The sequence below is a fragment of the Thermobia domestica genome, chromosome 6 (genome assembly GCF_964235325.1).
Source record: "Thermobia domestica chromosome 6, izTheDome1.hap1.1, whole genome shotgun sequence".
Taxonomy (NCBI): domain Eukaryota; kingdom Metazoa; phylum Arthropoda; class Insecta; order Zygentoma; family Lepismatidae; genus Thermobia; species Thermobia domestica.
Genome location: NC_137459.1, coordinates 28,395,664 through 28,539,842, shown reverse-complemented (window position 1 = coordinate 28,539,842; position 144,179 = coordinate 28,395,664). Strand labels below are relative to the sequence as shown.

The 144,179-nt window shown below is 35.1% G+C and overlaps 1 protein-coding gene across 2 annotated transcripts; it reads left to right on the top strand.

Moving 5' to 3' along the window:
• The first annotated feature begins 56,684 nt into the window (after positions 1–56,684).
• Positions 56,685–141,618, top strand: LOC145687905 (uncharacterized). 2 transcript variants are annotated; one of them, XR_014131807.1, is made up of 15 exons: positions 56,685–57,022; positions 68,817–68,960; positions 95,615–95,751; positions 97,177–97,417; positions 99,301–99,588; positions 101,229–101,489; positions 112,126–112,400; positions 119,875–120,035; positions 121,233–121,492; positions 122,458–122,595; positions 126,484–126,765; positions 128,135–128,304; positions 132,262–132,472; positions 139,107–139,285; positions 140,711–140,849. XR_014131807.1 is itself a non-coding variant. In XM_081761453.1 (14 exons), the coding sequence occupies exons 1-14, from the start codon at positions 56,837–56,839 to the stop codon at positions 141,209–141,211; spliced, it is 3,255 nt and encodes a 1,084-aa protein (XP_081617579.1). In that variant the 5' UTR covers positions 56,686–56,836; the 3' UTR covers positions 141,212–141,618. The 2 variants fall into 2 exon arrangements, 1 of the variants encoding a protein (XP_081617579.1); XM_081761453.1 differs by lacking the exon at positions 139,107–139,285 and having other exon boundaries at positions 56,686–57,022; positions 140,711–141,618.
• The last annotated feature ends 2,561 nt before the right edge of the window (positions 141,619–144,179 follow it).

Genomic DNA, 144,179 nt, shown 5'->3' with positions numbered 1-144,179 from the left:
CCTCTCGCCGAACCGTATTTGGGAAGGTATTTACTCGTTCCCTTACCCACACCTACGCAAAGCTGAATTCCTAAGCTAAAAAACAGCAGTGGACCATATGCCATAATGTCTATTTTTACTAATAATTATTAATTTACATTACTATGTATTTCAATATGATTGATGTACTCTCAATCAAGTGATAATTAATTAATTACTTCTTACTGACGAAGCAGTTACATAAAAACTAAATATTTTGTGGGAACTATTTTATTCCAATAATGTATCTATGAGCCTCCATTGTGTAACCCAAGAGAGAAGCAATGAAAGGGCGGTGAGTGGATTCATGGTTGCCACCAACGTTGCCATAGTTTTGGTCTCTGGTATACTCTGATTTATGACTTACACATGTGGGTTTAAGAGGTTACTTTTCTCTCTTACTTTTCCCCCTTGCCGTGGGTTTGGGATTCCACTTTGCTCTTTTCTCCCCCTCTCCAATGAAAGGTACATGCTCTATTTTGTGTTAATGCTAGTAAAAAAGAAAAAGAAATTTTAATAAAAGATTTTTAAGTACACGACCACATTTATATTTTAATATTTCAGAGTACACTATATTTATACTGTCTGATCTATCTATAGCAAGAACTCATGTGTAATATTCACTATTTAATGCAGATGTGATAATTTATTCTTAAAAGTATGTATTAAAATACAAAATATACACCACTTTCAACTATTAGGGAGAATGAATTCTGTTATTATTTATTTATTTTGCTTATTTCAACTTTGTTTCGATAAAATTAAGAATATTAATGAAATAATGAGTAAAATATTTGCTTTTAAACTAATAAAACAGGAAACGGCTTTTTACAATCGATTTAGTGTCCAAAGAATACGTTTTAATCTCCTTGAATTCGCATAGTTTGAAAGTTTTAATTACAGTAAAACAATACTCACTTGTTATGTCATCAAAATGTATATGCTAAGGTAGAGGAATAAAGTTTAATGTATGTCAAGAATAGGATATTTCGCGACATGTTAGGGAGATGAAACAGTATATAAACTCATCTTTAAAAGTAAGTGAACACGTGCTAAGTATTTTGTGAAATTCCAATTTAAGAGGAAAAATTATATAATTATCTTCTCAATGTGTAATAAAAGATACAGGACACTCCACTAAATTTTCTCACTCCAATTTCTTAAATTATATCATATTATGTTGCAGTTATTGCTTAAACATGACATACGAGCGACATGTTTTGAGGAAATTTCATTGGAGGAAAATCACCTACATGAACTTTTTTTATAAGTGACAAATGGAACCCTCGTACATCAGGGCTATTAATTGAATATTTATTTATAAGGTGTCAACAAAATGATTTACGCAACATTACAGAATTATTAATGATATATAAACAAAATCGATTGAGTTGCTTTTGAGAATATTATCCAATAATAAATTCACTCCTATTAAGAGACTACCCTTTGCGGATTCATTCGGGAGAAATTACTTAACCCTATTATAGGGTTATAAATCAAATTATTATATATCGCCTATTTCGCATTTGAAAAAAAATTGTCCGAAAAAAACTCTCCAGAAATGAACTACCCCTTTCCGATTTTTCAGGATAAATGAGTTATCCCATATTATGAGATTGTTATGAATCATGTATTTATGAAACATGAAAAAATCGTTAGAGTCGTTTCCGAGAAAATCACAAACTTTTATTTTCATTTTCAGCAAACTACTCGTACTTTTGGCAGTAGTAAACAATTCGAAAAAAAGCAGCTAGAGAATCTTATAATAACCTTAAATTTAAAATTACGTCTCGATATGTTCAAACTTAATTATGCCTTCTAGGCGACCATATTTTCATCGGGATGAACTGACATCCAGAAATCCGTTTTTAGGCATGTAGAGGCGATCCAACTCACGAATTCTTTTAAATCTCGATTTTTCCATTATATTATAATACTTTCTTATCTTCTATCGTTGCTCGAAAGTAAAAATAAAATTTTTGGAAGGAAGACAATCGAGACTGTCTTGTCTCATCATCACTAGAAAACTGCGGAACCATTTGAAAATAATTTTGAAATAGCACTTGGCTGGAACTGGATTTTTCAACTTAGCTTTTTGAACTTAGATGTGATATAAAAGAAAGCTAAATGCCCTCTGAAGGGGTGCAGAAGAACAGTAAATTCAGGTCTGTGTAGAGAAAGGTCGTCCTTCGAACGAAACAAGTGCGTGGTATCCTACGGTGCATTGTTCCCTAATTTGTCACTTCACTTCGTCTGTTTCTCATATCACATATGTTCACGTGTTCGGGTTTTACAAGAGTCTAGTCTTACGCAAGGTTTTTTCTACTTTTCGTTTAGCATTGAAACCTGGGGTATCAACGATTCATATTTGTCAAGTATGTTTTTACATAAGTAGGGTATGTATGTATGTACTAGGACACTTTCCCCCTCCACACTTAACTGCCTAAAAATATGAATTCACCACTGACCATAGTACTTTAACAAAGAAGAATAGCACAAAGTAGATTGAGTAGTTGCATTGCACATAGGCTTTTATGACATTTAAAATCAGAAAAACTTACATCTAAAAGTTATAGCTTATAGTGCTGTCTTTGATTGAAAAAATAGTTTTTATTTGAACCAAATCGGTGTACAGACGGCTGAATGATAAGAAGTTAAAGTTTAGTATGAACACAGTCAATTGTATATATTGTCTCTCATCTGACTCGCTGTTACATATATATATATATATATATATATATATATATATATATATATATATATATATATATACTTTCGCCACACACACACACACACATGCATTCAGTCTACAAGCAAGTTTCAGTTGAGAAAAAAGCAATAACATACATGTACATGAAATTTATAGTCTCTCTTTTTCTTTCTTAGAACGTGACTTGCAATCCGATTCTCTTTCTCTTTTCCTCACATCAACATGTAAGCACAACTGTTTATACAAACCCCCATCAGATGGCAGCTAAAGTCAACCGTTTTCTTTTCTCTTACTTCTGAGTATGTAATAATAACAACACCAAAACTGTAATGTCCTACCTGTCACAGCTTGTTGTCTGTCCCGCTTTTTTCGATTCAAAGTCATAATTTAGAAGAAGTCTTTGGTGAAAATCTGTCCGCATACCACGTGGACTGCTCGCGTCTATAGAATACATTCTCTTCTCTCTTCCCTTCTGATCAGCACTCAGTGATACCAGAATATTAGAATTAAATCCTAAGTTGTGAGACAAAATTCTAAAAACAGGGTTGGAAACTAATTATTTTTAACATGTTTTTTCAGAATTGATAAAATTACGAATTAAGCCTTGAAACTATTGCTAATGAATTACCACCCAAATAAGGTAAACATGATAATTTTTTGAACATGATAACCAACCTTGTCGTCAGTGGCGTATTGAAGGGGTGCTATTTTTCAAATCGCTATACCTCCGTTGTTTATTAACCGATTTTCAAAATTCAAACGACATTCGGTAAAGAAATAAATCTGCAATTTTTTGGGTGTCCAAATGGTTACCTACCTTTAAGGATAGTATTTTGAAACCGCTATATTTCCGTTACTTATTAACCGATTTTGAAAATTCAAATAGCAATCAATAGAGAAATAAATGTACTATTTTTGAATGTATTGTAGGTTGCATATCTTTAAGGATATTATTACAAAAGCTCAAAAAACTCCCTTATTTATACATGTATCTTTAAAATTAAAATGGTATTGCGTTTTGTATGTCTAAAGATCTTAGTTTTATGGCTTTGTAACCATAAAACTTTTAAAATCAATTACCTATAATTTGAAACATACTTAAAATAACAAGTTACAGTTATCCAGTTACTCATTGGATACTGATAATGAAATCTTCTGCTAACCTCCTTCTCTATGGGAAACAATGACTTATTAAATTCAGTCCATTGGTCATAGTTTAAGCTGAATAAGCAACCGTTAATACCAAAAACTACTTGGATTTCGGTTTGCACATTTTTTATAATTACATTGAAATTATTAGTAAGTATAAACTTCTTTTGGGGATCCATACTAACCACTCCATTTTTTACTTTAGAAAAAATTAATCATTTTTGTTATTTTTTGGATTCATTTCTAAAGCAAAACTGATGTATTTTATAACCATTACCTAAATCTTTCAAACCTTCATACTTATCAAACAGCTTATATCTTTTCAAGTCTTTCAACAGTTGCTCAGTATCATCATTATATCTTTGTGGTAATAACGTCTTATATTTCTCATCTAAATGTACTAAAACTCTTTGACCATAACGTTGTGTTTGAATCAATTTCCATAATGTTATTTCGTATGGTTTACCTTTTTCTAACTCTTCTATGCGAATGAATCTCAATGCTTTAACGTCATTTTTCTTATTCAAATAATTAGCCATAGCTTATTTGTTATAAGGAAAATTTCATAAACCGCTTCCCATTTGAAATTTACATACAGAACTCAACAGTTGGATAGTTATCTTTTAGACCAGTGTATTTGATTTTTAATCCATCTTTAATGATCTCATCAATAATTTTATCTGTTAGGTGTTTTGTAAATCTAGGTGGAAGAAAGATCTTAAACTCTTCACATTCAACTAAAATGCTCTTTCCAAACTTTGTTTTAATCTTTTCCATTTTCACAATCTTATATTCTGTATCTAATACTAATTCTCTTAATCCAATAACTTCTTTTTGCTCAAGACTTCCAAGTTTATTTAAAACCTCAATACGACTCGCCATCGTATTTATTATATAGAAAATCAATGATCACTCTTCAATTTTTATCTTAAACAAAAACTTTTTAATGATTTTTGTTAATTTTAGAATAACGTTTATGGAAAACCTCCATAAAGATTACAAAAATACATTTAACAATCTAAAACTCTTCTGCTACTTTCTCATTCTTAGGGTCATATGTAAAGTTCTTTTGTCCAATTAAAATTGCATAACATATAGTATGATTAGCTACAGCTTCTGCAAAGTCTACTACAATCTTTATCTTTGTTCTCTCATTTACCGATACTTTCTTTCTCTTACTACAATTAATCACATACATTGGTCTGTTATCTATAAAGTCTTTAGGATCATAGTACATTTCGGTATTACCACATGTTATTCTCTTAAATGTAGTATAACCTTCATACATCTTAAAATAATCCCTGTTAGCAATCTCTAATTTCCTTGATTCTTTTGAAAATACCTCATTCCTTCCGTTCTTAAGATAGATATGCTTTACCTTACAATGTTCGAACTTAATGCATCTGGTGATTGTTTACCACTTCTATCAGTTTGAAACATTACAATTACGAAATCAGGCATATCAAATTGTCTAGAATTAAATTGAGTAGTAACATCGAACTCCAAGAAAGAACCTACAACAGTCTTCTGATTACACTGATAAGTATGGAATGAAAACATGATTTTAGGTTATTTAAGATTATTCAATTTTAACTTGTTTTCGTAATTAGATTCGATTTCAATAATATGCATTCTTATCTCCATATTCTTTAATGTTATTTTTCCGTCATAAGGACCTGTTGCACCTGCTCCTATTCCAGTCCATTTGTACAAGACATCGTTATTGTTGTTAGCTTTTGTGAATGTTATTCTCAATCCACCTTTGCACATAACCTCTTTATAATCACTTAAAAAGCCTGGAATTAGTCTTAATGGATACAAAACGCTAAAGTCCTTTCGCAGACCAAGTTTATCATCTGTTTCAAATCCTGCTTGTTTTAGATATTCAACTTTTGGTTTGGAAATCTTTAATGTTCCAATAGCTGTAGATGTTATTCCAGCTAGTTCAATCTTATCTATAATAACTCCATGCTTTCTAACCTCAATTTGAGAAAAGAAGAATGGTAAGAAGGTATCTACAAGTTTTATAGTATCATTTGCACCAAATGTTCCTCCAGCTGATGCACCAACAACTTCAAAAGTCATATGACAATCTGCTTTATGTGAATGTATAAACCGATGCCCACATCGAAGTCAAATTCAATATCCTTGTTAGCTTCATTCAAATTATTAAATGTTCTTGTGTTAGGTTTAAAACTGTAACTCGTAACTCTCAATGCTATCCATTTATTATAAAGAAAATCTTGAAACAACGCTTTTATGGAATGTACCCATAAAAGAATCATACATAATAACATTTAAAAACATATAATCCCCATCCTAATTTAACCTTAGCATTCATAGCAGTACCAACTGCAAAAGCAGCTAATCGTTCACCAATTGATGCATCACTACTAAATGCTCTATTCCATGCTTTAGTTTCTAGTTCCTTATCTGCAATATGTCTTGACTCTGTATCTTTAGTGTCTCTGTAGTATATATCGTGTTCTTTACAAGCCTCATCTAATGGGTTAATACCTTTATCACCTCTTTCTAATCTTTCTTGCAGCTTAGTTTTCGGACCACAGTACGAAAATCCTGGAATATGTAATTCAAATGGAAGTTTACTAATCAAATCATTTACTAATCCTTTTCCAAGCTTCTCATCATTCCAGAATCGTAGTGGTAATGTATTTAAGATCTTAATCAAATAACCTATACCTTTCGGATAATTAGGAATAAATTGCGAAGCTTATTATTAATCATATTCACTATACCTACTTTCTCATTATAAAAGGTATTATTACCACTCTTTTTTTCTCCATCTATAACTATTAACCGATCAATTAACTTTCTCACATCATCCATCCATATATATTGTTTAGGTAATTCGTTGTATATTTTAATTCCTTCCCCAGACTTTGGTGTTTTCTTTTCTGTTGGTGTTGGAGGTAAATATGGCTTAATATAATCATCTCAAATGGGCTTGATAATATTATTGTACTTAGAACCTCTATTAGATGCTACTTTTTTATCTCGATTATATTTTTGGAAGATAGCATCTGATTCTATTATTATTTCCTTGTACTGTTCAAAATCATCATAATCATAATCTTCAATGGTTTTATTAGTATTCATCGTTAACAATTCTCATAGACCTTCTGTTCCTTTATAAGTTTTACCATTAATTATCAAATCATCACCACTCACTTTAACTTCAGAATTGTCCTATCTTATTTATTATTCTTCCACCTTCTTCAACAGCTCTTATTCCAAATACAGTATCATTTCTTCTACTATCATATTTGGTTGCAATCTTACCAAATGATTGTGCTGCTGTTAAAGGCTCTACTCCTTCCACTTTGTCTTTAATTTGCTTTCTCATTTGATTTATTTCTCCTGTTATAGGTGTATCACTACTACTTGGAGGACTATCATAAGTTATCTTTATAGGTGTTTCTAGTAGACTAGGATCTATTGAAGCCGTGTTATGTGCAACTGGAACAAGTTCAGTTATTGGATTTTTATTTTGTTCTGCTACTTCTTTGACCTCACTTCCCAAATTTTGGATAACATCAATTACAGGTTGGTATTGCGTCTTAAATTTATCGTATATACCTGCTCTTTCTTTCTTCCAAGATTTGAAGCACTTTATTCAGAACTCCTTTAACTTAATATTCTTATTAATTTCTTTCTAGTCCATTTATTATATAGAAAACGAAGAAATGTCAAAAAACATAAGAAAACGTCAAAAAACGTGAACCGTTAAAACGTAAAGCGTGAAAAAACGTCAAACGTTTAAGAAGTGTTTTATCTTGTTCTTATACTTGCCATTGTTTACCTTCCTTGTCATATCAATTAGTATAAAACCATAATTTTCTTGCCAACATTTTGAACATATCTCTTTAAGTTTATCATAAGACATATCTCCTCCAACAAACTCGTTATACACATGTTTAAGATTAGTATCATCTTTTATAAATACGCATAGGATGATAACGTTATCTCTTATAAGCTTTTAGGTACTTTTGAATATGTCTGTGCAAGATAGAAACATTCCTAATGCCTATGTCTACCTCTCGTAAAGTAATTTCTAACAGTATCTTGGTTCTACAAATTTTAATCATCAAACACAACCACAGAGTATTTTTCACATTCATCAATAGGTACAATACAGTCATTACTGCCTAAGAACGTTGCTATTTGCTTCTTGAACTTTAGTTCTGCTTTTTCAAATCGTTCTTTTAATTGTTCATGCTTTGGCAAATTTATGCTTTTAGAATATATGTAGAAGTAATTATTGTTTAACCAACCTGGCTGTAATAAGAAGTTAAATAACATAAAAGTCTAACCAGAACCAGATGGACCCACGATAAGACACCGAATATCATCAGGTATAAGTTCTCCATTTCTTTTCTTAGCTGTTGTTTCTTTTATCATCTCTTTTACACCCCAATTAATAGTTTTTTTACTCATTTATTACAGAGAAAATTTTGATTCAGACCCGATAAATCGTCGAGTCCTTATATTATAAGTTAAGCCTTGAGTGTAAGCACCTTTTATGATCTTACATCTTTAATTTGTTCTCTGATCTTAGGTAACGTATTTTTATATATTCTTAATACATTTCGCCATTTAATGTTATTATCATCTCTAACTGTTCTTTAAATAAGTTAATACAAGTGACAATGGTTTTATATTCATCTTTTCTTTGCTTATGTTTAACTTAGAAGACAAACCTGTTATAATAGCACTTCCAGTCGCAAGAGACGTTGTTAATATTGAGTAAATTGTTACAGGTATAAAAATATTAATAAACCAAGTTGTTGCAGAAAGTATAACCGATAACGTAAACAAAGTGTAGTATGCATATATAACAAGTCGTGGCTTTCTCTTTTTCTTCTTTAAGCTGTATTCTATCTTTTGAATGATATCTTCTATTAACTTGATTACTTTCTCTCTTGGAATATCTCTAGGTAAATCAAACTCGTTCATTTATTATATAATAAATGGCTAAGGTATTTAAGTTAACGAGTGATAACTCCATTATGAATTAGACAACAGTAACAACTATTTAAGTATAGGACTAGTTGGGTTTTACAGTACATATATATAACTCCAAACATTGCAGAAATAAATAATAAATTAACATTTTGTAATAACATCCATCCTAATCTTACAAAACAACTCATAGTTCAACCTGGTCAATATAATTTAAAAGAATTAGAAGAATATATTAAATCAAATCTTCCATACGGCGCCAATGCTTATAAAAATATTAAATTTACTGAGGACAGAGAGAAAATTACAGTTAAAATATTGAACGAACATTGTATCATAATTTTAGAAACCATTAATACCGTATTAGGTTTTAGTGAGAAAAACTTGACCAAAAACATAGAACATGTTGCAGATAAGATACCTAAGTTTGATCCGTTCAATACAATTAATATTCACTGTAATATAGCAGATGGTACGTTTGTTAAAGATACGGAGTACACACATAGAGAAACAGGAATTATAGCATTATTTAAAAAAGATGCCGAGCTTAAACATAGTATTATTTACGAGCCTACTTATCCATTATTTTTCTATATATCTAAAGACAAGGTTGATAACTTTGAAATAAGGATAACAGATGAGAATGATTCCTTAATTGATTTTGGTGAAGCTACAACAACTGTTCTTTTACAAACCAAGACTTTCTCTTAAATAAATAGGAAGATGTGTTCTATTAAAGTTTGTATGTTTAGTGTTCCTTACAGTGAACTAAAGGATTCAAATATCGACCATGTATTAACAAAGAAACTACTTAACGATAAATCCAAGAAAATTAAAGAAGGTAAAGGAATCGATTTAACTCTAACTACTGCACAAATGAAAAAGATTAAGAAAGAGGATATTTGTGGTTATATCTTTACAATTCCAGCCATTTTAGCAGCTTTAGGAGCAGTTGGCTCATTAGCAGGTGGTGCAGCAGCGATTACTAAAACTGTACTTGATGCTAAGAAAAATAAACAAGAACTTGAAGAACAAAAAAGGAACAATATGGCTATAGAAGAAAAACAAGGAGCAGGTAAACCAAAGAAGTCAAAAACTAAAACCACTGACCAACTTCGATATAGAGAGGTTGGTTAAAGAATTAAAGATAAAACGATTTAGAGGTGCATTTATGAGTGATGAACTTCCACAAAAACCGTATGTAAATGAGTGTGGTATAGTAACTTCGATAAATCTGAAAACATTTGTACTCAACGGAAATGCTATTGGAAATATAACAACGAAAAGTATGTGTTCAATTCTTATGGTAGTGTTCCTCCTAAACAATTAGTGCAATATCTTGGTACCGAAAACTTATTTTACAATGACGAACGAATACAAGACTTTAATTCAGTTAGATGTGGTCATCTTTGTGTTAAGGTTTTAAATCTTGTAAATCAAGGGTATTCTTTTAGTGACGTTATGTATATGATTAAAAATGATTAAATATTATTAAGTTTAAGTGCTTTTATGGTTTGTATCCATAAAAGTTTTGTTTAAGATAAATATGGAATCTATACACAATAGATTTTTAGATTATTTTGAGAAGCATGTGGATGAACTAGATGCACTAGATAGATATAATTTTTATCAGTATTTTCAGGATGTTAGTGAGATAGACTTAAAAGATAGAAACAACGATTATAATGTTATTGATTTATGGAGAACGTTAATACCTAAATTTTTATACACGGATGAAGAGTTGGAAAAGCTACGTCCAATAATTATGTTAAAGGAGTTGTTGTCAAATTATAGCTCTAGACCGTTAGAATGCAGTAATTGTGGTAGTAAGTCATTAACAAAAGGTATGAATAGCTAAATTTGTAATGATTGTTCAGTAGAGAGTGGTTGGGTTTTCAGTACTAATAAAGAAATGAAAGCTGGTTGTGCAAGAAAACCATGGTATGATACTACAAAAAGATTTAAGTTACAGCTATCTCGTTTACAAGCTTTACAGGATAGAATTATTTCCAAAAATGTGTTCAAGGTGTTAAATGATGAATTTAGAAATATACCAAAAGATTTAATATCAACAAAAGATGTTCTAGAAGTACTAAAGAGAAACAAATACACAAAATATTACGATGATGTCTATTTAATACACTATCAAGTTACTGATCAAAAGCCATTAAAATTACGACATATAGAAGAAACACTTATAAACGAGTTCGAAAACTTACACGAGGTCTTTAAAGAACTGCATCCGAAAAGAGCATTGTTTATTAACTTAAAATGTGTATTGTACTATCTGTTGAAAAAGCATGATGTTCATGTTGATATTGATTTTAAACACTCACCTGAACAAAGAGAGGTGTTAGAGGAATGTTTTGAAAAATTAGGATGTTCATTTTCTTTATAATAAATGAGTATGGATATATTTGGTAATGATGTAGATAGAAAAGGAGATGTTAATATTAGTGAAGAAAAATTAAAATTGTTGGAGAATTTAAATGATGTTGTTAGCGTAAGTCCAGTTATTTCAATAGAAGCTCAATTAGAGAATGATAGAAAACGATTTGAGGATGTGTTAGAAACGTTACAAGACACATACATAAAGAAAGAAGATTTTCAAAAGATTACGACGGATACTACTAAATTGATTATGAAAAAAGAAACTATATCCCTATCGTGTCGATTAAGAGCTAAAAGCGTTAAGGAACCACTCTTTAGAATATTTAATCTCTCTAATGGTTTTAAATTTCTCTATAATGGCACAATAATGCACATGGAATTAAGTTTGGATAAATACTTTCTAGAAATATATTTAGGTGATACTTTGATTGAACAGTTACCTTTTAGCTTTAAGAAGAACGATATAATTACGATTAAACCAAATAAAAATTCTGATATGGAAGAAGGACAATTATTGTTTATTGTAATGTACATAGAAAGAGAGTTTTCCTAAAGGCTTTTGCTATATAATAAATATGGATATTTTTGGTAACATTAAAAGTAGAAAAGAACAGCTTAAATTTAAAATAGATAAAGTTTTACATCAAATTAAACATCCTGGGTTGATTTTAAGAATAAAAAATTGATTAATGTATCTAATGCTATCGATAAACAAGATGTTGTAACATTAGAACAGCTTGAATCAGTGAAAGAAGAGTTTAATTTACTTACACGAAAAGAAATTGTTGAATTACCATGTCGATTGGCAGCCAGTCTTTTTTTGTACATAGTCTAGCTGCTGCCTACCAACTTCTTTATAAAGGTAGGATAATGCGTATAGAATCAAGTTTCAATTCAAATTTTATAGACCTATTTTTAAATAACACTCAAGTTGAAAGTTTTGCATTACAATTTAATATAAATGATCAATTAGCAATTAGACCATCCAAAGATTCTAATCTGAATCATGGTGAGTTATTATTGCTTATTATGTATATAGAAAGAGAAGATGAAGGTGAAAACAAATCAAGTGATGATGATGATGATTAATATTATTATTTTTTGATTTTCCATACAATAAATAATAATGATAATGTATTGTGTTAAATGTAAGAAATCAAGAGATACGAAGAAAGATACCATTAGAATTGAACAAACAAAGAATGGAAGATATCTAAAGAAAGGTATATGTAGTATATGTGGAATTAAAAAACTCAATTCGTTAAAAAGAAAGATTGTCTATATGATGGTAAAGGTGTTAGAGAAGACATTATAGAAGAAATTCACAAACCATCTAGAAGAAACTTTGATAGACTAAGTGTGGTTATAAAAGGTATCGATGATCTTTGGCAAGCTGATCTTGTAGAAATGGATAGTGGAGTATTAAAAGGTGTTTCCAAATTAAATAAAGGTTATAAGTATCTGCTAATGATTATAGATGTGTTTTCGAAATATGCATTTGCTGTTCCTGTTAAAGATAAGAGCGGTAAGAATGTTACAGAAGCATTTGAATCCATATTAAGAATGAGAAAATCTAGTAACTTACAAACTGATCAAGGGAAAGAGCTTTACAATAGAGAATTTAAGAAGTTGATGGAGGAGAATAAGATTAATCATTACTCAACGTATAGTGGTAAGAAGGCTTCTGTTGTCGAGAGATTTAATAGAACACTTAAACAAAACATGTGGAAAAGGTTCACAACACAATAGAATTACAAATGGATAGAGATATTACCAACATTTGTTAGCGAATATAATAATCTTTTGCATAGAACAATTGGTTTAAAGCCTATAGAAGTTAACAAGAAAAATGGGCGAACAATATTGAATAAAGTGTATAAGAAAGAATATAAGCGTGTTAAACCCAAATACAAATTAGTCGATCATGTTCGTTTAAGTAAATCGAAAGGATTATTTGAGAAAGGATATACACATAATTGGTCAACAAAAGTATTTGTTATTAGCGAAGTTATTCCATCTAATCCACCTACGTATAGAATTAAAGATTTAGAAAAAGAAAATGTGCAAGGTAGATTTTACGAACCAGAACTATTAAAGACGAACCATAAAGATGAATACTTGGTGGAAAAGGTTTTGAGAAAGAAAGGTGACAAAGTATACGTTAAATGGTTGGGATTTGATGATTCGGATAATAGCTGGATAGATAAAAGTAATGTTGTAGTGTAAATATAAATGTTGTGTTTTATGGAATAATAACCATAAAAGGTTAGTTTGAATGAGAAAGGGGTAACAAAACATTACTCTTCAAACAACAAAGTTTGATTGTGTTTAAATGAAGATAGATGAATGATTGTTTAAGCTAAGATGTATGATGATTGTGTTTAATAGGACCGAAACGTTCCACTTGTGTTTAAGCTAAGATGAATGATGAATTGTGTTTAATAGGACCGAAACGTTCCACGTGTTTTTAAGCTAAGATGAATGATGAATTGTGATTAATAGGTCCGAAACGTTCCACTTGTATTTAAGCTAAGATGAATGATGAATTGTGTTTAATAGGAACGAAACGTTCCTCTTCTGTTTAAGCTAAGATGAATGATGAATTGTGTTTAATAGGACCGAGACGTTCCACTTGTGTTTAAGCTAAGATGAATGATGAATTGTGTTTAATAGGACCGAAACGTTCCACTTCTGTTTAAGCTAAGATGAATAATGAATTGTGTTTAATAGGAACGAATCGTTCCACTTGTATGTTGTATTTATTTAAGAGGATGATGTCTATCTAAAGAAACAGATTGTGATCCAGACTAAATGCTGAGGATTGGATCGTCGAAGTTATAAATACATTAGCTTGGGGTCATTATAACATAAAAGAGGAGTAGTTGTAGTTTAATTAAAAGTTTTAGATGTAAGTTAGTTATAAGCTTTTAGATTGTTAGTTTTTATGATTTTAAATGTCATAAAAGCCTAAAAGTGCAATTACTCAATCTATTTTGTGCTATTCTTCTTTGTTACAGTACTATGGTCAGTGGTGGATTCATATTTTTAGGCAGTTAGGTGTGGAGGAAAAAAGTGTCCTAGAACATACATACATACCCTACTTACATAATCGCTTTATGTTCGTTAATAGATGCAACTTTCTAGTATTCGACATGATGTGTGCTTGTAGTATTGCCTAAAAGAATAGATTTGGGGCTGTCTTGTCTCAAATAGTATATTTGATTTCCTGGAAGAATTTTGTTTGGTACTGTATCTCGTCACGAAAATTTTTTCCATTCTTATCTCGCGTATGTGTCTTTTTGTTCGATGAAGTAAAATTTTCCATATTATTATTACCGGTTATATTAAAATTGGTGTAGTAAATATTTAAGAATTATCAATCCTCTGTTGATGGTGTGATTGTGGTGTGATTGAACTCGGTGAAAAGTAAGAAAATAAATGCATCTCTCCATATAAGAAATGCGTGTCACAACAGCTTCTGTGAGCTCTCTAGTCGGTACGTAAATAGCGTACACACCTCCGGCGTGGGATTCCTGGCGGGAGCTAATCTTCGGATCCCACACTAAGCTGTACATTCACGTTTCATATAGTTTTTCTGCTGAAAGCGACGCTAATTTCAAATCTAATTAAGTAACAATTTCTTCAAAATTTTCTTATTTTCATGAAACATGTTTTATGTGTGAGTCTGTGCTTGTATGTTGCATTTGAAATTTAAGAACTATTCATATCGCTTATAATTGAGATCAGCCAAGGATTAGGGTTAAATTTACTCTATTATTTTTTGAAAGCATACTCTCGCTTACTTTTTCTCTTGTTCTTCTATTCATACCCTGTGTTGTATTCATTACCGTATAATACAACTTCTCCAGAACGCACCTAACATTTTTCTTCTCCTTCTCTTCCCTATATTTGCCAGCACTGACTCGAGCGGCTGAATAGAATTCTCTTCGTTTTACTCTTTCATTTTCAGACTAGCTTTCCGTCAACCATGTCCTGAACACAGCACTAGGCATCTTTCTTATCTTTATCGAATAAGGAAGAGAAAGAAGAAAATTTAGTACTATAGTAATGTTCTTCTGGTGTCACAAGGAAAATCAGTTAAAGAAAATTAATTAGGACGACCTATGCTCTGGTGTAGAATTTTATAATAATAATCGATGTAATATAATGTAATTATGTAATAAAATAATTAAACATAATGTAATAAAATGCAAGATAAAATTAAAATACATTATTCATAAATTTTTGATTTCATGTTGTCTTATATGTTTATCAGAAAGTTAGATTCTTCTACATCATATATTTCAGATATTTTTTGATTAGAATTCAAGAGTATTTTGTATAGATTAAAATCCCATCCTTCTTTCTCAATAGATGTATTCATGTTTATAACTTTAAAAGAATGCACACTCCAAAGTAGGGAAGAGAAAAATAAACACATTAACCAATATTCCTGCATATTGTTCATTCCTCTCCAAAGGAAAAAGGAAAATTTTTCCAATTGAGATGTCAAATAACAAAACAACAGTAACCATTCGGAGTTTCTACGCTACTTTTTTCTTTTTCACCAAAACCTTTCTCAAGTGACAGAGAAGAATACTCACCCCTATCGTCGAAAATTGCCAGCTAGCTTGAATTTCTTGGCAACACCGGTTTTCGGAGAAAATATATGTTTTACTATCATGTAGTAGGGGAGAAGGTTAATAGGTCAATTTTCCATACCTCCTTCCAAGGTTTTAAAGATGTTTCTAAAAGTTTAATTATAAACATATATTAGAAAAAGGATATTCACCTAAATGGTCACAAGAAATATTTATTGTTGATAAATGTATTAAATCAGTTCCTGTTCTTACAAATTAAAAGTTTGGAATGGTGAAGAAACTATAGGAATATTTTGTGAACAAGTATTACAAAAAGGAATTATAAATTCAAAGAAAACTTATCTCATTGAAAAGGTATTGAAACGTAAAAATGGATGGATGGATGTAAAATGGTTAGGATATCCATCAAGTATGAATTCGTGGATTAGATCAGATTCTGTTTAGTCTTCAAAATGAATTCGAACTTTACACACGACTTTTACGTTACTCTTCCATCAAATGCAAGTAGCAATATTTTTGATAATGATACTACATCATCATTTCGAGTTAAATTGGAACAACCTATAAATTTAAGTGAAGGGGAGAGGGTTGTTGCATTAACACGAATTAATATTCCGTGTAGTTTTTATAATGTTGAGAATGGAGAAATTATAATTACTACTGTTATCAATGATAAAGTTGAACGTCATCATGTTCCAATAACACCTGGATATTATACATCAATTGAACCTATTCTACAGTTGATTCCTGAAAATGTGCGTATGTTACATTATTTACAAAATAAAAATCTAATTATTATTAAACATTCTTTAAAATTAGAAGATCAATGTATGAATGGTATTACACCAGGATTACAACACATTTTTGGATTTATTAATGAAAATACACTTGATATTAAAAATGTTGAATACACAACAGTTAGAAATGTTGATTTAATGTTAGCACGTGGAGAATTTCCATGTGATTTAGATTATAATATTCCCAATACAATTAATGTATGTGTTGATATTGTAAAACAACAACAAAATATAGGACCATTAGTCCGAAGCCTTAGAGTATATAATGTATAACACCGTCATGTAAAATCTTTTGTGTTTCACACATCACGTTATGTTAAAGTTGAAAGGAAATATTTTGCTACGATAGAGGTGAACTTAAAAGATAAACACGGGTCAAAATTACCATTTCGTTTTGGAACTTCAAACCTAACACTTCACTTTAAACGAACATGGTTTTTGAAAATATTGATGATAGTTTTAACATTACATTAGTTTCAAATGCTAGTGCTGATGTATATCCTACAAATAGTCCAACACATTTTGTAAATCAATTGATAAATAATATTCGTTTATCAGTATCCGAATGGCATGTAGGATTAAGTGAAGTACATATTCCATTAACATCTTATAATGTTACCGAATGTGAAAATGTTATATGGTAAAAATTTAAAAATGCTGTTCCTATGAAAAGTAAAATTATTGATGGATATTATCCATCCATTCATCATTTACTAGAAGAATTAAACGCAATATCAACTTTTATAAAATTTAGTTTTTCAAATGTTGTACATATTCATTTTTTGAACTTGTAAAATCAGTTACATTGTCGCCTACATTAGCTTTACAATTAGGTTTTTCTGAAAAATCAGATCTTGTTAAAGAATGTCATGGACTCAAACAACCATACGTAAATATCGGATATCCACATCATTTTTTATTTATACATATATTATACAATATCAATTTTAGTTGATACAAAAGCGCCATTATTACGTATAGCAATAATCTCTGATATTAAATACGGAAAAGTTCAAACAATTACCTTTGAAGATATTCATTATATGCCAATTGCAAAATTTTGTTTTAACACAATCGAAATACTAATAAAAGATGATGCAGGGCGAAATTTGCCATTTCGATCTGGTACACTGACCGCAACACTACATTTTAAACGCTCTCCTGATTCTGCTAAATAAAAATAGTAAAGAAGTGAACATGACGTGTTACTTACCATCGTGGACGTGGAATACCATATTTTTCAGGACCTGTATAAAAAACAAGACATGGGATAGGTAGTTTCTTTAAAGGGCTACTTCGTTTTTCTTTACCATTTCTTAAACATGGTGCCAAAACTGTAGGACGTCAGGCATTACAAACCGGTATGCAAGATGCGGGTGATATATTAGAAAATCGTCCACTTAAAGAATCTGTTCGTGCAGGTGTAAAAGAAGCTGGTGATAGTTTCTTGAAAAAGCCATTAAAAAAGCCGGGCAGTTGCTAACTGGTAACGGCAAGAGAAAGTCACGCAAGAGAAAGGCTCCTGCAATTGTAATGTTTGGACCACCAACACAACGTAAACATATACACAATATCTTTTCATAAATTCAAATAGTTTTGAATGTTGTACCAATGAATTTGATTTATTTTCTATACCAATGACACAAACAGCTATTGAAGAAGCTACAAATGCTGAATATCATACTATTTCTACATTAACCTCAGAAGGACGTATTGAATTTGTTATTCCTGGAGAAACAGGGAAATTTATTCATCCTGCAAATCTATATCTTTATGTACGTTGTAAAATTACAAAAGCTGATGGTACAACTTTAACTCAAGATGATACTGTCGCACCAGTAAACAATTTCTTACATTCATTATTTAGTCAAATAGATATTTCGTTAAATGATAAATTAATTAGTTCTTCATCAAGACCTTACCCTTATCGTGCATACATGAAACATTATTAAATTATTCATATGATGCTTTCCAAACACATTTAGCATGTGCCATGTTGCATAAAGATACTGCAAAACAATTTAATAAATTAAATAACACACATGCTGGTTTTCAAAAACATGCTAATATGGTGAAAAATAGTAAATCTGTTGAAATGTATGGACGTCTTCATAGTGATATTGTAAGTTTAGATCTTATGCTTCCTAACAAAGTAAGTTTACGTGTAAAATTATACAGTACTAAAGATAATTTTTTCTTAATGTCCCATGAAGATACAAGTTTTAAGTTGCAGTTGAGGAAGTTATTCTTCATGTACGACGCATTGATGTAGCTGCAGATTTAGCTATGCAATTAAATACACAAATGGTTTCGGAAACGGCCAAGTTACCTCTGACAAGAGAGGAGACAAGATATAATACTATATCTGCATAAGTAAAATTTTACAATCATTCATTTGAAAAGTGTTTAAAAATGTTTAACAAGAAAAATTTGAAAAAGAATAATATCGTTTATAAACATGTAAACATTTTTTAAAAAGAAAAATATTTTTTTATTTTTTATTATATATTTAATTTTTTTATCTTTTTATTATATATACAATGTTTATCATATATACATTTTTTAATTTTTCAATATTTTTTAAACTTACATCCCTGCATTTTATTTTAAATTCCTAAGAAAACCATTACACTCTTGATAATGCATTAGTTAATGTTGTTGATCTTTCATATTTCCACCAATAATTAAAATGTTGTGCATTACGATATGCACATCCTGACTTCTTTACAATATTTGTGCGAAAAGTACAATATTCATTAAATGTGTTTCCACATAATTCACTTAATGAAGAACAATGCTTTGTTTCTAAATCAATGACATTATCTAATGCAAATATTCTTTTAATCCAAAGAGATTTTTCTGAACCTTTGCAATAAAAGGTTGAACTCTTTGAGCATAATTGATAAACATAGTTTCGTATGCATGATATAGTATATCCTGTTTTGCTATTCCATTTCAAACCTTGTAGATTTAATGTTAATCAATCAATTTGTTTTTGACAACCTAATGATAATAAATTAAAATCTATTGGTGATTTTACCAAGCAATGGAAATTTACTGTATCATCGCATGCAATTAAACAGAACTCACGGATGATAAATTCGTTATCAGACATTTTGAAAGCTTGAATATCGATATTATACTGATTTACACATGGTGAAATTTCATTTGTGTGATGAATGAAAAACGGAATAATCTGTCGAACAAATTCTGTTTTCTTTAAAAGATCACAAATTTTAGGCATAAACCATATAAATGAGATTTCACGTTGTTCTTGTTCAAAAACTTCAAAACGTTCACTAAGAGTTTTATCAAGAGATAAGTACTTCGTTGCAAATGTTCCAGTATTATGAAGAGTACCATCATTGGGAAGATTTAACTTCCATTCCATGCATTCTAGGGGATTATTGTTACGTAAGTATACTTCTATAGTTTTTAATACACAATTCACATTATTGTTTTTACCCCTACATAACACACATGAAACACTAGCACTATTCGAATACATTTTTTCCATTTGGAATGTCCGGTTTCCGTCGGTCTTTTGTTATGAAAATGTCCAGTAATTCCGGAAGATAGTTTGTATCACTTCATAATTCCGGATACGTTTCACAGAATTTTTCTCTTGTTAATATTCCTGTAGTATGGGTGTTTCTATACAGGTGAAGCACATCTTCTTCAACACTAGGACTTGCTATAATACTCCAAGCAGGGTTTCCAATGACTTTGGGTGCACATTCATACAATCATGCGCAAAATTATGATGGGATCCTTCTTTACATCCGTCGCATATTAATGTATCGTTGAAATCCCATTTTTTCAATAGCTTTCTTTATACATTCACGGTCCACCTTTTGACTATTACAACAACAATCTAAACCCCACAATTGTGATGTTCTTGATAATACAACTGGAGATGATGGCAGGGTTGGTGAAACTCTTAGCACTTGTGATTCAATTGCATCAAAATCATATTCTTCATCTGACGATTATTCGTATGTTTCTGTTTCAGCATCAGATATTGCTTCAGTGTTAGCTTCGTAGGGTCCTTTATCAAAGAGGTGCATGATGCTTCTATATATATATTTCCCCCTATAGTCCGTATTTAAAGTATTTTCATACCCGCAACGTAATCACGTGTTCATACCCGCCAAACTTCTTTTCTATTGCCAGTTAGCATGGGGGCATGTATCAACATGTTCACCTACCGCAAACGTAATCTTCTTTGTATTCTCCGCCGACAATGTCTTGTGTTCACCTACCGCGGCACCAAACTAATATTTGTTACTCTGTCGGCACTCTGTGATGTCTACCCGAAGCATCGTCAGTTTTCTTTTGTATTTGTCTTCATGTTTTAACACATACCTGTAAGGTCATTACCGGACAACGCCATCTTTCAATTCCGCTCAACAGGTTTCCAAAAAAGCGCGCGAAAAGTTCAGTTCATGTCTTCAGTTCACCAGCGAAAGATGTACGAGAACCACGCTCTGTATATGCACCAGCATAGCGTATCGTACCGCAGTATACGTATTCCGAACACGACGTCTTTTAGACGGAGAATCCACAATGTGTCCCGCATGAATAAAGTTTATTCTCTCCCCATTTTTAATATCATCAGAATCAGAGATTGTTCTGAATTTGCTATGCAAATGATCGAATTAAGTAAAAAACGCTCCGATAAATAATCCGGGTTCGAGATTAATTTTATTCTTAGTATAATCACAGCATAGCTCTTCTAAGCGTTCTTAATTTTCGGAAAATAATTCCTTTGAGTTTCCTATAAAAACGAGCCCTATAAAGAAATCACGTGATACAGGTCATTCAACCTTTTCTAGAAACTACTTCATCCCTCCTAACGGTCAACCTTTCCAGGAACCCGACTGACCACCTAACGGTCAGGGTAATAAACCTTTACCCTCCAAATCACCGATCACACCTGCACCAACTGATAAGAAAGTGGTTAGAGTACCAGTTTAATTAGACCACCTGCTGGGCTATTGTCTACCACTATGCGCTCCAGTACTACTATAATGGCGACAACGCATCTCCTTATTTCAGGCTTGTATGGGGTCAATCCTGCTAATAGAATATTTGAAAGGATTGTATAGGATGTTGACAGAAGAGAAATGCCTCGATAATTATTACAGTCAGTTTTGTCGCCTTTCTTGTGAATTGGAACAATGATTGATTCTTTCCACTATTGTGGCAATTCTTCCTTGTTCCAGATAAGGAGAATGAGTTTGTATATCTTGTTCCACAATTTTTTGCCTCCAGCTAAAATTAACTCAGCCGGAATTTCATCTACACCCGGAGATTTGTCTTTCTTTAATTTCTTTATAGCGGTTTCTACTTCTATTCGATTGGTTTCTGGAATATACGGTTCTGCGGTGTGTATCTCCTTTTCTTCACGCACATTAGCTTTCGGCTTTGTGTTCAGCAAATCGTCAAAGAAATCTTTGCATCTATTTAAGATGCTATTCGTATCAGTGAGAACTGTTCCGTCAGCTTTCTTTAATATATTAGCACAAGGTTGAAAGCCTTTCTTAAATTCGCTGATCCCCTTATACATGCCCCGAATATTTTTATTTTTATTACCATCTTCAAGTTCCTCAATTTTAGCTTTAAAAATTGCGTTTCTTTTTTCTAAAAGTTTGGAAGTTTCCCGCCTGATATCTGCGAAATTTTGTGTAGTTATTTCATTCGGATTTTGTAGCCAACGTAATTTTGCCTGTTTTCTTTTCTTTGCTAGTTTAATGCATTCTTGGTCGAACCATGGTTTGTTGCTACATATTTCCGCGCGTCCCAATTTTTCTTTTGCTGAACTTTTAATGCTATCTCTATTTTTACTCCAAGTATCCTCAACACTAGTGCACTCCGAATCTTCTAAAGCCGATTATCTATTCGAAACTTCAATCTGGTATTCCTCTCTTATCTGGCTCTCATTTAATTTCTTTAAATTAAATCTCTCCGTTTTCGGACATTGTATATTACCTTTATTCCACGATAATCTCTCTAGTATTATCGCTGCTACCCGGTAGTGATCAATGTCACAATCAGCCCCTCTAAACGACCGTACATCAATTATGCTAGATTGCCTTCTTCTATCTACTAAAACGTGATCAATTTGTTATGTCTTTTTCCGTACTAAGAAAATTATTAATAAAGGTGACATTTAAACGATTCATAATCAATTTACAAGGAGCCAAGAAAGTATACGAAATTAGTTATTTAACTTACAAAGGAATTTTAGTAAATGAACTTCAGGGCCATCTTTCGCGAGGTAATGCTGCACATTTTATGTGTTAATATTACAAACTGGAAGAGCGCAATAGCCAAAAATGTAGGAGAAAAAGCGTCTAAAAATTTCCAACTTGCTACATATGTGATACGACGGATAAAATTATCAAGTGACGACATGGTAGAATGAGGAGCATCAACGACTCACGTGTGAATTGTCTCGGGTTCGATTCCCGCACGAGTCAGCTCTTTTTTGCTTTAACCAATAAAGTAACCATTTGCAACTACAAGTAAAATATTAATTAACCACATGTTTATAATGCATAGAACAATAGAAATGTTCAAATCAGTTGTAAAACTTTTCAATATTCCATGTTAACTCTAGGGACACCAAGGTATTTTTGGGTTACATTAAAAACCACAGGATGTGGGCCTCAGAGGCTCCCTGGTGTTCCTAGGGTTAACTAGCAACAAAATGTAACCTATTCCGTAAATATCTTTATCACATACAGAGCCCTGCAAACCCAGGGTGGATCTGTGTTCTGTGCCCGGCCGGAATCTTGAGTCGGGCTGAGAACGGGCCGGGCACAAACAGGCCGTGCTCTAAACAGGCCGTGACAAACGAGCCAGGATGTAAACGGGCCGAGCAGAGATTAACTAGGGCGTAACCGGCCTGAGAATATCCAAGTCTGACAAGTCAAGTCAATGCTTTAATATTTAATGGATAATGAAAGATGTGTCGTCATAATCTTGCAATGTCTATTTGTCCTTCTTGAATGTGAAAAATCGTGTGAAAGGTTACCCAAGGTTTGCTTTCTAGATTCCTATTCTGTCTATTGGTTATTTGTGCTTGCACTGTCCATAATGTATTGTCATGTTTATTATTGCAGCTCGTTGACGTAAAAGTCTTGTACTATACTCATTAGTGCGTTAGAAGTAACAGAGAAAATAGGTAAATTCCTACATCGTATGTAGTTCTAATACTACAACTGCCAATATTACTATTACGAATACGAATACTAGTACTAATTCTACTATTAGTGCCACTGCTTCTACTATACTACTACTCATATTACTATGCGACTGCGAATACTACTACTACTATTTATCGTAACACTAAAACAAATGAAATGAAATCGTTAAGTTTTGCGTCCCACGTTATGTCGACTAGGCTAAAGGAGACGGTGATGAGAAATGAATAAAAATGGTGGATTGAAGAAAATGGAAGGAAACGGGAGAAACTCGTGAAAACACACGCTCACAGTATTTTTACACCACAAGGCTTACTTGCGAGCTGCGAACGAATCAAGGACCCAATGCACCAGAGATGAACACTACCGCTGAGCCACCGGCCCTAATACTAAAACAGTACAACTACTACTACGAAGCATGGGTTCAAATTCTACGAAGACAGGTCATAATGACTCGTATTTCAATGATTTTTCTGTAATTAGAACATAAATTCTGTCCCACCAGACATGCCAACTCTCACACAAAATCGTAGCAGGTGTAGTGGTATTAGCATTACTTGTAGTAGTAATAGTAGTAGTAGATGTAGTAGAAGTAGTAGTAGTAATAGTAGTAGCGCAGTAGTTATAATAATAGAAGTAGCAGTATTAATGGTGGTAGTGGTATTAGTGGTAGTAACACTAGTAGCAATAATGGTAGTTAGTAGTAGTAGTAGCAGCTGTAATAGTAGTACAGTAGTTTACAGTCTTGTATAAAGAGTGAGTTTTCCAAACAAATTACGATTAACATAGGCCGACAGTAGTGATCAGCAAAATGATTCATTTCGGAGAATCGATTCATTTACTCTGATTCACTGAAATGATTTGATCCTTTAATTCGTTCATATGAATTGGTTGTCAGCGCATTCCCTTCGCGCAAGTGAATTGGTTGGGAATGATTCGCTCAATGAATCAGTTAGGTTTCCGCGCATCTATTTTGCGCAGATGAGTTATTCGATCATATAAATTGAGTGGGAATTATTCGATCATATGAATCTCTTGGGCTAATTCACTTCTTTTCTGTGCAACTTAATAAATTCCTTGTGAGGAAGTACAACCTCTTGTATCACCTTTGCGACATGACACGACAAGCGTTGCATTGGGGTGAGTGGTGGCTCGGGAACTCTTAAGCTTCAGTGCTATTATGAAGTTTCAATAATATGATATTGCTCTACTCCCATTGTTGTTATTTTTGCATCCTGTTTTCATATTAGGGTTTGAGGCAAAAACTAAAACAGTTGCAATCTCCACGTTTTTTCTACAAATTTCAGTTCTCGAGGAAATACTTTGTTGAAATGTACTCCATAAGATTTTCACGTGATACGAGCAGTTTTAACAATTTATTTTCAACTTCTTATAGTCGTACATATGAATATGGGAAAAATATAGAGCCGTAAGTGAAATGTATAGTCTACATTCATGTTTTTGGTTTTAAATACAAAAAGTACTATGCAATGAGTCCGTAGTGGTATATTCATTTCTGGTGCGTATTATTTTCCCAGGTTATGTACACTTTGTAAAGTACACATCATGTTAATGAATTTCTTTTGTTGTTATAAGTCTTACAGTTTTGCACTATAGGCTAAAGAAGAGGCGGGTGATTAATTAAAGTAAATTGTTATCTCGCAATCCATTCTATTCTATCCTGAGGTCACCGTGACTCACTTATAAAGCTGTTACCTCCGATGTGTGGGGTTCCTGGTTTGATAAGTTTGCGGTGTACATAATGATGTCCGTGGGTATTTTTGGGGCACTCCCACACTCTCATTCCACCTATTCTTCCACCATCATTTACTTGCCTTAATCATTCGTTTTCCTTAGATTAATGGACATAAACGTGGAATGTTAAACTGCAAGATTTCAATTTTATCCTATTACATTCTAAAATATATTCTATTTTATTCTTGACTGGCAAAAAATAATGATCTTTTTGAATCCTTTTGAGCTAGAGAAGAAAGGGAGTTAACACATCAACATATATTTAATATTATTGTGACTATTTTATAAGGTTTCCCTCGGGGAGACATTGAGTAAACGCGGAATGAAATGAAATGTTAAAAACTTTTACGTTCCATTGTTATCTTTGTCTAGACTAAAGGAAACGATGATGATGAGAATGAATGAATGGTGAAATGAAGGAAGTGAGCGAAAACGAGAGAACTCAGAGAAAACCCACACATATGGTGTTTGACCACCATAAAGCCCATTTGGCGTAAATAGGAGAAAATCAAACCCCATGCACTACAGGTGAACGCTTTGCCACTGAGCCAATACTGCTTCAATAAGTAAGAGATGAACATATATTTGCGACCATACTAGTAACCCCAATTGAACCCAATCTGAGAAATGCCATGGGGATAATTTTTAGCCTCGGGGTACTTTCTCCTCGCCTACCCCTGAAATCATCACTGTTCGTCTATATTCTTACTCAGACAGCACAATGCACGTACAGTACCCGTGTGGTACATGTACAATTGCAGGGATGCATCATGTTCATCATCTGTATAAATGCACGCCTGTACATGTGATGCACATATACGTCACAGGTCCTATTCAACATCTTCACGTGCACAGAACATGTGCAATGCACACGTACATGTCCTACACAAGTGATTTACACCTACCGCGCAGGTGATTTACAAGTAGCACGTATCCGATTTACATGTAGTACACAGGTGATTTACATGTAGGACAGCGGAGATTTACACGTAGCACACAGGTGATTTACACGTAACAGAGAGATGATTTACACGCAGTACCCAGATGATTTACATGTAGGAAAGCGGAGATTTACACGTAGCACACAGGTCATTTACACGCAGTAACCAGGTAATTTACATGTAGGACATAGATGATTTACACGTAACACACAGGTGATTTACACGCAGTACCCAGATGATTTACATGTAGGACAGAGGATATTTATACGTAGCACATAGATGATTTACATGTAGGAAAGAGATTATTTACACGCAGTACCCAGATGACTTACATGCTGGACACAGGTGATTTCCTCGTAATGCAAAGGTGATGTAAAAGCATATTCGAGATACAACGAAAAAAAAAGTTTATATATTTGGTGCCTTACGTAGTAACACAATCTATAACACCAAAGACATCACCTTCAAAGTATATCACAAGTAACTAATAATTGTCAGTGAGAATTTTACTTTTGGAGTTTATTATTTGCAACGAGCAAAGCTTTAGGTAGTATCTTTGACATGTTTGCCAAGTAACAGATAATGCAACATATTCCGCTGTAATCGGTCACGAAAATAATTTTGTAAACCTATAAACTGTCTGACAGTAGTTACATCAGTACAGTGCTGCCACCTGTTGATCTTGTATCCTAGCTCAGCGGACGTTATGGAGTTTTTACAATCATTCAGCTGTCATTCGTCGAAAAGTCTCTATAACACCGCCTGGAGGATAAACGACACCCACCAAAAATGGAGGTTGTTTTATATTGTTGATGATAATGAGAGTAAAATAATGAAAGTAAAAGTATATACTTGCACTGTATTATGAAGGTCTCATATACACGTGCAGTAGCCGAGCAAATGCACATGTGAACACAATGGCTTAAGCACCGGTAATTTAAATGTGCTTCATCCACGCAAATGCACATGTGCACATGCACGGCTCAAGCATGAGTTACGTACGTGAGCTGCATCCACGCAAGTGCACATGTGTACATAACGGCTTAAGCACGGGTTATATAAATGTGTGCTTCATCCATGCAAATGCACATGTGCACATAACGGGTTAAGCACGTGTTACGTACGTGCGCTGCATCCACGCAAATGCACATGTGTATATAATGGCTTAAGCACGAGTTATATAAATGTGTGCTTCATCCATGCAAATGCACCTGTGCACATAACGGCTTAAGCACGGGTTCTGTACGTGTGTTTCATCCACACAATTGCACATGTGTACGTAACGGCTTAGGCACGGGTTATATAAATGTGTGCTTTATCCATGCAAATGCACATGTGCACATGCACGATTTAGTCACTTGTTGTGTACGTGTGTATAACTCACGCAAATACACATGTGCGCATACACGGGTTATGTATGAGTGCTTCATCCACGCAAATTCACGTGTACGGCTTATGCAGGGGTTATGTATGTGTTCATCGTCCACACAAATGCACATGTACACTTGTACGGCTTATACATGGATAGTGCACATGTGTCGTACACGTACGTGTTGTCTGGGAAGTAGTCTCCCTGGTTAGGTGGGTAGATTGGCAGACTATTAGTTCTTATACTATTTTGACACCAGATAGAATCCCATGCCATCCCATTCCTTCTTCTTTTTAAAGAAAATATTATAGGAAGTGTATAATTTTGATGTTACTAAGAACCGAAACAATATAATAAGGAAATAACTTATACTATCGATAGTATCCTTTAATCGACGTATTTATTCAGCATTTGAATAGTATTTATAACAGCGATTGTTTTCAGTTTATGGTATTGTATGTTTACTTCTCCCTTGCCTGCTCTTGAACAGCAGACCAACTCAATTCGGTTTTGTGTGTTAGGGAAAAAACATACAGGAACTTCACAGTCTCTCCAGTCTTACCCCTTGTTAGCACCAAACATGACGTTATCGAATGAAGTAGAATAGCTTGTTGCCATGAAAAAGGAAGAAAGAATAAAACTGATGTCAAATTGTCGTTCGTGTGTGTATATGTGTGTGTGCTTGTTTTTTCTTTTTAGAGTATTGAATTTCTGTCTCTTTTTTTTTCATATCCACAAGTGGAAATAATGCAATCATAAGTCTGTGTAAAGGAATAAAGAATGCTTTCGTTGAATAAAACTAAATTATACAGATGTATGTATGCGGAACACGAATCTTCCCCAGCCACATTTCTACATTATAGAGTAGCGTGAAAAACTGATATTAAAACGATATAACAGGCATAAGGTCTTTTTTTTCTAGCATAACAACACATTAAACGCAATTCATTAAATTTTGGGAATTAAAATTATCAACTTACGTGTCGGTGTAGGCCTATTCGTTTCACGTTCGAGCGACGAAATAAGAAATTGTAGTGACAGTGATAAAAATCAAATTCGAGATTTCAGTAAATTCAAGTTTTACTCCACCACATATCGAAAAATTGATTTTTTGATGTCTGTCCATCTGTTCGTCTGTCGGTTTGTCACGCTTTTACATGCACTGAAATAGAGGTCATACTCTTCAACATATCTGTAACGAATTCTACAGATGAAGTTTTTATAAAACTTTATCGTTATCTTCTATAGTGTTTGAGGAAGGATATGTTGGATATCCGAAACTGTTGCATATTATCGTTTAAAATACAGTGTGTGTTGAAGCTTTGGTCAATGTTTCTTTAGTTACAATGTTTGGTATGTAAGTCTCATCTTCATTATTGAACCCCAATTTATTTTAGTCCTAGACAACGCGAATAGATGAATGTTTCTAAGTGAAAACATTCGTTTAGCTGGTTAAGTAGTCAGGAAATGCCTGCTGCTATATTTTGCGGGGAACGTTTACTAGGATCTTGGTTGAGAAATTTTATACACTTTCACTAAGCGATATTGATCTTCAAGATTTTACAATAACGTTGGACATTACACCTACATACCGTTATCAATTTAATGGAAAGAGGCCAGATGTCTGGTTGCCAAAGGATAGTTAGCGATCAGTTGGTCGCGGTGTGCTAGACCACACTCAGTACTACGAGAGAAGCAGTAAAACCACAGGGTGGTATTCAGAGAGAATGATTTAATCGTGGGTTTGTCTCGGACTAATCTTTACTAAGGAAGGTGCACTTTTTTGGAATTCAGAGTCTACTTTGAGTACAACTAAAACGTTGATTTGGGTATGATTAACTTACACAATCCAAATGCATTGGTGAAAAAATAAACGTGGCAACTACGGAAAAGTAGATGAGCGCAAGATTAGCTCTGCTATAGATTAAATAGTCACACGTGATTAACTTCGTCAAATCGGACGTCCTAATCAGAGACTCTGAATACGATTTTTATAACCATCCGTTAGTCAACCTCGTAGTATGGCTTTAATCAGACGTCAAAACGACTCTGCATAACGCCCACAATGTTAAGTGATCTAAGCAGACGATGCTGGTAAGCGACCTCTGTGATTTCGAAAGGTATTGTTGCGGTCGGTCATGTAGTCCGACCGAGACAAAGGTGGCAAGTATGTTTGGTGTGTAGCGAAGGACAGTGTCAAAGGGCTACAAACACAACAAAACCACATCGGCCTAAGAAACCTTTCATTGACAGGCCCCCCGTAACATTAAAGCGGATCATCACTCTGAACTGTCATGCGACTGGAGTATAAGAGACGGAAGAACTCTAGCAGCACCTCCCAAAACGTGTCTTCAATCACAGTCCGTTGCGAATTACATGGACATGGAAATATGGAGTCAGGTTGCACAGGCCAAACCGTTGATAAAGGGCCATAGCGGCTTACCAAAACGTCAATGGCGCCACGAACATGCAACATGGATTTCTGATGACTGAAAACATGCGATATGGTGTAATGAGTTATCATTCACCTTATTTCAAAGCACGCGTAATGTTTATACGTGGCGGATGCCCAAGAAAACGTATGACCTGTAGTGTCTCTGCCCAAAAGTGAAATGACTCTGCGATACTATGGGGTCACACTATCGAGGTTTTCAGAGGATTCTGTGCTGACACTTATCGGCGACGTCACTGCCCGCGATTATGTCGACATTCTATAGGACCATGGGTATCTTGGGGTCTAGATATTGTTGCAATAACGCCATATTTTAAGATGATAATGGATCTATTAACATAGTTTAAACTGTTGATGCATGATTTGAAGAATATCAGGATGAAGTTCAACATCTGCCTAATGAACGGATCAGAACATCCGTTTAGGATACACGAATCCGGTGTAGATTTCCGCCTACATGCTCTTTCAAGGAGCATAGTGATGCACTGTAAGCGAGGTGATATTTTTCTTGTTACCAGTTACGATCTTCAAGACTCCATTTTACATTGCATTAGATCTGTTCTAAGGGCAACGCTAGTTCAACGCCTGTTAATCCATTGCGTTGCACTGTTTCCAAAGTGTTTCTATTAAATTCATATCGATTTGAATGTATTGTAGTAGTAATTGCCCCACTTGAGGCAAATTTGGACTTTGACCCCGACATTTGTGACGTCATAGGTTAAAGGTCAATGACATTGGTCCAGAGTCAATGACCCAGGAGTACTTAGGACCACCCCCTCTAAATTTTGGCAGGATACCAAGGCCCACCCCCTAAATTTTGACAGGGATACCTAGGACCACCCCCCTTAATTTTTGGAAATTGCCAAATCTAAAAATTTGGAATGGTAGCCTAGGACCATAGTATGTACCTCTATTAGTTTTCGGGGTCTATGTCGTTCCCTTTTATGGGTAAAAAATTGCAAAAATTCAAATTTTGGGGGTTTTTAACCTAATTTCTCCCCTTTTATGAGGTGTTATTATCCCATATGGTTATATGGGCGTATACAGGGGTCCATTACCTTTCATAAGACATGGGGATATTAATTCACCCCTTGAAAATTTTGGGAGGGGTACCTTGGCCCATCCCTTTAATTTTGGAAATTGCCCATTTTAAACATTTGGTATAATAGTATAGAACCCTAACATGTATAATTATAAATTTGGGTGGTCCACCTCTTCCCCTTTTAGGGGTACAAAATTGTCAAAATATAAACGTAAGCAATACGTTGTACCACGTGTTTGGTCTTTTGGCCCAATTTATCCTCTTGGATGATGTCCTATTACCTTATATGGTTATATGGTTATGTATAGGGATCTATTCCCTATCATAACACTTAGGTACATTTGTGCACCCCTTTAAAAATTTGGGAGGGGTACCTTGTCCCACACCTTCAATTTTAGAAATTGCCCAATTTAAACATTTGGTATAATAGTATAGAACCCTAGTATGTATCACTATAAATTTGGATGGTCCACCTCGTTCCCTTTTAGAGGTACAAAATTGCCAAATTTTACTACGACCACGTGTTTGGTCTTTTGATCTAATTTATCGCCTTTGATGAGGTGTTATTATCCTATATGGTTATATGGGCGTATACAGGGTATAATGCAAACGAAAAAATTTCAAACAAAAAATTTCAGTTTTGAAACGAAAAAAATTTAAACAAAAAATTTAAAACGAAAAAAATTCAAACAAAATTTTGAAACAAAAATTCCAAAACAAAAACTTTTCAAACAAAAAAATTTGAAACAAAAATTGCGAAACAAAAATTTTTAAACTTAAAATATCAAACGAAAAAAGTCAAACCAAAGTTTCAAACAAAAATTTCAAAAACTTTTTAAATGTTAAAACAAAACTGAATGCATCAAAAATTTGAAACTCATCAACCAATCAGATTGCACGAAAGATAGTGATCAGCCAATCAGATTGCACGAAAGATAGTGATCAACCAATCAAATTGCATCAACAATAACTTTGCCAGTGTCAGATTACATCACCTTGTGACTAAATTTCAGTGTTGTAGCATGTATTCCCTTAACCCTTTGTTTCCCAAAGAATGAATTTATGAAGAGAAAGAAAACAACAAACTTTCAACGTCAATTGGCTATACAGTTTCAGTGCGAATGAAAATTCTGGAAATAATTTAAACACCTGTCCTTAGATGGCTTGCAAAGTTGATATTAAAAGATGGTTTCCTTCTAAATCCACTAGGCTGTACGGAGAAAAGTGTTAAAACAGTGGTTTCACACTGAAACCACTGGGCCGGGACTGAGTCATAAGATTCAATAAGGTTAGCTACCAGATTTCTAAAGCTCAAGGTCAAATCAATCACCACAAATGATCTTAGACTATGAGCTGTGACTAAAGTTCAAAGTATTGTTTCAAATTTCGCGCCTTATGTTAAAGTTCTGTTTATCACAATTCCCAAATTTAAAGAATACTTCTTTCGATATACCTAAGTCTTAGAATTAATCATATCATTATATGTTCAATAAGGCCAATAATGTCCGTCAATAGTTTACCTGAGTAGAACCAACTGTTTTCTGCAAGTGTGTACTCAAACATAAGAAGTACCACAACAAAGGAAATGAATCCCTGTACAATATCTCATCAAGGTCAATCACGTGTTACATCGTATTGCTTACGTTTATATTTGGTCCATAGGCTGGAATAATCAAAACCAATGACGCAATTTCATTTGACAATTCTCAAATTATCCTACAAAGTTTCAATGTACCAATGTCCTGGACTCCTAATCCCATCATAGGTCAATAACTGATCACGTGATCATACTAATATTTGACAATGATTTACCCAATGAATGACATACTATCCAATTTTAAGAACACTTACCAATTATTGATATGACAATACGAAATGTACCCCTCCAAAAATTTAAGATTGGTACACAAATACACCTGTGTCTTATGAAAAAGTAATAAATCCTGTACTTATTCAATAATAAAGCCGTATCAAAAAATAGGTCAATAACCTTTAAATTTTGAATATTTGGCCATAAGAGGAACACCAACATCTACGCTGGGTTCTAGAAAACGTTTACCGAATTTTATTTGATAATTCCCAAATTTAAAAGGGAACACAAACATATGAAGGTAATAAACCTCTGTACATACCCATATAACGTGCTAAATAGAGGTCAATAACCTCCGAAATTTGATTTTTAGTAGTTCTTTACCCATGAAAGGGAACGAGGTGGACCATCCAAATCTATAGTGATACATATTGAAGTCCTGTACTATGATACCAAATGCTTATATTAAACAATTTCTAAAACAGAGTGGATGAGCCAAGATACCCCTTCCAAATTTTTAAAGGGTGCATCAATGTACCCATGTCTTATGATAGGAAATGAACCCATATACATGACCATATAACCATATAAGGTAATAGAACCTCATAAAAGTGGAGAAATTGGGCCAAAAATCAAACACGTGGTACAACATATTGCTTATGTTTATATTTTAGCAATTTTTACCCATGAAAGGGAACAAGGTGGACCATCAAATTTATCATGATACATGTTGAGGTATGTACTATGATACCGAATGCTTAAATTGGAGAATTTCCAAAATTTAAGGTGGTTGGCCATGGTACCCCTTCCAAAAATTTAAAGGGGTGCATCAATGTATCCATGTCTTATAATAGGAAATGGACCAATATATACATGACCATATAACCATATAAGGTAATAGGATCTCATCCAAGGGGATAAATTGAGCCAAAACCAAACACATGGTTGTACTAAAATTTGACAAAAACCCCCGAAATTTGACTTTTTGGCAATTTTTTACCCATGAAAGGGAACGACATAGACCCCCAATACGGATAGAGGTACATACTGTGGTCTTAGGCTACCAAATCAAATTTTTAGATTTGGCAATTTCCAAAAATTAAGGGAGGTGGTCCTATGTACCCCTGCCAGAATTTAGGGGGTTGGCCATGGCACCCCTGCCAAAATTTAGAGGGGGTGACCCTAAATACCCATAAAAGGAAACGAGGTGAACCACCAAAATTTATAGTAATTTATATTAGGGTCCTATACTATAATACCAAACATATCAAAGGGGCATTTTCCAAAATTAAAATGATGGGTCAAAGTACCCCTCCTAAAAATTTAAACGGGTGCACAAATGTAACTATGTCTTATGATAAGAAATGAATCCCCATACGTGACCATATAACCATATAAGGTAATAGAACCTCATCCAACGGAATAAATTAGGTAAAATACGAAACCTGTGGTACAACGTATTGCTGACGTCTATATTTTGGCAATTTTGTATCCCTAAAAGGGAACGAGGTTATAGTAATATATATTAGGGTCATTACTATTATACCAATGTTTAAATTGGTCAATTTCCAAAATTAAAGGGGTGGGCCAAGGTACCCCTCCCAAATTTTTCAAGGGGTGCATTAATATACCCATGTTTTATGAAAGGTAATGAACCCCTGTATACGCCCATATAACCATATAGGGTAATAACACCTCATCCAAGGGGATAAATTAGGTCAAAACCCCCCAAATTAGACTTTTTGGCAATTTTTTACCCATGAAAGGGAACGACATAGACCCCCAATACGGATAGAGTTACATACTGTGGTCTTAGGCTACCAAACCAAATTTTTAGATTTGGCAATTTCCAAAAATTAAGGGAGGTGGTCCTATGTACCCCTGCCAGAATTTAGGGGGTTGGCCATGGCACCCCTGCCAAAATTTAGAGGGGGTGACCCTAAATACCCCTAGGTCATTGACCCTGGACTAAGGTCATTGACCTTTAACATATGACTTCACAAAAGTCGGGGTCAAAGTCCAAATTTGCCTCAAGTGGGGCAATTACTACTATTATGCATAGTCACCTCCGTAGGTTAAAATAGTTGCAAGGAATTTGGGAATCCGGGCCCCCAGATCCCACACCTTAGCTACGTCCTTGGCGTTTTGCCCCATCAACCATTCATTTACTTATACAAAAGCCAGTTCTTAAGCTACGAGGAAAAAAAGCGCCTTGAATTTATGAACTCGGAAGAACATCACCACTGCATCCAAACGTGTTCCCGAAGACGCACTAAACCGAGCAAGCCTGCCCGCTAAAAAAGAATCTTTTCATGATTATCAATCAATTGTTAGTAGGGTACATATGTATGTTCTGCAGACAACTTTCCCCCTCCCAATATTCTTCGTCCAGCACACAGGAAAACACAGAGCATTTACAGAAGGATCCAACGAACTACACATAACGCAAAGCATTTACATGAGAAGCACGAATAAGATAGAAAACTTTAGTCCAACACACACATGACGTTGAAAAGAAATAAACGATCTAGAGCACTTTTTATTTCCCCCCTCTAATCCTAACTGCCTAAAATTACGAAGCCGCCACTAACCATTACACTTTAACACAGTAGGATAGCGCAAAGTGAGATTGAGTATTGTCTCTGGGCATAGGCTTTTATGACATTAAAATCATAAAAACTTACATCTAAAAACTCTATAACATAAATAAATTTTCAAAGGAAAAAGCAGCAAAACCTGTGCACAGGTGGACCTGAGAGCACTTACGCCTTTCTCTTATTTGTTTGTTTGGTTTTGCTTTTGGCTGCCTCTCAGGCTCCTTTTTCTGTTTGTTTCTCTTTCTGTTGCTGCTTCTCTTGTGCCTCCGTTTTATTTCGGTTGCCGCTTCTCTTGTGCCTCCGTTTTCTTTTCTTGACTAGCGCTAGTCTCCATTCACGTCAACTCCATCTTATTTGTTTGGCTGATAGATGAGAGAGTGAAAATCCTTCTTCCAGCTTGGAGGCGAATCGAACCTGCGACGACCACGCCGATAACTACTCATAGCTGGCCAGACCATGAGCGAGCACGCTCGGCTAACACGTACTCAAAGAAATCAATGAAAATCGGTCCTTATATATGAACAAATACTTCTACAAGCAACGCCATCTATTAGCAAAGTGATAAACTACATGATATGCAACACCATCTATTGAGTAAGTGAGTAACTGCTTGAATATGTTCACTTAGCTGACAAATTTAGCTTCAGCATCAATGTTCAAAAAGAAAAAATGTCAGTGTTGCCAACCACTTATCAAATATTATAGTGTTTACCCAAAATATTTTTAAAAGGATAGTATTAACCCTCCATAGTTACAATGGGCTAACTCATCAAATAAAAAAGTTGGCAAATTTGAGAAAAAAATTGAGTTTGCACACTGTAAAAAATAAAAATTCAGATATTTGAAAAACAAAAAAATACTAGCATAATCTATATAAAATTCTAAGACTTTTTAAAGAATAACATTTTCCCGAAAATTCAAAAATAAACCCGTAAAAATTCCCGAAATTTTCAATTTGTTATATCTCCGTTGTTTATTAACCGATTTTCAAAATTCAAACAACAAACAATAGAGACATAAATTCAGTATCTATCGAATGTCTTGTCGGTTGCATAACTCTAAGGATATAATTACAAAATCTCGAATAAATCTCTTATTTAACATGTATCATTAAATTTCAAATGGTACTGCGTTCTGTATATCCAAAGGTCTTAGTTTTTATAGTCTTGAAACCATAAAAACACTTATACACTTAGAGCGTACTTAAAATTACAAGTTTGGATACTGATAATGGAATTTTCTGCTAACTTCGTTCTCTATGGGAAACAATGATTTCTTAAACTCTGTCCACTGGTCGTAATTCAAGCTGAATAGACAGCCGTTAATATCAAAAATTACTTGAACTTCGGTTTGCACATTTTTCACAATTACATTGAAATTATTAGTAAGAATGAACTTCTTTTGGGGGTCCATAATAATCGCTCCATTTTTTACTTCTGAAGACATATTTTAATCATTTTTGTTATTTTTTGGATTCATTTCTAAAGTAAAACTAATGTATTTTATAACCATTATCTAAATCTTTCAAACCCTCATACTTAACAAACAGCTTATATTTTTTTCATATCTTTCAACACTTGCTCAGTATCGTCATTATATCTTTGTGGTAATAACGTCTTATATTTCTCATCTAAATGTACTACAACTCTTTGACCATAACGTTGTGTTTGAATCAATTTCCATAATGTTATCTCATACGGTTTACATTTTTCTAACTCATCTATGCGAAGTAATCTCAATGCTTTAACGTCATTTTTCTTATTCAAATAATTAGCCATAGCTTGTTATTTGTTATAAGGAAAATGTTCGTTTTATGAAAAAATCATAAAACCGCTTCTCATTTGAAATTTACATACAGAACTCAACAGTTGGATAATTATCTTTTAGACCAGTGTATTTGATTTTTATTCCATCTTTAACGATCTCATCAATCATTTTATCTGTTAAGCGTTTTGTGTATCTAGGTGGAAGAAATACCTTTAACTCTTCGCATTCAACTAAAATGCTCTTTCCAAACTTAGCTTTAATCCTTTCCATTTTCACAATCTTATATTCTACATCTAATTCTAATTCTCTTAATCCAATAACTTCTTTTTGCTCAAGACTTCCGAGTTTATTTAAAACCTCAATATGACTCGCCATCGTATTTATTATATAGAAAGTCAACGATCACTCTTCAATTTTTTATCTTCACCAAAAATATTTTAATCATTTTTGTTAATTTCGTTTATGGAAAACCTCCATAAACATTACAAAAAATACATTTAACTATCTAAAACTCTTTTACTACTTTCTCATTTTTAGGATCATATGTAAAGTTCTTTTTTCCAATTAAAATCGCATAGCATATAGTATTATCAGCAACAGCTTGTGCAAAGTCTACTACAATCTTTATGTTTGTTCTCTCATTTACCGATACTTTCTTTCTCTTCCTACAATTAATCACATACATTGGTCTATTATCTATAAACTCTTTAGGATCTTAGTAAATTTCGGTATTACCACATGTTATTCTCTTAAATGCGGTATAATCTTCGTACATCTTAAAATAATCCTTGTTAGCAATATCTATGTTTCTTGATTCTTTTGGAAATATCTCATTCCTTCCATTCTTAAGATAGATATTTTTTACCTTGCAATGATAGAACTTACTTGCATCTGCTGTTTGTTTACCACTTCTATCAGTTTGGAACATTACAACTACGAAATCAGGCATATCAAATTGTCTAGAATTAAATTGAGTAGTTACATCGAACTCCAAGAAAGAACCTACAACAGTCTTCTGAACACATTGATAAGTATGGAATGAAAACATGATTTTAGGTTCTTTAAGAATATACCACTTTAACTGGCTTTCGTAATTAGATTCGTATTCAACAATAGGCATTCTTATCTCCATACGTTTTTTTGTTATTTTTCCATCATGAGGAGCTGTTGCTCTTGCTCCTGTTCCAGTCCATTTGTACAAGACATCGTTATTGTTGTTAGCTTTTGTAAATGTTATTCTCAATCCACCGTTCCACATAACCTCTTTATAATCACTTAAAAAGCCTGGAATTAATCTTAATGGATACAAAACGCTAAAGTCCTTTCGTAGACCAAGTTTATCATCTGTTTCAAATCCTGCTTGATTTACATATTCAACTTCTGGTCTGGAAATCTTTAAAGTTCCAATAGCTGTAGATGTTATTCCTGGTAGGTCAATCTTATCTATAACAACTCCATGCTTTCTAACCTCAATTTGAGAAAAGAAGAATGGTAAGAAGGTATCTACAAGTTTTATAGTATCATTTGCACCAAATGTTCCTCCAACTGATGCACCAACAACTTCAAAAGTCATATGACAATCTGCTTTGTGTGGATGTATGAACCCATCCCCCACATTGAAATCGAACTCAATATCTTTGTTAGCTTCATTCAAATTATTAAATATTCTTGTGTTACGTTTAAAACTCTGTAACTCGTAACTCTCAATACTATCCATTTATTATAAAGAAAATCTTGAAACAACGCTTTTATGGGATATACCCATAAGAGAATCATACATAATAATATTTAAAAACTTATAATCCCCATCCTAACTTAACCTTAGCATTCATAGCAGTACCAACTGCAAAAGCAGCTAATCGTTCACCAATTGATGCATCACTACTAAATGCTCTATTCCATGCTTTAGTTTCTAGTTCCTTATCTGCAATATGTCTTGACTCTGTATCTTTAGTGTCTCTGTAGTATATATCGTGTTCTTTACAAGCCTCATCTAATGGGTTAATACCTATATCACCTCTTTCTAATCTTTCTTGCAGCTTCGTAAAAGGCCCACAAAATTCGTAGCCTGGTATATGTAACTCCAGTATTCCCTTCATGTTTAAAATCTTATTCATTAGTCCTTTCCCAAGCTTCTCATCATTCCGGAATCGTAGTGGTAATGTATTTAAGATCTTAATTAAATAGCATATACCCTTCGAATCATTAGGAATAAATTGCGAAAGCTTATTATTAATCATACTCACTATACCTACTTTCTCATTATAAAAGTTATTATTACCAGCTTTTTCTTCTCCATCTGTAATAATTAGCCGATCAATTAATTTTCTCACATCATCCATCCATATATATTCTTTAGGTATCTCGGTATATTGTTTAATTCCTTCACCAGTCCTTTTAGGTGTCGTGTTCTTTTTAGGAGTGGGAGGTAAATATGGTTTAATATAATCATCCCAAATAGACTTGATAATATTAATGTACTTAGAACCTCTTATAGATGCTACTTTTTTGTCTCGATTATATTTTTGGAAGGCAGCATCTGATTGTATTATTATCTCCTTGTACTGCTCAAAATCGTCATCATCATAATCTTCAATGGTTTTATTAGTATTCATCGTTAACAATTCCCATAGACCTTCCGTTCCTTTATATGTTTTACCATTAATTATCAAATCATCACTATTCACTTTAACTTCAGAATTTCCTATCTTATTTATTATTCTTTCATCTTCTTCTATATCTCTTATTCCAAATACACTATCATTTCTTCTACTATAATATTTTGTTGCAATACTACCAAATGACTGTGCTGTTAAAGGCTCTACTCCTTCCACTTTGTATTTAATTTGTTTTCTCATCTGCTTTATTTCTCCTGTTATAGGCGTATCACTACTACTTGGAGGACTATCATAAGTTATATTCTTAGGTGTTTCTAGTAGACTAGGATCTATTGAAGCCGTCTTATGTACAGCTGGAACAAGCTCAGTTATTAGATTTTTATTTTGTTCTGCTACTTCTTTGATCTCACTCCCAAATTTTGAATAGCATCAATTACAGGTTGTTCTTGTGTCTTAAATTTATCGTATATACCTGCTCTTTCTTTCTTCCAAGATTTGAAGCACTTTATCAAGAACTTCTTTAACTTAATATTCCTATTAATTTCATTCTCATCCATTTATTATGTAGAAAACGAAAAAAACTTTAAAAACATCAATAAACGTCAATAAACGTCAAAAAACGTAAACCGTTAAAACGTAAAAACGTGAAAAAACGTCAAACGTTTAAGAAGTGTCTTATCTTGTTCCTATACTTACCACTGTTTACCTTCCTTGTCATATCAATTAGTATAAAACCATAATCTTCTTGCCAACATTTTGAACATATATCTTTAAAGTTATTATAAGGCATATCTCCTCCAACAAACTCGTTATACACATGTTTAAGATTAGTATCATCTTGTCTAAATATGCATAGGAAGTTAACGTTATCTCTTATAAGCTGTTTAGGTACTTTTGAATATGTCTGTGCAAGATAGAAACAGCCTAAATGTCTATGTCTACCTCTGGTAAAGAAATTTCTAACAGTATCTTGATTCTCCAAAATGTAATCATCAAACACAACTACAGAGTACTTTTCACATTCATCAATGGGTACAATACAATCATTACTGCTTAAGAACGTTGCTATTTGCTTCTGGAACTTTAGTTCTGCTTTTTCAAATCGATCTTTTAATTGTTCATACTTTCGGTGATTCATGCTTTTAGAATATATGTAAAAGTAATTATTGTTTAACCAATCTGGTTGTAATAAGAAGTTAATTAACAGAAAAGTTTTTACCACAACCAGATGGACCCACGATAAGACACCGAATATCATCAGGTATAAGTTCTCCATTTCTTTTCTTAGCTGTTGTTTCTTTTATCATCTCTTTTACATCCCAATTAATAGTTTTCTTACTCATTTATTATAGAGAAAATTTTGATTCAGACTCGATAAATCGCTAGGTCCTTATATCTTTAAGTTGTTCTCTAATCATATGCAACGTATCTTTTATATATTCGTTATCCATTACGCCATTCAATGTTATTATCATATCTAACTGCTCTTTAAATGAGTTAATACAAGCTACAATGCTTTTATATTCATCTTTTCTTTTGCTTATGTTTAACTTAGAAGACAAACGTGTTATAATAGCACTTCCAGTTGCAAGAGACTTTGTTAATATTGAGTAAATTGTTACAGGTATAAAAATATTAATAAACCCAGTTGTTGCAGAAAGTATGACCGATAACGTGATTAAAGTGTAGTATGCATATCTAACAATTCGTAGTTTTCTCTTTTTCTTCTTTAAGCTGTATTCTAACTTTTGAATGATATCTTCTATTAACTTGATTACTTTTTCTCTTGGAATATCTCTAGGTAAATCAAACTCGTTCATTTATTGTATAATAAATGGCTAAGGTATTTAAGTTAACGAGTGATAGTTCTGTTTTAAAGAAGAGTTGTTGAGTTGATTTTAGTTTAGCGTCCCTTTCAGCAGCGAGGCTATATGAGACGTGGACCTACTGATTAACGTGGAATCCGAACCACATGAGCTCCCGCCGGGAATCGAACCCGGGTTGTTTTAAAGAAGAAACTCCATTGCGAATTAGACATCAGTAACAACTATTTAAGTATAGGACTAGTTGGGTTTTACACAACATACTTAACACCAAACATTACAGAGAAAAATAATAAGTTGACAATTTGTAGGGATGAACAACTTTCGAAGCAACTCATAATTCAACCTGGTCAATATAGTTTAAAAGAGTTAGAAGAACATAATAAATCAATTCTTCTATACTCCGATAGTTTTAATCACACTTTAGGAGATGATATTAAATTCACAGAAGATAGAAAGAAAAACAGAGTTTAAATATTTAGCAGATTGTGTGATATAACCTTAGATACCATTAATACTGTATTAGGTTTTAGTGAGAAGAAGTTAGTTAGAAACATAGAACATGTTGGAGATAAGACACCAAAGTTTCACACATTCGGTACAATTAATGTTCACTGTAATAAAGCAGATGGTATGTTTCCTAAAAGATACGGAGTACACACATAGAGAAACAGGAATTATAGCAACATTTAAAACAGATGCCGAGTTTAAACATAGTATTATTTACGAGCCTACTTATCCATTATTTTTCCCTATATCTAAAGACAAGGTTGATAATTTTGAGATAAGGATAACAGATGAGAATGATTCCTTAATTGATTTTGGTGGAGTAGAACAACTGTACCAAGATTTTCTCTTAAATAAATAGGAAGATGTGTTCTATTAAAGGTTGTATGTTTAGTGTTCCTTACGGTGAACTAAAGAATTTAAATATTAATCATGTATTAACAAAGAAACAACTTAGCAATAAATCTAAGAAAATTAAAAAAGGTAAAGGAATGGATTTAAGTCTAACTACTGCACAAATGAAAAAAATTAAGAAAGAGCATATGGGTGGTTTTATCTTTACAATTTCAGCCATTTTAGCAGCTTTAGGAGCAGTTGGCTCATTAGCAGGTGGTGCAGGAGCGATTACTAAAACTGTACTTGATGCTAAGAAAAATAAACAAGAACTTGAAGAACAAAAAATGAACAATATGGCTACAGAACAAAAACATGGAGCAGGTAAACCGAAGAACAAGTCGAAAAACTAAAACCATTGACCAACTTCGATATGGAGAGGTTGGTTAAAGAATTAAAAATAAAACGATTTAGAGGTGTATTTATGAGTGACAAACTTCCACAAGAACCCTATGTAAATGAGTGCGGTGTAGTTAACTTCGATAAATCAGAAAACATTGGTACTCATTGGATATGTTATTGGAAAGATAACAACGAAAAGTATGTGTTCGATTCTTATGGTGGTGTTCCTCCTAAACAACTAGTACAATATCTTGGTATCGAAAACTTATTTTACAATGACGAACGAATACAAGACTTTAATTCAGTTATATGTGGTCATCTTTGTGTTAAGGTTTTAAATCTTCTAAATCAAGGGTATTCTTTTAGTGACGTTATGTATATGATTAAAAATGATTACGTTTAAGTGCTTTTATAGTTTGTATCCATAAAAGTTTTTTCTTTAAGATAAATATGGAAGCTATACACAATAGATTTTTAGATTATTTTGAGAAGCATATGGATGAACTAGATGCACCAGATAGATATAATTTTTATCGGTATTTTCAGGATGTTAGCGAGATAGACTTAAAAGATAGGAACAACAAATATAATGTTATTGATTTATGGAGAACGTTAATACCTAAATTTTTGTATACGGAAGAAGAGTTGGAAACGTTAATACCTAAATTTGCATATGGAGAACGTTAATACCTAAATTTTTGTATACGGAAGAAGAGTTGGAAAAGTTACGTCCAATAGTTACCTTAAAGGAGTTGTTGTCAAATTATAACTCTAGACCATTCTCTAGAATGCAGTAATTGTGGTAGTAAGTCATTAACAAAAGGCATGAATAAATACATTTGTGATGATTGTTCTTTAGAGAATGGTTGGGTTTACAGTACTAACGAAGAAATGAAAGCTGGTTGTGCAAGAAACCTATGGTATGATACTACAAAAAGATTTAAGTTACAGTTATCTCGTTTGCGAGCTTTACAGGATAGAATTACTTCCGAAGATGGGTTCAAAGTGTTAAATGATGAATTTAGAGATATACCAAAAGATTTAATATCAACAAAAGATGTTCTAGAAATACTAAAGAAAAACAAATACACAAAATATTATGATGATGTCTATTTAATACACTATCACGTTACCGATCAAAAACCATTAAAATTACAACATATGGAAGAAACACTTATAAACGAGTTCGAAAACTTACACGAGACCTTTATAGAACTGTATTCGAAAAGAGTATTGTTTATTAACTTAAAATGTGTATTGTACTATCTGTTGAAAAAGCATGATGTTCATGGTCAACTTAGGTCAATAGAAGCTCAATTAGAGAACGATAGAAAACGATTTGAAGATGCATTAGAAACGTTACAGGATACATACATAAAGAAAGAAGATGTTCAGAAGATTAGGATGGATACTACTAAATTGATTATGCAAAAAGAAACTATACCTCTATTATATCGATTGAGAACTAAGAATGTTAAAGACCCAATCTTTAGAATATTCAATCTTTCTAATGGTTATAGGTTTCTCTATAATGAAAAAATAATCCACATGGAATTAAGTTTGGATAAATACTTTCTAGAGATATATTTGGGTGATACTTTCATTGAAAATTTACCTTTTAGCTTTAACAAGAATGACATAATTACAATTAAACCAAATAAAAATTCAGCTATGGAAGAAGGACAATTATTGTTTGTTGATGTGTACATAGAAAGAGAGCTTTCGTAAAGACGTTTGCTATATAATAAATATGGATATTTTTGGTAACATTAAAAGTATAAAAGAAGAGTCTAGAGAAGTTTTTACGTCAAATTACACATTCTGGGTTGAATTTAAGAACAAAAGATTGGTTAATGTATCTAATGCTATTGATAAACAAGATGTTATAACATTAGAACAGCTTGAATCAGCGAAAGAGGAGTTTAATTTACTTACACAAAAGAAATTGTTGAATTTCCATGTCGATTGGCAGAAGATGATCTTGGGAAACCAGCCTTTTTTGTATATAATTTAGCTGCTGCCTACAAATTTCTTTATAGAGGTAGGTTAATGCATATAGAATAAAGTCTTAATAAACATCTTATAGACCTATTTTTAAATGACGCTTTAGTTGAAATTTTTCCATTACACTTTAATATGCATGATCAGTTAACAATTAGACCATCCAAAGATTCTAATTTGAAAGAAGGTAAATTATTATTGATTATTATGTATATAGAAACAGAAGATGAAGGTGAAAACGAATCAAGTGATGATGACGATAATGTTAAAAGTATAGTATTAGGTAATGATAAATTTTAAATGTTTCGTTGATTTTCTATACAATAAATAATGATAATGTATTGTGTTAAATGTAAGAAATTAACAGATACGAAGAAAGATACCATTAGATTTGAATAAACAAAGAATGGAAGATATCTAAAGAAAGGTATTTGTTCTGTATGCGGTGTTACTAAATCTCAATTCGTTAAAAAGAATGATTGACTATATGATGGTAAAGGTGTTAAAGAAGACATTATAGAAGAAATTCACAAACCATCTAGAAAAAACTTTGACAGACTAAGTGTGGTTATAAAAGGTATCGATGATCTTTGGCAAGCTGATCTTGTAGAAATGGATAGTGGAGTATTAAAAGGTGTTTCCAAATTAAATAAAGGCTATAAGTATCTGCTAACGATTATAGATGTGTTTTCGAAATATGCGTTTGCTGTTCCTGTTACAGATAAGAGTGGTAAAAATGTTACAGAAGCGTTTGAATCCATATTAAGAACGATGAAACCTAGTAACTTACAAATTGATCAAGTCAAAGAGTTTTACAATAAAGAATTTAAGAAGTTGATGGAGGAAAATAGGATTAATCATTACTCAACCTATAGTGGTAAGAAAGCTTCTGTTGTTGAGAGATTTAATAGAACACTTAAACAAAACATGTGGAAAAGGTTCACGACACAAGGGAATTACAAATCGATAGAGATATTACCAACATTGGTTAGTGAGTATAATAATAGAGTACATAGAACAATTGGTTTAAAGCCTATAGAAGTTAATAAGAAGAATGAGCGAACAATATTGGATAAAGTGTATAAGAAAGAATATAAGCGTGTTAAACCCAAATACAAATTAGGTGATTATGTCCGTATAAGTAAGTCGAAAGGATTATTTGAGAAAGGATATACACCTAATTGGTCAACAAAAGTATTTGTTATTAGCGAAGTTATTCCATCTAATCCACCTATGTATAGAATTAAAGATTTAAAAGAGGAGGATGTACAAGGTAGATTTTACGAACCAGAACTATTAAAGACGAATCTTAAAGATGAATACTTGGTAGAAAAGGTGTTAAGAAAGAAAGGTGATAAAGTATATGTTAAATGACTAGGATCTGATGATTGACATAACAGCTGGATAGACAAAAGTAATGTTGTAGTGTAAATATAAATGTTGTCTTTTATGGAATAATAGCCATAAAAGGTTAGTTTGAATGAGATAAGGGTAACAAAACGTTACTCTTCAAACAACAAAGTTTGATTGTGTTTAAATGAAGATAGATGAATGATTGTTTAAGCTAAGATGTATGATGATTGTGTTTAATAGGACCGAAACGTTCCACTTGTGTTTAAGCTAAGATGAATAATGAATTGCGTTTAATAGGACCGAAACGTTACTCTCATAGCATATATTTCCAGAGCTCACATGTGAGCCGATCAAATCTTTCAAAAAATAACAGCTGGCAACGAAACGTTACTCCTCAAACAAAGGGTGTAACGAAACGTTACTCCTCAAACAAAGGGTGTAACGAAACGTTACTCCTCAAACAAAGGGTGTAATGAAAGGAAAAAGAGCAATGGAGCAGTTTTGCTCTGTTGCTCTACATATCTAATAAAAGGAGGAGATAAAGAAACAGTGAGAAGGCGATAGGGACGATTCTATGAGGAACATATGTTCCGAAAGAGTTAATACTTGATATAGCAAGATGGCGAATGAGAATTTATTTTTGCGGGTAAAAACTCCGAAAATGATTAAATCCACATTTTCTATATAATAAATATGAGTAATATGGCTAGTTCTCTTAGTTTAAATGATATTTGCTACGAACAGATTAAAGACAATTATCGGTATCGTATTTTTGGTGATTTCAAATTGATTATAGATAAGAATACAGGATACTTTAATGCTACTAAGTTGTGTCAAGATGGTGGAAAAAGGTTTGATCACTGGTTAGAAAATAAAGGATCAACAACACTAATAAAAAGATTAGAAGAAGAGCATCAATCTCATGGTACATATGTTCATCCAGACTTGTTCCAAGAAATAGAAGGATGGTCTCAATTGAAAAAAGATAATGATAAGTCAGGTTTTGTTTATATCCCCACAACAAACCTGTATAAGAAAAGAAATATTTATAAGATTGGCTTCACTAAGACCTTAGAAAAAAGATTAAAACAACTAAACGCATACAGAGCAAATTTTGATCGGTTTTACTTTGAAAAAACTTATAGAAGCAACAACGCACGAGAGCTAGAGAAGTCAATTCATCAAGATTTAGAAGATTATCGTACTGAAAAGGAATTCTTTGAATGTGATTTGAAAATTGTTAAAGAAACTATAGTCAACATTATTGAGAATGAGGTCTTAAATTTTTTTTCAGCCTTCAACTATAAAAAATAATGATGTGTTTTATGATAATTACCATAAAACTTGCAGATAGCGAGGAAAATACAGTTACAATGATTTTCTATGTAATAAATATGAGTACTATAGATAGTTCTCTTAGTTTAAACAATATTTGCTACGAACAGATTAAAGATAACTATTGGTATGGTTTATTTAGTGATTTTAAATTGATTATTGATAAAGAAACAGGATACTTCAAAGCAACTAAGTTGTGTCATGATGGAGGGAAGAAATTTTATAAATGGTTAGAAAATAAACAATCTAAAGAGTTAATTTCTTATATAAAGTCATTGCACCGAATTCGTGGGGATGACTTTAAGATTATCAAAGGCGGTCAATTAGATATTATACGAGGAACATATGTTCCGAAAGAGTTAATACTTGATATAGCAAGATGGGTTTCACCAGATTTTTATATTAAATGTAATGAAATTATTATTAATTACTTCACTCAAGAATTTGGGCAGTATCAACAAGACAATGAAGAGCTACAGACAAGAATAGAAGAGACTGAACAGTCAATGCAAAGATTAAAGATTCAAAATGAGGGCTTAAAAGAAATCGCAGCACCATATACAAACGATAATTCAAAAGATAATTGCCTAATCATATATAAGAAGAACAAACCTAATGATCCTTTCCCTTATTATGCTATTCGTTGTCAGAAGAGGAGCCTATATAAGCCTCTTAATGAAGCAGAAGAAAAGTATCCGAATCATGTAATAATATTCGAAAAGTTTAGAGATCCTAACAGTATTAAGCTATTCAACCAAATGCAGCAAGAACTAGATATTCGTAAAGGTAAGGGTAATGAGTTTTGGACATCACTATCAGAAGAAGAATTGATTAACAGTATAGATTGTTTATATGATCAGTTAATATCTAATCCTATGTAAAAACTTAATTTGTAGTGATCAAAGATTTTCTATATAATAAATATGGAGAAAGATTTTGATTTATTACATAATAGACTTAAACTAATTCACGAAGATCTTAAATTTTTAGCAGCACTATTAGAGAAACAAATACTGTTAAAGGAAAAAGAATTATTAATAATACAACAAAAAACATCTGATTTGAGTAGTGGTGATGAATATAAATATGGTAGTGATGATTATGACGATGAGTAAGTTTACAAAAATGATTAAGATTTAAAATGTGTATATGTAACTTTGATGGGTTATTCCCATGAAAGCCATGTTCTAATACAACGCGTAATATGTAGACAATGGCAGGAGTGTACAATGTTATATGTTGTATTAGGACGTATCAAAGTAAAAATAGTACAAAAATGATTAGAAATTATCTAGTGAGAGATAAAAAACGATATAGTGATAAAGATTTTCTATATAATAAAAGATGAGTAATTATAGTAAATTTACCGTAATATAGTTAAGACGACAATGTAAAGAGAAGAGGATAAAAGGTTATTCTCAATTAAGAAAAGCAGAACTTATTGAGAAACTTATTGAACATGACAATCTTGTGCAATTACCATTCTACAATGTAAATAACTATAGTGACTTGAATGTAGCACAGCTTAAAGAAGAAGCAAAGAAATTAAATATACAAAATTATAGAACGTTAAGAAAACATCAACTTATAAGAAGACTAAACAAGAAAAACAATAAAGACATTTTTCAAAATACAAAGCCAGAACAACAAGAACCGAAAGTAAAAAGTAAACAATTAAAAACGATATTTCCATTTGAAGATGCTGTAATTGAGAAATCAAAACCAGCACGTATGCCTATAAAAGTAGAATTAGAAGAAACAGCACTCAAGAAGCGTTTACAAACTATTGAAATTGAAAACATTGGTGGATATAAAGACCCAATAAATTTTTTAGATACAAGTGGAAGAGTTGCTATTAACAAAATCAAAGAGGAATTAAAATTTCACCCTGTTAAAGTTAACCTTGTTTTCATTTGTGACTATATTAAAGATAGAGAAATACAAGAACACAATTTCAAAACATCAAACGAGAGAATATTAGAATCAACTGACTTAAATGAATATATATCCCATGCAAAACAAGAAACTTCGTAAAGAAATGGAAGAATTTGAAGGTAGAGGATCAGGTTGGACATTACATCAAATTAAATATTTACAAATCAGATTAAACAAATATGTGCCATTAAGAGCTTCTTCCTATATTGATCTTCCCAAACCAATTAAAGATAAGAAAGCAGTGATTAATATTAAAAATAAAGACAATAAATGTTTCTTGTATTCTATTGCAAGCTATTTAAAACCTATAGACAGATGTTCTCAGTATCAAAGACCCTCGCATTATAAACAGCTTGTTAATAAGTAGCAAAAGAAGTACTGTGATAACATTGAATTTCCTGTACAATTAAAAGATATTCCAAAATTTGAAAGAAGAAGTAATATTTCCATCAATGTTTACAGCTATGACAAGAACTATAATGTATACCCACTACAAATCACAAAAACAAAACAAGAAAAACATGTTAATTTATTATATGTAAAAGATGACCAAAATAATAATCATTTTTGTTGGATAAAAGACCTATCACGATTAATAAGAAGTCAAGTAACAAAACATACCGAGAAGTTATACTTTTGTGATAGATGTTTAACAAGACACTTTCGAAATGAGAATCAGTTACAAAACCATGAGTTATATTGTAAAGAGCATGAGGCTGTTAGAATAGAACTTCCAAAACCATACGACAATCAAATAGAGTTTCAAAACTATAATCGGTCATTAAGAGTTCCATTTGTCATATTTGCTGACTTTGAATATATCTTATGTAAGTTAAAAATAGAGCATAATTGTAGTAAAACTGTAAAATATCAAAAGCATGAGCCATTGAGTTTTTGTTACTATGTCAAATATTCAAATGGAAACTATAAAGCTCCTGTTAGTTATATAGGCCCAAATGCCGCAAAAGTATTTATTGAAATGTTACAAAAAGAAGCAATAGAAATTATGGAAACATATAAAAGGATAGTTAATATGATTCCGCTTACCAAGGAAGAAATAGAATATTATAACAGTTCGGATACTTGTCATATATGTGAGAAAATCTTGAATGACTTACCACCAACCGTTGAGAAAAAAATAAATATATTAAAGAAGAAAATACAGTTCTACAGGGATAAAGATGATATGAGTGAAATAACAAATGAATGGAAATATGAATTATGAAAATGTTTGTATAAGATAAATAAAAATAAAGCAAAAGTAAGAGATCATGATCATTTAACTGGAAAGTTTAGAGGTGCAGCTCACAGTTATTGCAGTTTAAACTATAAAAATCCTAATTTTGTTCCAGTATTTCTTCACAACTTAACTAACTATGATACGCATTTGTTCATTAAGGAGTTAGCTTATGACACACAGAAAATTAAACTGATCGCAAATAATGAAGAAAGGTACATAACATATGAAAAATACATAAAAGCAGGACCAAAAATGGAATAAATTTAAGATTTGTTGATTCATATAGATTTATGTCAAAGAGTTTAGCATAGTTAACTAGTAATTTAAAATCAGAACAATTTCGAGAAACATTAAAGTTTTTCCCGATTGATAAACTTGATCTAGTTAATACTAAAGGTGATTATCCACATGATTTTTTTTGATTCATTTGAAAAATTGAAAGAACCTGTCCCATTATCTACAGACAAATTTACAAACATATTAACAGGATAAAAAATGAGTCCTGAACGCCATAAACTTCATGTACGAGTTTGTAAAGAATTCGATCTAAAGTTAGGGGAGGACTTAACTGAATATTATAACAAAACAGATGTCCTTCAATTAACAGATATATTTGAAAACTTTAGAGATGTATGTTTAAAGGCATATGGATTAGATCCTGCATGGTATTATACAGCACCGGGCTTATCGTGGGAAGCAATGTTAAAGATGACTAAAATTAACTTAGAAATGTTAACTGATTATGATAAAATAGTAATGCTAGAAAAGGGTATACGAGGAGGAATCTCACAATGTAGGAAAAGATATGTAAAAGCTAACAACAAATATATGGCAAATTATAATAAAGATGAGTGTTCAACATACCTAGCATATCCAGACGCAAATAATTTATATGGATGAGCGATGAGTCAATACATGCCTTATAAAGTCTTTAAGTGGGTTAAACCTTACATAGATATAATGAACATTCTAGATGACTCAGAAACTGGTTACATATTAGAAGTAGATTTAGAATATCCGAGGTATTTACACAACAAACATTCTGATTTACCATTAGCTCCAGAAAACATGTGTCCACCAGAATCTAAACAATCAAAACTACTAACAACACTTTATAATAAGGAAAGATATGTAATTCACTATAGGAACTTAAAACTATATATGTCACTTGGAATGAAATTAAAGAAAGTGCATAGGGTATTAGAATTCAAACAATCAGACTGGTTAAAGAAATACATTGATTTAAATACAAATATGAGAACGAAAGCAACAAATGATTTTGAACAAGTCTTCTATAAGCTCATGAATAGTTCAGTATTTGGAAAGACTATGGAAAATATTAGAAAGAGACAGCCCATACAATTAGAATGTGATCCTGAAAGAGTAGAAAAATTAATTGCAAAACCAAATTTTGATTACAGAACAATATTTACAGAGAATGTGTGTGCTATACATATGAAGAAAGAGCGATTGACATTTAATAAGCCAATATATGTTGGTATGAGTGTATTAGAACTATCAAAACTATTAATGTATGGTTTTCGTTATAACACTATGAAGCCAAAATATGGAAACAATATAGATTTATGTTATGTAGATACTGATAGCTCTATATATGAGATTGAGACTGAAGACTTTTACAAAGACATAGCAGATATAATTGATCAATTTGATACGAGTGAATACGAGGAAAATAACATATATGGACTACCACTGATAAATAAGAAAGTAATAGGTAAGATGAAAGATGAGAATAAGGGTAAGATAATGACAGAGTTTATTGGATTGAGATCAAAGATGTATGCTTATAGGGTAGAAAATAAAGAAAAGAAAAGGCTAAAGGTGTAACTAAAGCTGTGATATCAAAGGAGTTACAGTTTAATGATTATAAAGAAAGTTTATTTAAAAATGTAAAAACGTATAAAGACATAAACCTCATTAGAAGTTATAAGCACGATATATATAGTATAATCGTTCATAAACTAGCATTAGATTCCTCGGACGATAAAAGATATATAGCGCGAGATGGTATAAATACATTAGCTTGGGGTCATTATGTGATAGAGTAAAAGTATAATTATAAGTAGTGTAGTGTAGTATAGTGTAATTTTAGATGTAAGTTTTTAGATTGTAAGTTTTTAGATGTAAGTTCTTTATAGTTAAGTGCTATAATGTTCTAATTAATTTGATTCTTATGTAAATCCTTTTGTAACTAGATTTAGTGACTTCTTGTAATTTTGTAGCTAGATTTAGTGATTTTTTATAATTTTGTAACTAGATTTAGTGATTTTTTTGTAACCGAGTGTTTTTCTAGATTGTTTATTTCTTTTCAACGTCATGTGTGTTGGATTAAAGTTTCCTATCTTATTCGCGCTTCTCATCTAAATACTGTGCGCTATGTGTAGTTCATTGGACCTTATGTAAAATGCTCTGTGTTTTCCTGTGTGCTGGTCGAAGAATGTTGGGAGGAGGAAAGTTGTCTGCAGAACATACATATGTACCCTACTATTCTTATAAGGAGTTATGCATTAAAGTTTTTTATTTTAACCCACAGAATTATTATTATTGATATTTTGTTGATATGTTTAAAACATTAGAATTGCGTGCTTACGAGGATTCGTGTTGGGTCCCCTCTGAAAAGAATACCTGGATACCTGCCTGCACTGAATGATAGACATATGAGTCACGATATAGACAGACGTGCTAGGCGATAGTCCAGAGCATCAAAAAACAGTCCAAGTCCGCAACTTGCAGTTCTTCTTGCCTATAGATGCTATTTTTTTTTTACCTGCGTTAATATGTCGGATAGTACGGTGTGTGGCATAAACGAAGTTCGGATAAGCGCGACCATAGTATATTGGTGATTCACACAACTAAACCTGTAATATATTTGTGCAAAAAATCAGCTTTCAGTCTTTAGCTAAATTTGTGGGTATGATCGCACATCTTGCCTTATAAAGTATACTCTCATAAAGAAAATGTATTTTTAACATGCTGAATAGCTAAAGAAAAACAACTTCCAATAATTTGCTATATTTCTCTTTTTTAGTAACGGTAAACTTGTCCATTTCATCACTATGGGCGGTATTCAGAGAGAATTCATTAATCGAAGTTTAGTAACAGACTAGCTAGTAAGCATACTAAATTTTTACTAAGGAAGGTGCACTTTTTGGTATTCAGGGCCTACTTTGAGTACAACTAAAATGATGGTTTGGGTATGATTAACTTGCCCCAATGCATCGGTGAGTAAAATAAATGTGGCAACTACGGAAAAGTAGATGAGCGCATGCGTAGTCTGTAAAAAATGAAAATACATGAATTACGAAATACGAAATGTTGGGCGGTATTCAGAGAGAATGAGTTAATCGTTTGTTTGTCGCGGACTAGTTAATGTCATACTACGGGCCTAATGCAGAGTCGTTTTAACGTCTGATTAAAGCCATACTACGAGGTTGACTAAAGGATGGTTATAAAAATTGTATTCAGAGTCTCTGATTAGGACGTCGTATTTGACGAAGTTAATCACATGTGACTAATTAATCTAGAGCAGAGGCTAATCTTATACCCACGGTTTAGCGCGCGACACAACATTTCGGATTTCGTAATTCATCTATTTTGATTTTTAAAGACTACGGATGCGCTCATATACTTTTCCGTAGTTGCCAGATTCATTTTTTCACCAATGCATTCGGGTTGTGTAAGTTAATCATACCCAAATCAACGATTTAATTATACTCAAAGTTGACTCTGAATACCAAAAAAGTGCACCTTCCTTAGTAAAGATATAGTATGCCATTAACTAGTCCGCGACAAACAAACGATTAACTCATTCTCTCTGAATACCGCCTAATATCTTTACTAAGGAAGGTGCACTTTTTTGGTATTCAGAGTCAACTTTGAGTACAACTAAAACGTTGATTTGGGTATGACTAACGTACACAACCCCAATGCATTGGTAAAAAAATGAATCTGGCAACTACGGAAAAGTATTTGAGCGCATGCGTAGTCTTTAAAAATCAAAATAGATGAATTACGAAATTTGAAATGTATCGCGCGCTAAACCGTGGGTATAAGATTAACCTCTGCTCTAGATTAATTAGTCACATGTGATTAACTTCGTCAAACACGACGTCCTAATCAGAGACTCTGAATACAATTTTTATAACCATCCTTTAGTCAACCTCGTAGTATGGCTTTAATCAGACGTCAAAACGACTCTGCATAAGGCCCGTTGTGTCGCACGCTAAACCGTGGGTAAAAGATTAGTCTCTGCTCTAGATTAATTAGTCACATGTGATTAACTTCGTCCAATACTACGTCCTAATCTGAGTCTCTGAATACAATTTTGATAACCATCATTTAGTCAACCAGTAGTATTGCCTTAATCAGCCGTCAAAACGACTCTGCATAAGGTCCTATAAATCACGTTTGGTACTAAGATGTCTGTGTCTGTATATATAATATATTTCACACTTTATTGGAGACAAAATTGCTCTTTCTAAAAAAGAAAAAATGAGGATTAGAGAAGCTGTACAACAGCATAAACTGAAAACAACAGCTGTTACCAATAGAACTCTGATCTGGGTGGTATTCAGAGAGAATTCGTTATCATTATTTAGTCACCGACTAGTTAGTGTCATACTAGCAAATCAGTAAGGAAGGTGTGCTTTTTGGTATTCAGAGTCTACTTTGAGTACAACTAAAAATTGATTTGGGTATGATTAACTAATATAACCCAATGTATCAGCTGACAAAAATAAATGTGGCAACTATGGAAAAGAGATGTGCGCATGCGTAGTCTGTAAAAATCGAAATACATGACATACGAAATCCGAAATGTGTCGCACAAGCTAAACCGTGGCTAAAAGGGTACTCTCTGCCCTAGATTAATTAGTCACATGTAATGAACTCCGTCGATTACTACGTCCTAATCAGAGACTCTGAATATACTTTTGATAACCATCCTTTAGTCAAACCCGTAGTTTGCCTTAATTAGACTTCAAAACGACTCTGCATAAGGCCCTTTGTATTTCGTGTTTCATATATTTTCATTTTTACAGACTACGCATGCGCTCTTCTACTTTTCCGTAGTTGCCACATTTATTTTTCTCATCCGACGCATTGCGGTTATTGAAGTTAATCATGCCCAAATCATTATTTTAGTTTTATTCAAAGTAGATTCTGAATAACGTAACGTGCACCTTCCTTAGTAAAGATTTAGTATGCTTACTAACTAGTCTGAGACTAACCCTCGATTAAGGAATTCTCTCTGAATACCGCCCATTATTTTTAAAAGAATTATTTCGGTTGGTGTGGCTAAACCTGAAACCTGTGGCTACACAGAAAAATTCATTACAGAATTTCTTCCAAGGAGATAATTCCTTAACGATTTTCGTCAACACGACATAAAATTTTCGTTTTAATTTGCGATAATCAGCATAACAGTTAAAATTGCTGATTATTTTTTAAAAAAATGTGTTCTGTGTTATCGCCCAAGGTCCTTGTTTTCACCTTATTTTCGAAGACATTTATGGAGGGACAGGCCGGATGTGTTGAATGTTCGGTTTGTGACCTGGCAACGCTCGATCATTCATCCAAGGGTAAAATGGCGGAAGGATTTAAGTGCTGCGGTGTTTTAAGAAAATTTCATCTTGATGTGCACAGCTTAAAACAGAACAAATTTCTCTCAGTACCAGTTTGGTATGGCCTGCGTTATAGATATGTTTATGCCTATGTGGCAAAAAAATTTAACTGCCGTCCAGATGATCTATTGTTTTACACAAAAGGACACTACATTTACAGGAATGATTTCGTTGGGTTTTTGGGCGAGAAAAATGATGACTTATTGTACGTATTTGAGGTACAAAAATGGTAACGTATTGGGACATGTAAGTATAATCTTTTTGCATCAAGTGACACTACAGTCACATGATTGATTTAACCTAAAAACAATTTTGTGTTAATAAACGAGTTTAAATCCAGTTTGTGAGACTATAGTACGTTATGTATTTCTTTACGAGCAGACGGTTCTGTACGAAATAGTGCAGATTTCTTGGGCTGATGTTTAGTTTCTCCCGCAATATGGCACATATAAGATTTGCAGTGTGACTTAACATAACTGAGCGAACGAAGGGGATTTGAAGCTCCGTAAGGGTCGTTGTTTTGGCATTACTCGAGCAGAGTGTTCTACCAAAATTTAACACATTTCTTAGATTTTCAGATTCAGTTAGGGTAATAGTATACATGAGAACCCCCTGATCTGCGTTTCTTCTGTGTTGTATTACCACTTCTACATGAAATACCATAAATTTTCTACGTAGTGCAATAGTAAGAAGTATCCATGTGCACAAGACATGCGATATGCGTTAAATTCCACCCCACCCACAAATAGTCATAGATAAAATACAAGGGCACTACACATGCAGATATAAAGTACAGGTACGTTCTTTTTTATTTTCGTATCAGTCGATAAGTAAATAAAAGTCGCTTTGTTACCCCCTTTGTAAGTTCGTACATACTCAGTGAATAATCCCTAAAAGTATGAGCGTCCTGCTCCTTCGGGAACTGATGCAGCTTCATGTATACTATATCCTAAGCGAGTTTTGTATTCCTTTTACGGGGGGCGCGGTGGTAGAGCGTTCTCCGGTGCATGGGGTCCCTGGTTTGATCCCAGCTCGCGTCGCGTTGACTGTGGTGGACAAACACCGTGCTCGTGGGTTTTCTCGGGGTTCTCCCGTTTCCTCGCACTTTCTTCATTCCACCATTTCACTCATCTCCACCGTCTCCTTTAGCCTAACCGACATGAGTGTGGGACGTAAAACTTAAAGATTTCATTTCTTTTTTTTTTCCTTTTACCAGAGCATGCACTATATAAGAAGCTCCATTACTACTTGCAGTTTGACTTCAGGAGGGCTCAGTATAAATAGTGGGGATGTATGGCATGAAAACTACGATACGTGAAACACGAACCAACTTGTGTGCTAGGTGGCCACTAAAAAGCACCAATGCTATCAAATCGAGTCAAAGCAGGAGCGTAGCAAGAGGGCCCGAATGTAAGCGAGGGAGCGCATCCGTAGAAAGCAGACACGTAAGCGACGGGGATATACGCACAAATGAGGATAGTTGAAGAGCACGCTTGCAATACTTTCATTATTATTCAAAATACACTTTAATATGTGGAGCACTGACAGTAATTACTTATATTCACACTCATTCCTTCACGAATTATGTTTCACATCGTATATTACCTATAAATATTCAATTTGTTAAAACCACCTGCTCGAGTGAACGCTTTATCACAATTTATACGAAAAACAAGGTAAGGCCTACTTGATTCTGTAGCCATGAAACGAATTGGGGAAGATACTAAATGTTATCCGTAAGCCGCTGTAAACGATTACTGGGAATAAAACGGTTCCGACAATTCTGAATGAAAACTTCGGAAATACGATTTTCAAATAATGAATTCAGTCTTCCGCCATTCATCATTCAGTGTATTCAGAAGAACAAACTTAACCAATATAACAAATCATCAATGACTAAATCACAGTTACAAATAACGAACCGTAATCACTACTAAGTGAGTCGGAGTCACAACCAAGTAATTTGGGGGAGAAACTAAACGATATCTGGGCTTACTCTGAATTATGGTAACGGCACCGGAACCGTCGATGGATTTGGGGGAGATACTTAATGCCACCCAAAGTTGGATTGGTGTCTACAGATTTACTGTAGGAGGGCTTAATCGCTGTTTGTATTAATTCGCTGTGCGATTATGCTATAAAAATACCTTGTGTGCCGGAGTGTAGGTCCAGTATTTTCACGCTTAAAAGCGTTGAAATTTTGTCATTTATCAGGAAAGTCTCTGTCCTGACCATCATAAGTTGTTTCTGAAGAATTCCTCGATGTAGGTTTACTTTAGGAGGACTTTGCCGGTATGGAAACACTGTGTGAGGGAGGTGTAAAACCACAAAACAATCTGTGCTGGGTGTCCACTTATAGTACGAACGCCCATCTGTCAGCGCAGGAGATCCCAAACAGTAACATGAGGATGCGTTCGTAGAGAGCAGGCGCGTCAACGTTAGTTGATACGCGCGTGAACGAGCATGTTGCTAAAAACACCTAGGTTATTTAGGTTAGTTTCGTAACATACTGAGTGCGATAAGTTTCTTTTACGGTTGGTATAATTCCGACTGGAGAACTGGCTCGTTTTAGTAAAGGACTGGAGAACTGGTTCGTTTTTGATATATAACGTTTCATATGCTTTTTCAAACCATCAGCACGATATTCATATTTTGAATATGTAAGTTTTCCTCCATTTCTTTATTTTTAATGGCTTCCTACATTTACCACATTTTGTGCTCAATTTCCGTAATCCGTTCCTCTCGACGAAACATAGTAGCTCCTGCCCCACACCAAGATACGTTGTCATAAAATGGAAGATCGAAATGTTACATGGATCTGCCATCAATCAATATGGGTAAGTAATTTCGTAATTATAGCGTAATGTGTAATGTCAGCATTCCTTCACATAAAAAGTACCAACAAGACGCAGCTTTTAATTTGTAAAAATAATAGTTGCATTTGTTTAGTTTGTATGATTTTCACGAAAAATAACCGATTCACTATTTCTTTGTTCTACTTTTTACGTATTTTTCATATTTCTGGATCTATTCTCCGGCACTTACTTCCAAACAACGGGCCTAGGCGGTCACTAAAATCAAGAATTGTATCTAACACGCGTAAGGACAGGGCGGAACTGGTGGTCGTGTACGGGAGTGCGTCTCTAGAGAGCAGGCGTATTAGTATCTGTGGGTATACACGTAAACGAGGATAGTTTTAGAAATAATAATAATAAAAACTATTCACATAGCAATTCAGGCCACTATCTTCTTTATGGACTATTACATGGTTAAAAGCACACACTTTGGTTACGTTTTTAAATATTAGGAATGCTACTGGTAAATCCTGGATTATTTACCCATTCCTCATATTAGATATATTTCTTCTGTAAATTTTGCTGATCATTGATTTCACAGACAGGTTATTTTCTGTTAATCTCTGCCGCGATAACTGAAAAGTTGCAAAATTCACCATGAAGAATTGGTGAGCGTAATGGCTATAGGGTGTGATAGAATAGTACAACTGTGTAAATTGGTGTTTGCTTATAAGTATTGGATATGTTTTACTATGGCTGAAGGTTGTTCTATTATGGAGGGACTATAATGAGAAAGTGGCTAATATCAGTCAGGATTTTTTTTTCTTTCTTTGATTTCTGTGGTTTCGTATATGACATGCTTAATATTGCAGAGATAGTAAGAAATTGGTTGGAGACGTGCATCTAATATAAATAAAGCTCTGTGTTAATTTGCATATCCTTGTTGAGTTTGTATTAGGAATTAATCTACTGATTAAATAGTTAATTCGTCATTAATTGCCAATAACTTCGAGGCACTACTGTTATCTGAACTTTTTTGAACTACTGTTACTCAGGGAAAAAAAAAACTGACAATTGAGTTCCTTCCAGCTTATTTATGACTAACAGTAGTTCTTATGTAAGTCTTGTCAGTTAAGTGACCAATAGAACCAGTGACAATTTGAGTTGCAGTTTGCTCTATTTAAGGAACAATAGACGAAGAAAAGCAATGAGAAGTGAATGACGTGTGACAATCAAAACTGATTGTGGGTGGTAGGTTAATGTTTGTGAACGCTCGAAACAAGCAATCTCTAAATAGGCAAATAGCACGTACTGATGTTTCTGCAAGGAGTGTCAGTGATGTTCCATTTCTGAGGCCTGAACGAGATAATTAGTGGATTTATTTACCGTAAACTTCGTTGAAGTACACAGGCCTCGGACATGCATTGCTCATCACCAGGCATGTAACCATCTTCACTATGGTGATGATCTGTATTCAGATAAGTTTAAAAGTTCTGTGTAATCGGTTTAACAAATCGAGGTGCTAGCTTATGAGTTCAGTGGGTTAAAACCAAGGTAATTCACAAACTGTAAGAATAAATTATAACCCATCAGTGTACTGAGGATATGATGTAAAAATTGAAATTTCTTACCGTAATATCACGGAAAGAATTAGATTTATATAGGTTGATTTGGTCTTGGTATTCGTCGGGCTGTAGATTTGGCGTATGCTACATTTTTTAGTGTCGTTCTATGGATACCCTGAAGATACTACTCAATCAAGAAAATGATCCTCACATAGAATTCGATGTCCACGACTGCATATCCGGCTGGTCTAACCTAGTTGGTTTAAGTCCTTCTGAAATAACTGGCAGAAGTTCACAATCAATTTGGGACATCCCGATCATCAAATTGCACCAATCAGTGTTACTACAAGAAGTAGACAGCCAAGAGGACAAGGGCAGACTTCTTGACTCCTCATCTACAAATTCAGGTGCTTGGTTAAAGGCATTACCTTCACACAATCTAGGGCTGCACATTCCAAACGAAAGTTTTCATATTGCATTTGCACTTCGCCTAGGAGTAGACTTACGTGAATCGCATAACTGCTCTAAATGGGTGGATCAGTCAACCAGAAAGGTCTACACGGTCTCTCTTGCATAAGTAGTTCCGGAAAACATGTGAAACATTCGAACGGGAACGACATTATCTGGAGAGCACTAGCATCGGCGGAAGTTCCATCTCTTCGTGAACCTCCGGGATGTAACAGGTCTGACGGTAAAAGACCGGATGGCATGGTACCATGGAAAAGGGGAAGATTTTTCTCTGGGATTTCACCTGCTCTGATATTTTCGCGTCATCCAACCTTGTACTTTCTTTATCACGAGAAGGAGTGATTGCAACCTGCAGAGAATGCGAGAAAAGAAGAAAATATAAAGAACTAGTCGATAGATACATGTTCGTGACCGTCGCCATTGAATCAAGAGGTACTTGAGGCCTCGAAAGTCAAAATTTCATCAAAGAAGTAGGCAACGTATTGCACACGTTACTGGCGACAAACGGGCTACTAATTTTCTGATACGATGTATAAGCATAACTGTTCAGTGAGGCAATGTGGCTTTTATTTTAGGCGCAAATTATTAGAAGAGGTTTTCCTTTTGTAGCTAACTATGCAGAATTTGCTGTTTTCTAATATTTTTCTTTCTTCCTTTCTTACGCACTGTCTTTTATGTTCTTTTAGCTTCTCTGTTATTCTTAATCAAAGTAAGAAAAGATTGATTGATAGTAAATTTAATTGTTAAGCAAAGAAAAGAATATAATTTTAAATTTTAATAGTGAAAGAATCAGAAAATTTGCAAAGTTGCATGTAAAGGAAAAAAAATACGTAAAAAATATTCTAACCTAGAAAAGAAAAAGAATAAACTTTAAATGTTAAGAACAAATTTTAAAATTATTATACTTTCCAGAGCGTCAAGGAAAGTAAATTTCGTCGGTATTTTGCAAAAGGGGTAACTGACGTTTTAGGCGAAATTGAGATAACAGCATTTTTTGAACTTGAAATAAAAGACCTCATCATCATGCAAAACGGTTGTAACTACAATCCAGAGATAGATAGGTGTATGACTGACACAAAAGTAAACTGTGATTCTGTAAAAAGGGTATAAGTGGTAGATGTCTCCTTATTGCATATTATTATTATAGCTTTGTAATCTGTAAAAAGGGGATAACTACCACTTACCGGTACGCCTTTCTGTCTTTCACTTTACAGTTGTTTCCTTTTATTATGAATAATCAGGAATACAAAGCGGACACTTCTGTTTGTGAAGATGAGCAGTTAATAGTTGGAAGTTTTGATCTTCAACGCGTTCTCTCAAAACTACACACTGATAATACCCTTATGTATTATTCAAGGAAATATGCGTATTACAACAATCTTACAGTGTATGAAAACAAAAGCAAGAAGGGAACATGTTAGCTGTGGGGTGAAGTAGATGGTGCAAGAGGGGCATGTGAAATTGTGTCGTGCGTGTGGATGTTGATTCAAACTATTGAGAATGAACTGCAGCATAAGCAAACTCAAACAAACATCATCCTGACAACTGTCCCGGACAAAATAAAAATCGAACTATGATAAGCATGTTGTATCTTGCTGTCCAAGTTTTTTAGAGTATTAAGACCACTTAGCTCAAATTTCTTCTAATAGGTCACATTTATATGGGTGCTGACACAGTCCACAGCGCCATTAAGAACAGAAATGTATTAACCCCTTCCCAGTAGACCACTGTGATATCACTTGCACAAACAAGTCCGAAACCGTTTGTGGTGAAGAAGCTTGAATATTCTGATTTCTTGAACTGGCTAAATGTACAAAGCAGTGTGGTGGGAAAGAACATCCAGGATAGCAGTGGCATTAGAAACAGATTGTCTGAAATCCGAGGCTTGCGGTTTGCAAAAGGCAACAACACTATTGCGTTTTGGTATTCAATCAAAAAAGAATTCACCATCCCGTTCAAGCGCCAATACAATAATGTTCAACGTATTGAGAAGGCTTACAAACAGAAGCTGAAAATTTCTGAACCGAAATACCGAGATTTAACAAGACCGTGTGATAACATGATCATTCCCATTGAATTCCATCAAGAGTACAAGAACATAACCCACTGAACTTTAACAGAAGACTGCTTAGATGACAGTAACGATAATGATCCTTATGACATAATTGACTGATTATTGCTATCAGATAATGTTATCAGTAAAATGCTGTTAGCAATGTTTCATAACAGCAGCAAGTTCAGTGACGTAATTTTACTACCGTGCACAAAAGTGGAATATCAAGTGGATCTTGCATATTCTTCAACGTAGGCAACCAACCAGAAAGATTTGGTTGGTTGCCTGACGTTAATGGATATGTAGAGTAACGTGGTAATACACTTTTGTCCACGGTAGTACAACCTTATCTTTTGACGTCTACATTTTTTTTTTTTATTTCGCTCACTTTTGTAACTATAGTTAGTATGTAAAGAGTTCTTGTTGGTAAATGCAGGTTGTCAATAACAATTGCAGTTCAGTAGTTTCTTTCTATTATTGTACCAGATAACCATGCATTTGGCTCAAACAAAGGTGTTATGCAAAAAGGAGGTAACTACGTACACAATTTAGAAAAACAGATCTAGCCGCGAAGTACATGTGGCAAAAGTACCTATTTTTCTTGGAATTTGTGTAACTTCTTATACAGTAACATGTGTATAAGTTTAAAGTTGTTATGACCCATACATAATTTGGAAATAGTGGCGTTTAGTTCCATTTTAATTGTTAAATTTTATATGTAAATATATTTTTAAGGTTACCAAACTCTCCTTATTTCATCTATAACAAATTACTATCAAATTTCCTTTCTTTCTTCAATCACCATGAGAAGGGTTTTATTTCAGAAAACTGTAGAAGCCATCTTTAAAACTATGGTATAAATTGATGTGCCACCTCATTGGGGGTTAGAAGGGGGCGCGGTGGCTCCGTGGTAGAGTGTTCACTTCCGGTGCTTGGGGTCCCTGGTTCGATCCCAGCTCGCGCCGTGTAGACTTTGTGGTGGACAAACACCGTGCTCGTGGGTTTTCTCGGGGTTCTCCCGTTTCCTCCCACTTTCTTGATTTCACTCATCTCTCATCATCGCTGTCTCCTTTAGCCTAACCGGCATAAGCGTGGGACGTAAAACTTAAAGCTTTCATTTTATTTTTCTTTGGGGGTTAGATGTCCGTGCATATTTGGATACAACATTTCCGAGAAGGTGGGTCGGGCATGATGGTCCCATAAACTGGCCTCCGCGATCACCGGACATAACATTACTGGAATTCATCTTTTGGTGTTTTGTCAAGGACCGGGTTTACGAAATACCAGTGAACGACATCGCAGAATTACTGAAGTCATAACATCCATCCCTCACGTAATGTTGACTAACCCATCAGTGGAATTGGAATATTGCCTGGATATCCTTCTGACAACGAAAGGATCAAAGTAGAAATTTATTGTGTACACGTAAACTTGAATATGTTGCATGCAATCTATATTATAAAATTGAAAATGACTATGATTGTGAGTCTTGAACCGCCCGACCGATTTCGATCAAATTTTCAACGTAGATGCGGTTCTGCCCTGGGAGTGTTTTAAGCTATTTACTTTGACGGTAGAACTTAAAGGAGGGGGAGGATGCGGACGTAGAAAAAATAAATATAACTTAATAACTCCTGAACCATCCGACCGATCTTGATCAAATTTTCAATCTGGATAAGGTTCGAGACTGGACCTGGTATGATTTTTATCATTTCACTTTGACGGAACAACGTAGGGGACGGGGAGGAGGGGGAGATATACAAAAATCAATAAATATAAAAATAAAAGTGATTATGTTCGTGAATTAATTACTTTTGAACCACCCAATCGATCTAAATCAAATTTTCAACATATATGAAATTCAAACCTGGGAAGTTTTTTATCATCTCATTCTGACAGTAGATCTTAGAAGACGGGGATGGGAGGAGGGGAAATATATGAAAATGAATAAAACTTAATGACTCTTGAATCACCAGATTGGTCTCGATCAAACCTTCAACATAGATAAGGTTTGGGCCTGGAATGTTTTCTTCATTTCACTTTTACAGTGCAACGAAGGGTTGGGGAGATATATGTAAAAAAAAAGTAAAAATAAAAAAGTGACTGTCTTTTGACTTCATCATACTTTAATCACAGGATCCATCTTAATAAAATTTTCAATATGGATGAAGTTCGGACCTGGGGTGGATTTTTATCATATTACTTCGACGGTATAACTTATGGGAGGGTAAAGATATATAAAAATAAATAAAATTTAATAGCTCTTGAACTACCGGACCGATCTTGATCAAATTTTCAATCTAGATTAAGTTCAAACATGAGATGATTTTTGTCATATCACTTTGACGTTGTAACTTAAAAGAAGGGAAAGACTTTTACAAACGATCGAAAATGACCGATATTAGTATCGAATCTATAGTTTATGAGGTCGCTAAGATAAATAGTAACAGTTCTGATGCCATTTAAATCCAAATTAAGCCCCGCAAAAATTGTAGGAGGGATATATATATATATATATATATATATATATATATATATATATATATATATATATATATATATATATATATATATATATATAGTCAAAATGACTAATATCAGTGCCGAGTTCATACTTTTCAGGGTCGCTGAGATGAGTAAGTACACTTCCGATGCCGTGACCCGCAACATGGGAAGGAAAGGGGATATATAAAAGTAATCGAAAATGACCAATATCAAAGAGTGCTTTAGTAATAGTAAAAAGTAAATGACTGACTAACGAAACATATTACTGTTTTTTCTTAATTTAACCCAGCGAAGCGGGTAATTAATGCTAATTCACGATAAAAAGTATTTGTTTATGTTTCATATTTTATGCATATGCAGCGGCGGTCGCTAGGGAAGAGCCAGTGTGCCATGGCACTACCCCAAATAATACAAAAAATATTATTTGCCTCGTACTGAACAACATATCACTCAATTTGACGCACAGTACCTTAATTGTAGCATCAGCATTGCTTACAAGAAGCTCGCTTGAGTCGCACGATAATTGAAATGGTTCAGAATCACTAGAGTGCCAGATTTCTTTTGGCTCTCTCGATAGCCTGAAAACTGCTTTCTGCGCATGCGTATTATTCCCGGATCAGGACAAAAGTACGGAAAAATAAGTAGCGTTTTGTGCCACGTTCGAGGCAGGCTCCAAGCAGGAGCTTTGTTTCGGAGCTGAAGTCACTTGGAATTGTCACGTGACTCCTGATTAATTTGTTTGCATTGCAATGTGTTCAAGCTAGCTAGTGTCTAACAAAATATTATTTATCATTTTTTAACATTTGGATTTGATCCAAACAAGCCAGTAATTTTTCATTTTTTTTTTCTTTTTGTATTATCAATGCAGGTGTAGTTTCTTCCCGTGTTATAGAAACAAAAGCAACGTGTTGTGTGGTAGGGTATTTGTGATGTTCATGGACGCCCGAAGGGGAGGGGAGGGTGGGACCCGAGCCGCCACCCCTGGCTCACTAAAATGTATTAAATTTCTTAAGATTTTCGTGATGCAAATAAAAAATACCAAACGTAATATAGCAACCAGGGACTTGAGCCCCCCCTCCACCCCCTAGAAAACTTTCTTCGGGTGCCCATTGTAATGTTACATAGAGTAACGTGGGAGTTCTATATTTTTGCAAGTTTTGGTGTGCCTTTCAATATAGGGCTGTTCTCTACTTCTTAAAAAAAAAAAAAGTCTAGGTCGAAGTCAAGATAATATATTACGATGAATGTGATAAGTAATTTATTGAAATCTCAGTTTTCATTGCTATCATATGGAGACAAACTAACTCTTAAAAATTTAGGAAGACAATGCCTGACTTACAATTGTGTGTAAAGCAACTGACCCGTATTAAAGAACGATTGTGTCAATTTAACAAGAACATGTAGTTGAAAAACAGTTGGATTTGCAATTGTGATGAAGCGAATGCTTCATTCTGTTTTCTGTGTGTTTTGGTAGGAAGGGACGCAAGCTGGACAAATTCTAACGTCACTGACTTAGTGTACATTTGGAATAAAATTTTAAAAAATGGAAGTCAACATTACACTTGAACAGTGTATTTTGTCAATGTATATTTTATTTTAACATATACGTGTGTGTGTGTGTTAAAAAAAAAAAAAAAAAAAAGTTATTCTGAACACGAAGGATCGAGATGCTGACAGTCCCGAACACTTTCGACTTCCATCCGAGACATTCCATGTTCACTGCTGTTCGGACTTCTGTCTACTTGGACCCACCTTAAAGAATTGTGAATCTGAAAATTGTACTGGGAGCATGTCTGGGAATTATGCCCGCTAAGGAGTCCCTTGTATTGTATATTGCTGATTTAGATAGTTCTGAATAGTGTATATGTAATTTCCTTCACGGTGATATGGGCTGTCACTCCACTTTCTCGTATTCAAAATAAGACGTGTTACAATGTAGCTTCTACGATTTTGGGTGTCCATATCTTGAAACTATGCGCTTTTCCCTAGAGACCGATATGATTTTTTTTTCCTCTAATTTTGATGAGGAATCATCTGATACAGCTTGTCGGTATAGTTCGTAGCCATGTAACTATCACTATATATATATATATATATATATATATATATATATATATATATAGAGAGAGAGAGAGAGAGAGAGAGAGAGATAAACACTAATTAGTGTCTAACAAAATAATTCTAAAATGATGCAGATTGTATGTCTGCATTTTTCTTATGGCTTTGTAATTTTTTATCCTGTAAATTTTGGCACTACCACTTCATAAAGTCACGAGCCGCCACTGTGAATATGTACTGTCATCTTGCTAGCGTGATAATGCAGAGCTTGATGAGAGAATCTTTCTATAATAGTTTGACTTCACTAAGTAGCATGCTTCTTCTACAGCATCAATTATTAGATTTTACAAAGAAATTAGTTTTTCTCCCAATCTGCGCATGAGGATTTTCACTCTCCCACTTCAGTTTGTTCAGCTCTATGAGATCTATCAATTGGTACATGTCTCATCTTTGGATATTGTTTTCTTTAAACGCTAGTATTTATCATTATGTTTGAATCTTAACGTAACTTTTGTGTATGTATGTAGGTATGTGATCGTTTCACGTGCACATCAAATGTTGGAGCTTTCTTATGAAAGAATGTATTTGTTTTGCAGGAGTGTGAACTTCAAGCAAATAGCGACAAAGCACGGTTTTTAATAAAAGATATCTTCTTCTTCTACTTACGGGAGCGAAGATTCCTTCTGCAAACTGTGAAGACCATATTGTTATACAGTGGTCATAATAGTAATCCTAATAAGGTATGTTTTTACTATTACATCGTATAATATGAAATGTTGGATTCTGATCATATGCCATTTTATGAAGGAATTAGTTGAGTGTTAAAAACTACTTAATTTTTCACTTTAACTTAAAGGTCATACAATTCTTGGTAAGCTACCATTCTTATGTATGTTTAGAGTAGTGAATCTTACGCATAGTCGTTAAAAATTGCCCTTAATTTTATTCTTATTTTACTTATAACTTATGAACCAAAGGCCTGCATAGGCCAATACTTCATATGAGTACTAAGTTCGTGATGGTGTACCAGCATGCGAAGCGTGCTTCACATCAGGTGAATTTGATTAAACTCGAACATACATATTGTTCTTGTCATTGGTTTTTCACAGAAATATCAGATGAAGGACAAAAAGGGGGAATCGAACGACAACTTACAATATCTACCATATCCGTTATAAATAAATCAATAGCTTACCTCAATAGTTTACCACAACCTACTTAAAACATCCAAGATACAAATAAAGAACTATGTTGTGAAAGCACACGTTCGGTTCATTAGACAGGGAGGACAAGAAGTAACAAGCCAAATATTGAGAAATGCCTTGGCTCCTGTCGTAAATTTTTACTTTTATTTCCGAATTAATTTTATATTAAAATGTCATCCAAGAAAAATACGTGATTTTTGTGTAATTCAATGCATGAAAGAACGTGACCTGGTTCACGATTAAATCCTGTGGCCGTCTTTGTCCAAATATGGTTGTTTCTTCCATTTACTATATAACTAAAAAAAAAAAAAAAAAAAAACTTTTTCATTGTAATCTCTATATACCGTTATGTTGAAATCGCGCGTTAGTTAAACATAAAACAACTTATATAGGAAACATCAGTCACCGGTGACGAATAAGTAGATTCAGAACAAGATTTTTTATTTATTATTCACATTCAGAAATCTGTTTATGTAATTTGGAATTTATTCACGTAACTTCTATAAAGAATTACTTCTGCCCTGAGGACGAGGAACATGACAAGGACTCCTGTATCAACTTTTAGTCTTTGCCGTCGGTGGTGACGCTGTGAGGTTTCCTTCTACAGATGCTACTCCACCTAGCCAGGGAAAACTAAATTATGATCGTTAGCTTATTCTTCGCTCCACTTGTACTTTCTTGTCAGTACCGTGTACTTACATTTTGAGATTTTTTACCTTACATAATTTGAGTTTAAGGTAGCTCATCATAATATATTCTTATTCCCTATTTGTGCTATAACCAATGCCTAACCGGTTCTGATCTATCGATTGCAATAAAATCTTAATAGCTAAACACTGTTGGGTCTGGCCAATATTTGGATAAGTGAGCATTGAGGAATATCAAATGGTATTGACAGTGCAGTATTCACTCAGCTTTATGAGGGCAGTTGCGGAGCTATATGAATAAAAGAATTAAGGGACTACGGTCAAGAAAAGTGGCGACATCGGTGATAGAAATTACACTGTGGTCATCACATATCTTACAACTTAAAATTGACTGTAACACCACGTGTGTGGGTCTCCCATTTCGCCTTACTTTCTTCATTCTAGTTGTCACCGTCTCCTTTCGCCTACATGGCATAACCGTAGGATGCGAAACTGAAGTATTTCAGTTGATTTTACAACAAATTGATGGTTAGTCACCTTGAGCTCTTCGCTGCTTCATTCGATTTTTTTTTTTTTATTTTTTTATTTTTTAATGTGCTATAAACACAAATGCTATAATACGTTAGCTACACTTCCCGAACCAGTACACAACAAGATATTTTTATTGGACTTTTCCCTCTGATTTCTGTAGTTTCTTCATGTTTTTATATTGCGGAGCTAGTTTACAAAATTGTCAGAAGACGACCATCTAATATAAATAAGTTCTGTTTTAACTTGCTTATCCTCGTTGAGTCCCTATTAGGAATTGAGGTAAGTTGATTTTGAGTTTAACGGCCCTTTCAGCAGCGAGGATATATGAGACGGGATCTACTGAATAACATGGAATTCGAACCACATAAGCTCGCACCGAGAATCGAACCCGGGTCTCCCACGCCAAAGGCGCGTAGGCTTACAACTTAGCCACGAAGGAATTAGTATTAGGAATTAACCTAGTGATTGAATATTTAATTAGTAATTAATTAACAATCACTTCCAGGCACTAGTGTTATTTGATTCTTCTCGAACTACTGTCACTCAGAAAAAAATGGGTGTATTGCCGAACTATCGCAGAAAAATCGAAAGAGTGTCTGACAATTGAGTTCTTTCTGCTTATTTGTGACTGACAGTAGCATTCTTACCTAAATGATCTCATCAGTTAAGTGACCGGATGAAAATATACCAATGAGAACTTTGAATAACTCGAGAAACAATAATGACAGAATAGTTTTTCGAAAAGGGAAAAGAGTAGAATTTTATATCCAGCACAAAAGTAATTAGTCAGCTCACCTCACTGCACCTCCACGTATGCCCCTTTTGTTGCTAGGCAAACATCAAGACGGTACTCAACCTTCCTCCAGGTGTTGCGTAATATTTGAGGTATCACGGACCCACAAGCATCGATAATTCTTTGTCTTAGGTCATCCAAATCTTGAACTTGGGTCTGGTAGACTTAAGTCTTCACATACTCCCAAAGAAAACAAGTTCAAGGGTCAAGTCGGGCAATCTCGGGAGCCATGGAATTCAGCGAACCAAAAACAGCACTTCACTTTAACAAACAGTAAGAGACGCCGTTTTGCTCACGAGTAATGCGCATATATGAAGCCCTGTTGCATTCAATTGTCTGCTGAGCATAAAATTGTATGTATTTTTTGTTTTTTCTGGAAAACAAAATCAGAAGATTCCATCAGTATTGGTTCTTGGGTTATTCAAATTTCTTATTCGTATATTTTTATCCGGGCACACTGTAGAACCAGTGACAATTTGAGTTGCAGTTTGCTTTATTTAAGGAACAATAGAGGAAGGAAAGCAATGAGAAGTGAATGATGTATGACAGTTAAAAGTGATATGTATAATAGCTTAATCTTTGTGAACGCTCAAGACAGAAACCATCTCTATATAGTTGCTGATGTGTTGTGCAAGGGGTGTCATTGATTTTCCATTTCCGAGGCCTGAACGAGGTATTTGGTGGACTTATTTATTGTAAACTTTGTTGTAATACACCAGGCCTCGGAAGTGCATTACTGATCACCAGACACATATCTGTCTTCACGATGGTGTTAATGTGTGTAATCGGTTTTACAAATTAAGAAGTGCTAACTTAGAAGTTGAAGTGGGTCGAAACCAAGGTGATTAAAAACCGTACGAATATATCATAACCCGTAAGTGCACTGAGGATATGATGTAAAAATTGAAATTTGTTACCGTAATATCAGGAAAGAATTGGATTTATATATGTGAATATATTTTTAAAATTACCAAATTGTCCTTATTGGACCTTAAAACGGATTAAATCAAATTCCAACTTTCCTCAATCAGCGTGAAAAAGATTCTTAAAAAAAAAAAAAAAAAAAAAAAAAAAAAAAAAAAAAAAAAAAAACAATAGACGCCATCTTTAAAAACTGTGATTTAAGTTGATTCTTGTGTGAGTACTGTAAACAAATCCAACACACAAATTGAATTGGGCGATTACATCCAATATACGAATGTTCAAAAGTAGTATAAATTATTACTGAAAGCAATATATGACCTGTAATACTGCACAACTTGCGTAACGTATTGACCTCTGTTCTTTAGCAGTTTAAATTTATTTATTTATTTATTTTTGTGGTCTGTCTTCACACTTGTTCCCGTGTCTTCAGGAAAGAAACATTTCGTATAAGGTGACTGAGAACTACCTGGACAAGCTGAAAAACCGCTAGACACGTATTTAACTAATTTGGCATGTGTTTAGATTGTTACATGTTTCGTTTCTTGTGTTCATTTTATTTGATGAAGAGAACTGAAGCTATAATTAATAGCTGTACTTTAAATTACAGATTGTGTATACAAGATTCCTAGCATCCCTTGACAAAAACGCGTTGACGGCCTCAGTAGTTGCTCAATTGAAATGTGTGACGAGTGCTCAAGCTCCAATTTGTAATGTACCATTACAGTTGAAAGTAATGGCAACTTTTTTTTACGCACCCTGTACCTAGTAATTTTTTTTATTCGATTTCGGTTTAATTACACAATTTATTTACTCTCTTTACTTCAAATTAAATGTAATGAATCGAAAGGTTTCATTAGTAACCATATTCCCACTGAATAATATATTTATTTATATTTTGATTAAGTGTAAATCCCATTTTCGCATATACAAGTTGAATAGTTACAAGGTTTACCATTCTGACGTCATACCGAAACATAGTTCCGTCATTGGATATAAATTTTCTTAATTTCAGACCAATGTAGATTTTGGCCAGGTACCTAAACTTTCCCTCACCCCCTCTCACTAGTCCATAGTCACTTTCAGATTCGGTTATATCTAGATTTGACAAATTTCTATTTGTTTTGTAATTTCCGCGGCTAAAGTTTTCGTCCTGATTGGGGGAATTTTCCAACCCTTGTCGTTTTCGGCGCAATGTTATTATAATAATCGAAGACACACTAGCAGGAGCAGCTTGTGATTTTTGTGCCACATATTTTTCGGGAAGGATTCGAATTTCCAAGGAAAACTAAGGTAACATATAATGTAATTCAATAGTTAAAGATTTACAACGGAATAGAAGCCCGGAAAATCCACAAATTTTGATAAAGAAGCTGCAATTCAGTGAAATAAGGATTTGTGTTTACATGACGCCATGATGTTATCATTTTAGAACAAATATAGTGGAAGTGTGATTTTACCCTCCTCTTCTTTCAAACCATAGATTCAGTTAGGGATTAGGGGAAATACGACCTGGTTTCGTATATTCTATAGTGTATATTTTAAATGTGATTTTTTTTTTAGTAAGTGTCTGTATGTAGTAGGTTTTGTAATACTAACTATCAAAATGACGGCTTAAGTTAACTAAAAGGCTCCTATTCCCTTTCCAAATTGAACCATTTCTAGCGGGGGAATGGGTTAGTTATTGTTTGTTTTAGGGCCTTTTCCCCTTTCAGGGGAAGGGTCCCTCAATAAACCTTGTTAAGGTGCCTCTAGGGCATCAATCTTTAGTAATCATTTTGTAAACCTGTTTCAAGTAATTGGTCAGGTCAATTGGACTTAGGGTTAACTATTCTCATTTTGCCCCTTAAAGTTTAATAGAGCCAACTCTATATACCAAAAAGGAGTACTTTTCCCCAACATGCATGTAATTTAATGGTGTTTGTTTAGTTAGTAGTTTTTATGTGTAGTATTTATAGTGGTGTGTGTAGTTAGTAGTTCTGAGTGAGTGTGTGATTTCTATGGTTAGGACAGTGTAGTTCACATGCATTAGTTTAATACCATTTGTCTAACTCAAAGCACACTAAACGAGAGTAACTATTAGATTTCTGATTAATGAGTACAAGTATATATTTCAGTACACGGTAAATTATGCCTCCACTACAGCGCCACCGTGTCCATTTTCGGTAGTCAATTGTTTGTTGACTTTACGACATCGCCTGACTTAATGATTTAGATTGTTTGATTTTGGCCATTTATTCTCAAATTACATCCCGTGGACATGGTTTTCGGTTCAGATGAGTATACATTCATATAAGATAGCATGAGATCTTACTGTACTGAAAATTACAGCTTGCTAGGTCCAGTATTAATCGAAATATCCACTGAAATAAAGAATGCCTATTTTCTTAATAGAGGTAAAGTCCATATGCTGCTACTATTTGTTTCAAAATGTAGTTTTAAATTCTCTTTTCCCGTGGCTGTAGAAAATTTCCATTGTTGCTTTAGTTTTATCAGCAAATCAGAAATACATTAATCGTTGACAAATAAACTTTCAGTAAATACACGTATGATTTTTTTTTTAACTGCGAAGTAAATACGATTTGGGTGCTTCGAAACAAAGAGTCAGTGGTTCGATGAATGTTATCGTGTAGTGGTTTGAGCGTGATAGATTGTGATAATTATATATTTATTAGTGTGTAATATAAATATGTGTATGGCCTGCGTGTAAAATGTATGAAATAGGGTGTCTCTAAAATATTACTTCGCGCGAAAATGAGTAAATAATGAATGCATGTAATGATATATTAGTAATATGATATAAAATATGAATGAGATGATAGGACACCTATATTTAAATGGATAGGCCTAGTGTATGTTATATAGTGAAAATATGAATACGTTTACTAAAAAAAAAAATCTCTCGCGTTTTGACTCCTACACCAGTACATTCATACAACCAAGTTTGCTACTTGGATAGTAAATTGTAGTTGGGAATTGTGTGTTACTTCGCATTTAAGTACCTCATAGTAACAGCCACGGATCTTAAGCCTTTCATCAGATAGGGTAGCATCATGTGGGAATTACTTCTAAAGGTTGACAGAAATGATAACTAAGAAAAGATAACTGCTATATCCTGTGATCATCGAAAAGTACAGGTTTCGGTCATTTGTACCTTTAACATTCATTGCCTCTCCGAGATTATTTTTTTTTTTTTTTTTTCGTTGCTTACCTTATTTATTTATTGTGCAGTGTTCATATAGCTGACATCTCAGTTCGGACTATCCGATTAAATCAACCGCTACTAAATTAATATTTATGTCAATAGCGTACCCGGATGTCGACCCCTAGTCCCCTTAAGTATTTTCATGTCTTAGTTTAATTAGATGAGGGAAATTAACGACATCCCAGACTGTGGCATGTCTGCGCAGGGTAGCCATCGGTGATGTTTGGTCATTGAAATCACCGATCCAAAATTCAGTTTATTTAATTTTTTTTTTTATTTTGGCAAATCACTAATTAGGGATATCTTAGCTATTACTCTAGTTTCATTACTGTTCTGGATTCTTTTACTTTCCGAAAGGTCGGATGATTTTTTTTGTTTTGAAATTCCAAATTAAGACTCTACTCCAACCTTCCGGTGGAGTCCGGGATCTGCAAGGGTGTTGACCGGATACGGTGAGTGGTGGGATTTCCCTAAAGCCTTTGTCTTTCCGAAAATCCCATCGAGGACACAGACTCGTCTCAACTTTGCAGACACCTTTTTTCGGCTATTTATTTGGTAAGCCGAACCCCTTTTGGCATAAAAGAGAATATTTGGTTATAGTATGTTGTATACGTAAATTCGACCACTTATCTTTCGTAGTTGTAGTGTTCTGTCTCCTCTCTTTTTACCTATCCTTCTTCTACTTCTTAATTTTTTTTTAATTTTTCAACCTTTCCCCCCCCCCCCCGGTTCTGAAACTCATGAAAACATACAATGTTCATATCACTTATTTCGATCGTATGTACTAACTGAGACATCGAGGGATACGATTCGTGGAGGTATTTCAGCACAACTCAGGACCATTTTCGTGATACTCAACCCACCACGGGAGAAACTGACGAAGAAGGTACACTATGATTTCAGATTTCCAGAAACTTATTTGTTATTCATTGATCGTACAAATTATATCCATTGATTACCGATTTCTGGTTTTCTTTCTATTGATTGGTTATATGGTGTATGTATTAGTAGTTTGGGCCCACTAGTTTCGAATAACTGTAACCAACTAGAGGTCGTGGTCCATGTTCGGGCGAACATTTATTTATAATCAACAGGTGTTCGAGTCGCTGTTCGGGCGTCCATTTATCTGTAATCGCAGGAGTGCGTGTCGCTGTTCGGGCAAACATTTATTTGTAATCGATTGAGTGTTCATGTCACTGTTCTGGCGAACATTTATTTGTAACCGCCTGTAGTTCTGATCTGATCGCTGTCCTCGGCTCGTGGTATTACCAATAAGTATACTCCTGATACTTTAACTTACCTGGACAGGACGACGAAGACCTCTCCAAGAAAGGTTACAAACTGTTTCCCACAAAGCTCGTCGGTCTCAATAATGAGATGAGCATTAGGCGCCGAGAGGTTCGGGTGTCTCGTCTCGAAAACCTCACGGACGATCAGACGGTCATCCAGACCATAACGCACACAGACATCACTCATACACACAACGAAAACACACTGGATTAATTGACACTATACTTATTTATTAGAACACTATTTTGAAAAAAAAATAACGAAGAGAAATGAATACAACACTGGACACTAATAAATTTTGCCGCTGAAATTACGTTTTGCCCTATTCGGGAAATATAGCCCTTTCTATGTATATATGATTATAATTTAGGTATCACTATAAATACTTTGCTCACACCATGAACACACTTGGGGGATTCGCACTGGGGAAAAGTTGTCTGGATCGTCCCACGATGAACCCAGTTGTTACGCTGAACAGTCCTGCAGCGTAAAAGTAAATCTCGAGTAAATAAACGAAAAGAAGGTCTTCACAGTTGAATTCTGATATTGGAGGGCGCGTATATAACGTTTTAAACGCACAAGGTCTGAGGACCTAGGATTTCACTGATTGGGGCTAGCCGTAAGAAATCGTCCTTCATCGGCTAAATAGCTTGTGCCCCTTAACACAACTTATGTTTGAAGTTCAACGCGAGATGCGTGGTTGCATCTTCCAGACCTGTAGTCAAACTCCCTGAGCGTCCAAGCTCAAGCTACGGATTGCAATGGTCAACAGAAAAGTGTTGGCAGTTCATTTCAAAAATTACTCAGTTAACTCACCTGTATGCACATACAAACAGAATACGGAAAACAATTTATGTTAATTTTAGTCAACTGCCCATAATGCACTAGACACGGCGATAACACTGGCGTGAGAAAGTACAGATAACGGGCTACGAAACAACACAGTTGGTGCCACTTTGGTTACTGAAACATCTGGTCAGTCCGTATTTCTCCAATCTATTATAATGTTTCCATAAGCGATTAAAGAAAACACTTAATTCAGTTCCCATTAACTATAGAATATATACTATGCATATAATGAGTCAGGGAGAAACACTGAAATGGTTAGTCACTAACTGAAATGTTCTCAGCAAAATCAATGTTTTAAATATATATATGAAAAAATGATGAAAGACTTCTTTGTCCAATTGTGTGGGAAAGAAGCAATTCCCACCAAAGAAAGAACTTATGTGCGTTGCAGAATAAAGTATAAATCGAAAATAATAATCACTGTCTTCACGAAATATACAGGGCGTCCACAAAAAATACTTCTATAACCTGGTGGCGGTTATAGATTGGTGTCCGAAAGTGGAACAACCTGTCAAGTGCACACGTAGACAGGTTGAGAACCCTTGGCCGTCTGACGAAGTATGAATAAAATTAGGTTTTTCACCTGAAAATTTAAAATAAGTTAGTTGGCAACACTGTCATATGGTGTGAGACTTACGTGTATGAACGATGAATGGTTTTTCACCTGAAAAAGGGCTATTTAAAATAGTTAAAGAACTTGTTCACTCACGACAACATGATGAGGTTCCTGCATGAGCAATGTCCAATCCAAATGTTCCATGAAGTAATAAGATCCTCTTGAACAATTGGTGCAGTTGGGTTTCCTTATCTTCCGTTTCTTCACATGTTGAAACCATGCTGTCTTCCTGTGTGAGTATCCTCCATTCCTCCATGGTTCTCCAACGAGGAGTTGATAAGGGGTGAAGGGGATTTTTTTTTTTTTTTAAACACTGGTGTGAGAAACGAGGTATGGTTATAACACCTGTATGATTTTTTTTTTTTTTTTTTTTTTTTTTTTGAGTTCGCAGAAAGCGTTTATAGGGCTATTAAAATTCTTACCTTTTTTTTTTAAATACAAATACTTTTCGTAAAATGTTTAAGTGTTCCGTTTCGATCACTTTATTTGATATAATATGAAGTAAATACGTTATAGGGCTATTTAAATGTTTTTTTTTTTTTTTTTTTTTAAACACTAATAAATTCTTTTCATAAAATGTTTAAGTGTTCCGTTTCGATCACTTTGTTTGATATAATATGAAGTAAATACGTTATAGGGCTATTTAAATGCTTTTTTTTTTTAAACAGTAATAAATTCTTTTCATAAAATGTTTAAGTGTTCCGTTTCGATCACTTTATTTTGTGTAATATGAAATAAATATACACACACGATAACTATTCATGAAAACATCGACTTAAAGAATTATCAAATATCTCAATAAAAATTAGTAAATATACTGATATCTGTATTTAAAATATCAAAATGTGAATGAATAAGCAAATAGCAAAACATGTTAAAGGTACTAAAATATTAAAATTATTGTTAGTTTCGATATCACTCTGATATATTTGAAAAATATGAAAATCATTGAAAAAGTAAAATGAATGGAAATATAAACACATGATAAACTGACAATATATAAACAAAATAAGGTTTTCACCTGTATGTCCCTTTTTTTTTTTTTTTTTTAACTGTGCCTCGTGTTGTTTGGTATAAAAGAACGAAAAATCGTTTTTCAAAAATAAAAAAAAATAAACTTAAGTGTCAAAAATGACGTTCATAGTAATTCCAAGAAATAAGCATGATTCTGCATATCAAAGAAAAGATTGTGATTTCGTTGACATGTATAAAGAAAATTTGGCACGCCATAAGATCAAATACCATCTGCTCGTCGAGAAAATCGAGACTTTAATTCAATAATGCTCATTACAACAAATGGTTTCGTTCTGAAACAAAGTTATTATTAGCTTAGGCCTAGAATAATGGTCGTTGTTCACTTCCATAAACGTAAACATTGTAGGGTTACCAGAACATATGGGTATTATCTGCAAAAGAACTTATTAATGCAGCGTTGAAAACTATACGGTGTTGATCCAAGTTTTTCAAAGGTCTGAATCAAGGAAGTTGACTCACTAGTCCAAACATTCCTGAAAATAAATGGTCATTACACCATGAATTGACCAAAACCATTGGTGGGAAAAATGTGTAATACTACACGTACTTACACACACAATATGCCATCGACACCTGCGAGGCAAAAAAACTAGAAACGAGGAAGGCCTGCAACCCTAGGCACTTACAAAATTGTTTCTGCACAAAACTGAAATATAAACATTAATATTCAGTAAACTACGCGTATGTTCCCTGGAACATAACGTACGTCTTCCACCTAGAAAAAATGTGTAAACACACAAAATACAAATGCTCTCGTAGCATCGTAAAGATATGTCTCTATAAGACAAAATACATGAGACCTACTAAGAGAAAAACATGAGATACAAACAAGAATATAGTCAACGACATTACAACTTTCTGGTTGGTCTGAAACATCCAATTAAATTCCCTACAAAACAGCTGTAACAAGCTTCCTTAGGCATCTTCGCTACAAAATATTTAAAATGGTCTTATTGACATATTAAAATTCAAAGTCATCGAGCATATGAAATAATTGACAAAGTAATTTTTCATAAAACATTATGGCTTCATGCTGTTGGAAAGAAAGAAAATAAGTTTAATTTTCGGGATCTATATCGAATTCGAATAGTTTCTAGGACATACTAGAACTAAAATACAATTTTCTCAAAATTAACATGAAAAATAAACATTACAACTCATTAGCATACAAGTACACAATATAGTTACGATTCATAAACGTTAAAATATTCGCTGAAATGTTACTAGACAATAACATACACTAAAAAAAAATCTAACCTAAGAATACACATGGTTAGTTACGGGTTACTATAAAAGAAGAAGAGAAATGAAAAACTATATTTTGCGATTGATGGCGAAAATACAGTTAGCTATGGAATATCCAATGGATTAGCCACATCCATTTTTGCAACAGATCTGCAATTCCAGGAAAAATTGCCTCCCTGAAAAAAAAATATTTATATTTGTCCCCATAAAATATCCTACCCGAAGAAGTTTCCCTACGGTCGTTCAGTGGTCTAGAGAAGACGAAAAAAAAATATTAATTAGAAATTACAAGAAAATATAGAAGTTAAACATATTTCCGCATACATATTAATATGAGGGGAAAAACGACCGTTCACCATCAGAATATCTGTTCATATAGTTCTTTCTACAATAAAAAGATTACTGCTTTCGTTCGGAGAATTATACTATTCACACGACATTCCTGCACACCCTATTAGCTAACAAGGAAATGTCTGTTTCACTCGTTTAAGGCTTAGCCTACTTTCCGTTCTAAACTTTTCTCTTCGAACAAAATATATCATGTCACATCCTGGAAATTCAAATAAAGTCAAAATCGGGTAAATGACGTAAATGAGGTTCAATAAAATTACAGTAAACACTTCAAAATGAAAACGAAAATTTAAGATTAACACTGAAAAGAAATTTAACGTTGATTATAAATGTAAAGTTTCATATTCTACGCATGAGATTACGTACTAAATTTTAATTATAAACATACACTAATGTATCTGTAATTAACAACTAAAATTTTTCTTATCCTTGGCATCTCGATACATTCCTTTTTTAATAAATTCTAAAAGAAAATCAAACATTAATTCTAAATAACATGTAATAACATATTTAAGAATTTCGAAAGTGGGAAAGGATCCTAAAAAGGGATTTAAAATTTAAAACATTTAATAAAAATATGTTATAAGGCCATAATATCTTCCCACTAGCTAGGAATACGGAACTGCGCCACTAGTTCAAATTGCTTTTGGATAAATGCAATCTCCCTACGTATGCGATACGTTAATTATTTACTAAAAGATCTAAATTCAAACATCTAAAATGAAAACAAGAAAAAATTAATGACATTAAACTAATAATAAGTCAGTGATAAGGTTTGCAACACAAATGCACAGCTGACTGATGTATGAAGTACTACGTTGAGCAAAGACCAAAAGAGGAAAAGAATTAATCAGCTGTGTATTACCCGTTATTCGTAACCATAAACACAAGTGGTCGAGAATGCAGCGACTATCTTATCAAAATAAAGAAAGAAAAACGTGTTATTTGCTAATTGCCGAACAGTTAAAAGCTAGAAGCAAAAAATGAGTTTAAAAGAAATGCGTAGTTCTTCTTTTCGTGTCCAGGTGTTTTATCCACAACTAAAAGCAAAAAAGAAGAAAAATGAATGAATGTCTATCGCTTAAAATGCGTCGCTCTCCTAGGAGAAAAATTTGTATCAACACATAAAGTTTTGGTTACTTTTTTTTTTTTCTTTTCCTATGATTACTATTTCTACTTTGATAATTACGGTTTGTTCGTCTATTCCTACAATGATTACTACTACGTACAAAAATACTCTTAATGTTCTCACTCAAGTTGCGTTTCCTATGTCGTTTGTGATAACTCAGGCTACGTGGCCGTGATTTACGACTTCTTTTGTATCTGTTATTCTTTCGTGTGCGCTCTTGGTTCTGATTCCCTTTAAATTTTGTATTGTTTAACATATGGTCTTGGTATCTTTGCTTATTACAATAACTATAACCTCGTTTGCGCCTTTTCCCTCTGTGGTTTGTGACGGCTGTTGTTGTGCGCTTACGACTTCTGTCGTCTACACTCACATGTTCGTGGATTTCACTACTTCTACTACAAGCGGCGTCACTAGATTCTGAATAGATAAAATCGTTATCAGATTTGTTACGAGGTTGGTTTAGACTACCTGTCTCTGGTTGGAGTTCAGATTTCTGCGTTACCTTTTCATTAAGAGTGTTAGTGTCTGGCTCAGGTTCCAATTCCAATGTTTTGTTTACACTAGGAATATGAGTCACTAACTGAGGTTCAAATTCCGGTGTTTCGTATCCAGTGGGAACGTCTGACTGTAACTGGGGTTCGCATTCCGGTGTTTTGTTTCCAGCATTTTCCGTTTGCTGACTATTTTCACGAAACACGTCCCGTAAAGCGTCTATATTCTGACCTAATTCAACAAAATTTTCTTTATTCTCATCTACTTTTCGTTCTAATCTAGCTAGGTTTTCTTTATTCTCAGCACGGGACTCTTTACATTCTATTAAGTATCTCTCAAGTTCCTGTATAATATTTTCCCTTAATTTATCAAAATTTATATCTATCTTAGTAAGAAAATCTACTTCCTGCTCTGCCATCTTGGACAAAAATAAACTAGGCTATCACAAAAACATGATTAAAATCACCTGAAAGAGATTTTTTTTTTTTTCAGATTACTGGTACTAAGCTGAAAGAGAAATCGTATATTAAAATATTGATCTTATAAGTATTCGAGCACCAACGGTCTCGATTCGGGTCGATAGTTCGGGCGTCATTTATTTGTAATCGACTAGAGGTCGTGGTCCATGTTCGGGCGAACATTTATTTATAATCAACAGGTGTTCGAGTCGCTGTTCGGGCGTCCATTTATCTGTAATCGCAGGAGTGCGTGTCGCTGTTCGGGCAAACATTTATTTGTAATCGATTGAGTGTTCATGTCACTGTTCTGGCGAACATTTATTTGTAACCGCCTGTAGTTCTGATCTGATCGCTGTCCTCGGCTCGTGGTATTACCAATAAGTATACTCCTGATACTTTAACTTACCTGGACAGGACGACGAAGACCTCTCCAAGAAAGGTTACAAACTGTTTCCCACAAAGCTCGTCGGTCTCAATAATGAGATGAGCATTAGGCGCCGAGAGGTTCGGGTGTCTCGTCTCGAAAACCTCACGGACGATCAGACGGTCATCCAGACCATAACGCACACAGACATCACTCATACACACAACGAAAACACACTGGATTAATTGACACTATACTTATTTATTAGAACACTATTTTGAAAAAAAATAACGAAGAGAAATGAATACAACACTGGACACTAATAAATTTTGCCGCTGAAATTACGTTTTGCCCTATTCGGGAAATATAGCCCTTTCTATGTATATATGATTATAATTTAGGTATCACTATAAATACTTTGCTCACACCATGAACACACTTGGGGGATTCGCACTGGGGAAAAGTTGTCTGGATCGTCCCACGATGAACCCAGTTGTTACGCTGAACAGTCCTGCAGCGTAAAAGTAAATCTCGAGTAAATAAACGAAAAGAAGGTCTTCACAGTTGAATTCTGATATTGGAGGGCGCGTATATAACGTTTTAAACGCACAAGGTCTGAGGACCTAGGATTTCACTGATTGGGGCTAGCCGTAAGAAATCGTCCTTCATCGGCTAAATAGCTTGTGCCCCTTAACACAACTTATGTTTGAAGTTCAACGCGAGATGCGTGGTTGCATCTTCCAGACCTGTAGTCAAACTCCCTGAGCGTCCAAGCTCAAGCTACGGATTGCAATGGTCAACAGAAAAGTGTTGGCAGTTCATTTCAAAAATTACTCAGTTAACTCACCTGTATGCACATACAAACAGAATACGGAAAACAATTTATGTTAATTTTAGTCAACTGCCCATAATGCACTAGACACGGCGATAACACTGGCGTGAGAAAGTACAGATAACGGGCTACGAAACAACACAGTTGGTGCCACTTTGGTTACTGAAACATCTGGTCAGTCCGTATTTCTCCAATCTATTATAATGTTTCCATAAGCGATTAAAGAAAACACTTAATTCAGTTCCCATTAACTATAGAATATATACTATGCATATAATGAGTCAGGGAGAAACACTGAAATGGTTAGTCACTAACTGAAATGTTCTCAGCAAAATCAATGTTTTAAATATATATATGAAAAAATGATGAAAGACTTCTTTGTCCAATTGTGTGGGAAAGAAGCAATTCCCACCAAAGAAAGAACTTATGTGCGTTGCAGAATAAAGTATAAATCGAAAATAATAATCACTGTCTTCACGAAATATACAGGGCGTCCACAAAAAATACTTCTATAACCTGGTGGCGGTTATATAACATTGATTTTTTTTTCTGTATATACATCTATATATGTACTTACATAGTTTAAAGGGTTACGTGCCTGCTCTATTTGTTGTATTTCCACCTCTCATGTCAACTTATTAAATAACACCAACTATTTCTTTATACGCGGATCTTAGTAAATTGAATCTTTGTCGATTATCGGGTTTATATATATAAAGTTCAATCTCGCAACCTTATGAGAAGAGAAAATAATTTTTGTTAGTCAGGGTTTTTGTTTCGTCTTTGAGCCAATAAAATGTGAATATTTATCGAATATAAAAAGGTTATGTAGAATTTAAATGTCGACGAAATACTAAGATGGATATTAAAGTGAAATTTATTATATTGAGTAATATGAATATATATATATATATATATATATATATATATATATATATATATATATATATATATATATGCGAGTATGTATGTAAAGGGCTCGGTATTTACCCTGGTTGTTTTAGGTTGCCATAGATTTTTGACACCCGACATTGACCAATTATTTGTGATGTAAAGTATTACCGCGTAACTTATAATTAATGACACCTTATCGATTTGTTAGTAATGTTTGTAACTATTCAATTTTTTAATACTATGTCAAATGTTGCATGGAACAAGTAGCAGGTCGTAAGAAAAGTAAAAAATAACCCTAATCCATATCCAAAATTATTTTGCGAGATCAATAGTGAAATCAAGTGAATTACGAAACAGTGTGCCCCACCAACGAATCCTTCTATCAGTAATCTATGAAACAAATTCTCCCCTACGACTGGAAACATAACTATTTGTCGTTCGTCAGTTCAGTGACTAAAACCTTTGACTCCACGATCTATACTAGAAAAAAAAATTAGTGATCTTAAATTCAATGAACTGAAATTTGGTCAATAATTTAGTAATGTGAATACAGGAATATGGAAATATGTTCCCAATGTTTGGGACTGGACTCGATATTTTAAATCTCGATAAACTTTGAATATTCATACCAAGTGCGTCAAGTGACGAAAAAAAAAATATATATATATATATGTAATATGAAGCAACTATTTGTCTGTAATTAAAACCAAAACGACTAAATACTCTCATGGACACCAATCATAGTGAATAAAGAGAGTTGAAAAAGGAGTTATTATCGACGTGAGAACAAAGACTCATAAAATTGTCGAAATTTCTCTTGGGACAGAGACTCAATAAAATGCTACTAAAGTGCTTTTTTTTTTAAAGGAATGATTAACCAATTATATTTTTTTCTTTCTTTTTTCCGCAATGATATGTATTCATTGCACTGAATCTTAAATATATTGACCTTTGAATTTTCTTTATTTTTTGTCTTTCGTCTTTTGTCGAATATATTTTTTAATGTAATCCAACTTTTAATATCTCTAGAAAGAGAAATGTGTTATTTGATATTGTTGAAAATAGCAGATTTCTGTGCATGCTTATGAAACATTTTTTTTTTCATGTATCAAATTTTTCCTGTTATGTCAAACTAAGTTTTCTTTTATTGAAATGTAATAAATGTCTATAGAAATGTAGTTAGGTTAGTTTAATTCAACTAAATGTAACCTGAAGTATACACTGTCCCGCATGAATGTGAGTGTGAGTGAAATGTAGGTTTAGTATTAAGTGCACCGATTCTTTTGATATATATATATGTGAGAGTTACTATAGTTAATGGTAGTTGGCAATTAAAGTCGTTGAATGTCAATACTAACTTAATTTAAGTTGGCTCTATGAAGGAAGCCAAAGGGACCGAAGTAGCCTGAACGAATGATCATCATGGGAGAACTGTGAAAGTCAAAATCTTCGACAAATATGTGATACTCTGATTTTTTTTTTCTTTCCTGTGGTCGATTCTAACATGCCATCAACTTCGTTGTTTGTTTTTCAAATATTGGATATTAGTCTAGAACTTCTGGAAATATTGAATAAACGGTTAAATTAAACTTTCTCATCTATCTCAGAGCTAGATTGGGATAATTCGGTAGTTGGGGTTAAATGGATCTAGGTCTGGGATGTATGGGTTAACATGTGTCTACCTTTGATCACCTTAATACCAAACATTCACCCAATAGCTATTGGAAATGATCCCAATTCGATAATTATTCACTTTCCTTTACCATATTCCTCAAAATATCCAGTAACAGTTTCCTCTTTATTACCTTCTTACTTTACCTCTTTTCTCTTCTATCTTCCTTTTCCTTTCTTCATCATCATCTTCTATTTTTAATAAAACTGAAAAGGGGGTCGTGACTGGGAATTCCATATATAATAAACACGGTCATGTATTTATTTATTTTATTTTCTTCAGAAGTCCGATAAAAAGTTTTCTTGTTTCGATCGAACCTAGTATGTTCGAAATTAAGAAATGGATAATATATTCCAATATAATTAGACATAAGCTGATAGCTTCATGAATATCCCCACCAGGGGTGAAGGGTTCCCACTCACGACTTATTCCATGCATCACATATGTTGCAGAGCTTTCTTTCTTTCTTGCCCTTTTTTCAGTTTTAAATTCGAGAACGTAATGGAAACCTTGTTACAGAATACACCAAAAACACATGGATTAGATCTAACTTACATGAACAACTAGAAATATCTCAGATCCTTCTGTGCTTATTTCGATTTTATGGTGGTATTAATAGTCAACAGTTGAAGGAAATTATTTCTATTTGTTTGGTGAGTTCATATTTTTGTCTTAAGTCATTAGTTGTAAAGTTGTATTTACTGGGCCAAAACGTACAGTAAAAGTTCTTTGAATATATGGAAACAAATATTAGAATATTTCAATGGTGGATACGCGGATACGTATGGATATATACATTGTGGGTTAAAACCTACCTACCAACTTTCAATTATATAAAGTACTGAATGAAACAACATGTAATTCTCATTTAAATTATAGTTATTGTCCTGGCATTTACATTACATGCTCAGTATGTTTTGCGTCAACTTCAGCTATTTTACGCAGTGTTATTTCAACATTTGATTCGAGTTTGTAAAGAAAAAAAACATCTGTGGAAATTCCAAAAAATTCACGTTCTGTTGTTGACTTTGCTCTTCAGAAATTGTGGTGTTGCTATACTAAACTTTGTCTTTAAGTAATTGAACAACCCTATAAAAACAAATCTTTAAAATGTTCAACTCTGGTGAGTACGGACGTTAGCCAAATTAGTTTCCATACATAAAGACGGAAGTATGGAAACATTTAAGGAATGGAATGAAACTGTTTCCAATCAGTCTTCCATACCTGTCTGCTGGCTCTTCTAACTCTAGGCTTTATGATTAGGGTGTACGATGGTCCAGTGGTAGAGCGCTTACCTCTGGTGCGTGTGGGTTTCTGGTTTGATCCCCGACCAAGTAAGTTTGTTGTGGGCAACATTGTGTTCGTGGGTTTTCTCATTGTACTCCAGTTTCCTTCTACATTTTCATTCCACCAGTTATTACATCATCAATCACTTGCCTTAGTCGTCCGTCTCCTTTAACCTAACGGACGTAATTGAGGGACGTAAAACTGAAAGATTATTTCAGGATGATCGATTGTATTATTCATAGTTAAACACTCGTTGTTGAGTAGTGTAGTGTAACAGCTGTATATTTTATTATTGTATTTTTCTTTTCCTTTATTAAATGTTATGTGATTCTCATAGTTAGTTAATCGTATTTAATTATGTTATAGGATGTAAAAAGGACTGTCAGTCTTCTCTTAATTGAGAAGTTACCAATTGTTTATATTGTATATGTGTGTTTTCTCGTTTATTTAATATATAGTTCTTAAATCTCAATGATAGAATATACGCAATGGAAAATACCTGATTAAGGTGGATCACCACCCGGAAGTCAGTACATATTTTGGCTTATTTCCTTAACTACTGCGCAATGAAACGTTACATATTATAAATATTGCACTATAAGATAGAGTTATGTTTCAGCTACGACACAGGACACTGATTTATTTGGTTGTGTCTTCTGATATCGAAAAAGGTAACAAATAAAAGAAAATATTAGATTCGTTTTACAATGAACACACAAGATGGCACTTGCTGTTAGATCTTACTAGAAGTGCTCATTTTTATGAAATGTTTATTTGTATATGTAAAGTATGCTAAAGTAACAATCTTATTATGAAATAGATATATTGTATGACTGTTTTTCGTGTTTTGTTTCACATTTTATTTAAACATTAATTTACATTTAAGGAAATAGATTTTGAGAAAAAACTTGCGCAGAACGCCATAATGCGTTGTTGCCAAATTTGTACGTTTAATTCCTGGATTCTAGCGTTGCAGTTCGAGAAGCAAAACTTAGCTGTGAATTCCGGTAAGGGTCTAAAATTAATTTCTCCAGTAAGTATCCAAGCAAAATTCCATGATAAATTCCTTTATTATCTGGCATAAGCAAACACTCGACACTATCTGGCAACGCCACACTATACAAGCAGCGTTTAGCATAGCACCGAGAACACCTGGTGATCCACCTTAACATTATATAGCATAGGAGTAGCCCCAAAGGTAAGACAAAGTGAAAATACTAAGAGTTTATGTGTGCACACAGCTGTAGTGTTGGGTGCATGAAATGGTGTATATGGAAACTTAACATTAGTGACGAAAGTACAAAATAGTCTTGAGATCTGACGTAAGTTGCAGAATTTTATTTTTTTTAAATTTTATTTATTTATTTATTTATTTATTGCATTTGATATAAATGTGATGTGTCTCCTCAAAACAGATTTAACTTAGTAGACCTTTTTCGTGCTACGCACGAAGTAAGTCCGTCGTGTTAACCTCTTTTTCGGTATTTATAATTTTAAATTCACCGATGGACTTCAACTGTAACTTGTATTTTTTTATTTTTTTTACTTGATTTTACAAATTAACTGGGCTAGCTAAATCGTCTTAATTATTCAAATGTACTTGCTACCATTATGAATCTATCTGCAGTTAAAAGAAACTTAAATTATTCGTTATTTATTCGTGTGTGAACTCTGTCGTACTGCAACTGCGACAGTAGGCTTCCATTTTATGTACTCTCAAAATTATTTACAAAGAATCAAATCACATAATGTGTCACGTAAGTTTCATCAAATTACGATTTAATTGGAGAAAAAAATTACATTTAAACTTGTTTGGTAGTTTTTGCGACACCCCGTAGGTGTGTGTGTCAGAGCTACATTTTTTTTTAAGGTTGGCATCCCAAACGCTCAAAAGTATGAATGAACAGAAACATCATTTCTATTTAGGAGATTGACATGGGGTGACCTGGAACCACTTTTCCAAGCCAGTGACAGGGGACTTCCATATCCACACGTTGACGATCATCTTGTTCTTTGTGTGGTGATGCCTAGTCCTGCTGGAAGTAACGAAGGAGGGTGCTTGCTTTCTGCGAGAAGGGACGAAAACGATGTATCTTAATCAGTTTGATGGAGTACAGAGAAATGAGGGTTGTGTTGATGAATATGGGTCAAGTGACACGGGTATCTCATATTCCACATCACATTATCTTCAAACCAGGCCTCTACGCTGGTCTAGTGGCTAGCGCGCACGCGCCTTTGCTGCGGGGTTCGATTCCCAGTGGGAGATCCGTATAATTTGAACGCGTTACGGTGTTTCGGATTTTGTCTTAAACGATAGATCCAAGTCTAATAGCCTCGATGCTGAAAAAAGTACGCTTAACTCCAACCTACCGACCCAATTTAGGTGTGTCTAACCTACGGCGGGTTGTTTCATTCCAGTATCATTGATTCTGATGGTTTACCTCACTGAAAAATAAACTATCTGTATGAATGAGGAATCCAGGTGCTATTTGTGTAACATCTAAATACAGTGTCTATTGTCGAAGTATGCATTTGCGTTCTCAAACTATCAGAATTATCTCAGTTCTCTCATGCATTTCAGGGTTATCTTCTGTTACCTGCAACAGTAATAGTGTCAAACATTTAATTGTAAGTTACAATTGAACCGTTACAGTCATCACTAACGCTAAATACAGCATTACATTCGTGTGAAAGTTCTCATGCTGTTTGATAGCCTACTGGTGACACTCTTTCCATTTGTTTACAAAATGTGACATTGATCCAATATGGCAGACGGTTCATAACCTGGAAACGACTAGATTTCGTAAATCAATGTACACAGATGAGTAAGAATCTGAGGTAGTCTCATTTGTTTCGGAGAAAAGAAATTTTCTCGTAGAAGGATCTGTCTTCATCGGCGAGAAACTGAACAAGTTATTTATTTACAGCTTCATGTCAATTGAACGTTATACCACTCAACGAGTTCTTAAGAAAGAAGTAGAAGTCTGACGGCGCAAGATTAGGCAGGTACGGTATTACATCCCATCCAAGCTCCAATAATTGTTGACAGGTGATCGAACTTGGTTGTGGTTTCGCGTTGTTTTGATGGAACACAATTTGTTTATGAGTAACTAACTCTAAACGTTTCTCGATGATGCATTCATTCAAATTGTCTAATTATCGACAGTGTGTATTGGAATTGATTGTTTGGTTCCTTGGCAGTAGCTCTAAAAACATGATACTTTCGAAATCCCATCATATTATTGAAATCATAACTTTCTTCTGATGAATGTGTGCTTGCGATGTCGTTTGAGACAAATCATCACGTCGGAACCAAGACTTGGCGAATACTGTTGTAAACAGTTCTTCTTTAACTACACCATTACATGCTTCTAATGTTCTATGTTAGACTAGTTATTCTAATTTTTTGCAAAAGTGTCAATGGGTAATATCTTCTTTTTAAGCATACCCCTTCAACTACTGTGTTGTCACTACGTAGTCGGTACTGGCTAAAGTTGATTACACACGACTTCCCTAATACACTGTACATATCAATTTTAGATTCTGCTACCTACCGTCTCCTTTGGGTACTGGCTCCTGCAATAGTCCCTACAGAAACTGTTGGTAACAATCTGGTTCAGAGTTCACATCCCGTTCGAGCGTAAATTCATAAAAGTAGGAAATAAGTACTACGACATGGGTTGCCTCAGTGGTTCAGAAATCAAGGTTTGACTGTATCTTACCTCTGCGCATATGTGCGTATATATACAACTGGCAAGCTGATAATTCCATAAGTATTCGTAACAAATCCCTATTATATATACAGCGAAAGAAAGGATACTGATGAATACACACAAATTCCAATTTGATAAAGCACCAATGCTTGAGTGAACAACACTTTTAAAATATGAAACACTTGATACAACGAGCAATAAAAAGTAATAAGAAGATATACGTATGGAAAATAAATGAACTATGAATATAGCCCGTAATGCATAGTTATTTCTCACGTCACATAACACTAAAACCTATTCACTTGGATAGGTAGCTTTCACTATTAAACCAGTTGAGAATGCTCCAAGAGCGGTGCCAGAACGAACTTAAAATGAATTGGAGAGATGGAGTGGGAAGGATGCCGTATTTTACGGACTATAAGAAGCACTTTTTCCTTCGAAAAATTGCCTCCAAAATTCAGGTGCGTCTTCTACTCGAAATAAATATAAAAATGTCCAATGACGCGGGAAACCTCGCATTAAATCTCTATTTGGCAACATTGGATCTAACTGGCAGCAGCAGTGCGCCGATGCGACGAACATTAGTTGCGGGGATTCACAAGCTTGCTAACACTGTCTCCCTCCCGCCCCGCCATCACAAACTCAGAAGCACAGACTAGAAAATAGAGATCGTAAACTCTGCGTAGGGCCGTAAAATACGGTAACTGTGATTGTCTCTACATATACAGATGGTGATCAGAAAAATGGAAACACCTGTAGTTGGCAACACGTCAGATGTATGGGTTGACAGTGGTGTCGTGGCGCCCGCAGCGCCGGACCGCTGGTGGTGGTGTGTTAGGTCGGTCTCCATACTACGTCACGCGCAGTGGAACAGCAGTGTCCAGTGGCTGCAAGAGACGGAGGTAGTGTAAAATGGGAGACACCTCAGATTTTCAAAGAGGGCAAATTGTTGGTGCGCGGTATATGGAGTGAGTGTGACGGCAGTGGCTACTGTGTTAGGTATGCCGCGTGGGACAGTGTTGAAGGTGATGACGGCCTACACAACACACGGGAAAACCACATCGGGGAAGCGAAACAGTGGCGGGAGAAAATCATGAGTGACAGGTCACGCAGAACCGTCGTGCCACTGCGGAGCAAGTGACGGAGGCAACTCAATCAGCACCTCCCCCACCCTGTTTCGACAATCACAGTCCGCCTCGAATTACACGACATGAACTTACGGGGTCGTGTTGCACGGGCCAAACCGCTCGTCAGGGACCATAATGCTTTCGCACGCCGCAAATGGTGCCGCGACCATGCAACTTGGACCGTTGAGGACTGGAAACGTGTGATGCGATGCGATACGTGTGAATGATTCATCCTTCACCCCATTCCCAACCACGGGCCGTGTTTATGTGTGGAGAAGACCCAAAGAAGCTTATGATCTCCAGTGTCTCCGCCCAACTGTGAAACATGGCGGTGGCTCGGTGATGCTGTGGGCCGCAATATCATGGTTTTCATTGGGTCCTGTGGTCACACTTAGCGGACGAATCACTGCCAACGATTATGTCGCAATTTTAGGAGACCACTTGCATCCTATGGTCCGGGTGTTGTTCCCGGACAATAACGCCATCTTCCAGGATGATAATGCACCCATTCACACAGCTGGCGTTGTTGCAGCGTGGTTTGAGGAACATTGGGATGAAGTTCAATACCTCCCCTGGCCCGCCCAATCCCCAGATCTCAACATAATTGAACATCTGTGGTCCGTCTTGGAAACACGACTCCGGAGACGATTTCCACCTCCATCCTCTCTCACAGAACTGGCCGATGCCCTGCACGAGGAATGGTGTAAAATTCCACTTGCTACCATTCACGACCTCTATGCCTCCATCCCACGTCGCATCAAGGCTGTTCTGAAGGTGAAAGGTGGCCCGACACCATATTAATCTGGTAAGTTGCAATTTCGTTCAGGTGTTTCCATTTTTCTGATCACCATCTGTATATTAGTAAATCTTTTTGTCCGCACCTTCTTCTGTTTTTCGCAAAATATCATCTCTCTCTGACTTACAGTTCCTGAGATATGGCTCCTTGAATCTTCCGAAATTCCAACTTTTTTGGCGGTGGCCACCGGTTACTATTTCGTACCAAAATATTAGCCATCCTTTTAGGTATTGATCAACATCAATGTCATCTATAACTTTATACGGCTCCTTAAATTTCCGGAGATCGGCCATTTTTTGGTCAATATCTCGGGGATGGTAAGAGTGACGCGAAAAATTACATTACCTTCTTAGATAGTTTTTGATGCTCTATCGAATGGAGGAATCAAAATTGAAAAAATCTCAGATAACAAAGACAGAGAGAGAGAGAGAGAAAATTCAGCAACGAACTTTATAATTTCGTTGAACAGGTAGTGAATACTCGGAGGCTTGAGGTAAGTAAGTGAGGCTATTGCGTGCCTCTCTCCTTTGAAGTAGCGGACGCGAACTCCTCGCTTCTACTGCCATCCGTGAATATCCCGAAAGAATGCCTTTAGTTTTCAGTGTCTTTTAGGATTTGCTCTGAAAAAATCCATGAATTCATTATCTATGCAAATATAATTGTGGTATATTAAGTAGTCCTGGCAAGACGTCTTTTGTCTCGTGGGAAAGTAAAATTTGCTGTTAAGGTGGAGTAAGTGTTCCAGACGAACTTTAGAAATTTAGTATATAACTAATGGATATCTTATATGTTAGGCTAATGGAAAACAGTTTAGTAGAAAAGATTACAGATTGGCAATTCTGGAGAGTAAGCTTTTCATATGCAATTCACACAAACTGCAAGCGTTATTCCCATCAAAGTTCAGATAACAAAGCTCAGTGTGAAGAGCTTTGTACCTGGTCTGTTAATGTAACAATTTCGTATTTAAAAAGGTTTCTAAACGCTGATAATCACTTATATGGAAAATAAACACAAAATAAGTTTAGTATACAAAATCGTGAGTTGTTAACTTCACTCAAGAAAAGATAAAATGTTTGCTTATCTGAAGTACTCTGCTAGTTAGATAAACATTCAATTCAATAAAGAGTGGTTCCTTTGTATTATTCTCGACACCGACAGGTCTGGAGCCCACCTGCGTGGAAAAGAAGAAAAGTGGTTTCTTTCCTGCTGTAAAGCGTCCAGAACGAAGAAAGGAAATGTTTTTTTTTTTGGATCAAAAGATCCAATATATTTCAGACAAAAATTTTCTTGTAGGCCTTATATTTCGAGAACTACATATAGTGTAGCCAAACCAAAACTACCAATTTACTCAGTACGATGTGCTTATTCTGTTGGAAATACGAAAACTCGATTTAAAAGTTTTGTGATCCCTGATCCAAAAACTAATTATTGGCCAAGATCGCAATCTTTTGATGCATTTTTTGGATCATTCGTAAAATTCTTGTTCACTTGAATAAAATACTAATTTGGATGATGATTTAGAGTCGGTAAAAATACACAGTTTGTCCGATAAGTGAGTTGTGTGGCCGAGCTGATCGGTGACAATTCTGATCTTAAGTAGTCATTAGCCCAGCAATTAAGAAGTCGTATTGGGAATAATGATAATAACAACAATAACAAGATTCTTAAGTTTCATAAACAACAACTAATAAAATTTTATTCTATTTTTTTTTAAACAATGTATTTCTATTATAGTTCGTTAGCTCACTGAGGACATAATATAAAAATTGTTACCTTGATAATTCTCTGTATTTTTTTTCTTTTTCTTTTTTTTTTTAAATTAATAAATAGTATCAATGAAATGAGCACTGTGCTGGGATAACAGTGACTCAGCTTAGGTGTGTGTCCGTACTTTCAGTATGTTATGAATTTGTTATTTATAAATATTTTCTTTTTTTTATAGAAATCAGAATTAGGATATAATCAGGTGTTTGAGGGAGAGCTGAACGATGAGCACCGTGACATTATTGAACAGATATCACATGTTCAGGCTGTTCTCGTTCTCGGCCTGTACGGGTTTACGAGTAAAAGTGATGAAGGGTAAGTTTTTGTTGTTACTAATGAGAACAGAATTCTTATTTGTAGTTTAAATTTAGAAATCAGTAAATTAATGTTATTTCCTCTTAAGGACGCATTTATTTTCTTACCAATCATGATATTTACAAACTCTGTCTCGTATTTAACGTCAGACATGAAAATTATTGATCAAAACTTCTTCACAGTTATATGGTAGCCTTCAATTTAACTTTGCGTTGACGTCATCAACAACACACTATGAAATCTTAGACAGCTCAGAGTGCCACAAATTTTATCGTCGTTACCAGACTTATAGGAGCCTTGTACAGAATGTAGGTTCAGCCGTAAAAATACGGAGAATAAAGCGGCAATGCTCCATTCCTTATTATAGTGTGATAGTGTGCTGATTTGTTAAATCCATTTGAAGGTAAAACTGGATGCATTATGTATTGAAATATGTGGTAGTAGAATTATTCATTTCTCCTCCCCTCATAAAATTGGTATTCTGAAGAGATTAAAAATACCAAGTGTCCGTCGTAATACAGAGTTATTCAAAAAGAAGAAGCAGACTGACAATATTTATTTCAGTCGCATAAAAAAGGAACACTTTTCAATTTTATTTTATGGGAGGAGTGGGATATAATGAAAGAAATTCACTTTCACATAGTAAAAAATAAGAAAGAATAATCGAATCCTACAACAATAATATAGTAGTGCATTCGACACTTGTTGATAAATTGATGAGGCTTTAATTGGCTCAAATTGTTGAAAACTGAGATATCTCGAACACAGTAATTACTTTAGAAGGCACGGGAACGTAGTGTTTGTTTTTGGTGCGCAGAGTTTCAGCTTCTATCCGATGACCTTAAGGGGGCCGCGGTGCCTCAGTGGTAGAGCTGGTGCATGGGGTCCTTGGTTCGATCCCAGCTCGCGCCAAGTGAGCTTTAAGGTAGACAAACACCGTGTGCGTGGGTTTTCTCGGGGTTCACCCGCTTGCTCCCACTTTCTTCATTCCACCAGTTCATTAATTTCTCATCATTACCGTCTCCTTTAGCGTAGCCGGCATAACAATGGGACGTGAAACTCAAAAGATTTAATTTCATTTTCGATGACCTTAAGGTTTTGCGATAAGATATGTTTTCCGTTAGTTTAGTTAGGATCCTTTTTTCGTTGTTTTCTCCTCCTTTATTGCACCAATTATTTGAGTTGTCATAACTATATGATTAGCAGTAGATAACACATCAGCTCGATAACTATTGATTGTTTATGTTCCGATCCCACGCTGAATCATAGATGTATGTGCTATGTGGCGTTGGTGCTGAAAATGAGAGGTTAGTTCCAAACAAGTGAAAGTAATTTCATTTACGCTGATTTGGGATGGAAAAGTCCTTTATAAATAGTAGAGATTGGAATTGTAATTATAAAGCCTCTATATTTACTTTGTTACAGAGGAATGGGTACTTCAGTGATTCAAGATACAGACCTATGGAAAGTTATAGATGAGTCTCTGGCCAAAGTGAGAAAGACGGGTATCCATGGGGTGCTTCACTTCGGTTGGATACTGGCTAATTCATTTAACTCCAACATGAAGACATTTGCTATGGAGTGTAATGTTACTACAGAGAAAGCTTTGAATGATGGTAAAATATTGAAACAACTTGATACACTTCTGAATCATCCTTTGTACACAGTAAGTATATGATTATTCTTTTACATATAATAAGTCGTCGTTTTTAGGGTTAACTTAATATTTACATCGTTGGGTTTAATTGTGTCGTGACTATGAGAACTATTTATGAATACTAAAGAGGTTAGTCGTTTCAGTAATATACTGAACGATTTTAATCTATAATAACATTTTCTGAAATATATCTGTTTCTCATATGACCTATCCGCTGTTAGTCCAGTCACAGGCCTGAAGTGTAGAACACTAAAATAAACCAGCGAACAAATAGAAGAAATAAGCTGATCGTGTGAGAAATGATTATCCGTGTATGTCTCTTACGAATATAGCAAATATTTTGGTGATCTATAACTTACTAAAATCATCTAAAAAGAATGCACGAACTTTGTCCTTGAAGTAAGGTGGATTGTTTATTCATCTCTTGAGTCCGACACTAAAACTTAATAATCTAAAGCACTTTAACATAAAAGCATGTATAATATTAATGGCAACTAGTAAATATTATTTTAATTCAAATTATAATTCTATTAGCAATCTAGCTACAATCAATGCAAGCTTCACCTATTTATCATTCACTGTGAAAATTTAGGTTGCAATTACTAACAGTATTTTCCGAGAAGAAAAAATGACTGGCGTTTGTCAGCTACCACGCTTTTATATATCGAGAGTTTTGCATTCCACATCACTTCATACAAAAGGAGTGCTTAAAAAAATGCCACTTCTGATTTAGTTTGCCTTATCTCTTATCTTTGTCAGTGTCCCACTTATTATTGTACTAAAACCGGAAATGGGTGAAATCTACTTCAGCCTTCGGTTTCAGTATTTGTTGTCATAGGGAAAAGCAGAAGCAAATAGCAGGAAACTGTTACGTGATATGAATTTAGTAGTCCGGAAATAAGTTTACTCTGGGCTTTAATTCTTCCACTGAAACCGAAAGTGATAAAAATTTGCTACAACTTTCGGATTCAATTTTGAGCTCGTACTGTGAAAGCTGTAATAGATAGTGCGGAATTTTTATTTTATATGTACGTACTGTCCCATTAATAGGTTCAATCTTGGCTAAATGACTGTATTGAAGCCAGAATTAGTAGAAATCAACCAAAAGTTACAAAGTCGGCAGTTACGAGTTGTAAGTAGCGGGTGACGAGTGAGTCGTCTGCTGTGGAACTTCGTGTGTGCCAATGTACGCTGTATACTTGCATGGGATAAGGGTGTTGTGCCTCCACCTTTGTACTGGTCACGTAATTCCCGGACACTGATGGTTTGTTTGGCTGTTACGAGCTGTTTGACGCTACGCTCATCCTACGTTTTGAACTTCTGTACGCCCCTGCACCTCCGTTTCTTAGAGACCGTTACTCCATTTTCTTCCCACTTCTTGTACACCTTCACTACAGAGGAACGGACGACGCATCCGACAAGTATTGCTGTCTGGGTTATTGACGCACCAGTTGCTCTAGTACCCGCAATCACGCCGTATTGAAATGCGGATAAATTCTGCCCATCTATTATAACAGTATGCTTCTGCCAATATGTAGCCTCTAGTGTGTTCTTTCTCTGCAATACTACCAGTCGGGGTGGTCATGTAATCAGCTCGGCTGCTGGTCACACTTTCTTGCGTGTAGGGGTGGTCGCAATTCAGTGAGCACACCTTCCCGGCGGGAGCTCATGTGGTTCGGATTCCACGTTAATCAGTAGGTCCACGTCTCATATAGCCTCGCTGCTGAACGGGACGTTAAACTCAAAATCCAATCCAATCAGTGAGCACTCTTGTGGATATATATATATATATATATATATATATAATATGTAACTACTCATCGTAATGTTAAGCATTATCACCATTTTCGTTTGAACTTCCGTGCTAATATTTTGTTGCTTAATCTTTTCAGGAAAACGGCAAATTAAGAGACATTGCGTATGACAGTATCTCCATGATGGTTAATTGCTGTTTTGTATTGTATGGTGCAGACTGGTTAAGTTGCATAGACGCAGTGTGGGATTTGGGGAAAACAATCCTTAAACATCCGACAGAAGCGGCTTCCTTCTGGTCCCTTGGGAAGGATACCGGATTTCGAGCCCTATTTGAAAAGGCCAAGATGAATTTTCCGATGGTGATAGAACCCTATTTGGATATGTGTGAAGCTTTAGCATCAGCTTCGTCTGACAGCACGGAAAAGGTAAAAGAAAAAAGTTACACAACTTGTATCTTAGAATAAAGTTCTAATATTTAACACTGTTAGTACATAGACTGGTCTCTTTACATTAGAACAAATTGAAGTCGTTGCTTACGTAAGATATTCCATCCCGCCACCATCGATCTTCATCGATGTAATGGCTGCCGGTATAGGCCATTCCATTGCACGTGCCAGGATATATTGTCTTCCTCCTGCTTATAGGTTTTCCAGAGGACATTTAACATACGAACCTGAGGGAATGAAAGGCGCCGTTTGAGAAGTCCTAGAGAACAGTAATCCACGGACTAGCACCTGGACTCTTAATGGCAATATTCCCGGTCGAAATAGCATGCATAGCAGTTGCAGCTACCATGTGACGGTAAAAGGCCAGCGATGTTTTTGCTGTGTAACTTGAAGTTTTGTCCTGGTGCAGTTCGCCATGATGCATGTGGTCATCATACAGTACTGGTATTTCGCCTGTGTAAGCTAGTGTAGAAAATCTATTTTGTAATAAGCAGCATTAGTGTAGCACCAGGATTTTTATACCTTACGAATCTTAAACTTCCCTCTGTAGCAAAAGTCAGTAACAACCTTAAAATGTTTCTAGATTCTTTTTTAACATTGACGTACAAAGTTACATCGGTCTTTTTAATAAACACTTCTGTAGGTGATGGTCAGAACTTTTCCAGTCACTTAGGTAGATATATACTTCGTCCATTGTCACTACCAAGTTACAGTGGTCAGCAGCTACGTGGCGCGTGTAAAACATTCTTGCCTTGTTGTTTCGATCCTCAATATGTCATGGTGTTAATGCATGCGCACTTGCTTTGTCAGCAGTTTGCAGCCTTAAATTGTAATGGCTTTTTTCACTCACTGTTGATTGGGTCACGTGTCGTCCAACCATATAACATGCTGTGGTGATGGAATCTCACAGGCCACCATACCCTGGATTTTCTTAAGCACAGGTCTTGAGAGTTTCACTGACAACCACTTTGGATGCGATTTCGTCGTTGTGAGTTGTATAAGAGGCTACTGTACATAACATTAAATTATAACAGTGGCCCGTCCTACCACAAACGCATTGTTTAGACACCATTCTATTATGCAGGAAATGCTAAGGTTTGCATGGAAAATACCCATACCATTGCCGTTTTACCATTACAAGATCTTTATCCTGCTAGATAGCAGCTGAGAGACTGATAAACGTGTGCGTACAGTTTTGTTGCTCTCTAAAACCTGGTTTACATGTGCCGCAGTCTTGCAAGTTGTTTCGATAGAAACGTATCAGTCTCTGTATATGAGCATAGAACGTTACTTCGTCTGTCACAATACGTCGCAATATAAAGCGCGATGACCCGCGCTGCCCTAATGACATATTGTCACTGTTAAACGCCTTCAGGTGTGATGGAAATGTAAGCCGAAGGAGATTTCTTCATTCATCTGTTGTTTATGTATTTATTTTTCTTCTTATAAATCCTTTATGTTGATGAGAAACATTTGACATGTAACAAGATTAACATCTAATATTGAAGCATTTCTCATATTTTTGGGTACTATTCGATTTTTGTGTATTATCTCTAAAATTACCTCAGTTATCATCGACTTGTGTACTAAACAAATTTATTTATTTTTCTTTATTGCAGCTTTTGGAGGAAATGGAAAATCAGGGTACATTTGCTGAACTTCATACTGATTGTCAGTTCTCGGGCCCTGGTGAAGGTCTTGTCATGACGGGAGAGAGCCCAATACTCAGAATACTTTTACCTTACGTGGAGTTGGCTGTTACTCCCCATATGAAGTACACAGCCATGATGATAGCACCTGGTACCTTTGTCTATGTGTGGAGTATGAAATATAGTGTGTGGCTTGTGTTTCGTAGTCATATGATCTTACTTCTGAATCAAGTAAGTTTATTTATTGATTCTTTAGAATCACTTTTTTTTTTTTTTTTTTAAACTTATAATTGAAAACCAGTGTAAAATTGTGATAGACTTTTGAGCTATAGGGATTTTATTGTTGAAACCTACCACTTCTGTTTATTACAAGGAAAAGTGCAGGTGATTGCTTATATTTTGATCTCCGCTTTCCCCTGTTCCCGCCACATAGGAGCTGAACTTGGATTTAAACGGCATTGGGAGTGTCAGTTATCTCAGCGACCCCAAAAACTATGGATTTGACACTAATTCGTTTCTCGATTATTTGTACAGGTACCCTCTTCCACCCTCTGTAGGTTTGTTGTCTCCACAATGTTTTCCAGATTGTAAGTCATATGTTTACTAAGTTGGATTAAATTACTGCAGGTTTTCCAGACATACGGTGAAACACACACATACGTTATATATAAAACGGTGGATCATTTATCTTGGTTCGCCCGTGTAACTTTTAAATTTATAGGCAAAAAACACCGAGATTTTGTACCATGCAGATATCAGCACGGGGACGTTGACGTATTCTGTGATACTATCAGGTAAACAATGTTGCCACCCAACGCAAGTTATATTTTTCAAATGGCAATACGTCAAGTTATTACATATTTGAAATCTACACGTTGGATGAAAACTTACAATATCACATTGGAAGTGAAATCAAAAATGACAAAATGCTTTTAATTAAAGTTTGTTGCTAAAATCAAGGTAATTTTTAATTGTTTCGCAGTTTCTTCAGTTGAGATTAGGATTCGGCAGTGGCTCGACCAGGTTTTCTTTTTTTAAAAGATAATTTTTGTCTACAGGTGATTCAGAAAGTGAGACAGCAACGTAAATCTATGCTCCCTCCAACATGCCAGACATGAACCTCGGCACACCGGACAGCGCCTAAACATAATGTTCATTAGAGCTGACCCAATTGACAGATGAACCGCCAATGAAATCGGAACTAGCACATATCCCCCCCCCCCCCAGTGCTGCGCCCGAATTCTAAACAATCGATTGTTGGAGGCAGATTTACGTTCCCGCTTTCCTCTCGCACGATTATTCATGACACTTGTTCATCGCCGAGAACGTCTACGCTGATGTTGAGGAAAGCTTAAATATCAATACGAATGGAACGCGATAATGTCAAGCGATGAGAGTTGTTTCTATCTGCGACGTAGTAACAGCTGTTTTCCTGTCCGTAGGCACTCGAGTAAGCGGGAATATCCAACATGTGTTTGCATTCGTCATACAGACGTATACCTGACATTCCGTAATGAGCAAGAAGATCCTTGCTTTCGGACTTCAGTCAGAGGAAGATGGCTAGTGCGTCTTACATTCTGGACATCGTAAATCCTGTCCCCCGAGCTTACCTGTACACTTGATGGTGTCCATCTTCAAGTGGGATGATACTCGTTACGTCTTTCATTTCCTCTCTTTCCGGCATTCTTAGCGTGTCATTTTTTTTGTTTTCTGTTTTCCATCGAAGTCCATCCACCCTCAGCACCCAAACATTTCAGATTATGTTCATTTATTTGCAGTCCTGCACTCATACCAACCCATCTATTCCATTGGTTTTATTTTTCTGCTTTAAACTCCATTTCTTTTCACCCCTGTATCATTCTCACCTGACTGTGTATTTCAATTTGGCTCACACCTGGATGGTTCGCATCTTTCCTGTTTTTGTTTTTCTCGTATCTGAAAAAAAGTGTAGCGAAAGTGAGTATAATGTATTTGGTAATGTTTTCTCGATTCTATGCTAAGTATTTTATTTTCTCTTCCTGGTTCAGAGTTTCTTTGTTTCACACACACACACACACACACATATATATATATATATATATATATATATATATATATATATATATATATGAGATGTTCGCTGCTTATCTTTTTGAGTAGGGGGGGATGTCTTCGCGTTTGCCGTTGAATTTTCGGTACTAGCGGGAGTTTAGATGACGTCTTGTTTCTTCGTTGAAATATGACACCAGGTATAGTGTTGTTGACAGCACGTGGTTAGCAGTCGTATGGGTAGGCGCATTCCAACAAGTATATAATCTGCAGAAGTACAATTCTTTTTAATCGTGACTACAACTTGATCACGAAGTAACTGCAGATTTTATATTGACTATTTATGTGTACAGGTGTATTCATTTTCCTTTTATTATTTTATTTTAGGAATTCCCAATGCCTCTCCTTACAGCCCAATAAAATCTATCGATGGACATGTGCCTCATCTTTGGTCAAAAATCTTTCCGGCAAATGCAAATATTGTATAATTTTTACTTCTAAATGACGATATGAAAGAAGAAAGTGCGATGATCATGAAAAAAATCAAATTCGAGATTTCCATGGATTTACACGTTTCATGGCCTATAGATACCGAAATAGTAATTTTTCGATGTCTGTTCGTCCTGATATACACTCGCCTAGAGGCTATATTGCTATGTAATTAAAAAAAAAAAAAAGTGTATTAAATTTTGTGTTTTTGTTGTAAATGCAGTATTTTGTATCTAAAAAGAAAAACAGCCAAGCTCGTTTCCTAGAAAGCCAAAAACAAAAAAGTTACAATAAGACTGAAAGTATCAAAACAAAATATGAAAATAGGAAGACATAGAGATGAAAACCGAAACTGATGTGTGTGTGTGTGTGTGTATATATAAAAGCTGTCTTCAACGCTAACAAACTTGATCTTGTTTTGTTTTTACGATCAGCCGATCATTGAGTCTTACATCTGGCAATAGGCTTGGAACAAGCATAAATGGCAATCAGTTCTCAGAAAGCAGCATCCTTAAGTCTGTAAGTGTTACCTCTGTTAAAAAGTTCCAAGAATGCGGAGGTCTTTCGTTCACAGATCTATCCCCTTTATTTAATTTCAATTCCGTAAGTTCATGTTTGTGTTTCATATTTCTGTTGTAAAATGATCTTAATCTAAATTGTGGTTAAATTTGTATTTGTTCTATAAAAGGTGCATCTAAATGAATTTTATTCTGTATGCAGCCGACAGTGATAGTTTGTATTTAAAAATTCTTAGATAGCCGTATTAAGTATTCATCAAAACGTTCTTTCCTTATCTTCATTTATGTTAATTAATACATAATCTTCATTTATCTTAATTTTATATTAATATATTCACCAATCACAAAAAAACAATTGTGATCTTAATTTACCGAAACAATATCGTTCAACATATCTGGACCATTATATTAATGAATGGGGGGGAAGAACCAATTTTTAACACACCATTTCCTCTTTTAGTTGCGAATTCAATGATACACAGCGAAAAAGTACACGACTTGACCGGGACTCAAATTCGGGATCTTCGGCGATGCGTTAATGATTACGATACCTAGTCCGCTCCCAGCCCCGGGTTCGAGCATCGATCTAGTCGTGTACTTTTTCGCTCTGTGTGTATCATATCTGGACCAAATCTTAAACTTAAGTTCATTGTGGCATTTGCCAAACAGTTTTTTTCGAATTTTCTTCCTAAAAATGACTCTAACGATTTTATTTATTTATTTATTTTATTATTATTATTATTATTTTGATAATATTTTATTAATAACCCTATAATATGATATTAGCTGTTTCTCTGGGAAAAATCCAGCAGAGAAAAATCACTTTTGGGTAGAGATGCAAGGCCTCGGAAAAATAGCGGCTTGTTTTAATAAAGTTTTTTCTACGGCGTTTGTTTGGGAAATTTCAGGCTTTATTTGCCTATTTGGATTTTAATCAAGAAATAACAGTACGTCCTACCTTTCTTTTCCCATTATAACACGTAAAAACAAATAAAGACTCAAAGAAAATCGGTCACTTGGTAGAAAGAAAGAAAGAAAAAAGAAGGAAATCAGCAGTCAGTGGATTTTCTGGTTTCAACGAATTGTTTGTAGAGCTATTAGAATAATATTCAGTGACAATAATAATGTTTTAGTAAAAACTTTAGTGTCAGCAGTAACTCTTCTGAAAACGTAGTACAGAAGTTCCTCGAGATACGTAAATTCGACATAGTAAATTCATACTTACGCGAGAAATTTCCGATATAAAAAGTATTGTTGTTTTCAATTACCCATATTTCTGTATCCAAGACGACCCCCGATTTTTAAACGCAGGATTACGAAGAACATCTACAGCATATGCTGGGTATATTTTCAGAACTTACACTAAAATCAAAGCAAATCAGATACAGACGTCTTTTAGGCTTCCTCACTGGAAGGTTCCACTGAATCTGCAAACTTCAAGGCTAAAGCGGTGGGCGAGAATGAGGATCAAGTTAGAGCTTAATGGAAGCAGCTTGTGATTCTGTTCAATAAATGAAAACTGCGCAAACAGACTAATTGGTCAGTCCAATCTTTTTGAGAAGCTATCAAACATAAATTAAGCTACTGTTTGATACTTTTTTTTTTTTTTTTTTTTTTTCGAAGGTGATTGTTTTAGAATCTCTAACAGAGAGAATGTTGGGGATAAAATATGCACTTTTGCTGGCAACTGTTTTCATATTATTATTGTAGATAAATTCTTAAAAGTGTTTTTTCTAAGATATGTATATTGCAGCAGTGTGACATAGATGCCTCCTTAATATACTTGTATTTTTTAGTATATTAGTTCACAGAACAGTACCGTGTTAGTTCACAGAAACAATTGGTGCACTAAATAATTCTATGAATAACCAATAAAGGTCGATCACTTCGCTCCAGATTTGCAATGAATGCATACCTTTTATTATTATTATTATTATTTATAAATACTTTATATTTGATAAGGATTGGCAACATGTACAGTAGGTAGACCACTACGAATGTGAGTGGTGGTTTCTTTCTTTGCTAAGTAGTTTCCTTTACATTGATCTAGATTAAATGTTAACAATCTCGTTGGAAGAGCACTAATTCCGTCCATATTATGAAATGTATTTTGGTGAATAATCGTCTACAATTGACGAAATGCTTTCTACTCCTGATATGTAACTTCATTTGCATCTCGTGATTCTCCACTGACGACACGAAACACAATGATGTACCGTTGACAGAGGCTGTGAAACCATCCATTGGTGGCTAGAAATTTATCCAATTTGTGTAGCAGTTTCAAGCACTAATTTCTAGACTCCCATCTAACTTTAAAAAGATACTCGCATATAAATACTGGTTTTCTCAATTGACTTTATAACTATTCCGTGGCCTAAATGCATAAATGTAGTATTATTATTCATATAATAACTATATATAAAACTACATGAGCTGACATAAATTATTGAGCACTTCCTGTAGGGCTGCAATGATTAAATTTGGCATGATTGTAGCTTTCGGGAACTAACCGACAGGAAAATTGTCAAAAGTGAATATTTTTAATTTTTAGGGGTTCTAAAGGGGGATAAAGAAATTCCCATGCTTAGAGGTCGCGCGGATGCGGATATCCGCATCAAAATGGGTATTTGCAGATATATATCTTTTCTGTGCGGATAGCGGATAAAGTTGCGGATAATGTTTCCTACATTTTTTCTACCTAAAAAAATGCTGGAATTTTCTGATTATGGTGGAAAGAGCACTAGAAACGTTCGTTTTGAATTAAAAGTTTTAAAACCAGTCGAAAAATACTAAAATCAAAATACAAGTGTATTTGAAGCTTGTGACTCAGTGACAGCCAAAGGACAAAAAAAAAAAAAAAAAAAAAAAAAAAAAAAAAAAAAAGACACGAGAGAGTTTTCTTTTTATTGCTGTTTTCAATATTTTTAGCAGCCGTTTTGTAGGTGAATGACATCTCTGACCTAAACAGAAAGAAATGACAGGCCCCATCGCTACTCCTCAGGTACCGCTATTTGCTGTAAAAAAAGAAAAATAATTGCCGCCAAAGCCCCTCAGACAAAGCTGAAAATTTTCAGACCATTCGCCTTGAACAGGACGAAATGTTTTCAAATAAAGTTTTTCTAGCCTGAGAGGTCAGGAACCAAAACCCTAATTTAAAACACCGCATCCCCTTCCATAAACTGAAAACTAGTCAGCAGAATTATCTTTGCCTTTTGTGGCAAACTGGAGAAGCGCGTAGGTCACCGAAATAGTAAGCAAATCACATCATACGCTCATCTTTTTCTCTCCCTCTCTCTTAAAAAAAAAAAAAATCATCTTCACTGTTTCCTTTGAAGTATAGCAGATATTGAATGCACATTTGCGACCCCACAGATTTCTCTCTTCGGAGAGGTGCCACGGACCGTAATGAACATTCCGAGGGATTGGAGTTTTACAATAGCAATTGTTTCTCTCTTCTTGTGTGTGTGTGTATATGTATGTATGTTCTGGGCTTCTGGTAAAGAAAAAAAGAACAACCAATGCGTTGTTTCCCCTACCCTAAATGTGTCCAACAATGAGTGGGAGCTGCAAAGAAAAGCAGTAAATTCTAAACTTCCTCTATTGCCTCTTCCCGAAATTAACGGTATAGATTTCCTATTTGTATTCGAAGTTATTTTCACTTCTAGTTTCAGTAAAAGCGTGGTTGTGAAAGCTTGAGTTGATTTTGAGTTTAACGTCCCGTTCAGCAGCGAGGCTATGTGAGACGTGGACCTACTGATGAACGTGGAATCCAAACCACATGAGCTCCCGCCGGGAATTCAACCCAGGTCTCCCACGCCAAAGGCGCGTACGCTAACTGCTTAGCCACGAAGGAGCTTGGTCGTGAAAGCATGCATTGTATTGCGTTGTTAGTTACGTCGCTTATTTTTTAAATTTAGTGCAATTGCTGGTGCTAGTGTCAGTTCGGGATATGTGGATGTGTTTGCGGTCCTGTGATTAATTTTTATTTCTTAATAACGATTATTTCTATTTCGCCTTTGTGTTTAGAACAAATGCCCCTTTTTTTGAGTAATGATGAAGTTTAAAAACTCAGTGACGTGCTCTAAAATTAGTCGATTGAGGGGCTATTACCTACGCGGCATTATTCTGGTCAGATATCTTTATTTGAAGATCTTGGGTAAGTACATAAATCGTTCATTAATTTCTAATTTGTATCTGCACGGTTTATATTGCATTTTATTTATCGTAGTTGGTATTTGATCACGAGGAAACTGATACAGTGAAACCTCCCTTAACGGACACCTCTATAATACGAACAGATTTTTTTGTCCCGGCAAAAATATATGTTCTCTTACGGAACAAAACCCTCCCTTTTACGGACACTCTCAGATACGGACGCGGACAGTCCTTTTCCCCCCAAACGTTTGAATAACCTCTTCATAACGGACAGGAGTTGTTCTCGGTTCTGCGATATATTACAGTATACAAAAAAGTCTTTTCCCCATAAGTGTATTTCTCATAAGTCCAGACCTGGTGAAAAATCAAACAGAACAGCTGAACTTTCTTATTGATTGGGCCTGGGTCACTAAATATATGCACCCCCAATAGCTTGCCTTTTCATCCATTCTGTCAACGAAGATGCCGCGCCAGTACACACACACACACACATGTTTCTTCTGCAATCGTACTGAGGATTTTTAGAGGACACTTGCTAATGAGTTTTATTACCGTTGTAGAGGAAAAAGCATGCCTTTTTCGTTAAACATGCCCGGCAATAATAGGCTATGATTTCATAGAAATGAATTTCTCCTTCATCCCGCCCAGTAATTCAAATGTGTACTAAATAGGACTATTTTTATATGATTTTAAGTATTTACGCCCATACATAATGTATTTACTGTATATTACTGCACACAATTACCTTTATGAGAAATTAAATTTCTGTAACCTCTCTATAACGGACACCTCTCAGTAACGGACAAAACTTCATGTCCCATTGGTGTCCGCTATTGAGAGGTTTCACTGTATAATGTATTGTTTCGTTTAATTCAGAAAACTACGTGTATTATAGAATATGTAAGTTGTATATATTTGCTACCTCATTATTTGCGGATGCAGATGCGGATGCGGATAGAGATGCTGCGGATGCGATATTTTGTATCCGCGCAGACCTCTACCCATGCTATTTAAATGGGCGTTTTTTGGATTCAAAATCTTATCTTTTAGACAGTTGAAATAGGAAAAGAAACGATAGAATTGTGGGTTCAAGAGATGCGAGGCCGTAGCCCGAGTAAAGACTGTGTGTGTGAGCCAGGGCCGTGCCGTTAGGGGGGGCGAGGGGGGCGACGACCCCGGGCGCCGAAGTAAGGGACGTGAAAACTTCGAGAGAGAAAAAGATAGGAAAAATTGCTTGGAATATATGTATGGGGGCGCCGTCATATACTCTCGCCCCGGGCGCAATTTTCCACGGGACTGCCCTGGTGGGAGCGAAACCCCCGGATGGGCAAATTTAGAAAATATGAAGAGCAAGTTCACGAAATTCAATGTTGATTCAAATGCCGATTTATAAGAAATGTAAGGCCGTAGGCCGTGCAAACCAGGGGTTCTGGGAGCAGAGCCCCCAGCTAGCCAAAGGCTAGTTTATGTATAAAAGTCTATGTTCTTGGTTTCATATGCCTTTTTTTAATTCTTGTAAGGTTGAAAAATGAGTTTGTCAAATTACCGAGGGAATCACTTCTACATTTACTTGAATAACATAAAAAGCGCATTATGTACAGAATAGTTCATCGTTTCTTCTGTAGACGCTGTTTTCCGTTAGTGAGCACATTGATTACGTCAATACAGTGTGTCTGTTACGTTATTGATTAAGCGTTGCTGTTAATTGAAAAGGGGAATGAGAAAGAGAGAAAAAAACGCACTAAAAGAAAATAATCAGTTGGTTGCATCTAGTCTGCATCAGATAGATGCACATATACGCGGCCAACATTAAAAAAAGGATTTTAGCGTGTTCTGAGGTCTGTCTCTTTGTTCATAACACAAAGGCTTCATTTTTATGTATCGTAGCCACAGAAACAATGTACTTGAATTAGTACAGGCTTTGTGTATATATAGGATGGACCATTTATCTTATAACTTTTAAACTTATTGGTAAATATTGTTGAATTTTGAACGATGCGTATATTGACAGGGGGAAATCGTTTCACATACTGTTCAATACCACCAGGTTATCAGTATTGCCAACCTCTTTTCCATCCTTGGATTCGGTTCTGGATTTCTCTTTACATTCCCAATGCATAATAGAATAATATTTCCCCCCCCCCCCAAAAAAAAAACTTTTTTTCATAAATTCCTGTACTGTACCCACTACGCCTGCTAACTGATAGTATAAGTAACTGGCGAAAAGTGTCATAACTCGTACACGGTCCGAATGTGGTATTAGTTATTTGATTGAGCAATATTCTGTGATGTACGTGGATAGAAGTTATGGATTAACTTGTCAAAGGACACAAGTGACATCTGATTTATATTACGCGTTGTTAAAATATAGTAATTAAATTTTGTCTATATATGTATGTGGCATGAAATTCAAATGTATAATAAAATATGCAATTCCTGTGTGGGAATATACCTGTGGTTAATGCCTTATCAAACTTAGGCCTAACGCTAATTATCTTAGGCTTAACAGCTATTCAGTCGTATAGTAGCTAATCTTTACATATTTAATTTAATTTAAATATACCAGCACCAACAGGCACTTTTTTTCTAAGGTCTCTATTCTTTTATCTCCACTGCTTCACCGAGATTTTCATCACGATGGTAACACTGCCGCAGAAAACTCAGAGCTTACAGAATGACATCTTTGCCTGTACGACATCTCAAACGCTTCTGTCCAGCCCCAAATGACCAGTACTATATTCTAGGATCGGGGGGCACGGTGGCTTAGTGGTAGAGCGTTTGCATCTGGTACGTGGTGTCCCTGGTTTGATCCCCAGCCAAGTAAGTTTGTGGTGGATATCGTGCCCGTGGGTTTTCTCGAGGTACTCCAGCTTCCTCCTACTTTCCCGTTTCACCAATTCTATCATCATTCACTCGATTTAATCATCATCTCCCTTAGCCTAACAGACATAATCGTGGGAGGTTAAACTCAAAGATATATTATAGGATTGTAAATGAAATATTGATTTTTTAAATATAAACAACAAAATCTTTAGGATCGTTTTTTGAGAATTTTTATTTTCATCCGTTAGTAGTCTCATTTTTGGGGATAGGAAGAAAATTCGAAACCCTTCTCTGGCAAATCTTATGAAAATCTTTATATATATATATATATATTTAAAAAAAGGTCTGGTGTGCTCTGTAAGGAGTTACATCGAAACGAACATACGATCAGACATCCAAAAATAACTTTTTCGGTTTGTAGAAGCTATGAAGCGTGTAAGCCCCTTGACAACTCAGTTTTATAAAAATTTTATTTTATTATTATTATTTCTAAATCATCGTCCTGTCCAATCGGGCTCGAAGAACATACGATGTAATGTAAACTCAAGTGTCCAAGTTTGAGGACGTGCCACAACACTTTGAAATTTGTACTCTTACAAAATGTGCATCATTTCAACCTTCTTTAAATAAGTTTCATCTTAAACAAAACAAAACGAGAAAGAAAAAAAGGTCTGGTCTTTGATTTGTTACGTGAAAGGCTTAGGATCTCCTACATAACTTTTTCTCTTGGAAAACGAAAACTTTGTGTACTTTTTTTTACATAGTTCAGTTGGAATTATATTTGTAAAGTTTTGTAATCTGTTCCCTGTACTAAATAATACTGATGTTTAATGAAAAGAAATGTTTGTTTCCAGCTGGCAGCAAGCAGTCGCGTCCTGCCTTCAACAGAGGGCGCAAAAGAGGAGGATGCGGAGAAAGTAGGCCCGTTCTTTTTAGCAGCGTGGAAAGAGTTTTACACAATTATTCTTAAGCATCCATCGTGTGAGTTCACCAAAGAGCAGCGAGCGTTTTTGTACACCCACGCATTCGATTCGCTTTGTGCTGAGCTTCATGAAGATTATGATACGAGGAACCGAATGGTGGTATTCGTGTCAGAGCTCTGCCTGCTTTACTTGTCAACATGGAGAGAGTGAGTACATATTTGCTTTTTTCTTTGAATAACGAAGAATTATTTAATTTTGAATACAGTTGTGTCTCGACAATTCGTGCTATGTCTCATAGTGCGGAAAAGGAGGCGTATTCGATTTTTACGAATAAAATTTAAGTACAGTGAATTAGCTTTAAAATAACTTATCATTACAAAGTGAACACATCATACCGTTACACTACCAGTTTCCTTAATGTATACTATTTTAAATGTATAAACCAACTTGGCACATAATATATGCATTACACTATTATACTGTTAAAAAAAATCCCAATGTTATTGAAACTAGTTTGAAATTGACCCACACCATATTTTGGATGAATGTTTTTTATGGTTTACCTCGGTCTGTTCTTCGAATGCTCTCTCTGTTTTGTGTAGGAATTGTGTTTGAATCACTGTACTACGTGCATATTTGTTAGAACACACTCTCTGTGTGACTGACTTGGTTGGCTCGGATAATACTGAACATGAGATTATCAAGACACTATTGTGAGCGAATCTGGATTTTTACCGCCGTATACAGAGTCGTTTTGACGCATGATTAGCGTCATACTAAAAGCCTGACTACTTGCAGGAAACATATGTGAGTCATACTCTTTAGTATGGCTTGTGCTCCTCCGTGGCTAAGCGGTTAGCGTACGCGCCTTTGGCGTGGGAGACCCGGGTTCGATTGCCGGCGGGAGCTCATGTGGTTCGGATTCCACGTTAATCAGTAGGTCCACGTCTCATATAGCCTCGCTGCTGAACGGGACGTTAAACTCAAAATCAACTCAACTCTTTAGTATGGCACTAATCATGCGTCACAATAACTCTGCATAAGGCCCTTAGTGTCTTGAAATGAAAACATTTTTAATCATAGCTGGTTGTAGTTAAAAAGAAAGCACTTTTCGATAGAGTTCGTGTTGGCAGTACACAGAATACAGGTTTTCCATTTGAAGCCAAATTCTCCATTGTAAGCTCGTGGTTTCCTACAATAGGTTCGTAAACAAGCCTCAGGATGAATATATTGAACCTGGAAATACAGACCTTGTTAAGATGAATACAGGGAGTACATACAATTGTAGAGGGAACTAAAACTCACGTTTGTGAATACAAATTTTTGGGGTAAGAAGAAGGAACGTTTTGAAGCCTTGTCCTGGACACACTACTCGTTAACGCTTGAATTAACGATCACGTGTCTCATAATGGCGTCCACACATAAAAGGCACAGTGTGCTACGGTTTTTAGAGTTCAAAATCGTGCGTTTTGGTACGGAGAGAGAAACAACGTATGGAAAATCACCCTTAGCAGAGACAACTGTCAACAGATGGTATAAGAAATTCAGTTTATGGAAATTGTGTTAAAATTTGGCACGCAGTGAAGGGTCAGGAAGGAGCAAGGATGATTCAGACAGTGCAAGAGAATGTGGAACGAAGTCTAGTGAAACCGTTTAAACGAAGACCCTTGGAACTGGAAAAGCTGAGGTCAATGTTGTACGTACAAGATCATACGCAGAAAGGTGGATGCCCGGCCCTACAAGTTAGAATTTGTACACGATCTAAAGAATGTGCTATGAGAATGGAATTTTATGCATCAATGGTTTCCCATTTACCAGATAATGTGATCTCTCTCGGTTTCTGTTAGATGAGGCTACGTTTTATATTTTGGAAAAAGTAAACGGGCTCAATTGTCACATTTGGAGAGTTGAAAATCCACAAGTCCGTCTTAAAGTTAGTATTTGGTCCATGATTTTAGTGTATGTTGTACAAATAATTTTTGTTTTCTTTCTTTTCGGGTACAATAAATGGCGACAACTATCTGAAAATGCTACAGACTTTAGACATCATCACATGGAGCACCACCACATTTTGACCTTAGGCTTCGGCAGTTTCTAAACGAACAATTTAGGAGGAGTTGGATTAATCTAAGAGTACCCTTACCTTGACCTGCAAAATCACCAGAGTCTGGCCCTTAATCTAACACTACAGTAGTCCGGAGAATAACAGTCCATGTTGTGTTCCTTTGTGGGCTACCTGTCATCACACTTCTGTAGTATTGTCGCCTTTGCCATTATCCGTCACGGGAGTCCATTTACCCACGGTTTCAAGATGTTTACCTCCTGAACACATCCTTTTCAACTTTGTGTTACATAACCGCTGCGGAGAAGGAAAAAGGAGTGCGTGATGAGTCAGTGGTAGAGCTTTCACCTTTACTGTAAGGGGTCCCACTTTCAATCCCAGGCCAAGTGAGTTTGTGATGGAAGATTTTTTTCGGGGGATAGTCCCATTTTCTCGCACATCGCCATTGCCCTAATTCTTTCCAAATCATTAAATATCATAAATAGCTGCCCTTTTTAGCCCACAGGGCTAAATTCGTGAGCCATTAATTTCATTTCATGTGCTACAATCGTTCCTTTCTGTAGTTATGCACACACAACACACACAAAAGCCTTTGCCATTCTGATTCTGTTCAAGATATCAATGTTCTGTTAACGAATTTTTGTTACTTGCTAAGACGTTGTTCCATACGTCTTGAATATAACCCACTTATTCTAACTGAATGACGGGGAATGCCTTGCTCCGCCAGTGAAAGATTCTGAATCATACATTTTTGGATAGAGCAGATTACAAGTTTAAGAGGATAACATACAACCTCAGCACAGTGGTTAATAGTTTTGGATCGTATTTGCCTATCCTGTAACTCTGAAACTGTATATACCAGCTATTATTTACTTTTTCAGTCTGTATTCAATAATATCCTGTAATCAATTATTTAATCTTAGCTTGAAAATACTACATGATTTCAATGTGTGATATTTTCTTTAGAGGCGTTACCTGAACCAATACTGAACTATTCTGTTTTCTATCGAAGTATTGCTTTTACTTAACTGACGCCGCCTACACAATCTAAATACATTTATAATAACTTCATTAATTTTACAGTAAAGCAATAAACTAGAGCGCCAATTATGTGAAAATATTGTGTTGTGATCTTTCATGTGTAAATTTTTAGAACTTACTCAAATCTTTCTTACAAGTAAGGTTTCCCAGGTGATACACGCCGATTTTAATCAAACTTCACAGGTTTGTAGAACAGCAAAAAATAAGCGACACGTATTTTTTTTATAGCGGCCCATATGCATATTTAGGCGGTATAATAGGGCTGCCAAATTGGGACAACAAAGCATACTTTAGGTAATGGCGCGAAAACGAGAAGAGATAGCCAAACGTTGTAAAGGAGCAAGTTGTCATGACACGATAAGCATTTCAATGACACATAGCGCTTCCACGGGGATAACACACAACATCCGCAAATGGACCAATTAGGAATGAAAAGCAGTCACAGAGCTCTATCTATTACGCGGAATCCAAATAACGTAGGTAAAAATAAAGAATGACAAACAATAAGTGATACGCGTGTTTTCGTTTTCGCAAAATGAGACAAAAAACGTAAATAGATGCATCGTTCTCTCAATGTCGAAAGATTGGAGAACTGGGAATATGAAGATGTGAACGCCTGTATGAGAGGCAACCTGTCAATCAGTGTTGTAGAACTGGTTGCAGACACGCCAGAAAGTTGGAGACACATTCGCTCAAGGACATTGTAGTGTAAAGAAGCAGAACCAGAAATGCGGCGAAAACTGGATATTTTACCTATTAGTGTATGTTCACGTCAAACACGGAAGCCGTACAGTGTGGAAGTAGGGGCACAGTTGTGTTTTGAAACTAATAGACGACCGGTTGGTGGACAACGTTTGTGCATCCTGTACGTGGATATACGTGTGTTTGTGTATATATGCCATGTAAAGATACCGATAGAAGTCCTGAACACATGAACCCGTGTGTTGTGAAGTAGTCAGCATGAGTGTGTGTATGTGGTATGCTATTGTTTGCAGTGTTGTGAAAATGACATACGTAAATCCACACAATGTGCTGGATATGTTAATGGACGCATACAAAGAAATAAAACGTGTGAACACTGTACCGAATATGAAATGGAAATAAAGGATATACTTGTTGATGTCCTGGAAAGTTTCAGGAAAGGTTGTAATACCGAAGTGGACGCTAAAGATGATTTGGTATTTAGTGATAATGACGCACATGACATCGCGTCTTCACTCGCGAGTGAAGGTGACACAGAAAGCAACGAAGACGAAGGATTATCACAATACAACGTCGGTATTGCGGAGAAAAGGAGTACCAGCGAAGCTGTAGACACAGAATATAAAGTGAAAGCAGTGCAGTTTTGGAAAAATGGGAAGAAGAGGCGTCTGTCGTTTGAAACTGTGAAACATAGGTTCAAGTTCGTCAAAAGTAGGAATGACCTCTATAAATGGGAAAGACAGTTGCATGACGGTGGAACAAATTATGAAAAAGGGACGCATATTGAAGCAATCGTATATGAGAAATTTCATACTGCTAAATGCGAAAACCTTATAATTCATGACACAGACTTACGACGTTGGGCTATAGAAGCTAGTCAAACTGTGGGATTCGACGGGTTTAAAGCGTCAAAGAAATGACTATGGCAGTTTAAAAGGCGTCATCACATCGTGTCACGGAAAATTACAAAATATGTCACGTACAATAACGCAGAACAATCCAAAGATATACATGATGATGCTAATAGGTTCATGCAAAGTGTTCGCTTATGTATAAATTCTCATGGCGCGGAGAATGTGTGTAATACAGATCAGAGTGGATTCAGTTTGGAATTTCACTCGGGTAGATGTCTGGCAGTGCGTGGAGAGAAACAGGTCTACGCAAATGTGCAGTCTCTGTCTGCGACGACACACAGTTACACGATACAGCCAATCGTATCTGCCAATGGAAAGCTACTGTCGCCTATGCTTATCGTCTTAAAAGAACCTCACGGAAAGTTCGGGCCACGGGTACAACAGACAATGCTTCGACCAGAAAACTTGTTGATTTATGCATCGACATCCGGCAACGTAACCAAAAAAATAATCAAATTATGTTTTTAGTCTGCGTACCTTCCACAAGTTGGTGCCCGGACCGTGCTATTAGTAGATTCCTGGACTGGGCATGATAAAGATGATTTGGCAGCTATCACAAATCCAATCAAACAATGTACAGTTATGACCATACCTAAGCATACAACGGGCATAATCCAACCACTGGATGTTTATGGTTTTAGAATGTGGAAGAGTTATGTGCGTAAAATATCCGATGTAGTTACTCTTCAACAACTAAATATCAATTTCCATACAAGAGACAATATCATCAAACTTCAATCATTAGTACATAATCAGTTATCTTCTCCAAGATATACACCTCTGTTCACCTATTCATGGTTCCGCTGCGGCTATGTTTCGGAAAGACCGATACATTTCACCAACCCAGTAGTTTTCGGTTTTCAGCAATTGCATTCGTTGTTGTGCGATACCTGTAGACAACCATCCGTTGTCAGGTGTTCTTGGTGTCTAAAATATTTGTGTTTGGAGGATTTTTTTTTTGTGAAGTTCCACTTCTGCAATACATACAATGAATAGGTTGGATAACAAATAAGGAGATGCCATTTATAACTGACAAGTTAATGTCCGTTTTCCTTATATAAAGAGAGCATTTTGTTTCGTATTGTCCTTGTTATTGTTTCAACATAGCTATTTACTTTTCAGTATCCGCACTGGCATGCAAAATTTTAATGTGCAAGATGTACATAATGATACTACGCAACAGACGTGTTGCACGCAACATATTGCCAACACACCTATTGAATTATGAATTGCATCACTGGTTATGTTCTTCGGCTTTAGTTATGCCCAGTTCTTTGTCGATGACATCAGAACTGTTTTCTAGAAGTTTGTATGCGGAATACTACGTTTAGTTCTATGTATTAATACAACAGAGGAATGGTTTCCAATATTGACATGTGGCAAATTCAAACGCATTTGAATGGCCAAGAGCGGTATTTATGTACTGTTTTGTTAGTTAGTTGTAGGACTTTTCATTTGACGTGCCATACTTTATACTGTTTACATTTGTATATTTCGAAACAAATACATGTCAAGGAAATTCTATTAGGCTCATGTCCGATTTCAATAAGAATAATTTGTATGACGAATATTTACTACAATTGTTTATATTCGTTCCATACAATATTCGACATTGCGCTACATTCTGTTAAATAGCAGCCGGCTATAGTTCAACATACAGCATATTACCGAAAATAGTGCTTGTGTAACATATTCACGTGTTTTGGTTTAAATGCATGCTCATATGCATGTGACTATAAATTGTCTATTTTTGTTAACCTGTTCAATTGTATTCAACATGTTGTTTAGTATCCCGCAAAGGGCCTATTTATCCCCACAACGGGGCTTGTTGCAGTTTGATTAAAATCGGCGTGTATCACCTGGGAAACCTTACTTGTTAGTATCCAATGCGTGAAATTTAAGTTCCAAGAATTGTCTTTAACAAACATACAGAAAAGTAAGCTAATCCAAGCATTCTAATAAACCTTCATATAAAGTACAGTAGATCCCTGAGTATCAGGCTCGCAACTATCCGACCTAGTTTTCTTTTACCGTAGTTAAATGAGAAACACAAGGCGTTGCATTGGCAACATTGCCAAGGCATTGGAAGCGGGCGTCTGCTGCGATCCTGCTACGTGTCGTGTGCAAAATACAAGTTGTGACAGGAAAACAGCAGCGTTCTGCTCCTTGCTCATTGTTTCGTCAGTGTGTAACGCACCTCAGTACAGTGCAATTGCCGCGGTACGTCAGTTGATATCATCTGTTTGCGTAAGTGGAGGGACATCGCGTCGCAGAAGAGAGCTAAAATGCAGAAGCAGTTATCTATTAAGGACTTTTTCAAAAACTAAAATCTAAGTTTTTACTCTTAATCTTAGGACTACCTTTTCATATCCGTGTGCTGTAAAATCAGTTTGAGTCAATTTTCTTAAGAATTAGGCCTATGATTTACGTTAATGTTTTGTTTGTTTCCCGCATTTAAGTTAAAGCATTACAGAATGTATGTCAAAATGTGAACAGTTTACATGTATTGTACGTGTTCTTTTTCTCTAATACTCTAACTTTACCTTTCTCTAATGAATTCTCGAAACTTGCAAGTGCAGTAAATAAACATTTATAAACCACCAACACAGAGCCAAATAAGAAGTGAGAAAATACGTACTGTATTATAACAGTGGGTTTTGGTATAAAAACTTCTTCTGGTATTGGTGGGGCAAAGAAATGAGTTCCTAGAACTCCGGCTTTTGTTATCCGGCCTACCCTTCTGCCACTTTAGGCCGGATACTTGGGAGTCTGCTGTAATTTGTTGTAGCATTTACTTGTGACGTGTTGTGTTTATCTTAAGGATGTTTTTAGGATACTGAGAGATATTTACTTCTACTCTTACTTGAGAAATCATTCGAGTTGAAACATTGCATTAGAAATGCACTATAAACGAAGGTGTTTGAAACTGAAATACAATTAATAATGTATTCTACTTTGCAGAGATTGTCTAACATGGACTACAGAGGAATCTTGTGCTCTATTTGAGAAGTTGCTTGTTCTACTCCAGAGCAAATACGAAAACATTCATCGTCGTGCTAAGGAAGCCATCTTGGCTTGTGCTATGATAATTGTTCGTGTTAATTCTTGTTACTTTAGGCGAGGTAAATATACTGCTTTTCTTCAGTAAAGTCATTTTAATTTCCTTTATCTTACTTTTGATGGATGTTAACAAATATTGTAGCCATGCTCAAATATACCCACTCCCTTCCGTTTCACGGGCTCTGTACTTGCATGCATATGGGTTATTTAAAGTAGAACGTTAAGCGTAATTTTGGAATTACTACATGATCCCGAGCGCTGTTTGTGTTGGCTTACAGAACCTGAATTGTATGACGGAATCCAGGTAGTTAATATCAACGACAATGTAATGCTTAACGGCGATTAATCTAATACAAGTAGTAGGTTACCATTTACATGTTCCAAATATATTCTTCAGATGTTTGTTTTTAAAAACCCTCAACCTGTGTCATGTCCACAAGGTTACACTCAGCTTTTAGATTGATATGTTACAACGGACAGAATTGTGATCTTTGTATTTTCACTTCTAATTTCTTCGATAATTGTCGCTACAGTAACAGTGGTGTCAGGATCAAGAGTGGTATCATGATTTTTTAAAGTGTAGGAGTATGCGCCGTTCCGCGATTATGCACCTAGACTAAGAGGAGATCGTGATGATGGTTCATAATGATGGAATTACGAAAGTAGGAGGAAACGGGAGAACCCGAGAACAACCACGCATACGATGTTTGTCCACCACAAAACCCACTTTGTTGGATCAGGAATAAAACCAGATACCCCACGCGCCAGAAGTGTGTGCTCTACTACTGAGCCAATGCGGCCTTACTATCACCGTGGCTTACCATTAATCTACTTTTTCCTTTGTGGCTAACTTCGCTTTTATTTGTTGCCACTTGAGTACATATTTGGATTTATTCACCTATTTATCATTATTTTTTATGCGAGGCGTTCCGGGTAATAAGAGCGAAGTCAGTAAAACGTTTCTCTATTATTTAGTTATTATTATTATTATTATTATTATTATTATTATTATTATTATTATTATTAATAATAATAATAATATTCATATTAATATTGTTCATATTTATGTTGTATATATAACGATTGATCTGCTATGAAGTTTGCTTTGACTATCCGGAACGCCTTATATATTTGCATATACTTTTTAAATCATGATTACGGTTTCGACTTTGCCTTATACGTCAACTTCTACAGGATGCCTAAAAGTTATCGCATTTTCTAATTCTGACTTTATGGTAATAGTTCATTTATCTTTCCAGACCCTCGTTCAGCAGCATCGCCAGTGGATTACTTCAGGACTGTCACAGTTTTTGAAAGTGAAATTCTGACTTCATTCTCTTCTGGACAGACCGAGATATCTCACAATGAGAGTGCAGCAAATCCAGCCGTCTTGACTATAGCTTTAATGCAAGAAGTCATCCTAGCGCTAGAAGAAAGTGGACCGAATTGGTCTCCCGATTTCTTAAAGGATACGAAAGCAGCCGTTGTTCTCTTCCAATCGTTAGAGCTTGCATTAAAGGTAAGGTGTGCCTTTAGTCTAATCAAAATTACTGATATAAAATAACGAGTACTTCTGGTTCACGTAGAAAGTTGAAATATGTATCTATTGATTGTAGCTTTTAGAGACTAACCCACAGAAAAATTGCCAAAAATGAATATTTTTATTTTTAGGGTGTATAAAGGAGGAGATGAAGGAATTCCTCATGTTATTTAAATGTTTTTTTTTTTTTTTTTTTTTTTTTTTATCTATAATCTCATTATTTAGGTACTCGGAATTGGAATAAAAACCTTGAATTTCGGTTTACTCGTACGTTTTCGTTAGCTTTACCTAAGTAAATCACCAAAAATAAAAGTTTTCAACTTTAGAGTGGTTTTATGGTGAACTGAAAAATCTTTCCCCATGTTATTTAGATGGAACATCTTCTACACCCCCAAAATTATTGAGCACTTCCTGTAGGCCTACAATGATTAAATTTGGCATCATGATTGTAGCTTTCCGGGACTAACCGACAGGAAAATTGCCAAAAGTGAATATTTTTAATTTTTAAGGGATCTAAAGGGGGATGAAATCCCCGTGTTTTTTAAGTAGGCGTTTTCTTGGGCTACAAAATATTATCTTAGTTAAAATACGAGAAGAAACTTGAAATTTGGTAGAATTGTGCGTTTAATATGTGTGAGGCCGTAGGCCGAGCAAACGCGAGGGTCTGGGAGCGGAGCCCTCAGCTAGCCAAAGGTGGTATATATCATATATATAATTCAAAGTATATGGAGTTTGACTCTCTATTTACAGTAAAAGTGAATAGCTCTCTTAATTTTGTATATAATTTGCTATGTTGCGCAATTATATAAAATGCTAATTGTAATTTTCCATGAATCCAATATCATTGTATATTTCGCAAAGTAGGAAATATGTACATCATTAAATTTGTTATGCTTTTTGCGATTTGTTCTGTTGAAATGTTAATTGTTGTGTTTCTTTTCTAGAGTCGTTCGTATTTGACATTCCTCGATAAAACAATGGACACTGTCATTCTCCTGTCTCCAACAGCCTTCTGCTGTGGCATGGTTGAAACAAGATTGCTAAACGAACTGTGGCCTACCTTATTTAGTGTAAGAGACTATGTAAGTAATACAATTATTTGTTTCATTTATAATTTTCTATGCACTGTCGGAAGGCCATTTTACACTTTAATAGAATGTCTCATCGAAAATTCCTAAAGTAATATGTATTAATTAGATTATCTTCGTTAATTCTCAGTACTGTTGTATGGAGGCAGATGCTTGGGAGTTTCTTTAAAACAAATATATTCGGAATTCTCAAGTACTTTTATGTATAATATAAATTTTTCTCTGGTACACAACAGTACGTGGCGCCAGCACCATTTTTTGAAGCTTTTAATACGATTTCTGTAGCCAGTTTTTATATTGTATATTTCTAATTCTGCAAATGCTTGCATTAACAATTTTGCAAATGAAATAAGAAATGAAGATATGTTAGACATGTTACATGTGTGGAAGTTACTCTAATATACTATTTGGAGTAGCCAAATAACATGCTGATGATCGAAAATAAAACCCTAGGATATGTAAAACAAATTTACTTACACCGCTTACCGTGTCACAAATGATGCTCAGTATCCCTTCCATTCTGTTCCTCCTCAAGCGGTGGCGTAGGGATGCATGCATATCATGCAACATCTCTACGTTGATCGATACACATACATTTCGAATACATGCCTTCACATAATCAATGATCGTCAGTACTGTGAGCATTACATAATTTTTAACGAAACCCAGAGGAAAAAATCATTTGAGGTTAGGTCAGGAGATGGTGGAGGGTAGTGAATAGGACGTCCACGTCCAGTTCGTGTATCAGGGATACGTCGCTTCAAAGGGCTCTGATCTGGCATGTATTATGTGTGGGAGCGCTATCATGTTTGATATCACACACTCATATGTATGTCGAGAGGAATGTCTTGAAACAACTGTGGTAACACTTCACTAACAAATGCGGCAGACGTATTATCAGTAAGATTTCTATGAAGGAAATGTGGTCCAATAACATGGTCACCCAGGATACCATTCCATATAACAGTGATGCTGATGCTGAAGTAGTCGCTGTCATAGTGAATTGTCCCCAGCCTAATAATGGATATACGTGCCCTGTATTCGTAAATCTAGCGTCATTGGTGAACAATATGGCGGACACGAAGTTTTGCTGTGTTTTTCATATCTTCCAACCATACACAAAATTGCACTCTAGCGTGGGAATCATTTACTGATAGTTCCTGGTGTAATATGAAATTATATGAATGCAACTTGTACTGGTGTAAAATACTCATTACAGATCTCCAAGTCCACTATCCTGAAGGTTTACATTTACTGCTGCTGAAATTGCCCTTACACGTTCTGCATTTGTTGTGTAACCACCCGGGGATCGGGTCGCTGTTCGTGGTTCATTTATTTGTAATCGACCAGGTGGTCCTGCCAATGGGTACTTGCTGGAGACCTGGACTTACCTGGGTAGGATGATGAAGGACCTCTCCAAGAAGGGATTACCAAATCGTTTCCAAATTGCTCATCGCTCTCAATAACGAGATGAGCATTAGGCGCCGAGAGGTTCGGATGTCTCGTCTCGAAAACCTCACGGACGATCAGACGGACATCCAGACCATAACGCACACAAACATCATTCACACATACAACGAAAACACATTCGGTTAATGACACTATACTTATTTATTAGAATACTATTAAAAGAAGAACGAAGAGAAATGACCACAACACTTAACACACACACACACACACACACATATATATATATATATATATATATATATATATATATATATATATATAATTATTTCCAATATCACAATCGCACTTTGCCTTTTCAATACACTCTAGCCCTTTATCACTTTGATATATATATATAGACGATTATGATTCAGATTTCACTGTAAATGCTTTTCTCACACCATTGACGCACTTGGGGAAGAGCACTGGGGGAAAAGTTGCTGGGATGATCCCACGTAGTAATCTAGTTGCTGCTCCAAACAATCCTGAATCGTTAAGATGAGTCTTCAGCAAAATAACGCAGTGTCCAAAGTGGAATGCTAATGTTGGAGGGCGCGTTTATAACTTACTAGCGCACTAGGTATATGAACCTGGGACTTCACTAGTTGGGGATAGCCGTAAGAAAACGTCCTTCACCGGCTAATAGCTTGTGCCCCTTAACATAAAGTCATACTTAATTCCCGACGCAACGTGCGTGGTGGCTGCACACAATTCCGGAGTCAAACTCCTCGAGCGCAAAGGTTCGAGATACGAGGTGCAATGGTTGACTGAAGAGTGTTGGCAGTTCATTCTAAAAACCACTCAGTTAAATCACCTGTATGCACATGCAAATAGAATACGGAACAGAATTTATGTTAATTTTAGTCCACTGGCCACGATGCACGAGACATTGCGATAACTCGGACGTGTGAAAGTACAGATAAGGAACTGCAAAAGCGATGAGGTTGGCGTCTCTCCGGTCCGGTGTACGAACATCTATTCAGCTAGTATTTCCATAAATGATTAAAGAAAGCACTTAATTCAATTCCAAATAACTATAGAATATAGACTGTGCATAATAATAAGTCAGGGAGAAACACTGAAACGGTTCGTCGCTCACTGAAATGTTCTCACCAGAAAGCAATGTTTTAAATATATATATGAAAAAACAATGAAAGACTTCTTTGTCCAGTTGCGTGGGAAGGAAGCAATTCCCACCGAAGAAGGAACTTATTTGCGTCGGAGAATAAAGTATAAATCGAAAAAATAATCGCTGTCTTTACGAAATATACAGAACGTCCACAAAAAATACTTCTATAACCTGGTAGCGATTATAGTTGTAGAGGGGTATCGACCCAAATTCCGTCTTTGGACGATACCACCGTGTTGCCGCAGATGTCTCTCCAAGCGCAGAAATGCCACATGAGAAGGTTGTGGGCGTTGAGTAGCGTGTCCGTACATCCGTGCAACGTCTCGAGAATTTCGTCTTCATTCGCCTAACACTAACAACATACGGACACCGATCAAAGAGAGCCATTGTTCTATTCTTACGTTGCTAACACTAATACTAGTAACACATACGGAATTGCCTTGCAATATCGATGCAATCGTGTGTCTTCTTGTATGCCATAACTCTTCACAACATCCCGTGCTTACTCTTTCACATTCGAGGTATTCAGCTATAAAGTGCATTTACCAGTACAGTGACGGTACGTAACGTTTGGGCGCGAGTTAGATTAAAAAGTCATTATGTTAGGCGCTGAGTACTAAGTTCGAATCAAGAGATCACAAGGTGTCTACTGTAGTGGAAGTCCTTGAATTATACTGGGTTTTGTTTTTACATACTAGAAATACTGGAATTTCAAAATTCTAAAAACTGAATTAACAATTAAATTTTGTAAATTTAAGTTTCAATCAAAGTTAAATGTGCTTTTTATTTGATACATACCGTCTTACATACAGCCTAGAGTGCAAGGAGAAACTCAGTACAAAATTTCATGGTTGTATACCTAATGGTTGCGAAGATCTGTTGATGAGGGAATAAGTGCATTTACTTTTTTCTGTGTGTCATAAATGTATTAACGTAATGATTTGGTTACATGAGTTGCTAATTATTGTTGCACTTTTTCAGAATGTGTTGAATATTTTGACATTTATATTATAGGAATAATACACAGCCTTTAAGCAAAGCACGATATTTTAAATAAAATACCGATGTGTAACAATTTCGCCAACTAACTAAACCTTCAGCTTCATCAGATACATTGCCAGTTTGTATAATGTAATGTATCAGATGAAGCCAAAGGTTTAGTTACTTGACGAAACTTTTACATACCGATATTTTATTACGGTAAATACTTTATGCTTTGCCCAGAGGCTGTGTATTATTTGTATTTATAATTACTAAAGCAAAGCTAACATGAACCAGATATTTCTATTATAATTGTTTTATAGGTGGACAAAACGAGAAGCAGCTTCTGGAGGAAGATTTTCATGAAGGCGATTCAGGCGTTGACGTGGATGCTGATGCAGGAGGGGATGGCAGCCGTTCCGAATGTTATGAATGTATTAAGTGTAAATAGGGGACACATTGTAAACAATTTATTGGCTGTTCAAGAAGATCAACATCTAGAAACGTTGGACATTGCCCATATTGCTGCTTCTTTTATTATGGAACTTTCCTTTGATATAGTTGTCATGCGTACAAAGTATGATAAAAGTTTTAGAGACTGTTTGGTAAGTAGTTGTGTGTTTCTGATGTTTTGTTGCAATTTAAGAAAATTATGCATTAGATTTTATATTTAACAACTACAATGAAAATGAAGAATTCATGAAAGATTGAGTAACTTCAGTGTCATGAAGTGTTCAGGACAAGAGGGGAAAATTTGAATAGAAAAGTGACACAACTATAAAAAAAATTACTTCTTGAAATATGGAGCTAAAAATTGTCCGAAAGACTATGAGAGTTTTATGTAAAAACATTGCAGGTAAAGGTACATATCCTCCTCCGCGGGAATCAGTTGTGTTACTTGTCAGTCCATGTTAACATGCAACAATACCAATCTTCAATTAGCTCTTCTGAACAGTTGATATTGTGGCCCCGCGTAGTAAAGTCGCTAACGCTCTGGTCTTGGGTGCCATCGGTTCCGGGTTCGATTCCCGGTGAGGACACTCAGTCGAAAAAGGGTAAAAGCTTTTTCAGTCCAGCCATCCTGAATGAGGGTTTTCCTCATTCACACCAGGCAAAATATTCAGATGGTGTGATCGCCAGTGGACGTCATCCCTCATAGGGCTAACATGGCCATAGATGAAGAAACCCGAGAAATCTAATTCCTGATCCTAATCCTAAACAGTTGATATTCTTGAGTTGTCACTTTTTATTAAAACTTATTGCTTTGTCCTTGAATACCTTCAAATTTGGTCTTCTACGCTAATAATCTAATTGCATGAACATGTTGTTACTTCCATTTCTTACAGTTCATGTCCAGTTCTCTCGATGAATTGCCTTCTATCATTACAGATAGTATGTCCGCCTCTTTCAGGATTATACATGTTACTTTTAGCAGTATGTATGCCTTGTGTAGTGAGAGAAGAATCACAAGATTTTTTACGATTTCATCGGACCCATTGCAATCCTATGGATTATTATGTGTGGATAGTGGTTGAACAAATAACCAACAGCAACACAAAGCCCTAGCTGATCGACCGGATCCAGGCGACGTATGACGCTATTCCCCAATAGACTGTACGTGCTGCATGTGCCAGCTTTCACAGCCGCCTCAAGTTAGTTGTGGATATTGAGGATTGCTTTTTAGTGTGATTTCCCTTTTCATTGTTTTATCCGTGTTATTTTTCCATGTCTTCTTTTGACTCAGTCCCTTTTGTCTTTCATCATCAGTCTTACACCCTGTATTTCTGAACAATGTAAGTATAACGTGTAACATTGATATTACTAATTGCTAAACTAGTTCAGCATTTACTCCGTCATTTATTTCTTTTTATTTTTGAAATCAGTTCATTTATAGATGTGTACAATTTAACAAATGTGTAAGTCGTGCCTTCCTACAGCTTGACTAGATAACATTTTTATTTTCTGAATTTTCAGGTTGCATCCAACAGATGTCTGATGATATGTGTGGCACTTTTGGCGAGGTCACATTTGCTAAAAGCAATACTTAACAAGGAAACGCTCACACATGATCATACAAAGACTGATCAAGCTTGCTGTGAAGACCATTTAGAAATTACACCAGAGGATGCACAAATACTAAATAAGTAAGTATATCATCCATCATTTACTCCATAAAGTGATTACTTTTTAACTTGGACTGTTATATGCTATTGACTATACAGATCTTTATCAGTTTCAAGAAAACATGCAGAGTTGGAACCACGTTACATTTGTCGGTTGGCATCGGTCAGACGGTGATCGCATCGCCGAACCGTTAGAGGTGTAGTATTAGGGTAAACTTGTACTATGTGAGAAGCAGTGTGCATTAGATTGACGAGACAATGATGGTGTAAAATGGGCGTTCTCTTTGATTGCTAAAGAAGGCAGATTGTTCTTGCTTGATTATATGATGCGAGCGTAACGAAAGTGGCAAGCGCGTTGTGTGTGTGGCGTGTAAGTATTCACGGTAACGACAGCCTACAAAACTCACGACAAAACCAGTTAGTCAAAATATAAGTCCAATTCCCAACTTCGATGGCTAATAGCTAGAGAAGCAAAGGTCTACACACCATAATGTTTCATGTGTGTACTAGTTAAGATTTGCCATCAAGATGATCAGGATCGAACAAGTTCCATTTTTTTTTTTTTTTTTTTTTTTTTTGCATGTAATAACAGCGATTTTTTTCTTTCCCTTTTCCGTAAATTGGTCTATGTAAAAACTCCAACTTTGATGGTAAATAACTCGGGAACCAAAGATTTTCACTTGATTACATTTGAAATGGTAATAGATCCAGACGTGCTCAGTAGGCATATGGAACATTGTGTTGTACAAATTCTTAGTTCTAGAGTTATTGGCCACTAAATTTGGAGTTGATCAAGAAGTGAAGTCCAAATATTTAATTTGATAGCCAATAGTTCGGAAACCAAAGGTCTGGACATCATAGTGTCTGCTAAAGTTGTCAAGCTGTACCACCATGTCAAATTTGGGAGATCCGTCTATTGCGTCGAAACAGTTAATGATGATTTTCAAATAATAATAATATGTTTCTTCGAAAATTGTAACGTTCAAATTTGATGGCCCTTAGCTCCGAAATCAAAGTCTGCTCACTTTAATGTTTCATATGCTTACTAAGCTTGTGAAGATCCACCAACATTTCATATTTGGTCGAAATCGAAGAAGTTTCATCGATCTAACATGATATTTAGTATTTTCATGATTCTTTAAATGAAATGAAAGATAAAAACTGTTTTATGGTTTCAAATTCCCATCGGGCAGAATCGAAGTGGAAAAAATAAAAGTAGTGATTTTCTCTCAATAAGTCAACAACAAATATCTTTCCTAAACCTTCTCTATGGAGGATGAATGCTTCCTATAATGCAACTAAAAGGATATCTCTGCTATATTGGATATTACGTACCATACGTGTCCAAACTCACCAGCTCGGCACTCGCACTCAACCGGGCTAAGCTCAATAATTAAGCGCGAGTCCCAATGAAATAAGTCAGCGCGAGCCCAACTGAGGGAAATGAGCACGAGCCCCAACGAAATAAATTAGCGTGAGCCCAAATAAGCGCGAGCCCAATCACAGAAATAAGCCCGAGCCTAGTTGAAAGAGGTGAGCGCGAGCCCAGTGGAAAATGCCCATCTATGGTCTGAATCCAAGCTACTTTCCAACGCAGCCCTTCAAAATCCACCCGTTGTGCAAGTCTAGGGTTAAAGTGAGGTAACGCTTACTCCGTTCACTTTCTGTTTAAATTTAAATTTGTTATTGTTGGATTGAACTTCCACAGCGTGTCTAATGTAGGCGATGTTACATTTCCGAAACCGTTACACCACTGTTAATATATTCTACGCTTTGTTCAGTTTTGTTTATAATGTTGAATGTATCCCTTCATTTGTGTACAGCCCGTAATTCTTTGATGATAAAACAGCTTACGGTGAGAACTACCTTGCTGATTTACGAAATTGACTGTTTCCGAGCCCGAATAAAGATTTTGAAACCTTCATTTTTCAACAAGAGGGATTACTCTAACTGGCATTGTCAAGTGCGACAAGTTCTTAATGAAAATCTTTTAAATCGTCAGTGTGGTGGAGTAAGGATTTCACTCTCTTCAGGTGTTATCCACGATTACCAAATACATCTCACTCTGACTTCGTCTTGTGAGGGTATAGCACCCTTATTAAAGATCTGGAAGAACTGAAAACTTGGATCACTACTTCTGTAGCGTCCATGGCATGGACATGCTATCAGAATTTGGGAAGAATTTGTTATCGCTGTGATGATGTTTGTGCCAGTGATGGAAGACATATTGAACACCTGTATTAACTTTTAAACTTTTAGACATTCGTAAATAAATATGGAAACTTTTACAGTTGTACTACTTCTACTTTTTTTAAATATACCCTTTTCCAATACGTGTTCGCTTTTTGAATCGTCCTCTATATTGTGATTAAAATATGTGAATATGTTATTGTAACAAATGAAATTGCATAGTCGTAAAAAAAAAAAAAAAAATCGTCCTTCATTAGATTTTTATTTTTCTGTCCAAGACTGACCTTTAATTGCTATTTAAATAGTATTTATTTATTTTATATTTTATTATTATTATTATTATTATTATTATTATTATTATTATTATTATTATTATTATTATTATTTGGTATGTCCCATAATATAGAAATTCAATTATCTATAACTTCGGGAACCCAAAGCCTCCAGAACTAGTATTTCACGCGCCAATATAAATAGATAAAAGTCTACCACCATACAAAGTTTGATCCCGATCGGATGAAGGACAAGAATGGAAACTGAATCTTTTTTGAGTTACTGCTTGTTCCACCTTCTCTCGGAGGAGGAGGGGGGGGCACGGTGGCTTAGTTGTACAGCGTTTACCTCTTTTGCATGGAGTCTCTTGTTCGATCCCAGATCGCGCCAAGTGAGCTTTCTGGCGGACACACTGTGCGTGGATGTTGTCGGGGTTCTCCCGTTTCTTCCCGCTTTCTTCATTCCATCATTCCAGGTGGGGTCACTCGGTCGAAAAAGTGTAACACGCTTTTTCAGGCCAGCCACCCTGATGAGGTTTTCCTGGGTTTTTCTCATTCGAACAAGGCAAATGCCATTAAATAGTTCGTTTTATAGTACAAGTTTTATTAGTTTAGTTTTAGTATTGTTTGTGTGGGGTGCTACCTAACTTATAGGTCCCACGCCGCTTCCTTCCTTCCCTTTCCCCAAATTGTGTGCTCGCTGAGGGACGTCATCCCTCAAATCATGAAGAGCTAAATGGCCTTAGATGTCGAAAGCCCAGAAATCTAAATCCTAAATCCTTCATTCCATCATTTGGTTCATTTCTCATCATCACCGTCTCCTTTATCCTTGCCGACATAACCCCGGGACTTAAGACTTAAAGATTTCATTTCATTTTCCACCTCTCGGGGTTACACGTGTTTTGTATCACAAATGGTCTTGATTCGACTACCATAACAGGGCGAAACAATGACATAGTGTCTTAATGTATTGTAAGAAAGTACTTTAGTCGTTGCTTTGGGTCTCTTGACAACGATGCAACGTTATTAAATCTTTGTAACTTAAATATGATTGTAACTTCAATGAATTGTAACTTAAATGTAATGTCTACGTACAAAAGATCTCAAAATGAATAATTGTAATACGAAATATTTATTAAATTTTAATTGATTTAATCCATGGGTGAAGTAAATACTCAATTTCACAACAATGCATTAGCTGAACGGTAATTGCTGTGAACGACCTGGCTTGTTTCGCAAGTAGTTAGTATATAAATGTATAGATGGCGGGACAGTGCCACCACTTGTGTCCTCCTTGCTGTAAGGTAAGAATTACGTGATTGCCCCTAGTCCATGGTAACGTGTTTTTTAAATTTTTTAAACACAACTTGATTAAGGTGAACAGTATTTTGAAGTCAAAAGTTCGTCTCTTTTTTTGCGTGAAGGGATACAGCCACATACCCTTATTTAGTAATCATAACACTACTGTAAGTATATATGTCTATACTTAAATGATTTTTTACTTTTCTAATTACAGGCTTGCAGATATTATTTGTACCTGTTTGACTACGTTAAGGTGTACATCGCCATCGGTCAGAGAGCTGTTAACGGGTTTCCCAGAAATCATATGTGAAGATTACATTGATCTCGTCTTTGCAGTTCCACCTGTTCATGTGTCTTTATTTTCCAAGCTCACTTTCGGTGCGCTAGTGTCAGCGGCCGATGTAGCTAGTGAAGCTCTCAGTAAGGTAAGCAGTAGTGTTCGTATTGAATATCCAGACGAGGGTTGAGTACTTTTATTCCTTAAGAACAGACATCACACATTTTTATGGTTTTAACTAAGCATATCTTATTTGATTGTAGAAGTGATTATTTATCAAGATGTTTTTGGTACTTCATTCACATTGCACACTCAGATCAAGAAACACACTCAGATTACATGGAATCTGCTGTATATCAGATAATCGAAAAAGTAATGAGCCTTTTGCGCACAAGATGGCGTTATTGTCGCAATTCTCAAGGTATGAGAGTCGCAGCGGGTAAGGTGTAACATCACTCGATAGTTGAAGGTAGTTGATGTCAAAAAATGTTGGTAAGTTATTGCGCCATAAAGATGAGTGAAGTTTTCTCAAAACTATACTACATTTTACAGTTTTTTTTTTCTCGATAAAGACGCAAATTCTAAGCAACGCCGTGAAGAAATTGATGCTTTATGTAATGCACATTATTCAAAAGATGGCTTAGTCCCTTTCGTTTTGGAAATTTTGATGTCCAAGGTGCTCCTCGCAATGGACAACCAATCACAGTAAAAGTGGATAATATTCTGGAAATACAAGATCGACTTGTAATCAGTCATGGTATTGTTAATGATCTAAATATTCATCACCAAACAGTGACAAACCATTTGGAGAAAGCAAGTCGTTTGGGTGCCGCATGATCTGACTCGAAAACAATTATTGTATTTGATTGCTATCTGCGAATCTCTACTGAAACATGACGACGTAAAGAACTCGATCCATTTCTAAAGCGGTTGATCACGGGTGATGGAAAATGAATAACCCACAACAACAATGCGAAGAAGATCGTGGTCGAAACTAGAAGCAGCTCGACAGTCTGATATGGCAAAGCCCCATTAACGCTCAGGAAGGTTATGCTGTGTGTTTGATGGGATTGGAAGGGCATCATGCATCACAAGTGGCTGCCGCTGGGCAGAACTATAGACTTGGAACTGGTCAGCAAGAAGGTGTCGTATACCACGCTGACAACGTTAGACCGTATACATGTTTAACGACCTGTCAGAAATTGAGACAATTTGGCTGCGAGGTTTAAATGTGTGCATCGTATAGCCCGGATCTAGTACCGTCCGACTAATGTTTGTTTCGGTCTGTGGAGAATTCCTGAATAGTGGTATTACTTAGTTTCAAAAAAGATCTGTGAAAACCCTGTCACAGATTTTTTATTTTCGTTAATTTTTTTAATTATTATTTTTGTACTAGAAACCACATAAGTTCTGTTGCGACGGAATCGTGGTGTCCCCCCCCCCCCTTCTTTCTCCCGAAAAAAATCGTCGAACACAATGATACACTCATTCCAAAATTATTGTGGCATGTCTATAAATATGTTGTTGTAGGAATATAATTTGATAACGAATTCTCTCGGTATTTTTTATAATTTTAGTATGTGTTTAATCGGCAAAGACATGTATGTGGCAAATTTCATGTCAAAAGAGCAGTAAATAAGAACAGTAAAACGAAAATAAAACTTTCTTGTCCATTTAGCAATATTTTGTTTTACTCATTCTAATTTTCGTATTTGTAATTCTTTTCCTCTGAAATTTACCACAAATACACATTTCCCGATTATACACATAGTATCAGTATTAAAAGTACCTTACAAAATCATTATCAAATTATATTCTTACAAGAAGACAGTTATAGATATGCGACAGTCATTTTGGACATGAGTGTACATATGTCGTTTTATAGTGTTCTTTTCAAATCACAATAAATGTGTTCTCAATTTTAACCTCCAAAGGCTCAATACTTTATTGACAGTCATAACTAGCTGAAATACCCATTCTTCGCACGGGAAAAATATGTTTATGGAGAATATTTGAATCCCTTTTCCCTTAGGATACATATTTCAGTGAAAGTGTAATAATAAAAACACAGACGATACTCTACTTTTGTCATAAATTTTGAAACGTCATACTTCCACAAAATGTGGCCTTTAATCAAATTGGTATGATTATAAAACTCAATTTGAAGTGGTAGCAAAATTATACACTACCATTGGCAAATAATCCTTTTAGTCTCACTGTATTATATCTACGACGATACATTTTCAGTTCTGTAAATGTTTTAAATAAGTGTATTTCGCTTTGCCAGTCAGAACATCCTGTTTCTGTCACGCTTCATAGTAGAGACAACCCCTCCTGTCGTGTGTTGTTCAGAAAACTGACTATTATGACATTTTTTTTTCTGAAGATTTTTTTTAGTTTAGTGTGCAAAGTGTTTATGAGAGCTAAACTTTACCAAATTCAAGTATATTCGTTTCTCCAGTGTATCATAAAAGAAATTAAGGAGTGTGAACTTTATAAGAACTACATTTCTGTAGTTGTGATGTCATATATGCTTTAAGTAACGTGACAGAACGTGACTAACGTATAGGACACTGTGACTGTAGTTGACCTATAACGCGGGAGTGTTACATATGTAAACAAGACAAAATGGGTTTGTTTCGCTGAGATTTTATGTTTTGTATGCAAAATGGACAGTGATCACATTTGGTTTGTTGAAAATGATGATCCATGTACAAGATCTAACCGAAAGAAGGTTAGTCGTGATTCACTGCTTGTATTGAATGAGAAATGACAACATTTCTGATATGGACGATTTCTGTGATGAAGAGGGCTACGGGCTACAAGAATTCGGATCAGTTGTAGATAACTCCTGGTCACTTGCAATGTCTCAGACAGACACATACCTGCAGGTGAAACTGTTAGATTTGACAGATTCAGCGAACTACCCTTCGACTCAGATAATGATATAAAGGAGCTCAATTATCGTACCTTTATCAAGAGATTGTAAGTATAGTTGGAGTGGTTCTTACTAAATGGTGTGATAAGTCCTGTGTTGCATAAGGTTCGAAGTTTGTTGGAATTGGAAACCAAGAAAATGTAGAAAATGGGAGAAGACAAGTCAGTATGTTGAAGTAAATAGATCAAAAGTAGTAAAGCGGTTCTGTTCAAACATGGGAGGAGTAAACAAATGATATTTCTCAGTTGCCTCATACTGATACTTTATTCCAACGAAAAAATGGACATTGTGTTTGATTTCAAATGCATTTGGCATAGCCATAACACACTTGGCTTGAATACAGAAGAGAAAGAACGGCATTGGGTATCCCTAGAAAGCAAATAGTGGACAAAAACAAATCACTTGTTTATTACAAGAGAGCGGCTATTATTCATTTAACAGAAGAGATTCATTTTGACAGCTTGAACAATCAGTCCCAGATGTAAGAAGGAAAGTTATACTTACATTATATGCTCAAAGTCGATTGTGACATTATGCATATAGAGAAAAATAAATATTGCTCCATTCATTTCACAGAAAGCGATGGAAGAAACAAGACGTAAATAAAAGTTATTAGAACTGATGAAAATGTGTGATATAAACCGTAAAAATAATTAATTTTATTTTATATAAATCTGTCACGGGTTATGATAGTCACAATGCACAGTGGTCCAGGAACCCAGAAAACCTGGCCAAAATCCCAAAAATGAAAGTTTCATGGAAGGGTCTAGCACCTAACGTATATAATCCAGGAAGGTCCCAGTTGTATACAGCTATCAGTGTTACTGACATTCGTTCATGGATTTGGTCAGGGTGAAAGCCGAAACGGAACTTCGTAAACGTCCTATATTCAGGTTAAGTTTGCGATATTTTTACGAATATTAGCGTCATATCCACGAGTGGGTAACTATTGTTTATTCCATCTGTGTGTATTATAATTCAATGATAGACATATATTTATGACGATATATGTAATTTGTCAATTCTATGGATGTTTATGGAGAAGTAGATTGTAAATCACGAAGAAAAACACATTTTTATGGTTTCGTAGGTTTTTAGTCCGGGAAAAGCGGATACAAGATGGGGTTTTTCGCTACTGTGGTACTTGAATTATTTATGTTTCAGGAACAGTGAACCAATTTTGCCCGTTTAGATTGTAAATGCATATTTATTGTGGCTGGTGTGTGAAATTTTCTAACCAAAATACACCATATTAATAGCAAGTTTGTTCTCTTTTCAAAGAAATGACATATAAAATAACTAGAAGAAAGCTATTTGAGTTTTTGAAGAATGCAGAAGGGAACAGAGAAGCCAAGAAGCAGCAGCTCTTGGGCTTCGTTGAAGATTAAATATACCTTTATTAGGTGGAGAGATGTTATGTAGTGCTGACCAAAAAACAGTAGTCGCCTTTTGCTATCAGGAGTTTCAGAAGCTCAAATGCAATCGCGACTGCGGTAAAGTAGAGGAAAAGTATGCAAACTGGCTGAGTATTGATATTAATCTGAGTGTTAGTGAACCAGAGCCATCAACCTCGGCGAAAGTTGGCCTCCCAAAGACACACTTAGCAGAAAGCAGTGAAAGATCAAAAAGGAGAGAGATAGGCAATTCAGTCAGCCGAGAGTGGAAACACACTTGCTTACGCAGCTGCGATGAAATACAGAGAGCAAAGAGAACTTGACAAGTCAAAAATACTACAGGAAATCGAAGCAAGTCCATCTACAGCGAACAAGATTAGGAAGTCCTGTATACAATCCGAAAGACACGCTGCAACGTCGTACGATTCAGATAAGGCTCTGGCGTTGAACATACGTCGTTTCAAGTCCAACACAACCTCCATTTGACGATAGTAGACGGCAAAGTCTGCAACGGTATCACACACACAAAGTCTACATAAACCTCTTATGTATCCGGCACAAAACAGAAAGATACGAACAGTTACAAGAAAATCTATCAACAAGTCTAAAAATCCCAAGTCTCTCAGATTTGGTCTTGCTACATTATATAAATTTATTAGGTTCTTGGAGTGCCTGCTTCATGTAGCCTGCAGGCTAAGCATAAAGAAATGGTAAGTCGGGAAAGAAGATCAGTCAGCCGCGAAGAAAATAAAGGAAGACACTCAAAAGAAATTGAAAGTCGAGTTAGGTCTCATTCTTGATGAGCCAAGGCCGGGCGGCAGCGGAACATCAAATGAAGAAAACACAGCTAAAAGACTGCGTAAACAGTAGCCACGATAACGGACCTCCACACGAAATTCACCGAGAAGTGCTGTGTGCTATTACAGACGTTATTCTCAGGGCTTAACATCGACGCAGACAAATTTGAAGAGAGGGTAAATGATATTCAGGAATTGTATATTGCAAATTACCCGTGGTTCTATATGCCGGAATCAGTTCAGAAGATTCTTGCTCATGACCAGTCTATCATCGCCCATGGTTTGCTTCCGATAGGACAAATGTCCGAAGAGGCCCAGGAGGCTAGACATAAGCACATTAAGCAGCACCGGGTGCATCACTCACGGAAGTGCTCCAGAGAGAAGACAACGGAAGATATTATTTTCCGTCTGTTTGTGATATCTGATCCCTTTATTTCGACCTTCCGCGAGCCCATGTCTCAACAAAACAGAAGAAAGCACTATGTCGGGAAGTCCTTTCCCTCCTGAAGCCACCCATGCATGCAACAAGCATTGAATTTGACTCTGAATAACTAGCCATGTATGTACCTATGTAACTATTTTTCCACTTCCGTTTTCACTCAACCTAGGGGGTAATACAGTGATGAGCAATGTGAATTCTACGATGTGAAATGAGAATGTAAAACAGGGAGCACGGGAAATCAGACAACACGTTTTAACAAGAATTAACATGGAAAACAGGTGAGGAACCCGAAATATAATTTCTGAATACAATTAGCACAGAAAGACAAACTGTTTTGTGATATAAGTCGTATAAAAAAAAGTGGCTGCGATAGTTTGTGATCTTTCGAGACATAATAATGAATGGCAGATTTCACTTGCTGCTGGTTTCACATCTGATTGTTCTCTAATATCAATACCCATATTACACACATCTTCATATTTTTGCAATTTGTGTCCAGCATATTGGATCCACTATTTTGAATTTTCCCTTTTAGTATCAAATTCGTACTAAATATTCTTCTATACTTATGTATACTAAGTTTCATAAAAATTGAAACACAACTTCCTATTTTGGCCAGGTTTTCGGGGTTACTGGCCCACTGTGCAATGTCCTAAATCTACCATGGTTCAAATTTCATATGAATCTGCCAGGGTGGTCATAGTAGTAATTATTAAAATTTTTCATGTTATGTATGTTTTTACTTCCTAAAAAAAGTTAGAAAATACTACTATATAATTTTTATGACTGAAATGGTTAAATATTGTGAATATTTTTCCTTTGTTCTCATGAAGATTTCTGGTCAGCAGGAAATACAAAATATCAAAATTTGACCGAGATACATGTTCCATAATGTTTATTAAAATGTCTTTGGACATGATAGGTAAGCTCGTTGCAGAAAATTATACTACCGTGCTTTAATGTATCAGTATTCTAAAAAAGAAAAGTATGGAACTTATTATATGCTAAAATTGTTTGATCTTATAAAAGTGCAGAAAAGCACTAAATATTCTGACGATACTTTATATAAGGTTTAAGTTTCGATACAGGAATGCGTTTGTTTGCTGATATGTTGTTAGAATTTTGTCATGGCATTTTTAAAAATATTTTGATAGTTTCAGTTTTGTTGTATGTAGTCACGAAGATAATTTCTTTTTTAACCAAATTAACAGAACTTCGTGTCCGTTCCATTTCGCAACGTCATCTGTTTCTTCAGCATATCTACTCCTGGATAAGGAGAAAATGGTCTTCCTGTTTGAGCTAAGCATTCTGTCCATCTATCAGCAGGCACTGGTGATTTTGCTTAATCGCCAAGTACCAAGACTTACGAAACAATACCTCTGCAGAGAGAGTAAGTATAAACAATTCATATGCCTGTAACTTTTCCCCAAATGGGCGAATCTTGAAACTAACTTCACGATTGTCTTCCTGATTAAATTCTAGCCCGAAATTGTGTATCATATTACCCTATTCCCATTTTAAAAACTTGACCTTAATTCAAACTGGCGGATTTCAAGATGGCTGCCGCCAAGGTCATACCTACCATACGACTTCCCCCTAGGTCTTATATGTATCTACATGGTTGTTTTTTCATTAACACTCCGTTTACAAAGAATAGTAAGGGACTTCTACAATAATCTCTAATAACCACATCACAACTCTTAAAAATTATAAAAATTGAAAACATGCACCATGGCAAAAATTTCTGTCATCACAAATAGTGAATACATGTCCTCTATCAGAAAAAAAAAAAAAAAAAAAAAACATTGAAATCAGAGCCGGACAATTGGGTGATGTCCCTTGTTAGACGAGGTGTGTTCAAAAAAGACCGAACTTTTAAAATAGCGGGTCAACCGGTACAGTGAACACACGCAGCAGCAGGTTTAGAACAAACTGCCGTGTCCCTCGTTTCGCTATGACCGTTAGTCACCAAGCTGCAACCGCTGAAATGTGTACGTATACAAACTGTCCGTCGGATTGTGACAAAAGCGATAATGAAAAAGCTTGAAGAACAACGTATGTGTGCGTAATTTTGCTACAGACTTCACAAAACTTTTACAGAGATACTTCAGTTGTTTTTCAATTCATTTAGGGTGTGTCTGTCCGAAAGAAGCACGTTGTCGTACAAAGATCAAGATTTTTAAATACTTTTTATTTATTTTATTTTATTTTTTTCTCGGAAAGGCGTTGTCCATTATAAATTTGTACCGCGTTGTCAGATGTTAAACAAACAATTGTGCCGGGAAATAGCGTGTTTGATGGATGTTGTGCGCAGGAAGAGGCCTGAATTGTGGAAAAACCAGACTTTGATGGTGCAGCATGTCGGTGCGCCAGCTCACATGTCACTCTTCATCCTCAGATGTCTGGGGGAAAAAATCCACTTTGTTCTCTGGATTTAGCCCATCAGAGCTTTTCCTGTTTTCCAAACTTAAAATCACTTTGAAAGGACGTCGTTGCCAAACCATAGAGGGGATTTAGGACAATGCGACAAGAGACCTGTACATCATCCCAGAAAGTTTCATGAGCCTTTCCAAAAATGGAAGAAACATTGGGAACATGGTATTACCAGTAGAAGGGACACTGTTTAAAATGTTCTGAAATGAACAGTACAGATTTTATAGCAAAAAAGTCTTTTTGAACATACTGCGTATATTGTCAGAATGGTGCTTTAATCCAATTAGAGATTTGAAGAATCAGAGCATAACAATGTTGTTTTTTGTATAACTTTTCTTGTTAATATATAACTTGGTGTTAACGTAACTGTTTTTACTTGCAGCCTCTAATCCTCGAGAGAGCTCGCAAGGCCAAACATCAAAACATCCCCTTCCTAACTAGTACTCCACTTGCACCCTCGCCGAAGCCATTTCGTATAAGGAGCATGCATCGTGGGCGTCGTGCTCGTATCTTACAGGAAGACCAACCTCCATCCAAGAAATTTGAGGCTTCTAAAACGAAACGATCTCATTTCGAAAGCGATGATGTGACTTCATCTCCTATCTACCTGGGCACCTTTGACACCGACTCGGACGACACCATATCCACAATAGTTCCCGAAACTTCCAGGAAGCTCACCTTTTCCTCACCACGAGCCAAAAAATACAACGAAGGCAAAATTTTGTATGAGCTAGAACATAGACCGCTCCGTCCAAGATTTCACATTCCGGATGTATCGGTAATTCAGTGTCAAGATGATGATGATATTAGTGAAAAATATTACAAACTCATTTACCATGTTTTTAGTCGTGTTTTTGAAAAATCTACTTTATTGCCAAGTTAATGTGAGTGATTTAAATAATGAAACTCTCTTGTCTTTGTCTTCAGAAATTTCCATTGCTTTTCATATTCCGAAAATAATGTCAGTGAACAATATTAGAAATTTGTAGTTTACCTTTTCAGTTGTGTTTTAAGCAATGCTATGTACAACCGTTTTATTTTTGGATGAGCTGTTGTGAAATTGTGAATATATTGTTAACTCAACTGATCCACCCACAGACCCGTTTTTAGCATAACTGTTACTGTTTATAATCTTACGAAGATCTACTGTGATTTATCTACTGTGATTTAGTTAATAATTGCTATGATATTCTGTGATAACTTTTTAAAATATGAAAAAAACATTTGTAGTAGTCATTAGAAATTTATTTATTTATTTTTGTTGTTCAAATATTTATTGTGTTTTACTGAACAATAAAGTTTTAAGAAAAAATAAAGTTTTATTTCGTGAAGTACATTTTTTTTCTAAGGGAGGAGATAGCATTAAAGAGTTCTTATAGAGTGGATAAATCGATCTTTCTATAAAGTGATGAATTTCCTTGTGATTCAACAGGGTGTGTATGGGTGACGAAATCCTCAGAAAACGGTCATGAAAGTCAAGAAATTTAGCTTTTGGGTCACCTTATATATATATATATATATATATATATATATATATATATATATATATATATATATATATATATATATATATATATAATCTGTAGAAATATAAGTACAGACTGGAAAATTTTGTTCTATAAAACGTCAAAATTTACCACCAAAAACGTATGATCATCTGTAGAAGCTACTAAATCGCAAGCAAAGCACTTCTCTATCGCATTCATGAAAATGTGGCCTAATTCGCTCTTGAGAAAGTTACGAAATTGTATGGTTTGGTACAGAAAAGGTCACGAAATTTCATTCTGAAATTTTAGTAGACACCCTGTTAAATGTGTTTAAAGATATGTATTAACTTCGTTTCTATTCTTTTATTTTGAAAAGCTTTACAAATAATAAAGAAAAGAATATTACTTCCGAAATTTTCTTGTATTTGTATTTGCAACAGAACTTTTAGTTTGTTTTCAAGAGGGCTCGTATGATTTAATATTATTTTGTTACTGCACTAGTGGATGAACGACTGCAAAAATTGATCCAATCCTGGCCCTTAATTGGTTAGGATTTTCATCCCTTCATTTCCGATCTTAATAACCTCTTTCTTTGAAAATAGATAACATCACTTTAGCTCCATTTTCCATAAATTCGACTTCAATCGCTGTTTAAAATAAATTCTCTTAACCAATATTGGAGTTAGATTTCACATTGTGAATCTACGGTAGCCTTCAAAACTATAGGAGTTCAATATTCCAACTAGAAGTCATAGGTTTATCAGTTCCTCTTTCAATAGGTGAATAAGGGGAAGATGAAAAGTGCTTTTGGAATGCTTAATCTGTATATTCTAAGACCTCGTTTAACCGAATTTAATGGGGCGATGGTGGCTTGGTTGAACGAAAATTCGGTTAAACCGAAATAAAGGTATCTTGAAACACAATACTGTATATTTGTATAGATATCTCGATCGGGAGGTATCTCTTCACCTTTACAGTATATTACGTGTCCTAAAAATAGACTGGGATGGGGAACTGCAGGCAACGCATCATAACAGTTAATTTCTTCTTTGAGAAATAACTGTTACACCAAAACGAACTCTGTACTTACTGTTGGTGTCTTTAAGTAAAGTGGTTTTTTTTTTTTTTTTTTTTTTTTTTTTTTTTTTTTTTTTTTTTAGCGATTCGGCTGCTTGAAAAATTTCAATCAATTGGGATTCATATATGTGTGCACGAGATGTCTTCAAAAAAGTATCGAAGCTTTGTTTGGCAAGAATACATTTACTGATTTGGAAATCCGAAACACTAACTAATCCCTTCAAAGTAGTCTCCTTGGAAATGTACACACTTCTCCCAGCGCTCTCTCCATTGTCGCAGACACTTCTGGAACACAGTTTTTGGAATGGTGAGCAATCTCGCCGTTACATTCCGCACGATGTCTTCTCTAGACTAAAATTGGGTCTCTTAGTGGCTGGGGAAATAACCAAAAGTCTCACAGAGCCATGTCGGGTGAGTAGAGAGCCTGACGACACACAGAAATGTTGTTTGATGATGAAAGCCTGAATCAAATTTAGTGGACACTCCTCGTGCCCAAATTCTCGTTCAAAATTGAATGTACCGATCCGATTAAATGGCTTCCGCTTGGGTATTGCCAAGCTTTTGGGCAAAATTTGATCCCATATCGCTGGTCAATGTTTGTGCTATAAAAAAAGGACCGCTCACCACACGTCTTCACTCGTTGGCTGACGCTTTCTGCGGGCGGAAAAAAAAATTCACGACTGCGTAGTCTCCCGCACTTCATTGGTTTATGTGGGGAAAAAATAATCTTGATATTTTTTGAACACACTTCGTGTATATATATATATATGTATATATATATATATATATATATATATATATATATATATATATATATATATATATATAATGTGTTCATTCATCGGTCTCTGTTACCACTTTCGCTTTATAAATTCCAAAATTAAAACCGGAAGCGAAGGACTTTTTCTATGTAACTTAAGTTGCAATTGAGGGATTAAACCTAATTTTGGGAGAGGAAATTTGTTTATAAAAAACCGTTCCACACTTAGGGACCACTTTTGCTATATAGGGATCATTACTGACACGGGAGTAAATTCTACAGTATGTGGTTTCAGTAAGGGTTAAGGGAGGGGATGTGATGTTCTGGAATGCTGTATATATATATATGTATATATATATATATATATATATATATATATATGTGTGTGTATCTACAGTGAAACCTCTATAATACGGACACATTTTTTTGTCCCTGCAAAAATATATGTTCTCTTATGGAACAAAACCCTCTCTTTTACGGACGCGGACAGTCCTTTCTTCCCCCAGACCTTTCAATAACCTCTTCAT

What these genes read in the sequence shown, in the direction of transcription:
- LOC145687905 (XM_081761453.1), top strand. Translation starts at nt 56,837, where the DNA reads ATGGCCTGCGTTATAGATATGTTTATGCCTATGTGGCAAAAAAATTTA. An exon ending in TACTTGTCAACATGGAGAGA is followed by an intron (nt 112,401 to 119,874) that starts GTGAGTACATAT and finishes TCTACTTTGCAG; the next exon opens with AGATTGTCTAACATGGACTA. An exon ending in CTAGTGAAGCTCTCAGTAAG is followed by an intron (nt 132,473 to 140,710) that starts GTAAGCAGTAGT and finishes TTTTACTTGCAG; the next exon opens with CCTCTAATCCTCGAGAGAGC.